At 42.9% G+C, this 121,896-nt stretch overlaps 2 protein-coding genes across 2 annotated transcripts in view; both read right to left on the reverse strand.

Annotated features, from left to right (window-relative positions):
- The window catches only part of tshz3a (teashirt zinc finger homeobox 3a), a 16,602-nt gene extending 6,999 nt beyond the window's left edge, over positions 1–9,603 (reverse strand). Inside the window, exon 1 of the mRNA XM_060922921.1 lies at positions 9,384–9,603. Coding sequence (XP_060778904.1) covers positions 9,384–9,423 — 40 coding nt within the window. The 5' untranslated portion in view covers positions 9,424–9,603. The remainder of the gene's footprint in view (positions 1–9,383) is intronic.
- Positions 9,604–54,533: 44,930 nt separating this feature from the next.
- Positions 54,534–112,702, reverse strand: LOC132888281 (cilia- and flagella-associated protein 45-like). Its single transcript, XM_060924352.1, has 12 exons — positions 112,694–112,702; positions 111,822–111,941; positions 111,562–111,689; positions 111,270–111,414; positions 102,496–102,666; positions 102,222–102,400; positions 102,007–102,136; positions 93,833–93,979; positions 67,007–67,120; positions 64,846–65,039; positions 58,477–58,701; positions 54,534–54,621 (listed from the first exon to the last, which is right to left on the reverse strand). The coding sequence occupies exons 1-12, from the start codon at positions 112,700–112,702 to the stop codon at positions 54,540–54,542; spliced, it is 1,644 nt and encodes a 547-aa protein (XP_060780335.1). The 3' UTR covers positions 54,534–54,539.
- Between the last annotated feature and the right edge of the window lie 9,194 nt (positions 112,703–121,896).

Here is a 121,896-nt window from a genome sequence, read left to right on the forward strand (position 1 = left end):
AGGGAGGCACGGTGGTGTAGTGGTTAGCGCTGTCGCCTCACAGCAAGAAGGTCCAGGTTCGAGCCCCGTGGCCGGCGAGGGCCTTTCTGTGCGGAGTTTGCGTGTTCTCCCCGTGTCCGCGTGGGTTTCCTCCAGGTGCTCCGGTTTCCCCCACAGTCCAAAGACATGCAGGTTAGGTTAACTGGTGACTCTAAATTGACCGTAGGTGTGAATGTGAGTGTGAATGGTTGTCTGTGTCTATGTGTCGGCCCTGTGATGACCTGGCGACTTGTCCAGGGTGTACCCCGCCTTTCGCCCGTAGTCAGCTGGGATAGGCTCCAGCTTGCCTGCGACCCTGTAGGACAGGATAAAGCAGCTAGAGACAATGAGATGCGATTAGCCACTTTATGATAAATACCTGTATATTTATGCGATTATCTAATCAGCCAATTTTGGTCCAGTTTTGGTAAGCCTGTGCCCATTGTAGCCTCAGATTCCTGTTCTTGGTTGATAGATGTGGAACATGATGCAGTCTTCAGCTACTGCAACCCATCTGACCGAAGTGTTGTGTTCTGAGATGATTTTGTGCTCACCGTAGTTGTAAAGAGTGCTATTTGAGTTACCATAGCCTTCCTGTCAGCTCAGAACAATCTGGCCATTGTCCTCTGATCTCACTCATCAACACGGTGTTTCCACCCACAGAACTACCGGTGACTGGATTTGTTTGTTTTTGCACTATTCTGTGTAAACTCTATGGATTGTGCATGAAAACCCCAGGAGATTAGCAGTTTCTCAAACACAGTGTCATACACAGTAAATTTGCCAGTGTAAAATATGCAGTGTCAAAGTATTTTAATTCTTTCAGAGTTCTTCCAACAATGGACAGAGTAAAACTGAACAAGATAACTTCCAGTGTTGGTGAAAATAATTGGAGTTAACAGAGGTTTTACACTGTCAGTGTCACATGTTTAGTGTTAAAGTAAATTGACTCTCTCAGACTTAATTCTACACCGATTAGAGCACAATACCTTCCAGTGTAAAAAAACATTACTCTGAAAAGCCCCGCCCACCAACTTGCCAGGTCAAACTGACGTCGTCGACTTTGGCATCGCCATCTTCCTCGCATCGAAAGATTGTGGTAAGTTTTTCCAAATAAAACTATTAGTTGTTTTTTCATTCAAGCAGAATCTGTGTGTAAGAATAAAGGTACGTCGTCATTTACCATACCGGTCAATGTTGGGCATGTGTCTTCAAATACTGAATTTCAAATGGCTAACGTGATATCGGGTCGGCGGCTAGCTTAAATGTACCAGCCACATGGAGATAATTAAGGCTGACCACGCAACGCCAAACTGAACAAAAACGACACGAGGTAACGTTAATGTCAGCGAGGACGGGCTGTTGTGTTGTGTGTCATGCTTGTACATTTATTCCAGTAAAATAGCCAACACTGCACGTGCCGGGAGTCGGCTAAAGTAGCTAACATTAGTGACTTGGTGTCTGTGATGGCTAACACGGCAATGCTGCGGGGAGATAAACGTGCACGCTGGCATGAAGATTTTAGTCGAACGTGGCCTTGAATGAATCAGTTTCCGGTGTCAGTCGGTGCTCCAGATGTGTTTACATGCCGCGCACCATGGCTGCTAAAACATGGTCGCTGCCACTAAAATTTCATACGACGAACAATATAAATGATTTTTGTTATGTTTTACTAGCGCAGTGTGAGCACATCAGCACAGGATGTCGTGTCGTCAGCTGTGGGGGCTGGGGAGGTGGTGGTGCGTGCAGAACGGCTTTAATTGTAAATTGTGAATCACAATAAATTGGACAGAAATACTGCGTGTGCGCGCATGCACACACGTGTGTTGGACTTTGAAATATTTCCATACCCACATTTGAGATGGCTGTGTTTTCCTGTTTTTTTTCATAATATGCATATTTTCTTTTCTTTTTTCTTTCAGATTGTTCTGTAATGTACTGTGGTGCTCTGGTGGTAAGTAATAAGTTGATGTAGATTGGAGCTTTTACATGTTATTTTATGTTTACTTTTAATGCCAATATTTCATGTTTTCTTTGAATAAATTGGTATCAAGTTATGGATATAATTGTGTTTGTGGTTTATTTCCCCCCTGCAAACATATTAAGTTTTGTGTCATACAGGTAGCTCTCCATGGTGAGCCATAACACTGGGACTACACAAGTAGATCATGTGTAACGCTGGTAGGAGTCAGTTAAAAATCAACACTCTTTAGAGTAATTTCTTAATCAACATGTAGTGTTAAGTAGGTTTAACACTGGAAAAGTTATTTCTTAACACTTAACTCTTCAGTGTTGAATGTGAATAACACCATGGGTGTTACTTCTCACAGTGTAAAACTTGATTGACACTTCTTAGTGTAGTGTAAAATATTAACTCTTACCAGAGTAAAATTGACTCTGGAAATTTAACTCTATGTTCAGTGTACTTTTTACACTCTGTAGATAGGAACCATATGTTCCCTGAGGTAGTGTTGAAATGAACTCCAAGTGTTCTATTAACACTGGCGATTTTACTGTGGGGGCGGCACGGTGGTGTAGTGGTTAGCGCTGTCGCCTCACAGCAAGAAGGTCCTGGGTTCGAGCCCCGGGGCCGGCGAGGGCCTTTCTGTGTGGAGTTTGCATGTTCTCCCCGTGTCCGCGTGGGTTTCTTCCGGGTGCTCCGGTTTCCCCCACAGTCCAAAGACATGCAGGTTAGGTTAACTGGTGACTCTAAATTGAGCGTAGGTGTGAATGTGAGTGTGAATGGTTGTCTGTGTCTATGTGTCAGCCCTGTGATGACCTGGCGACTTGTCCAGGGTGTACCCCGCCTTTCGCCCGTAGTCATCTGGGATAGGCTCCAGCTTGCCTGCGACCCTGTAGAACAGGATAAAGCGGCTAGAGATAATGAGATGAGATGAGTTTGTGTATTACACTGCTGCCACATGATTGGCTGACTGCATAATGAGCAGGCGTAGAGGTGTTCCTAATAAAGTAGACAAAGAGTATGCATTAATGTGGGCAGACAATCTTTTTAACATCTGTACAGCTGAGTAGAGGACACTTTAACGTGAACATCAGTAGTCCATACAAGATTTAAAAAATAATAATAATAAAACTGAAAATTCTATCTGAACAAAAATGCACTTTCAGGGGACATATCTCTCTCTCTAAATATCACTCTACATGATTCTCTGTTCCCCTTGACAGTGGTGTGTCTGATGTGCCTCAGCTGCCAAGAGTGACTGGCAGCGATTCTGTATGAGTCAAAGCCAGCAGCTGCTAGATGATGGTGTAGCAACAAAGGCTTCTACCAGATGGATTGCAATCATTATTCCTCTCTAGAAGGAAAAAGGTGAGATGTACAGAGTAGAAATATTACCATTAAACAGAACAGCCTCTTTCGCTTTGTCTTAAATGAAGCACTGGCCCCAAATAACACTCTCTGATGAGCTCAGAGCAAGTTTAAATAAAATACCATCGGAGAGTTTACTGTTATACACACGGCTCCTGCAATGACAGACCACTGCACAATTGGGGTCTAGTAACAAACAGATAAAAAGCACCACCATTCATCATAGAGCACACATCTAAGGCTGTCTCTGTCTCTTGAACTCTCAGGTTACAGGCTTACATGGCCCATCTAAATAATATTCACCGTGATGAATGACCCTGCAAGCTTCCTACCTCTCATTAATCTCTTTCCTTAGAGAAGCATCCATCACTGAGCTGTGGGAGAGCATGTAGAGTTCATACTGAGGCCAGCCAAGCTTGAGTGATGCATGTCACTCTGAGCTAAGGCTGGAATGTGCAGGCACAAACAAATGCTTATTGCAGCATGTATTCACCTTCACACAAACACTCAAGACAAAAAAAAAAAAAAATGCACACACACTACACACTTTAATAAAGTAAAATTAATCATGTTTCGTAGCCTAGGCTTAAAAACTCATCTGAACAACTGGAGTGTATGAATGAGTGTGCATTACCTTAAATTTAGAACACACTTGCTCTCTAATTCTTTCAACATGTAATACATCTCTATCTACAATTAATCAGGATCACTCTTCCTTCAGTAGGCCTCCCGAGTCTCTCAGCAGCCTGACTATCTCATTTTTCAGAACTGCTCTAGCTTTCCTTAACTCTCAACTCTCGCCCTAGACTCTACTTGGCACCATTTCATATCCTGTTTAACAACCTCCATGGCACCCACTCCCTTTCTCTTTGTCTTTATTCCAAAATGTCTTCTTGTGTCCCATCGGCACAGTACTTTTCTTACTATCCACCTTGTGTCTTTGGAAAGTGAGAGTGATAGATGACGAGTGACAGTAGTGTGTCAAAAATAAAGAGTGGTGGCATGATGAACAACTCTGTTGAGAGGGTAATTGATGGTTTGGCATGGTGCTGATCTTCTCCACCAGGGTTTGGGTTTCTGGACCCCTAAGGGATACGTTGAGTCACTTTCCTAAAATGGAGCCTGCATAAAAAAAGCACCTCCCTGGAAAAAGGAGGCGCATTCCTCTTCTCCAAAAAGAAGACTGATGTCTCCATTGTTGTCCCAGGGAGGAGACGTCAATCTCGCAGTACTGCCACAGAGATGAAATGCACATGTTCAGACAATAACAAGTGTGTAGTTTTGCTGCAGATTTGATTTCAAACTTAGATGTGGGAATTCTCTACTAGATTTCCATACTAGGAAATCAAAGGGAATGGACGTCTTAAATAATCACAGCGTAATATATATATATTGAAGCTGGGAATATATTGGAAATTTCAAAAGCAAGACAAGGTGGAGAACTCTCCTGTTCTTTCCAATAGCTCATGGCCTTCCTGGCAGGCCTCAACCCCCCCCCGTGTCATGAAGCTCAAAAGGCTTGTGTCAATCATTATGGTAAGCCACACCATTATGGAGCTTCATTACGAATGCAGCATGAAGAACAGATGTAGTATATCACTCAACACCATGGGACTGCAATTGTGGAAAATGTATGTTATGTTTAAGAGCGCCTTCATCTCCACTTTTCTTCAAAGACAACTGCACACAAAAAGTAAGTATATATAGAGATAAAACTATCAAGAAAAATGGTAATAAACTGGACCTTTCCTTGTTACTGGTGTAACAAGGATCTTTTACTTGGAAAGGTCCATGTACCTTTAAAGTATTACTCTACAAGCTAATTCAAGGGCACAAGAGCAGTCGTTAAGGTTCTATTATGCGTCTCAAGTGATTTTTAAGGTAATTATACACTAAAGGTCCAAAAGATGTAGCCTTGAACGTACCACTCCAATGACAAGGAAAGGTAGTTGTAGATCTACACACTCATACTCCTAGCTTTTAAATCTTGCCTTGGATACATTAGCTGTGCTGTGGTATAAATTAACCTGACTCCAGCAGCATGATGGCCGATGGCCAAAATAGTTGAAACTTTTTTTTGTACTACAAAATTGTGGGCCTTTATAGCATCCCTCCCTTTCATCATTTCCATCATCACAAGCAGGCTCACTCATCAGCCTGAATAATCTCCTCCACATTTCTCAGGCACTGGTCTTCCTCCCCACAGAGACAGTGAGCAAGGCCTCAAATCCAGCCCGAAGCTCTGGGAATTGAATTACAATTTTTAAGACATGTTTTGGTGGAACTGCTCTGTAGCATATCAGAACTTGTCACAAACAAATTCATCAACCTTTAATCAACTCTCAAAAAGTCTCAGTCTAAAACAGCACCAAGTCTGGAGCAAATATTTCATAATGGGTATGGTGAACAAAATATGAAAGAAAATTTTGCATAAAAATGATTTCAGGTATTAATTTCATCACAATATTTTGGGGCAACTGCATTCAAGGCATGTAACAAAGCTCATTTTTCACCTGAAATTTCAAATTAGGTTAAAGCAATAGTTAAGGCCAGCAGTAGCAGCTAATATCTACTTGATTACATCAAAGCACCAGAAACCTAATTTGACTTGGTGACAGGGCACACAGCTCGTCATCTCCGATCATTACAGCTGTCACCAATCCATCAAGTTTACAGCTAATTGGGTATGCACTAATGAAGCTGGCAAAATGACTTTTTGTAAGAAAGAGAAAGAAAGAGAGCACGAGAGAGAAATATGATAGGGGAGTGGGAGAGAAAAGTAAAAAGGTAAGAGAAGAAGAGCAAGTATCAAGCTACTAAACAACACATTCACGTGAAATGTTTTGAAATGCAACTCCGCCTTTTGGAAATCTTTTTACGCTAGCCCTTCAAAACTAATATTGAATGGAAAATCAGAAACAGGTTTCGAAAGATAAGATAATAACCTAAAACAAAACTTGCAAAACTATTTCCACTGCTAGTTTAATACCTTGAAATTGTGCAGATCCCAATGAAACAGTGTGATGAAATAAAAGGCCAGACAAGTGTATGGGAAAAGAATGAGTGCACTCACATGGCCTCGCTCTGATTGACCATTAAAGCCTTTGATGGATGAGGCTGTCACGGGGATAACAATTAAATCCAACATGAGACAAAGCTGTTCTGACAGGCCAGAGTAACAGAGCAAGGCGTAGCCCTCCATTAAGCACCCAATCCTCCCATCCCCTCCACCCCATTGCATACTTACACACACACACACACACACACACACAATTGTCTTACGATGCATGCTGGTGAGGACCTTCCATTGATAATTAATGCCAACTAAATTTAACCCAAACGTTAACCTCACTCATCAAAAGGCAACCTTTTGACTATTTTTTAAAAATAATAGTGTTTATGGAAACTAAACAGCCAATTTTCCCCACAAGATCAAAACTGTCAAATATTCCTATTCTATCCATTATCTGTAGCCGCTTATCCTGCGCTACAGGGTCACAGGCAAGCTACAGCCTATCCCAGCTGACTATGGGCAAGAGGCAGGGTACACCCTGGACAAGTCGCCAGGTCATTGCAGACACACAGACAAACAACCATTCACACCTACGGTCAATTTGGACCCAAAAATTAACCAAACCTGCATGTCTTTGGACTGTAGGGGAAACCCACACAGACATGGGGAGAACATGCAAACCCACACAGAAAGGCCCTTGCAGGCCACTGGGCTCGAACCCAGGACCTTCTTGCAGTGAGGCGACAGCACCAACCACTACACCACCATATTCCTGTGGAGAAGTTTGGTCTTGTCAATATCTTTACTTGCCTTTGGTCATAATTATATGCGAATTAGTATAGGTAGTTGTATGGGGCCGAGTAAAATTAAGGGTTAATTTCACTCGTGATTACGAAGTTTTGAAAATTTCAAAACTTCAAAATCACGAGTGAAATTGATCCTTAATTTTACAAAGAACCATACGATTACTTGTTTATAACATATTCATACTTTTTTTTTGTTTATAACAAATTCATACTTCGGAAGCCATTCAAGTTCACAACATTTGTCATTCATGTTTTCTAAACCAATCAGGGCGCAAGACTATCTTGCACGTTTGAATCAGTTTCTAAAGCATTCCTTGTTTTCGCAAATCTCTCGCTTTTCCCTCGAGGACTTTTCATGATTCTTGAAAAGTAACATCTTTCAGGATTGATCCCGGATATTTCTCTTGTCTCAGATGCCGATCCAATGCTGCCTGCATTACTTTAACTCTTTACCCCTTAAAGCAGTTGCTACAGCCACCCTTGTATATGTATACACTGTTCACCATTGGAACATATTTACAAGAAAAAAAGTCTAAAGACAAGGTTTTAGACAAGGCGTCATATGTCGTCATTATGGGATATACATGGGGTTGTCATTAAGGGGTAAAGAGTTAAGAGAGTCTGGTTCATAGTTTTCCCCATTTTCTTTCCTCACTCCTGCATAAAACTGTGATAGCACCTTATCTAACTCACAGCATTCATACGCCACTAGAGAGTCGTTTATTTGTCTCTCTGTGGCCCATTTCTTAAACACGGAAAGCCAAAAATTCATACTTTTTTGTATTTTCATTTTCGCTTGCAGCTTTCAACTGGTTTATCATTTCTTCGTCAAATATAGCAAAACGTGGCATTGCTGAGTCAGCAGAGTCAGCCATTTTGTTGACAAAATTTGCTAATTTTTGTAACCGTAACCAAGCAATGAACTAGCCAATAGCATTTCAGAAATACGGCGCCATGTTCAACTCATCTCATTATCTCTAGCCGCTTTATCCTGTTCTACAGGGTCGCAGGCAAGCTGGAGCCTATCCCAGCTGACTACGGGCAAAAGGCGGGGTACACCCTGGACAAGTCGCCAGGTCATCACAGGGCTGACACATAGACACAGACAACCATTCACACTCACATTCACACCTACGCTCAATTTAGAGTCACCAGTTAACCTAACCTGCATGTCTTTGGAGTGTGGGGGAAATTAAATGTGGCAATTAAATTCCTACTTGGCTGCTCAGTTTCCAAATCAAATCCCTTTTTCAGAAAGAAATAGTCAGTGAAATTTTGGCATGTATTGTTAGAAATGTAATTTTTTGATGTTTCTGATATGATATTTCCATATCTACTTTACGAATAAATATAGAATCTCATCTCATCTCATTATCTCTAGCCGCTTTATCCTGTTCTGCAGGGTCGCAGGCAAGCTGGAGCCTATCCCAGCTGACTACGGGCGAAAGGCGGGGTACACCCTGGACAAGTTGCCAGGTCATCACAGGGCTGACACATAGACACAGACAACCATTCACACTCACACTCACACCTACGGTCAATTTAGAGTCACCAGTTAACCTAACCTGCATGTCTTTGGACTGTGGGGGAAACCGGAGCACCCGGAGGAAACCCACGCGGACACGGGGAGAACATGCAAACTCCGCACAGAAAGGCCCTCACCGGCCACGGGGCTCGAACCCAGGACCTTCTTGCTGTGAGGCGACAGCGCTAACCACGACACCACCATACTGTAATTTGGCCCTGTGTATTATAATTCCAGAAAACAGACAGGCAGACAGTCCATCTGTGGAAAAGCACTGGGATGAAACGATGCTGGTTTTGTCCTCAGAGCGGGAGAGATTCAGAAGTTGTAAGGACAAGTTCAGCACAACGTACAGCTTTGTGAAGTCTGAGAAGAGCAGGTGTTGGAGGGATAAATAAATCTTTTTTTCACTAAAACTTGCTGAAAATCTTTGTGCTGTTAGACTGAGGTAAAATATTTGGTTTTTGACAGATTGGAGCCTAATCAGTGACTTGCTTGTGTTTGCCTAAACATAGTGTTAATGGGAAAAGAACCACAAGCAAAAAAAAAAAAAAAAACAGTTCAATAGCCTTGGAGGAAAGAGAAACAAACAAACAAACTCACCAAACGAGTGTACCGAAGAGAAAACATACATTTCTTTCAGCCATGAAACAAAAAGCAGACCTGAGGTAAATGGGTTAGATGACATACCTGGCGCGCGCTTGGGTGCTCGCTGCTTCCTCCTGGCCATGCTGTGCTGTGCTCGGTTCACTCCGCACCGATTCCACCGCTTAGGTATTTGAAGCCCTCAGCTCCAAGCGAGCGCTGTTCCTGACGCGCTACCTCGCAGTGCTGAGGTGAAAGCGAGCAGGTGGGCGGCTCTCAGCGGCTCTCGGCGGCTCGCCTTTGTTCTGGTCGCTTGGTGATAACGATAAGCGAGCAGGAAGGAGTCACGCGCCTCGGAGCGCGCTCTGGGCTCATCACGTCACTCAAAAGTCCGCGAGCTCGCGCTCCCCCAGCAGCTGTCTCGGACACTCCCACGCCACGTTTCTGTTACGACATGCTTCATCTGATCCCTTTAATACACTGACGACTTGACTAAAACTCGAGAGCGTTTTATCTTCACCATTCATTACATTCAATACCTATGTTTTCCTTCCTCTTCTTCTTCTTTTTTTTTTTTGCTTGAAAGTTTGTGAACCCTTTAGAATTTCCTGCACCAAAAACATCAGATTTCCACACAAGTCCTAAAAGTAGATAAAGAGAACCCAGTTAAACAAATAAAAAAAACATGCAGGTTGACCAAGTGTGAATGGTTGTCTGTGGCTATGTGTCAGCCCTGTGATGACCTGGTGACTTGTCCAGGGTGTACCCCGCCTTTCGCCCGTAGTCAGCTGGGATAGGCTCCAGCTTGCTTGTGACCCTGTAGAACAGGATAAAGCGGCTAGACATAATGAGATGAGATGAGATGAGATGATCCAATATGGGGCAGCACAGTGGTGTGGTGGTTAGCGCTGTCACCTCACAGCAAGAAGGTCCAGGTTTGAGCCCCATGGCCGGCGAGTGCCTTTCTGTGTGCAGTTTGCATGTTTTCCCCATGTCTGCGTGGGTTTCCTCCGGGTGCTCCGGTTTCCCCCACAGTCCAAAGACATGCAGGTTAGGTTAACTGGTAACTCTAAATTGACCGTAGGTGTGAATGTGAGTGTGAATGGTTGTCTGTGTCTATGTGTCAGCCCTGTGATGACCTGGCGACTTGTCCAGAGTGTACCCCGCCTTTCGCCTGTAGTCAGCTGGGATAGGCTCCAGCTTGCCTGTAACCCTGTAGAACAGGATAAAGCGGCTAGAGATGATGAGATGAGATGAGATGAGATGATCCAATATTACATATCTGTGACTGGCAAAAGTATGTGAACCTCTAGGATCAGCAGTTAATTTGAAGGTGAAATTAGAGTCAGATGTTTTCAATCAATGGGATGACAATCAGGTGTGAGTGGGCACCCTGTTTTATTTAAAGAACAGGGATCTATCAAAGTCTGATCTTCACAACACATTTGTGGAAGTGTATCATGGAACGAACAAAGGAGATTTCTGAGGACCTCAGAAAAAGCGTTGTTGATGCTCTTCGGGCTGGAAAAGGTTACAAAACCATCTCTAAAGAGTTTAGACTCCATCAGTTCACAGTCAGAAAGATTGTGTACAAATGGAGGAAATTCAAGACCATTGTTACCCTCCCCAGGAGTGGTCGACCAACAAAGATCACTCCAAGAGCAAGGCGTGTAATAGTCGGCAAGGTCACAAAGGACCCCAGGGTAACTTCTAAGCAACTGAAGGCCTCTCTCACATTGGCTAATGTTAATGATCATGAGTCCACCATCAGGAGAACACTGAACAACAATGGTGTGCATGGCAGGGTTGCAAGGAGAAAGCCACTGCTCTCCAAAAAGAACATTGCTGCTCATCTGCAGTTTGCTAAAGATCACGTGGACAAGCCAGAAGGCTATTGGAAAAATATTTTGTGGATGGATGAGACCAAAATAGAACTTTTTGATTTAAATGAGAAGCGTTATGTTTGGAGAAAGGAAAGCACTGCATTCCAGCACAAGAACCTTATCCCATCTGTGAAACATGGTGGTGGTAGTGTCATGGTTTGGGCCTGTTTCACTGCATCTGGGCCAGGATGGCTTGCCATCACTGATGGAACAATGAATTCTGAATTATACCAGTGAATTCTAAAGGAAAATGTCAGGACATCTGTCCATGAACTGAATCTCAAGAGAAGGTGGGTCATGCAGCAAGACAACGACCTTAAGCACACAAGTTGTTCTACTAAATAATGTTTAAAGAAGAATAAAGTTAATGTTTTGGAATGGCCAAGTCAAAGTCCTGACCTTAATCCAATCGAAATGTTGTGGAAGGACCTGAAGCGAGCAGTTCATGTGAGGAAACCCACCAACATCCCAGAGTTGAAGCTGTTCTGTACGGAGGAATGGGCTAAAATTCCTCCAAGCCGGTGTGCAGGACTGATCAACAGTTACTGGAAATGTTTAGTTGCAGTTATTGCTGCACAAAGGGGTCACACCAGATACTGAAAGCAAAGGTTCACATACTTTTGCCACTCACAGATATGCAATATTGGATCATTTTCCTCAATAAATAAATGACCAAGTATAATATTTTTGTCTCATTTGTTTAACTGGGTTCTCAGGACTTGTGTGAAAATCTGATGATGTTTTAGGTCATATTTATGCAGAAATATAGAAAATTCTAAAGGGTTCACAAACTTTCAAGCACCACTGTATTTATCCAAATCTGTCATCATGAGAGCCTTGATATGAATGGGATCCCTATGATTTAGTGAGTCAGTTACATTTTTTTTTCACTGTTCTTCTTCTGTACAACATAAACCTTTCATTTTTAATTGATACTGAAGTATTTCAGAAGTGAAGCCAGCACTTTTGATGCAGGAGGACAGTGTTTATGGTTTTCCCCCATATCATTTTTCACAGTGCTGCCAGGAACTGAGAGCTTCTTTGATTTCTCCAACATAGGGGAAGATAAAAGATAAGTGACGCCAATAACAACAGTTGTAATCACATTATAGGCCTACAGCTGAAACTATAAAGCCATGTGTATTGACTTTCCAAATGAGAAATGATTTCCACTCATTCTATGCAATGCATGAATATAGACATATACATGCCAACATCCATCCATCCATCCATCCATCTATTTTCTATACCAGTTATCCTACTGAGATTCGGGGATAAGCTGTCCCAACTGGCACTGGGCGAGAGGCGGTGTACACCTTCGACAGGTCACCAGTCTATCACAGACAGCCATTCATACTCACATTCACACCGGCGGGCAATTTAGAGGAGCCAGTTGACGTAATCCGCATGTCTTTGGACTGTGAGAGGAAACTTGAGCACCCAGAGGAAACCCACACAGGCACGAGGAGAACACGCAAACACCATAAATTGTCGACCGGCAGGTTCAAACCCAGAACTTGCTTGCTGTGAGGCAACAGTGCTAAACCATTGCACCACCATGCCACCCATAATTAATAAGTGTCCACTGTATTTAAAAAAAAAAAAGTGGAAATAGTGATTTATGTTTCGATCACATCTGCTCATGCAGAGCCTTTGTCATCATCTTGTGCATTAATTAATTAATTAATTAATTAATTAATTAATTATCCATCCATTATCTGTAGCCACTTATCCTGTACAGGGTCACAGGCAAGCTAGTACACTGTGGACAACTTGCCAGATCATCGCAGGGCTAACACATAGACACACGCAACTATTTACACCTACAGTCAATTTAGAGCCACCAATTAGCCTAACCTGTATGTCTTTGGACTGTGGGGGAAACCAGAGAACCCAGAGGAAACCCACGCAGACATGGGGAGAACATGAAAACTCCACACAGAAAGGCCCTCGTTGGCCACTGGGCTTGAACCCAGGGCCTTCTTGCTGTGAGGTGACAGTGCTAACCACTACATCACTGTGCCACCAATTTAGTCATTCATTCATTCATCTTCAGTATCTTCTTTATCCTGAACAGGGTTATGATAGCTCTAGACCCTCTCAACCTATCTGTGTGCAAAGTGGGAATACACCCTGGCAGGGATACTGGTTCATCACAGGGCAGCATGCACAACCAAATTCACACATTCATTCACACCCAGGGACAATTTTTAGCATAGCCAATCCATCTACAGGCAGATTTACAGGCAACCAGGAGAACTTGGAAGAAACCCACATGGGCATGGGGAAAACGTGAAACTCTGCATGGACCTGAGCTCAAAATAGAGTCAAGGACCCTGAAGCTGTGAGGAAGCAACAATACCTGGTGCACCACCATGTCCATCTCAAAATTCTCCAAAAAGAATGAATCAGAGAACCCAGGCTGGTAGATTTTTTTTTCTGAAACTGTATATTGTGATAAGCTCCAATAGTTTGATCTGTGTCTTGATTCTCAATTTTTTAATTTACACCTCTCTTTTTAAGTAGTGTTACATGTCAGTGCTAAAGAGTCCCCTGCATGAGTGCCATTACAGAGACCTCCCTGCCCCCTCATCACTATCACCACCTCTGAAGCTCATGCCTGTCACCCAGCATCTGGAATAAGAAGGGACACCTGCCAGCAGGATGCCCACCCTTCTCAGGGTTCACAGGAGGGTGTGTTTGAGCTACATGTCTATCAGCGATGTGAACACTCCATTTGGTCTCGACTTGCCCTTACCCAGGCCATGTTTTGAGAGGTCCAGTCATATTGTTTGATCTGTGACAAGCAGATGACCTTTTCCTTGAGTCTGATGTCATGCTCCATAACATCATGCTGTTGCAGCACATCTAAGTAACATGGCTCACCTTCACTGACATGGGTTAGAAGTTTCATAAATCTGTTATAAGGGAATGTAAAGTGAGGTGGTTAGCAACAGCAAAATAGGGCTAAAATGAAATGTACTCTAAGCATGGGCGCAGATAGAGGGGGGGAAGGGGGGGATTCGTCCCACCCAGATTTAAATTCACCTCATTCGGTCCCCCCCACTCATAGGGAGGAAAAAACGTCTATGCTGTCTTTCTTTGCATAAGGCAAACCTCACGGAAAAATCAAAAGACTAATTACCATTCGGTTTATTGAGGTGCACAGCAGTACAGACATAGTTGCACCTGCGCAGACTGCACAGGTTGCGAGCTCGAGCTTGGTTGCTATGGTTACCCACAACAAGTTTGACAGGCATATCGGGGACAGCTCCTCCTAGTTCAGGACCCCAACACGGCATGATGAAGGGTGCCAAAAGGCAGAAAACGATTGCATCGTTTTTTTTAAAAAAAACAAAAAAACGACTGTAAGTAAACTGTGCCTTACTTTATCATATCACCTTGCAATTTTTTGATAGTCTGTTCAAAGTAATGTCGTAGTGAAAGTAAAATCGTACGGAGTAGAGATGCCTTTCTGGTAGCCTCCTTCTTTCGGTGGTAGCCTGTAGATACAGTGCTCAGAAGGCAGTTTTAATGTTTAATCTGGCGTTCCCTGCCATAATTTCAGCGAGCATATTGTTTCATAAGGAAACTTTGCGAAGAGTTGTTGACTGACTGCCGCTCACGCAACACACAGGCATAGTTAGAAAGTCAGGATGCACTGGTTTACACTTTACACACACACACATAGCCCAGCCTCTCGCTATGTTTAACAGTTGGAACTTAGCGGTTTTAAAACTAGTTTTGCAGTTTTGCAATTTCTGTGCGTGATGATAATGTGTAAACTTTGGATTTCCATAGGCGATGTTAAAATATTATCATTGTCCTGGCCTGCAGGTAGTTCCTGGTGATGGCAGTGAGGGAGGTGAAATAACATGTATACACACTACCGTTCAAAAGTTTGGGGTCACCCAGACAATTTTGTGTTTTCCATGAAAAGTCACACTTTTATTTACCACCATAAGTTGTAAAATGAATAGAAAATATAGTCAAGACATTTTTCTGGCCATTTTGAGCATTTAATCGACCCCACAAATGTGATGCTCCAGAAACTCAATCTGCTCAAAGGAAGGTCAGTTTTATAGCTTCTCTAAAGAGCTCAACTGTTTTCAGCTGTGCTAACATGATTGTACAAGGGTTTTCTAATCATCCATTAGCCTTCTGAGGCAATGAGCAAACACATTGTACCATTAGAACACTGGAGTGAGAGTTGCTGGAAATGGGCCTCTATACACCTATGGAGATATTGCACCAAAAACCAGACATTTGCAGCTAGAATAGTCATTTACCACATTAGCAATGTATAGAGTGTATTTCTGACTAGTTTAAAGTGATCTTCATTGAAAAGAACAGCGCTTTTCTTTCAAAAATAAGGACATTTCAAAGTGACCCCAAACTTTTGAACGGTCGTGTGTGTGTGTGTGTATATATATATATATATATATATATATATATATATATATATATATATATATATATATATATATATATATACACAAAATGGAATCATTTGCTGACAGCTCAGTCCTCCCCAGTTCAAAAATCCTATCTGCGCCCCTGACTCTAAGAGTGGAACAGTTTTGCTTTTTATTTTGTACAGATTGATTATGCAGCTTAGAAAACAGTGTTTTGGCTGACTGTAAAAACCATCATGTTGACAAACACTGTAATGCTGAATAACAAACTGATCCAAAAATTGTATTATTTTCCTTAATCTTATTGTTCAGACTTTCATGAGAATGTCACGTTTAAAGAAAATGAAAGCAATATGGTTAGATTTTGTTTATCTCATCTCATCTCATTATCTCTAGCCGCTTTATCCTTCTACAGGGTCGCAGGCAAGCTGGAGCCTATCCCAGCTGACTACAGGCGAAAGGCGGGGTACACCCTGGACAAGTCGCCAGGTCATCACAGGGCTGACACATAGACACAGACAACCATTCACATTCACGGTCAATTTAGAGTCACCAGTTAACCTAACCTGCATGTCTTTGGACTGTGGGGGAAACCGGAGCACCCAGAGGAAACCCACGCGGACACGGGGAGAACATGCAAACTCCGCACAGAAAGGCCCTCGCTGGCCACGGGGCTCGAACCCGGACCTCCTTGCTGTGAGGCGACAGCGCTAACCACTACACCACCATGCTGCCCCGATTTTGTTTATTATTATTATTATAATACAAATGAAGTCACCTAGTGTAATGCCTACCTTGTCCTGACTTTATTATTATTATTATTATTATTATTATTATTAATAATAATAATAATAATAATAATTATTATTATTATTATTATTATTATTATTATTATTATTATTATTCCTGTGATGACCTGGCGACTTGTCCAGGGTGTACCCCGCCTTTCGCCCGTAGTCAGCTGGGATAGACTCCAGCTTGCCTGCGACCCTGTAAAACAGGATAAAGCGGCTAGAGATAATGAGATGAGATGAGATTATTATTATTATTATTATTATTATTATTATTATATTTATTATATTAAAACAGGTTCAGTGTTCAATATTCATTACATAGTGAATATCAGCTCTCCGAATGAAAATGTAGTCACATCCACCTTCAGCAGGGCCTTATTTTACATTGTCAGTAGGTTCCATGATTTGAAAAATGTAGCATAAAACCAGATTGGCCAAGCACTGAAGTGTATGCACAACACATTAATAGCAGTATCGACAGAGATAGTGCTGTGTAAAATGAGTTGGACGAAGTCACATGGCAAAAGGGTGTTATCACATTTCGCATAGCAAAAGGACACCTGTCAAAGGAACTTGCTTAATTTGCTTCATGATAAATGGTTCAATGTGTTTATTAACAATGGGATAACCCAGTGGCACTATTTCAAACAGTAGGAGGCATCCACAAACTCCAGCTGAATTCTGCATACAGTGAGTGGAATAGTGGACTAAATCTGACAGGAAGAGACAATCACAGCACTGATGTAAACCATACCTCACAGTATTTATGCTGTTATTAAGACAAGGGGATGTGTAACCAAGTATGAGGGAAGAAATTACACATGCTTAGTTGTAGAGCCTGTATGAACTGGAATGTCTGCATGAGGTCTGATTAATAAGTCTTGCAGAAAGCTTAGTTGTTCTAGGTGAATAGCAGCCAAAGCATGGTCCTTGATAGCTCTTCAGAGATAATTAAATCTTGGTTTTAAAATATAAATGTGCAGATGGACCATACAGTAAAAATGCAAATCCTTCACCTTTCGCCAGCTTCGTTTTGACAGTGATGTGAGATCATGCTCAGATAGGCCCTATGGTGAGTTGAGCTCTGTCAGGTGTGGGGGTGACAGGGCCGTATGGTGGAGCTCCTGTCTGTGACAGGCTGTCATTGGGAGATGTGTGCCATGTGGCTGTCTCTCAGCCTGTCTGTGGGCTGAAGGATGACCTCTCATGCTCACTGGGGCTTCACCAGGCCTGCCATCACTGTCTCTCAACTCTCACTTTGACAGCAGACATGACGCCAAAGACATATCAGCCTGGTCTACAGGTAGAGCCACCCTATGCACTCAGTGATGGCTTGTGGCCAAGAGATGGGAGGGGGAGAGGAAGTGTGTGTGTGTGTGTGTGTGTGTGTGTGTGTGTGTGTGTGTGTGTGTGTGTGTGTGTGTGTAAATGAATAAGTCCCTCTTTTCCCAAAGTGTGTGAGTGATTCTGTATTGAAAGGATTTTTTAATTTGATGTGACAAGTAAAGTGCTTTCTAAATCATAATCTAAAACTGCAGATCAATCTGGTCTACCGCCTGTCTTAAGACTTTGGACTGTGTGACAAGGGCTCAATGTTATTTGTTTGTTGTTGTGATAGTGAAAGGTGTATGTAACATGATTTAGAGGATAATTTCACATCTTATCCATCACATATGACATAAATGCATTTTTGCAATTAACTGTCCCTCCTGATGGGGTAATTTACTTTGATTTATGGTTTGATTTATGACTCTAAAGAAAGCCATCAACAGATATCCTTGACATTTTGTAATTTTGCAAAACAAAGAAATTAGTGGGTTAGCGCGACAGACACGAGAGGTAAGGGCTCATCATTTATACACACTCTCCATCCCCCAGTTGCTATCATCAATAGAACTAAAGGTAAGAGAAATGTAAACTCTAATATAAACTCTAATACTGTAATTCATCCAAATATTAAATGGGAACATTAGCATTGTTCAGATATATTCAAATCATGCTAAAAGACCCTGGAAGCTCTCATTCCCTTACTATTATTGGGATTGCACTTTGTGAAAAGCTTAATGTGACACTGCAAACATGTATTTCTTAATAGTTGTTCAAAGACAATAAACACAACTATACAATCCTGAAAGGATGAAATCATATGTAGACTTTCTCATCTCATTATCTCTAGCCGCTTTATCCTGTTCTACAGGGTCGCAGGCAAGCTGGAGCCTATCCCAGCTGACTACGGGCGAAAGGCGGGGTACACCCTGGACAAGTCGCCAGGTCATCACAGGGCTGACACATAGACACAGACAACCATTCACACTCACATTCACACCTACGGTCAATTTAGAGTCGCCAGTTAACCTAACCTGCATGTCTTTGGACTGTGGGGGAAACCGGAGCACCCGGAGGAAACCCACGCAGAGAACATGCAAACTCCACACAGAAAGGCCCTCGCCGGCCACGGGGCTCAAACCCGGATCTTCTTGCTGTGAGGCGACAGCGCTAACCACTACACCACCGTGCCGCCTATGTAGACCTTCATTAGTGAAACACAGCCCCATCAGACAGCTAATGCCCTGTATATGAAATAAAAGTCCTATATTTTTCACATCAAGTATGCACAGGTGAGTATAGTGTACACTGAAACCCAGAAACTTGTAATACACGCAAAGTATATTTTATACAGCCCTATTACATAATCTACATGTTCTTATACTTTATATGCTTTAATATTGTGTTATTCAAAACTGAATAACTTTAAAATAAACCCATGAGTTAATGGGTTTATATGCTTTAATACAGGGCTTTTCAAAGTGTGGGGCGCAACGCGAGAGACAAAATGGATCGGTTTTTAGTACCTAAAGTAGTGGTGTGTCGTTCACGAACGAACCGTTCTTTTTGAACGAGTCTTCGAAGTGAACGACTAGAACTAGTTCGCGCTGCCTCTCGTTCTCGGTCGTTCGCGAATCAGCAGTCTCTGCTCGCTGGCAGCAGGGTGGTCGCTGAATCTCGGTCGTTGGCGAATCAGCAGGATCTGTTCAGTAGCAGAAGGGCGTCCAACTTGCATTTTGATCTGTGCAGAGCAGCGCCACTTTACTTCTTTAAGGGCTATCTGAGCCCTATTATCAGAGCGTTGACACATGCCAGGTCTTTAGTTTACAATTTAGAGCTCTCACTCAGCAATACATTTCAGTTCACAGCGAACGAGCTCAGCAGTTCGCGAACGAACGAACAGCCAGCAGCCAGCCTGCCTGCTGCCATACTGGGCTGGGCGCATAGCAACGGTTTCCATGACTGTGATAAACAATGAAGAACGTGGCTCTGGAGATCGCGGCATACTGTGTTCGTTTTTTTTAATGTTAATGCAATTTGTAATAAAGTGGTTTGTTCTTTGTAATGAGCGTTGCTGTTGAATATGAGCAAAATGGGTGTTACTTAATGGGTTTAAAGGAGGTCTCTTGCTACAGCTGGAAAAGGTCTCGCTAGACGTGACGTCAATCAAATGTTCGTGCATAACAACCGTTTCCATGTCCATGACCAGGCCAAACAATGAATGATCATGAATGCAGCAGAGAGACATCGCAGGCTACTGTTCGCTGAATACGATGACTTGTAAAGTTGTTTATTCTCTGAAATGAGTGTTGCTGTTAAATAAGCAAATTTTTTTTTTTTTGCTTAATGGGTTTGAGAGAACAACTGCATAGCCGGCAGACCATGGCTCTACTAAAATAAATATAATAAATATAAAAACAGCTTTATTCTCATCTACATTTAATTAACTTTCAGAGCTTTGTTTATGTAGTCTTTTTCAGATAATGCTAGGATAATGTTTTTCTTCCATCTTTTTCTCAAGCACATTGTAATGTATGAAAATCTATTGTGGATGGCACCTCTGCCGCCTCTCGTTCACTCAAGATGAACTAAACTTCGGACAACAGCCATTGTTGTGCCGCTTTGGTGTGACGTCATCAAAATGAACGAGTGAACGAACTGAACGAACGAATTTCTTTGCTGAACTGACCGACATGAACGAACCGGCGGAAATGAATCGCCATGTCCCACCAATAACCTAAAGCTACAGTGAGTGAGGAGACAAAGTCTGGGCCAAGCAAAAAAATAGAGCCTCCAGGATGTTGCGATTTGCAACTTCAGCGCAAATTCAACCAATCCCCGCGAATTCAGGGCGGTGTTGCAATTATATCCAATCACCGCAACTTTCCCGCAAATTTGACCAATCATTGGCGTCGTCTTGAGGTGACGTAGACAAACTACCTTCCGCCTTACTTCCGTGTGTTCAAGAGAAGCAGCATGCGCGTCGTGTTGCCAGATTGGACGATTTCAAGTGTATTTTGGCGGGTTTTGAACATATTTTGGACTGGAAAACGTCAGCAGTATCTGGCAACACTGAAAGTGTGTTATGTTTACAGTGAAGGACTGTGTGCACTTTATTTTTTTTTTACTTAATACAAGAAGTTAATGGATGCCAACATTTTTGCCAAAATGGTATTTTATTTTCCACTGTTTAGGTAGCTTCAGCATCATACTGTGAGATTCTGTTCAAATTGTTTTTTTCTTCTATGAAGCCTGAGCCATTTATTTTATTAGTTTATAATTATTGTTTAATTTAGTCTTCAGGAGAGACTGCCTGCACACAGCTGAGGCATTTATATTATATTTTAAGGTAACTTCATGTTGTGCTGTGAGGTTCTATGCACTTTAACTTTTGAACCAACAGGTGCATTTGGATAAGTAAAGCCGATTTTTCTGCATTTTTGTAGTCCTGGTAATCTTTTATATTGGTAAAGTTGTTTATAGGACCATTTCTCTTTGTTTTTTTTAATCAATAGTTTTTCAGTAATAACTTAATATTTAACATATCACTCAATTTTAATCACAAAAAGAGAAAATTGCAACAATTTCTCGCAACTTTCACTTCCTCCCGCAATGTAATCGCAACAAAACCTAAAAAACACCGTGACTTTCATCGCAATTTTTTTGGAAACCCCCCGCAACATCAGACATTTTAGCCCACAACAATCACAAAAAAGGCCCACGGAATCCTGGGGGACTGGAAAAAGAAGGAAGTCTGACCACGATTATTTAAAGTTTGGATTTTCATGGACTGGATCTGAAGATGCTCCACTGCCACAGTGTGTTGTCTGCCAAGAGATGCTAGCTAACGATGCTATGGGATGTTTAAAGTGTGTAAAACAAGATGTTTTAAAAAGCACAGATGTTTAAAATGTGAAAAAGAAAAAAAAATAACGTGTACAACAACCATTTTTTAAAAATACGAATGGAACATTAAGTATAGCAACAACAAAAATTGTAAGGGGGGGGCGCTGTTGTTTATTTGCTCTCCGAGGGGGGGCTGACTCTCCCACACTTTGAAAACCCCTGCTTTAATATAAACACAGAAACCTGTAATACACACAAAGTATATTTTATATAGCCCTGTTATGTAATCTACATGTTCTTAAAATTTATATGCTTTAATAGTGTGTTATTCAAAACAGGGGAAAGCCATGGCCTAATGGTTAGAAAAGCAGCTTTAGGACCAAAAGATTGCTGGTTTGATTCCCTGGACCAGCTGAAATACCCTTGAGCAAGGCACCTAACCCCAAGCTGCTCTGGGTATGTTGTGCATTGCTCTGGATAAGAGTGTCGGCTAAATGCCATTAATATAATGAACTTTTAATGAAAATTTCATAAGGTTTTTTCAAAGTCGAATGTGATAACATACTGTAAACTTAGTATTACAGTATATACATGGTTCGATCTGGGTGAAGGTTATTGGTGACCTGTCCAGGATGTACCCCACCTCTTGGCCGAAGTGAGCTGGGACTGGCTCCAGCTCACCTGCAACCTGCAATGGATAAGCAGTATAGATAATGGATGGATGGATGGATGGATGGGTTAAGGTTTAATGCCAGTAATAGGACCTGAAAATTCTTGATATTTAAATAAATTGCAGAACAACTATTGTAAAAGAAAATTATAAAAAACATAGTGTGTATGCAGCATCCTACAAATAATTATCAATACAGTGCAAATGGAAACAGAGTGAAGCAGTGTCAGATGCTTTGTGATGTGAACACATCCTCCTTTCCCAGCTGTGATATCAGACTGTGCCTGGACATATTTGCATGCTCAGCACTGTTTGTCTGCAGTAATTCATCAACAGTCTCTAAAGTATTGAAAGCATCAGCATCCGTCAGCAGCTTTCTGTCAATGGTGTCTGTGTTTTTAAAAGAACACAAGAATTATTTCACATCAGGAGCACATGTAACGGGCCACTTACTCCGAAAAGGATAAAAGAGTGGCAGATTGTTCTACCTTGGCACAAGTCATCAACACTGAAATGGGAATGAAAATGATAGCTGATGAGAGTGGAGATTAGTGCTTGCAATCCATTAGAAGCATGGTTAAGGGAAGAATCACATTTATGCAAATATAAATGTTTGACTTATTTTTTCATCTTCTTCAAATAAATTTGATGAACATAGCGTTATGAGGTCACATACTATTTGGGTTAATTTAATTGGCAGATAGAACCATAAAACAGTACGTTCATGACTTAGGAACAAAATCACACACTGATCAGCCATATTAAAACCACTGACATGTGAAGCAAATAACATTAATTATTACAGTGGCACCTGTCAAAGGGTGGGACATATTAGACAGCAAGTGAACAGTCAGTTCTCTAAGTTGATGTGCTGGAAGCATCAAAAATGGGCAAGTGTAAGGATCTGAGTAACTCTGACAAGGGCCAACTTGTGATGGCTAAACAACTGCATCAGAGCAGCTCCAAAATGGTAGCTCTTGTGGGGTGTTCCCAGTATGTAGTGGTTTGCCAAAAGTGGTCCAAGGAAGGACAACCAGTGAATCTGTGACAGGGTCATGGGTGCCCAAAGCTTGTTGATGTGTGTTGGGAGCAAAGGCTAGCCTGTCTGGTTCAATCTCACAGAAAAGCAACTGTAGCATAAATTGCTGAAAAAGTTAATGCCGGCGATGACAGAAAGGTGTCAGAACACACCGTGCACCTCAGCTTGCCGCGTATGGGGCTGTATAGCTGCAGACTAGTCAGAGGTCCTATGCTGACCCCTGTTCACTGCAGAAAGCACCTATAATGTGCATGTGGGCATCAGAACTGGACCATGGAGCAATGGAAGAAGGTGACCTGGTCTGATGAATCACATTTTCTTTTACATCATGTGGCTGGCTGGGTGTGTGGCTGTCACTTATCTGGGAAAGAGATGGCACCAGGATACACTATGGGAAGAAGCAAGCTGGAAGAGGCAGTGTGATGCTCTGGGAAATGTTCTGCTCAGAAACTTTGGGTCCTGGTATTCATGTGGATGTGACTTTGACATGCAGCACCTACCTAAACATTGCTGAAGACCAAGTACATTTCAGCAAGATAATGTGCCCTGACACACTATAAAAATTGTTCAGGAATGGTTTGAAGAACATGACAAAGAGTTCAAGGTGCAGGCTCGGTCTCCAATTTCCCCAGATGTTAATCTGATAGAGCATCTGTGGGATATACTGGACAAACAAGTCTGATCCATGTAGGCCCCACCTTGCAACTTACAGGACTTACAGGATCTGCTGGTAACATCTTGGTGCCAAATACCACAGAACATCTTCAGAGGTTTTGTGGTGTTCATGCCTCGACAGGTCAAAGTGGCACAAAGGGGACCTACACAATGTTATTCAAGTGGTTTTAGTGTTATGGCTGGTCTGTGTTCCAGTGCATCTCAAATAATTAGAATATTGTGAAAAAGTTATAGATAGATAGATAGATAGATAGATAGATATGAAATTTAATTCAAAAAGGTAACCTTTCATATATTCTACATTCATTACATATAAAGTGAAAATTTTAAAGCCTTTCTTTGTTTTAATTTTGATGATTATGGCTTACAGCTCATGAAAATCAGTAATCCAGTATCTCAAATTATTAGAATATTTCCTAAGAGCAATCAAAAAAGGATTTAGTTAGTTAGTTTATTTTACAGTCCCCTTAGGGAAATTCTTTTTCACAGTTTACATACATGTCATAGCACGTTTTAAGGGCTGTTTCATACATACAGTAGAGACATACATAATCACAAACACATGGGCATAGGCGTGTATACATAGACTGTTTTCACACATACAGTAGAGACATATATACATAGTCACAGACACACAGACATTGTCACAGATACATTTGGATCTACAAAAAAGAGAGAAACATGTATACATTTGTATACATTTGTATTTATAATACAGAAATGTTCAACTTCTCAAAAGTATGTTCTTTTATACACTCAATACTTGGTTGGGGCTCCTTTACCACAAATTACTGTGTCAATGCGGCGTGGCATGGAGGCGATCAGCCTGTGGCACTGCTGAGGTGTTATTAAAGCCCAGATTGCTTTGATAGCAGCCTTCAGCTCGTCTGTATTTTTGGGTTGGGTGTTTCTCATTTTCCTCTTGACAATACCCCATAGATTCTCTGTGGGGTTCAGGTCAGGTGAGTTAGCTGGCCAATCAAGCACAGTAATATTATGGTCAGCAAACCATTTGGTAGTTGTTCTGGCACTGTGGGCAGGTGCTAAGTCCTACTGGAAAAGGAAATCAGCATTTCCATAAAACTTGTCAGTAGATGGAAGCATGAAGTGGTCTAAAATCTCCTGGTAGATGGCTACGCTGACTTTGGACTTGATAAAACACAGTGGCCCAACACCTATAGAAGACATGGCACCCCAAATCTTCAAAGGCTGTGGAAATGTCACACTGGACTTCAAACACCTTGGATTCTGTGCCTTTCTACTCTTCCTCCAGACTCTAGGACCTTGATTTCCAAATGAAATACAAAATTTACTTTCATCTGAAAAGAGGACTTTGGACCACTGATCAACAGTCCAGTTCATTCTCTCCTGAGCCCAGGTAAGATGCTGTCTCTGGTTCAGGAGTGGCTTGATACAGTATTAGTAATGTGACAGTTGTAGCTCTTTTCGTGAAGATGTCTGTGCATGGTGGCTGTTGAGGGACTGACAGCAGCCTCAGTCCACTCCTTGTGAAGCTCTCCCAAGTTCTTGAATTGACTTTTCTTGACAATCCTCTCAAAGCTGCAGTCATGCCTGTAGCTTGTGCTCCTTTTCCAGCCAGCCTTTTCAGCAATTTCTTTTTTTGCGCTGTAGGCCATAAATATCTCATCATCTCATCTCATTATCTCTAGCTGCTTTATCCTGTTCTACAGGGTCGCAGGCAAGCTGGAGCCTATCCCAGCTGACTACGGGTGAAAGGCGGGGTACACCCTGGACAAGTCGCCAGGTCATCACAGGGCTGATATATAGACACATACAACCATTCACACTCACATTCACACCTACGGTCAATTTAGAGTCACCAGTTAACCTAACCTGCATGTCTTTGGACTGTGGGGGAAACCGGAGCACCCGGAGGAAACCCATGCGGACACGGGGAGAACATGCAAACTCTGCACAGAAAGGCCCTCGCTGGCCACGGGGCTCGAACCTGGACCTTGCTGTGAGGCGACAGTGCTAACCACTACACCACCGTGCCACCCATCTCAAGAGATGAGTGTTTGATGTACAGTAACACAGAGCATTTTTTAAGGATTTTCCACTAGGAGACCAACTGGTCTGGGCAATACAATCACAGGCCCCAGAGTCCATGCGGCTGCACCGCTGCGGCATATTCTGTGATGCAAAATGGTTCACCAATCACCATACAGACAAACACACTACAGTGACTACACAGCTATCAAGAGCAATTACCAAGCACAAATGTTATGTCAAAGACACTCAAAGTTACACAGTAATGACATCGGATTCTGACATCAGCCATCTCAGTAACCAAATTTTAGTTTTGTTTTTCTTAACCAACATGATCTTGTGTGTATATCTTATAACATAGATCTTCGTTTTCCTTGTTTAATGTATACTTACATGGTACTTGGTTAATTAATTGCAACTGATTGAACCAAATGATAAGACATAACTTGGTTTAAAATTTGGTCTCCCAGTGAAGCTGGTTTGGCATTGACTAGGAGACCAAATCTGGCCACTGGGAGACCATTTGGTCTCCCAGTAACTATAGGGGTGTTCACACGGCACATATTTGCATCGATGCTGCACCGATGTATTTTGTTGCGATATATCTGACACCGGTGTAAATTTTGTGGAGCGTTCACACGTCACAAACCTGCTTACTAGAGAGAAGCGTGTTAGCACCGGTGCAGCCCCACTTGCGTTCACACGGCAGTTTTTGCGACCGTGCTTTATGATAGTAATAATGCGGAAATGAAATATGCGCATGTGTGAAAATGTACTTCCTTTTCCTGCCTTGTTTGTGATTGATATATCGAAAAACCATGGTTTATACTTCTCCAGACAAACTTTCTACATTGTGGTCTATCAGACACCGTAAAAGGGTAAAAGAGAGAAAGGAAAGGTTGCGCAAGTACAAGAGAGCACGAAAACAACGCATTCTACAATTCATTCGGCAACAAATCAACGACTTCATGTCGTTCATTGCCATGTGGACGGTTGTCATGGCATCACGAAGCGCCGGGAAAACAACGTGGATGGAGACACGTATGCAATGCCCGTATGTAATCAACTCTCCTCACGCGTAGCGAGTCTACCCCTGTAGCGTTCAGACGTCCCATTTTATATCGGTGCTGCCCTGCAAACTAGCATTTACTCCGGAGTAAATTTCTTAAAGGTCCCATGGCATGGTGGTTTGTTGATGCTTTAAACGGGCTCGTGGAGGTTTCCGGATGTTATATCTGCAGCCTTTCTCGAAATGAACCCTCGGCACGTAGATATAGCCTCCTGGGAGAAAGCCCCATTTCAGCCCTTTTCCCAGTGCGTCGTTTTGCTAATGAGAAGCATGGAGGCGGGGAAGGGTAGAGGGTGGGGGCAGACCATGGGGGGAGGGGGAGGGGCTTGACCAAGCTGCAGGCATGCTACCTGTGTTACAGTCAATTTCCAGACTAAACTCAGTTTAACAGAGCATGCTGCATGCTTTTTGGTTTTGTAGCGCAGAGTACCTGGCTAACTGCAGGAAGCGGTTAGCTGCACAGCTAATGTAGCCATTGCAAGGCTAACGCACCGATTTTAAAACACGGCAAAACGACTTAACAGTTATACACTTACTTGTTCGGTGTTTGTGGCTGATGCGGCAGGGATGCTTGGTACAGACCCAGGCTTCAGTGACAGTTGATGTACAAAACCTGCCCTGTACTGTCCCAAGTTGTGGAAACATTCATCAGGAAAATGATTCCGACAAACATACACCGTCTTAGGTAGACTCGACGGCGTATTATTGGAGTAAATAAAATTAAGCCACTGCGTCTTCAGGGGCTCTCCCGTCGGCAGTAAAAACAGACTCCTTTCTGTGTTGTCACATCCATGTACAGCGCAATTTCCATGTTTCGCTCGCTTAGGTGGTGCCATGTTGTTGTGTCCTCTATGGTCTCCTCACTACAAAATTGAAGTGATGTATCTGTGGTGGCAACTTTTGAGCTGGGCGGGCAATCCATACAGTGGGTGGGAATCCAGAGGGGGGGCGTGGGGATCATCTCCCTTGCTGACGTAGTAAAGGGAAGAGCCTATCAACGCGCCATTTTGACGTGCCATTCTCAAATGTTGACAAAGGGTGGGCATAGTTTGGTTTACACATTATGACATTTCTAGCCACTGGGGTGACTTAAGAAGGTCAGAGGAACTCATTTTAACGTTAAAAAACCTCAGAAAGTGAAAATTTCATGCCATGGGACCTTTAAACCACCTCCTGAGCAGGGTTAGATGTGCACCGGTTTAAGCAGCTTTCAGGGGCTACACCGGTATAACTTTGTACCGTGTGAACGCTCTACCAGGGCAGCCCCGGTGCTACACCGGAGTACAAGTTGCCATGTGAACACCCCTTATGTTAAAAAATGCTCTGCGAGTAACATGATCTGAAGCTTTTAGTCTGTATCTGCATGACTTTATGCATTGAGCTATTGCCATTTTATGAGCTGGCTGGAAAATGAAATGAATGTGCAGGTGCACAAGTGTTCCTCATACAGTGTCCAGTGTGTGTATGTGGCCATTTTTGCTTGTATATTGCCTTCAGCAGGTCGATTCGTAACAAATCAAAATGTGAAAGAACCCTTTGTTCTTCGCCTGAGTGGCAGCACGGAACCCACCGCAGGTGCGGAAAAAGTAAAGCGCGTGACTGCTCATCGCTCCTCTCCGCTTTCCTCGCGCACCCTGACCCCGCGCGCGCTGCAGATCACACGAGTTTATCATTTCCCCCCGCGCGCGCGCTGCCTTGTTGTCGTGTCCTCGCATTTGCGCCCGAGCAGCGCGCGGAGAGACTGACGAGCGCGTGCGTCAGTGAAAATGACACGCGCGCCACTTTGCCGCGCGCCCGATGCTCTCATCACGTCGCTGCGCGCGCGGCCCGGGGCGCTGTGAGCGAGCTGAGCTGAGCTGAAGTGAACTGAAGTGAACTAACTGTCCCTTCACCGCCCTGACACACACACACACACACACACAGCTCGAGTGATGAGTCAGTGATGAGAGTGAGTGACTGACGGAGGGGGCCGGATTTATTTATTTATTTATTTATTTTCCTGCCACATCAAAATCCTCCATCAGTTATATATAAGCTGCAGATGTGCAGGAGACAGGCGGCATGGTGGTGTAGTGGTTAGCGCTGTCGCCTCACAGCAAGAAGGTCCGGGTTCGAGCCCCGTGGCCAGCGAGGGCCTTTCTGTGCGGAGTCTGCATGTTCTCCCTGTGGGTTTCCCCCACAGTCCAAAGACATGCAGGTTAGGTTAACTGGTGACTCTGAATTGAGCGTAGGTGTGAATGTGAGTGTGAATGGTTGTCTGTGTCTATGTGTCAGCCCTGTGATGACCTGGCGACTTGTCCAGGGTGTACCCCGCCTTTCGCCCGTAGTCAGCTGGGATAGGCTCCTGCGACCCTGTAGAACAGGATAAAGCGGCTAGAGATAATGAGATGAGATGTGCAGGAGACAATTGGCTATCCATTCAAGGAAAGATCTCATCTCATTACCTCTAGCCGCTGGAGCCTATCCCAGCTGACTACGGGCGAAAGCCGGGGTACACCCTGGACAAGTCGCCAGGTCATCACAGGGCTGACAGACAGACAATCATTCACACCTACGGTCAATTTAGAGTCACCAGTTAACCTAACCTGCATGTCTTTGGACTGTGGGGGAAACCGGAGCACCTGGAGGAAACCCACGCAGACACTGGGAGAACATGCAAACTCCGCACAGAAAGGCCCTCGCCGGCCACAGGGCTCAAACCCGGACCTTCTTGCTGTGAGGTGACAGCGCTAACCACTACACCACCATGCCGCCCCTCAAGGAAAGATTCAAAATAAAATCTTTTGGCACAGTGGTGTAGTGGTTAGCATGGTCGCCTCACAGCAAGAAGGTTCTGGGTTTGAACCCAGATGGCCTTTCTGTTGCCCCTTTTTCACCAAAGCAGTTCCAGGGCTGGTTCAGGGCCAGTGCTTAGTTTGGAACCGGGTTTTCTGTTTCCACTGACAAAGAACTGGCTCTGGGGCCAGAAAAACCAGTTCCAGGCTAGCACCAACTCTTTGCTGGGCCAGAGGAAAGAACCGCTTACATCAGTGGGGGGTGGGGGGGCGGAGTTGTTAAGACCAACAACAATTTGCAAGACCGCGGAAGGTCGCCATTTTTAAGCGATGAGAAGCAGCAGCTGTACAAACGCGAAGCCATCCATTATTGTTGTTGTTGCCTCTTCTTCTTCTCCGTATTGTTGTTGCTTCGATGTAGAGCCCTGCACTCCCGTGGGAGTCCAGCGGGACCCGCGGGACCCAACGCAAAGCAGTGCGGCGCGGGACAAATTTTGAAAGCTCATTGCAGGCGCGGGCAGGAGGGGGAGTGCACAATGCGGGAGCGGGCGGGAAAGGTGATAAGCTGCAGTCCCGCTAACTAAAAACGTGTTTAAAATAAAATTTATAAATTATTAATTTATGTCTATCATATATAATTTGTGCTGGATATTTTATTTGGCATTAATAAAAACATTTTAAGATGCCTAAATTTGCTAATGTGGTCTAATCCCGCGTACGTTTCCGATTCCTTTCCGCTCTTCCGTGTTTGAGATCTCCGATCATGGCAGAAGAGCAGAGCTCCTCTAGTGAAGCTCACAGTGCTTCAGCAGTAAGTGCTGCTTTAAAAAGAGGTACATTTACCTTTAAAAAGTCAAGAGTATTAGTCCTAAGTATTAAAAAGTATTTAAAAAAGTATTAAAAAGTATTAACTAGTATTAAAAAGGACTGTGTATCGCACAGATTGTTCAATGTAAAGCTAGAAATAGACAGTATATAATCTGAGGAGCTGGTTGTGGTTGCACAACACTTCATATGAGAGGAGAATGAAATCACGGTTGGAATCATAACGCCACAGACTCGGAAGTGGGAGTGCGAGTGCGCAAAGTGAGAGCTGTCAATCAAAGCGAGAGCTGTCAATCATGAGCGCATGCAGCGCTCAACTTGGAATGTGTCAGCAGAATGTCAGAGTCTAAACAATTAACTTACAATAAATGAAGGATCGGTCAGTGGAGAGCTCAGCTAAGCTCAGCATGTTTAATTCCCCAAGCCAATGACAAGAACTTCTTGAGAAATAACGCGAACGTCTGTATCATGCGGGATTTGAGGGCGGGAGCGGGACAAAATATGGCAGGCGCGGGCTGGAGCGGGACTGAAAATCATAATTCTTTGCGAGAGCGGGCCTGCACAATGTGGGAGCGGGCGGGAGCGGGACTGCACAATGCGGGAGCGGGACTGAAAATTCTGTCCCATGCAGACCTCTACATGGTACCGAACCCCTGACTGCTCCCCGGGCGCTCTGGGCTGCCCACTGCTCTGTGTGTGTGTGTTCACTGCTTCAGATGGGTTAAATGTAGAGGATGAATTTCACTGTGCTTGAAGTGTGCATGTGACGAATAAAGGTTAAAAAAAAAAAATCAAGTGTCCACAGTTTTCCTTACCATGGGGTGGTACGGTGGTGTAAGTGGCTAGCATGGTCGCTCCACAGCAAGAAGGTTCTGGGTTCGAGCCCAGCCGGCCGGCGAGGGCCTTTCTGTGTGGAGTTTGCATGTTGTCTGCGTGGGTTTCCTCTGGGTGCCCCGGTTTCCCCCACAGTCCAAAGACATGCGGTTAGGGTAATATGGGCTGAGGTGCCCCGGGCGCTGTTAGCATGGCTGCCCACTGCTCTGGGTATGTGTGTTCACTGCTTCAGATGGGTTAAATGCAGAGAGGAATTTCACAAGTGTGTGATGAATAAAGTTGTGCTTTCTTTCTTATTCAAGCTTTGCTCCAGGTAATGGCAGCATGTAGTCACTAAATGTATTCATTATTTAAAGAAAAAAAGTGAAATGTTTTGGGGGAAAGGTTTACCAGTGATGTTAACTGGTTAATGCAAAAAGCAATGAGAAGAATACTAAAACCTCAATGGACTTGAATTTTCAGTTTGTGTGAATGCACTGCCTTGGAAACTTAAACATGCAATAGCACTCTCTGCTGTTTACCATCTGTATGTACAGTATGTACAGTCAAGCCGGAAAGTCTGCACACCCCTTTCACCTTCTCCACATTTTATTACGTTACAGACTTATTCTACAATAGATTGAGTTCATTTTTTGTCACAAAATTCTACACAAAATAGCCCATAATGACAAAGTGAAAGCAGGTTTTTAGAAAATATGCAATTTTATTTTACTGACAAAAATAGGTTATTTAGGGGTTACATATCTGTACACACCCTTAGCCTAATACTTGGTTAATGCACCTTTGGCAGCAATTACAGCTTCAAGGCATCTTGGGAAAGAAGCTATGAGCTTGGCACACTTGTTTCTGGACATTTTTGTCCATTCCTCTTGGCATATCCTTGCAAGCTCTGTCAGGTTGGATGGGGAGCATCGGTATACAGCCATTTTCAGCTCCTTCCACAGATGTTCAATTGGATTCAGGTCTGGGCTCTGGCTGGGCCACTCAAAGACATTCACAGACTTTCTCCAAAGCCACTCCTTTGTTCTCTTGGCTGTGTGCTTCGAGTCATTGTCATGTTGGAAGGTAAATTTTCGCCCCAGTCTGAGGTCCAGAGCACTCTGGAGCAGGTTTTCTTCAGGGATCTTGGTGTAATTAGCTGCATTCATCTTCCCCTCTATCAGAACTAGTCACCCCATTCCAACTGTTGAAAAACATCCCCACATCATGATGCTGCCACCATCATGCTTCACTGTAGTGATGGCATTAGCCAGGTGATGAGCAGTGCCTGGTTTCCTCCAGATGTGATGCTTGGTATTCAGGCCAAAAAGTTCAATTCTGGTTTCATCAGACCAGAGAATCTTGTTTCTCATGGTTTCAGAATCCGCTAGGTGCCTTTTGGCAAACTCCAAGTGGGCTGTCATGTGCCTTTTTACTAAGGAGTGGCTTCCTTCTGGCCATTCTACCATAAAGGCCTGATTTGTGGAGTGCTGCCTGGATGGTTGATCTTCTGAGAGGTTCTCCCATCTCCACAAGGATACACTGGAGCTCTGTCAGAGTGACCCTCAGGTTCCTGCTCACCTCCCTGGCCAAGGCCTGTCTTCCCTGATCGCTCAGTTTGGCCAGGCAGCAAGGTCTAGGAAGATTCTTGGAGGCTCCAAACTTCTTCCATTTACGAATGATGGTGGCCACTGTGCTCTTTGGGACCTGTAAAGCTGCAGCAATTTTTCTGTATCCTTCTCCAGATCTATGCCTTGACACAATCCTGTTTCTGAGGTCTGCAGATAATTCCTTTGACCCCATGGCTTGGAGTTTGCTCTGACATGCACTGTCAGCTGTGGGACCTTAGGCCAAAGAAAATAATATATGTGTTTCCGGTTACCCGACCGACCCTGTAAAAACACTGCGACCCTTCAACTGTTTATGACCATGATAAACAAACTATTTCTCGCGCCCGACCCTACCTGCTTGGCAGCCACCTGGCGAGTCAAACAAGAACCGCTAGGGCGTGTCATATAAACCACTCGGTATTTGCCGAAAGACACGAGGCCCGTCAGGAGTAAATTGACAACCAACACGCCCAGTTGCGTCCCGAGGCGCAGGGCTAGCCGGCCCTGGCAGCGCTGGTTCGTTGGGGAGAGGGCAGAGGTCGCTGGCTGGCAAGTTTGGGGAGGCTGGGACCTCCCCTGCCCGAGTTACAAGTGTCCAAAGTCGGGCAGGAGCCGCCGATAGAAAAACGAAACTAAAGCCGACCACCGTGGCTCTTCATCCCAAGGCGCTGGGCTAGCCTGCCCAGGCAGTGCTGGTTCGTTGGGGAGAGGGCAGAGGTCACTGGCTGGCAAGTTCAGGGAGGCTGGGACCTCCCCTGCCCGAGTTACGAGCGTCCAAAGTCAGGCTGGTGCGGACGATAGAAATGAAACTAAAGCGGAGCACCGTGGCTCTTCGTCCCGAGGCGCGGGGCTAGCCGGGCCTGGCAGCGCTGCTTCGTTGGGGGAGAGGGCAGAGGTCTCATGCGGGGAAAATAATTTAGTGTGGATATGGCTAGATAGTGATTGAAATAATGTATACATCACAAGGAACTGTTTGCTCAGGGTATAAATCAGGTATTCAACACTTCCAATGCTATTCTATACTCAACTTAAGATATCTGAATTGATAATAAATCTGAAATTGGAGGAGTTTGTGTCAGTGAAATGATACATTCCTTGATTTCCTCCTGATTTAAACCTTAGAGCAAATAGTATGAACCATGGACTAACAGGGCTGAAAAATGAAAGCATTTGCATTTATTTTGCAACACAATTTACAAACAGAATAGGAAACTTAAATATAGGAAATTTAGTTTCTTTATTTGAAAAGAAAATGGCACGGAGCAGCTGTATTCATTAGGACAACATAAGTGAACATTGCATTCATAGACAGAATAAGAAAAAACATGAAGCAAATATAATGTCATTAAGGCTGAGATGTTAGGCATGCACCCAATTTTGATAAACACACAAGACATCAGTTTTAAGTATGAAAGTCCCCACTAGTATATAAAAATATATTTTGGAAATGTTCAGAACTGAAGGGATAGATCTAGGTACTGGACCACCACCACCACTCTGGCCACCACCAAATAGATCATCCACCAAAATATTCCCATTTTACCTGGAAAATGAAAGTATGCCATCATTATTAGAACAATTTATATACAAGTGCATCCTTATATCATCAACGATATCTGATGACTAGGTTTAGTTTTGAACGAGTATTTTGCAAAAAAAGTTTTCAAAGGAAACTTCTCACTTTTTCCTACCTACCCTAGAAAATTTGTCGTAAAATTTTGGGATAAACAATTTTTTTTCCCTACCTACCTACCCTATTTTGAAAACCCAGGAAACAGGAAACACATATATTATTTTGTTTGGCCTTATATAGGTAGGTGTTGGCAATCCCCAATCATGTCCAATCAATTGAATTTACCACAGGTGGACTCCAATTAAGTTGTACCGTAGAATCATCAAAGCAGTATCAGTGGAAACAAAATGCACCTCAGCTCACTTTTGGGTGTCATATCAAAGGGTGTGCACACTTGTGTACGCATGATATTTTACATTTTGATTTTTAATAAATTAGCACAAATGTCTAAAAAACCTGCTTTCACGTTGCCATTATGGGATATTTTGTGTAGAATTTTGTGACAAAAAATGAACTCAATCTATTGTAGAATAAGTCTGAAACATACCGTAATAAAACGTGGAGAAGGTGAAAGGGGTGTGCAGACTTTCTGGCTTGACTGTATGTATGTATGTATGTATGTGTATGAATAAAATAAAATAACAAGAAGGCACTCGGTAGAGTGCATACCTCTGCCAAGCCACATATATGGATTTGCATTAAAATTTAATCAGTTATTCCTTGGCCTATGGCCCACTTTTCCTCAAAATTTTATCAAAATCCGTTCACTACATTTTGAGTTACATTGGAAACAAACAAACAAACAAACAAACAAACAAACGGAAGCAAGAACATAGCCTCTTCCAACAAAATGGGCGGAGGTTATAATAATAATAATAATAATAATAATAATAAATTGGGGCAGCACGGTGGTGTAGTGGTTAGCACTGTCGCCTCACAGCAAGAAGGTCCGGGTTTGAGCCCCGTGGCCGGCGAGGGCCTTTCTATGCGGAGTTTGCATGTTCTCCCCGTGTCCGCGTGGGTTTCCTCCGGGTGCTCCGGTTTCCCCCACAGTCCAAAGACATCCAGGTTAGGTTAACTGGTGACTCTAAATTGACCGTAGGTGTGAATGTGAGTGTGAATGGTTGTCTATGTGTCAGCCCTGTGATGACCTGGCGACTTGTCCAGGGTGTACCCCGCCTTTCGCCCGTAGTCAGCTGGGATAGGCTCCAGCTTGCCCACGACCCTGTAGGACAGGATAAAGCGGCTAGAGATAATGAGATGAGATGAGATAATAATAAAGTAAAAGATGTTTCCCTTTCAGAAAATGTTCCAGATGGAACCCCCTTTGAGAGCTTCTCCTTAGCCATGCAAAAACCTTAAGACGTCTGTTTTTAATGAGTCTAAGTAACCCAAAATTGTAATTAGAGCTCTAAAATTAATATTATTAACTATGCAATATGTCTGGTCGAAATATGAACATTTTGTATTGCTCTTTTGCTTTTGCATTGCTCTATTGCTGTCAATTATCCCCCCCCATGGGCGTCGCCACCATTGAATGTGAAGGGGGCGTGTCCCTCTCACATTTCATAATTCTTCGTTTGGACCCCCCCACACACACACATTTAACATAAAATATGAGTTCACCCAGCGCCGTTTCTATTGCTTCGTGAAAGAATCCATTCCACTTGATCGATAAGAGAAAACACAGAGCACTGAAAATCCACTCCGGGTTTTTCGGGCGCTCCCTACAACAGCTCACCGCGCGCGAGTGAAGTGAATCTCAGCGCGAGCCCAGAAATGTTGGTGCAGCTGCTGGAAAGTGGAGGAGGTGACGTCAGCCCCATTGCAACCTCACAATGTCTAGCTTTTGCTAAAACCTTATTCTTTTGTCATCTGCCCTCAAAATTGACCCGAGGCCACGTTAAATTAATATTCAACTAAACAGTGAAATAAGCTTAGCCTAATGGGGTATTCTTGGTTGATGATGAATTGTTTGCAGTATTTGCTCCCTCCCCAGACACAATGGACATAAGGACATTCTTTACAAAGAAGCGGAAAGTCAGTCAAAATTTCCCCACAGGACAGGGTTTTTTTTTGTCCCACTGGAAATGTTAGTGTAGTTAGCTGGCTAGTCAATGTTAGGAGATGTATCAGCTAGCTTATTGTTAGCTATCATTTAATTCAAACCCAGTAGGCCTGCCTTACTGTAATGCCAAGAATGAGGTCAAGTCTGCTCTGATGATATTTATTGATTCCTTGTTTTGTCTGGTCTTTGCCAGTTTTCTGGAAAGTAACATGGGAAATCAGTGTATGGGGAAGGAATAGTAGAAAGGAAAGTAATGGAGAGAGATGGATGTTATTCCAGGTGGATTGTGAAGGAAAGGGGGATAAAAGTTATGAAGTGGTAGAAATTGTGGTGGCACCAATATAAGGAGTTATATCTATAAATCTATTTGTTATACTAATCTGTAAATGCTACTGTAGTACCACCATTGCATGTAGGTTGACAAAACTGCACTTGTTCATTGTGTGAAGTTCTCTTTTATGTGTCATTGCTTGACCCAGTGTAATTTTTTGTTATGAGTATCGCTAAATCGGAAAAAAGTAAAATGCACCCACTAAAGTCACTGTTGGTTGTGAACAAAATTGCACCTGTTCATTGTGTGAAGTTGTTTTATGTGTCACCGTTGCTTGACACAGTGTGATTTTGTGTTATGAAGTTTGCATGATGCCATGTCATGCCTGGTCATTGTGTGAAATTATGAATATTCTTATTTTTAAACATACAGTTGAGTGTCACTATTGCTTGGCCCAGTGGCATGTTGTGTTACATCTAAAACTAAATAGAAAACACAAAATAAAAAGTAAAATGCACCCATTAAGTTATTGTTGGTGATAAATTGTGTCACATTCATCTCATTATCTTGGGCGTAGCGGTGGGTTTAAAAACAGGCTGATAAATATATGGACTAGTTGAATGAGGACTTATTGTTGAATCTCTAAAATAGTCATTGAATTAAGTGACTTTTGTAGGTAAAATTAGGTGTTTAACAACCTGTTAAAAATACACCAGAATGCAGGAAATGGCATCTAATTAATTAAAAATTTTCTGGCGGAGGACCCCCCGCCAGTGTGTCCCCCCCACGTTAAAAATGCTTCTGACGCCCCTGATCCCCCCTCATTCCGCTAAAAAACCAAAATCAGTTAAAAATCTCGTCTTGATTGCTGTTAGTGATGGCCAAATGAGCGTATCGAGTATAAAGGGGGCGTGGCAGACAGAGCCCTGCTTCGAGGCCTGTCTCATTGAACGGAAAACCACGTGATCAATGACAAACAGGAGGCCTCAGAGTGAAGCCAGCTGGCCGCCATCTTACCACTCCCATCGTGGAGCAGAGTGGTTATTTAGACTACTAGAAGCTACACAAAATTGGACGTTATTTATATAGTTGGTGAGAAAAATCAGAAGAAAAATGCCTACATGTGTAGCAGTTTGTTGTTGTTGTTTTGTCTGTAACCGCTTACCCCGTGCAGGGTTGTGGAGCAAGCTGGAGCCTATCCTAGCTGACCATGGGCAAGAGGCAGGGTACACCCTGGACAAGTCACCAGCTCATTGCAGGGCTGGCACATACATAGAGACACAAACAACCATTCACACTCACGGTCAATTTAGAGCCACCAATTAACCTAACCTGCATATCTTTGGACGGTGAGAGGAAACCCATGCAGACATGGGGAGAACATGCAAACTCCACACAGAAAGGCCCTCGTCGGCCGCTGGGTTCAAAACCAGAACCTTCTTGCCGTGAGGTGACAGTGCTAACCACTACACCACCATGCCGCAATGAACTGTACAAATCGTCAGGTCAAAGGTAGTGGACAGACATTTCACCTGTGAGTGTATCCATCCATTCATCCATCCATTATCTGTAGCCGCTTATCCTGTTCTACAGGGTCGCAGGCAAGCTGGAGCCTATCCCAGCTGACTATGGGTGAAAGGCAGGGTACACCCTGGACAAGTCGCCAGGTCATCACAGGACTGACACAGAGACAAACAACCATTCACACTCTCATTCACACCTACGGTCAATTTAGAGTCACCAGTTAACCTAACCTGCATGTCTTTGGACTGTGGGGGAAACTGGAGCACCTGGAGGAAACCCATGGGAACACGGGGAGAACATGCAAACTCCGCACAGAAAGGCCCTCGCCGGCCGCTGGGCTCGAACCCAGGACCTTCCTATGAGTGTGTATGTGCATATATATATATAATCTCGCTATCTCTAGCCGCTTTATCCTGTTTTATATATGGAAGAAGAAATATAGGAAATAAAACTCTCCTTAAAAATAATTATAGTAGTAAATAGAGCCATTCAAAAAAAAAAAAGATCAGAGACTTAACTGGAAAAGGGAAAAAAACAATAACAGTGAAGGGGAGCGCTATAAAGATATGTAAGAAATGTGGGTAAAATTGAGAAAATAAGAGGAGGTAATGAAGGGGGGTCAGGAGATACTTTTTTGTGGGCAAATTTGATCGGATACCACGGTTTAACACACAAGCGGTGGGAGTGGTAAGATGGCGGCCAGCTGGCTTCGCTATGAGCTCTCCAGATTTTTTATTGAACTCAGTAGTTGCGGTTCACTAAAAGGTTCATTTCTCGAAGTCTCATTCAACAAAGTTCACTAGCGACACCTACTGTTTAGAGAAATGTACAGCGTGTTTTAATTTCTACATTAGTGTTCTGCCACTGGGCGGCACGGTGGTGTAGTGGTTAGCACTGTCGCCTCACAGCAAGAAGGTCCTGGGTTCGAGCCCCGGGGCCGGCGAGGGCCTTTCTGTGCGGAGTTTGCATGTTCTCCCCGTGTCCGCGTGGGTTTCCTCCGGGTGCTCCGGTTTCCCCCACAGTCCAAAGACATGCAGGTTAGGTTGACTGGTGACTCTAAATTGACCGTAGGTGTGAATGTGAGTGTGAATGGTTGTCTGTGTCTATGTGTCAGTCCTGTGATGACCTGGCGACTTGTCCAGGGTGTACCCCGCCTTTCACCCGTAGTCAGCTGGGATAGGCTCCAGCTTGCCTGCGACCCTGTAGAAGGATAGAGCGGCTAGAGATAATGAATGAATGAATGTTCTGCCACTTTGCATTGTTATTTGCGTGTACTTTGCACAATGTTCCATTTTAAAATGACTTATGTAATAAGTTTTTTTAATGTGCCTTTTTGTTATTGGGTGTCAACTCTTGTTATTTTCATACACGCACACACGCACTTTGTCTCTGTGAATTTATGCTCAGTATAATTGTGTTTGCACAATAAAAAGGTGTACATAAACATAGGTAACATTTGGGTTTGCGTTCAGTGCTTGTGTAATGGGACTGCGAGTGAACCTAACAAACCGAGGCTTCGTCTGTCATCTATCACTTGGTTTTCTGCTAAATGATACCTGCCTCAAAGCAGGACTCTGTCCGCCACACCCCCTTATGCACGATACGTAACCTTGGCTTTAGACGGACCACCATGAACTGCTGTTAACTTGGTGCTCTGTTTTCCGCCGCCAAGTTTCTGGCTCTCACCTTCTGATAGACTTATCTGTTTGGCGTGCTTGAAACTGATACCGGCTGTTCTGATTGCTACTGATTGCTTATTTATCTTCGCTCGCTCGCACATCTGCTCTCTGTTTCCATAAGGTGATTCTGACCAGTGATGTAATGTTTCATTACCCATTGACGTTACTCTGTCACACAACGCAGCTTCTTAAATCATCATCATCATCATCATCTAATCATAATTTACTGATTATATAGCCCAATATTGGTTTATCTACCGTTATCAGCAGCCTAGGCCTGGCCACCCAAACGCACAGTGAATTGTGGGATATATGAAAGGGGCAAACATAGATGACTTGCAACCACGTGATCAAAATGTGCTACGTCATGAGCGTCCGCCATGATGGTGGATATACAAAGCAACTAGGATGGCAACCATTGAAAATGTGTCTGTAAACAATGCTGAATTTTCTCAGTGTTACCCCGATTTGAACAATCAAGCGACGATTCGATACAAAGGGAAGATAGATATGTGTGGTTTTGACCCATTTTATTTAAAAAAAAATCAGACTTTTCTGAAGATAAGATGCTTCTACCGACCATCGAGTATGAATACAGGTCATTGAGTCCAATGACCATTTCGTCATATCAATTATTTTATATTTCAGGTATTTGTTTGTTCGAAAAAAGGAGGAATTCTCAATGGAATTTGACTGAAGCAGCTTTGACACTAAAAAGCATACTAAGCGGGGTAACCATGTAGGCCTGTGCCACTTGCTGACCCTGGGATGAGTTAACTCCCTTGTCATTGCAGGCTGCTTGCTTGCATGTCTGTTTCTGGCTGGATCATATTAAATCTTCAGGCATGGAACAGCACTCTTGTGGGGGCTTTGTTTGTGAATCCCGGGCTGAGGTGTGGTCCTACCGACCTGAGACTGTGCTCTTTTGAAGGGGGAGGCTTAGAGGGAGGTGCCTGTAAAATTTGGCTTCACTGTGAGCTCCCCTGGCCGAGTTATTAATTTTTAAACCCGGCTGGATCATATTAAGTCTTTAGGCACAGAGCAGTGCTTTTGTGGGGGCTTCGTTCGCAAATCCCGGGTCAAGGCATGGTCCTACCGACCCGAGACCATGCTCTTTTGAAGGGGGAGGCTTAGAGGGAGGTGCCTGTAAAATTTGGCTTCACTGTGAGCTCCCCTGCCCACGTTATTAATTTTTAAACCTGGTTGGATCATATTAAATCTTTAGGCGCGGAGCAATGCTCTTGTGGGGGCTTCGTTCGTGAATCCCGGGCCGAGGCGCAGTCCTACTGACCCGAGACTGTGCTCTTTCGAAGGGGGAGGCTTAGAGGGAGGTGCCTGTAAAATTTGGCTTTGCTGTGAGCTCCGTTGGCCAAGTTATTAATTTTTAAATTTGGCTGGATCATGGGCGGCACGGTGGTGTAGTGGTTAGCGCTGTCGCCTCACAGCAAGAAGGTCCTGGGTTTGAGCCCCAGGGCCGGCGAGGGCCTTTCTATGTGGAGTTTGCATGTTCTCCCCATGTCCGCGTGGGTTTCCTCCGGGTGCTCCGGTTTCCCCCACAGTCCAAAGACATGCAGGTTAGGTTGACTGGTGACTCTAAATTGACCGTAGGTGTGAGTGTGAATGGTTGTCTGTGTCTATGTGTCAGCCCTGTGATGACCTGGCGACTTGTCCAGGGTGTACCCCGCCTTTCGCCCGTAGTCAGCTGGGATAGGCTCCAGCTTGCCTGCGACCCTGTAGAAGGATAAAGCGGCTAGAGATAATGAGATGAGATGAGAATGGCTGGATCATATTAAATCTTTAGGCGTGAAGCAGCGTTCTTGCAGGGCTTTCATTTGCGAACACCGGAATACCTGAAATATAAAATAATTGATTGTGCGTATGAAAAAGGCTTTGAAAGAAATGTCTTAACTATTGGATGAAGTGTCCTGATCCCCTCATCTCCTCTCTGTACTAAGCCTCGGAGTTTCCTCGCCGTCTTTCCGAATCACGGACAGAATTCTAAAAAAATCGGAATGTGCCACGGTCACAAGTACTGTTGTCACCACAACCGTATACAGCACAAAGATATGGCAGAGCTAAAAGAACGCTTAAAGCAGTGGAAAAACAAAGAGTTGCACACGCATGACTATGTTTTGTATGGAATGTCGCTTGACCCCGCATTTGTACATCCACCAACATGGCCGACATCCGGGTTTCTATTTTGCTTTGACGTCACTTGAAAGTCAAGGATTAAAAATGCCATTTGAAGTATCCTGTTTATTTCAGTTGTATATAATAATGTTGGAACATGTCAAGTCATGGTCTTGTGCTTTTTCTTGTTGGTATATCTTTACTTACTTGTATCTAGTTCACTTTACTGAACTCACAATATAATGCCAGTTTTATTATGATGAAGCTAGCAAAAGCAAAATGTGCTCACTTCAGGGGCGTAGCTGGGGGGGTCCTGCGGTGCCCATGATCCCCCCTTTTGTCAGACCATACGTTTTTTTCAATAGCCGCATAAGAATATTAGAAAAGCGCCCACTGTAATTTTTCTAACATTTCTTTTTAAACTAGATTATCACCTCAGCCTCATTAGGGTTTCTATAACCTTGTATGGACTTCCTGTGGTTTGGGCGCGAAAACCCAGTTCTGCGCAAGCGCAACACGATCGCACTAGGAAGCATGGTCAAGCTGCATCAAGTCAAGTTTACTTGTATAGCGCTTTTAACAATAAACATTGTCGCAAAGCAGCTTTACAGAATTTGAACGACTTAAAACATGAGCTAATTTTATCCCTAATCTATCCCCAATGAGCAAGCCTGTGGCGACGGTGGCAAGGAAAAACTCCCTCAGACGACATGAGGAAGAAACCTCGAGAGGAACCAGACTCAAAAGGGAACCCATCCTCATTTGGGCAACAACAGACAGCCTGACTATAACATTAACAGTTTTAACATGAAGTCAGTTTCGTTGATGTTATAACTCTTCATTGATGGAAACTTGAGTGCAAAACTGTTCATGACAACTGCAGTCCTAAAGTTAGCAAGTCAACTGTAGTCCTCAGCCATAAAAGCATTACTGTAAGAGTCCAGAGCGTCCTCCAGGTGTAACTTTCAACTGTCCTCATGGGGCCATCCTCCACAGGAGCGGTGCGATAAGACTCCAACCAGACACAGGGCACCAGGATGGATCAGGCAGGTCCGAGGGGCAGAAGAGGTCAGCATCTCGATCCCAGGACTGACATGTAACTCAGAGGGACAGATTGGGGGGAAGAGAAAACACAGGTTGTTAGGTATGCCCTAAAAATGACACAAGTATTAAGTCTGTGTGGTAGGCTCGCAGAGACGAGAGTCTTGACATCAGGCATAATACACAACAATGGCATGTTAATATGGTTAAAAAATATCATGACCTGCTCTGGCTGGATGCTTGATTGGGTGATGGGAGCACACTCCTCTAGCCTGGTAAGCCAGACTAAATGTGAATATTTAGTCTGGCCTCGATCCGTAGACATTTCCGAAGGGGGTGGGAGGAACAAACCGCTGTCTTTCAAACTGTCTCTGTGCGTATAGGCCAACGCTCTGACCAATCAGCGCAACAGTGACTGTGACGTAGTCAGAGCGACAGAAAGCAGTGGGGGAGGCCTTGAAATAAATAATTTTTCAAAATGCATATTAATTAATAAACAGGTTCTAGATATTAAGAAGTTTGGAGATAATGACCACAAGTTTGGAGTCTGTACCACATACACTCATTTTTTTTTCCAAGTGTTTTTCAAGGGTTTGCTTAAACTGTTTTTGAGAGTTTTTATTTTTATTTAGTGGTGTTTGGTGAAATAATTTCCCTTAAATTTAAAATAACGGGAAAATAAGAAACAATCAAAAATTAATGTTTCAAAGCTGTTTATTAACTCTTCGTACTGCACAAACTAGCCCCATCCTTTTGGCTACGAGCGGAGCCAGCTGGTAGATCAGACTTTTGCCATAGCCGGTCGGCAAAACAGCGAAAACGTCCTTCTTGAAAAGGAATGAGCGGAGAGCCTCTTCCTGCTCATGTTTCAACGAAAACTCCAAGTCTAATTCTTCTAAAACTGATTCCAAAGCGGAGTCAAACGCGCGCTGTTCACTAGCCGTAGCCATCTTTCCTGTTGCGCTTTCTCCAGCGTCGCGCAGCTTTGTCGTCACTCCTGCAAAAGCCCGCCCAAAGAATCCAAACAAAAACCTTGCGTTGTGATTGGCGGGCACGATTTGATGCCCGGGGTGTTTTTGTTTATATGGTGCGAGGCTAGACCCACTCGCTAGGCAAAAATATTTTTGGCCGCTAGGCGGGTGGGTCTAGTTTACTAGGCTAACACTCCTCAGCAATGATGGGATGCAGATGGGACCCTTAGGGCTGGTCAAGACAATTGCATCAGTTGACTAGGGTAAGATGTTGAGTCGCTATCCATACACTGCCGGATAAAGCTGATTTGGCCTAATCATTGTCCGACATCTCAACAGCTTGCAACATGAGATGAAAGAATGATGCAAGGACTGCGTTATTTTCTCAAATGTATTCAATGTATTTTTTCATTTACAAACCTGCAGGTATGTACTCAGGCTGCCAGTCAGTGTGTGACCCCCCCCTTTGAAAAATCCTAGCTTAGAGATCAGTGGTTGTAATACATGTGTGGGGGGGACTAGCCAAAAAAAGTTGCAAGCATGCCAAACATATATCTCTGTCATTCACACTACATTTAAAAAAGTGAGTTGTGTATTCACTCATCATGTTTGTGTATTAACAGTAAGCAGAACATAAACGACAATTTTTCTTCTTTGGGTTTCGCGGGGAAGAACTTTTCTGTTACACAGTCTCTTCTTCGCTTGTTACTGAACTATATCAGCGCTGTTCTTGCTCTGTCTAGTGGAAATGTGGTGAAACACACTTTACATCTCCGTTATCTCTCTCTATCTCAAACACGAAATGTAATTTTGTTCAAAATATTGGTCACATTTGACAGGACTGAAGAACACTAAAGCAAAGAAAGTTGAAGACAATTGAAAAAGTCCTTCATTTGTATAGTGGTGCTTGAAAGTTTGTGAACCCTTTAGAATTGTCTATATTTCTGCATAAATATGACCTAAAACATCATCAGATTTTCACATAAGTCCTAAAAGTAGATAAAGAGCAGGGCTGGATTAACCAATGGGTTTTATGGCCGTGTGCCCAGGGTCCTGTCCAGCCATGGGGTCCGTAAAAAAAAAAAAAATTGAATCCATTGCCGTTAGTGTAAGAGATCCATAGACGTCCCTGATGTAACCTCATTTCTAAGTGATAGGCTACCCGCCCAGTTATCTACTCTTCTGCCAAGCCCCTGTCCCCTTTTGTTTAGGCGAAATCAGAGTGGTAGCTCTGGGCTAAATAAAATTATATAATTGGTGCAAAATAGTAACATGCCCACCCCCTTTTCTCTACCATGCTGCTAACTTCAACGTCAAAACAAAACAACAAAAGCCTGCAGACATGAGTGAAAAAAGTGGATGGAGCAAACTGGACTCTTTGCGATCATGGGTTATGTCACTTCGTGACCAATTTGACCTCTTTGAGAACTCTGCAAAGACCATTCCCAATGTGTGCCAGTCATATAGATATGAACTGCAGCGTAGCAAAAAGCGCAAAGTTTTTTCTGATGAAAGCACACGACACGAAATAACACTGACAGGCCAGGAGCAATACCAGGTAGCAACATTCAATGTCATAACTGACAAACTAGTCAGCTGCCTGAGTCACAGAATGGACACATATCGGAATATTTTTGACAAATTTAAGGTGCTCTACATGGAAACTGACGATTTGACCAGTATCCGTGAACAGGCAAAAGTGCTCTGCATGTCATACCCATCTGATTTACAACCCCGATTCCAAAAAAGTTGGGACAAAGTACAAATTGTAAATAAAAACGGAATGCAATGATGTGGAAGTTTCAAAATTCCATATTTTATTCAGAATAGAACATAGATGACATATCAAATGTTTAAACTGAGAAAATGTATCATTTAAAGAGAAAAATTAGGTGATTTTAAATTTTATGACAACACATCTCAAAAAAGTTGGGACAAGGCCATGTTTACCACTGTGAGACATCCCCTTTTCTCTTTACAACAGTCTGTAAACGTCTGGGGACTGAGGAGACAAGTTGCTCAAATTTAGGGATAGGAATGTTAACCCATTCTTGTCTAATGTAGGATTCTAGTTGCTCAACTGTCTTAGGTCTTTTTTGTCGTATCTTCCGTTTTATGATGCGCCAAATGTTTTCTATGGGTGAAAGATCTGGACTGCAGCCTGGCCAGTTCAGTACCCAGACCCTTCTTCTACGCAGCCATGATGCTGTAATTGATGCAGTATGTGGTTTGACATTGTCATGTTGGAAAATGCAAGGTCTTCCCTGAAAGAGACGTCGTCTGGATGGGAGCATATGTTGCTCTAGAACCTGGATATACCTTTCAGCATTGATGGTGTCTTTCCAGATGTGTAAGCCGCCCATGCCACACGCACTAATGCAACCCCATACCATCAGAGATGCAGGCTTCTGAACTGAGCGCTGATAACAACTTGGGTCGTCCTTCTCCTCTTTAGTCCGAATGACACGGCGTCCCTGATTTCCATAAAGAACTTCAAATTTTGATTCGTCTGACCACAGAACAGTTTTCCACTTTGCCACAGTCCATTTTAAATGACCCTTGGCCCAGAGAAGACGTCTGTGCTTCTGGATCATGTTTAGATACGGCTGCTTCTTTGAACTATAGAGTTTTAGCTGGCAACGGCGGATGGCACGGTAAATTGTGTTCACAGATAATGTTCTCTGGAAATATTCCTGAGTCCATTTTGTGATTTCCAATACAGAAGCATGCCTATATGTGATGCAGTGCCGTCTAAGGGCCCGAAGATCACAGGCACCCAGTATGGTTTTCCGGCCTTGACTCTTATGCACAGAGATTCTTCCAGATTCTCTGAATCTTTTGATGATATTATACACTGTAGATGATATGTTCAAACTCTTTGCAATTTTACACTGTCGAACTCCTTTCTGATATTGCTCCACTATTTGTCGGCGCAGAATTAGGGGGATTGGTGATCCTCTTCCCATCTTTACTTCTGAGAGCCGCTGCCACTCCAAGATGCTCTTTTTATGCCCAGTCATGTTAATGACCTATTGCCAATTGACCTAATGAGTTGCAATTTGGTCCTCCAGCTGTTCCTTTTTTGTACCTTTAACTTTTCCAGCCTCTTATTGCCCCTGTCCCAACTTTTTTGAGATGTGTTGCTGTCATGAAATTTCAAATGAGCCAATATTTGGCATGAAATTTCAAAATGTCTCACTTTCGACATTTGATACAGTGGGGCAAAAAAGTATTTAGTCAGTCAGCAATTGTGCAAGGTCTCCCACTTAAAAAGATGAGAGAGGCCTGTAATTTTCATCATAGGTATACCTCAACTATGAGAGACAAAATGAGAAAAAAAAATCCAGAAAATCACATTGTCTGATTTTTAAAGAATTTATTTGCAAATTATGGTGGAAAATAAGTATTTGGTCAATAACAAAAGTTCATCTCAGTACTTTGTTATATACCCTTTGTTGGCAATGACAGAGGTCAAACATTTTCTGTAAGTCTTCACAAGGTTTTCATACACTGTTGCTGGTATTTTGGCCCATTCCTCCATGCAGATCTCCTCTAGAGCAGTGATATTTTGGGGCTGTCGCTGGGCAACATGGACTTTCAACTCCCTCCAAAGATTTTCTATGGGGTTGAGATCTGGAGACTGGCTAGGCCACTCCAGGACCTTGAAATGCTTCTTACGAAGCCACTCCTTCGTTGCCCAGGTGGTGTGTTTGGGATCATTGTCATGCTAAAAGACCCAGCCACATTTCATCTTCAATGCCCTTGCTGATGGAAGGAGGTTTTCACTCAAAATCTCATGATACATGGCCCCATTCATTCTTTCCTTTACACAGATCAGTCGTCCTGGTCCCTTTGCAGAAAAACAGCCCCAAAGCATGATGTTTCCACCCCCATGCTTCACAGTAGGTATGGTGTTCTTTGGATGCAACTCAGCATTCTTTCTCCTCCAAATACGACAAGTTGAGTTTTTACCAAAAAGTTCTATTTTGGTTTCATCTGACCATATGACATTCTCCCAGTCCTCTTCTGGATCATCCAAATGCTCTCTAGCAAACTTCAGGCGGGCCTGGACATGTACTGGCTTAAGCAGGGGGACACGTCTGGCACTGCAGTATTTGAGTCCCTGGCAGCGTAGTGTGTTACTGATGTTAGCCTTTGTTACTTTGGTCCCAGCTCTCTGCAGGTCATTCACTAGGTCCCCCCGTGTGGTTCTGGGATTTTTGCTCACCATTCTTGTGATAATTTTGACCCCATGGGGTGAGATCTTGCGTGGAGCCCCAGATCGAGGGAGATTATCAGTGGTCTTGTATGTTTTCCATTTTCTAATAATTGCTCCCACAGTTGATTTCTTCACACCAAGCTGCTTACCTATTGCAGATTCAGTCTTCCCAGCCTGGTGCAGGTCTACAATTTTGTTTCTGGTGTCCTTTGACAGCTCTTTGGTCTTGGCTATAGTGGAGTTTGGAGTGTGACTGTTTGAGGTTGTGAACAGGTGTCTTTTATACTGATAACAAGTTCAAACAAGTGCCATTAATACAGGTAACGAGTGGAGGACAGAGGAGCCTCTTAAAGAAGAAGTTACAGGTCTGTGAGAGCCAGAAATCTTGCTTGTTTGTAGGTGACCAAATACTTATTTTACCGAGGAATTTACCAATTAATTCATTAAAAATCCTACAATGTGATTTCCTGGATTCTTTCCCCCCATTCTGTCTCTCATAGCTGAAGTGTACCTATGATGAAAATTACAGGCCTCTCTCATCTTTTTAAGTGGGAGAACTTGCACAATTGGTAGCTGACTAAATACTTTTTTGCCCCACTGTATGTTGTCTATGTTCTATTGTGAATACAATATCAGTTTTTGAGATTTGTAAATTATTGCATTCCGTTTTTATTTACAATTTGTACTTTGTCCCAACTTTTTTGGAATCGGGGTTGTAGATGACGACTTGGCCAATGAAATAGTCCAGTTCAGAAGCTTCATACAAAACGAACAGGATAAGTCTCCTCAAAAGCTTCTTAAAGTGATCTTGAAACATGGGCTGCAATCAACTTTCCCTGGCGTTTTTATAGCTCTCCATATTTTTTTGACACTGCCTGTGACAAATTGTGAAGGGGAACAATCATTTTCACATCTGGCCAGAATTAAAAATGAGCTTAGAACGACACAGATGCAACAGCGCCTCAGCGCGCTGTCACTCATGGCCATCGAGACAGAGCTACTCAGGAGTTTGGAATTCGATGAAGTTATAACTGACTTTGCTAATAGGAGAGCCCATAAGCAGTCTTTCTAACAGGTGCGTCAGGGAGTACAGTCATAAACATAAATTCTGACTGTTTTCTCATTTAATGTTACAGATTTTTATTGAAGATATAGGCCTACTTCTATTTACTTTTGCGTGTAATGTATTGCAATTCATTGCATAGACATACCCTGGAGAGACTAGGATCAAGTGGAAAGAGAGGACAGAAGTGAGGAGATCAGACAGACAGACAGACAACCAGACAGACACAATGATAGGCCTCGGAGACCTGATTGGAGAAAGGAGAGCAAGGGAGGATGCCAGTCAGAAACAGAGAAAGTTGTCAGACACTAAAATATTTTAAAAGTCCTCCAATTTCTCTAAGTTCATATATTATTTTCATTCAGCAATTCATGGGCTACTGTATAAATGTTCATAAACACTAAAATAGGCCTACTTAAAGTATTTCATTTTAAGAGCTTTGATGGTTTTAGCATATAATGCTTAATTTGTTTTATTTTTCATATGCCTGCCAAAGGTTTTCAGGAGTTTAACTTCAATGGTTCTTAATGGTTTTCCAATAGTGGGCAGTGCTTCCGGTTGAAATCAGAATAATTACTGTATGTGTTCTGTCTAGTGCACTGACATAACAGTTCAGTTTTGTTGATATGCAATTGGAACTATTGTGTCCGGTAGCATTCTGTTGTGACATATTAGGCTACAATAAAAAACACCCACCTGCCACACCACGTTTTTTTTTTTTGGGGGGGGTCCATCCAACATTTCTGCCCAGGGGCCTGTGGCCGCATAATCCGGCCCTGATAAAGAGAATCCAGTTAAACAAATGAGACAAAAATATTATACTTGGTCATTTATTTATTGAGGAAAATGATCCAATACTGTATTACATATCTGTGAGTGGCAAAAGTATGTGAACCTCTAGGATTAGCAGTTAATTTGAAGGTGAAATTAGAGTCAGGTGTTTTCAATCAATGGGATGACAATCAGGTGTGAGTGGGCACCCTGTTTTATTTAAAGAACAGGGATCTATCAAAGTCTGATCTTCACAACACATTGTAGAAGTCAGAGTGGGTGGGTGGAGCACAGAAGTACAGCAGGCCAGAACTGAGTTCCAAAACCTCTTTTATTTTAGCTTTTCAGCTTTGACTTTTCACACTCTCCCAGTCGGGGCGGCACGGTGGTGTAATGGTTAGCGCTGTCACCTCACAGCAAGAAGGTCCGGGTTCGATCCCCGTGGCCGGCGAGGGCCTTTCTGTGCGGAGTTTGCATGTTCTCCCCGTGTCCGCGTGGGTTTCCTCCGGGTGCTCCGGTTTCCCCCACAGTCCAAAGACATGCAGGTTAGGTTAACTGGTGACTCTAAATTGACCGTAGGTGTGAATGCAAGTGTGAATGGTTGTCTGTGTCTATGTGTCAGCCCTGTGATGACCTGGCGACTTGTCCAGGGTGTACCCCGCCTTTCACCCGTAGTCAGCTGGGATAGGCTCCAGCTTGCCTGCGACCCTGTAGAAGGATAAAGCGGCTAGAAATAATGAGATGAGACTCTCCCAGTCACACGCACGCACGCACACACACACACACACACACACACACAAGTCATCTGGTGCGGGAGAGAGCTCCCTTCCTGTGCCCTCTCTCTCCTTATATAGGGCGTGGTTGCTGGGAAGACACACAAATACAGGTTAATTCACATCAGGTGTAGTGATTCTGCCACTTACCTTCCCTGACTCCACCCTCCGGTCACAGACCGACGCTTGACCACGCCCCCACTGCCACATACCCCCACCGCCCGACTCAGGCCGGGCAGCCGTCCGGCCCGCAGACGACTCCCCCCCCCGACGGGAGAGGAAGTCCGCCATGACCATCTGCGCCCCCGGCCTGTGGACCACCTTGAAGTTAAAGGGTTGGAGTGCCAGATACCAACGGGTGATCCGCGTGTTGGCATCCTTCATGCGGTGGAGCCACTGGAGGGGTGCGTGGTCTGAACGGAGGGTGAAAGGGCATCCCAGCAGGTAGTAATGGAGGGCACAGACCGACGCTTGACCACGCCCCCACTGCCACACACATGTTTGTGGAAGTGTATCATGGCACGAACAAAGGAGATTTCTGAGGACCTCAGGAAAACCGTTGTTGATGCTCATCAGGCTGGAAAAGGTTACAAAACCATCTCTAATGAGTTTGGACTCCACCAATCCACAGTCAGACAGATTGTGTACAAATGGAGGAAATTCAAGACCATTGTTATCCTCCCCAGGAGTGGCCGGCCAACAAAGATCATTCCAAGAGCAAGGCGTGTAATAGTCGGCGAGGTCACAAAGGACCCCAGGGTAACTTCTAAGCAACTGAAGGCCTCTCTCACATTGGCTAATGTTAATGATCATGAGTCCACCATCAGGAGAACACTAAACAACAATGGTGTGTGTGCCAGGGTTGCAAGGAGAAAGCCACTGCTCTCCAAGAAGAACACTGCTGCTCGTCTGCAGTTTGCTAAAGATCACGTGGACAAGACAGAAGGCTATTGGAAAAATGTTTTGTGGAAAGACGAGACCAAAATAGAACTTTTTGGTTTTAAATGAGAAGCGTTATGTTCGGAGAAAGGAAAACACTGCATTCCAGCATAAGAACCTTATCCCATCTGTGAAACATGGTGGTGGTAGTATCATGGTTTGAGCCTGTTTTGCTGCATCTGGGTCAGGATGGCTTGCCATCATTGATGGAACAATGAATTCTGAATTATACCAGCGAATTCTAAAGGAAAATATCAGGACATCTGTCCATGAACTGAATCTCAAGAGAAGGTGGGTCATGCAGCAAGACAACAACCCTAAATGCACAAGTCATTCTACCAAAGAATGGTTAAAGAAGAATAAAGTTAATGTTTTGGAATGGCCAAGTCAAAGTCCTGACCTTAATCCAATCGAAATGTTGTGGAAGGACCTGAAGCGAGCAGTTCATGTGAGGAAACCCACCAACATCCCAGAGTTGAAGCTGTTCTGTACGGAGGAATGGGCTAAAATTCCTCCAAGCTGGTGTGCAGGACTGATCAACAGTTCCTGGAAATGTTTAGTTGCAGTTATTGCTGCACAAGGGGGTCACACCAGATACTGAAAGCAAAGGTTCACATACTTTTGCCACTCACATATGTAATATTGGATCGTTTTCCTCAATAAATAAATGACCAAGTATAATATTTTTGTCTCATTTGTTTAACTGGGTTCTCTTTATCTACTTTTAGGACTTGTGTGAAAATCTGATGTTTTAGGTCATATTTATGCAGAAATATAGAAAATTCTAAAGGGTTCAAACTTTTAAGTACCACTGTACAAGCAACTGCCATTACAAGTGACTGTCATTGTGAACAGATGCAATTAATGTTACGTCTATCACTGTTGACGTATTCTGCAAGTGGAAAGGAAAAATCCTTCAAGGTGCTCAACAAAATGTCTAGTCTCCGCGTGCTTTCTCCAATGTCCATCTGGTCTCTTGTGAGAAAGACAGTAAACAATACAAGGACAGGTGAAAATTGCATCTTCTGCTGTCGTATTCAATCCTCCTCAAGGTTCCATGCGTTACCGTATGTGTCCTGAGATGTTCAAAAGAGCTTTTTTTCCTCCTTTTTTGCACCATTCTCTGTAAACTCTGACTGATGTACATGACAATCTCAGGAGATCAGCAAGAGATGAAATATTCAAACCAGTCAGTCTGGCACCAACTACTTATGCCAGTCACCAAAGTCACAGAGATCACATTTTCGTCCTGTTTGACGTGAACATTACCTCAAGCTCGCGACCTGTATCTGCATATGTTTTGCACTGTGCTCCTGTCACATATTTACTGGTTGCATATTTGCATGAATGTGCAGATGTTCCAATTAAAGTGGACAATAAGTGTATATAATAAACTCAACAAAAATAAAAACTTTACACTCGTTTCAAAATCAATAATTTGAACATTTTGGAAAATAGGTTTGAAATAACATTGTATTCAATTATCTTGTCATTAAAGATGCTATAGCATACAGATAATGTTTGTCATGGAATCGGTTCCACCGGAAATGCGACGACAATGTCCATGATCAAAAACTGAGAGTCACAACTTAATGAAATCATGTCAATATCGGGTGTGTCCTCCATGGGCGTTCACAACTGCGATACAACGTCTCCTCAGGGATTGGATGATGCGTCTGAACACAGCTTGGGGAATGCGCCGCCATATTTGTACCAACATGGCACCAAGCTCCTGCAAGTTCTGTGGAGGGTTCCAGTGGTTCCTGTGGTGCCAGTTTGATGGAGACGTGTCTGGAGATTATGGATGGTCTGTCAACTGCATCCCATAACCCTCGCAACGTCAGTGACGGATGTTCCCGTATTCAGCATGCCAATGGCACGTTCACGCTGAATGTTTGACAGTCGTGGCATTGCAAATTAACGAATAATTAACCATAAAACCTTGTTTTTCTGAGATGACACTCTACTCTGCTACCGTGAGATCAATTGCACGTGTATCAATAGGTCACGTCACTTGTGTCACGTGGAAACGTGATTTTAGCGTGCAGTGCTCTCGCACATGCTACGTAGGCCCGACCAGTAGAATGAATGTGTGACGTAATGCCTTTGACAATGCATTTAACCATAATCACAACAAGAACTCTTTCAAGAAAAGTTTCTAAACACTATTTGAAAAATAATGAGTGTCAAGTTTTTATTTTTGCTGAGTATAGATCAGAGGCAGGGGTGTTAGAGCAGAGAAAAAACAAACATTGGCAGCACATGTGATGGTCATGTCATCATATACAGTCAACTTTTTAATTTATGATTTATGACAATTCAATGTACTGACAAATGTTTTTATTGGATTATTTTGTTATTACATAGTAAAACGTAGAGAATTGAGTTTTTATTTGATGTGAAGTCGTGGTCAAATCTTCAATGCACCAGGGAGTCACTGTACTCTGCAATGACAATAAATGAATCTATCTTTCTATCTAATCTATCTAGCTATATCTTTTTTTCCTTTGCACATCTCTGGGTCATCTTCCGTTCCACTTCTTTGCAGTATTTCTCTGGAAGTCCAGTTGCCCTGGAACAAAGTAAAAAAATAAAAAATAAAATAAATAAATAAATAAATATATTGTTAAACATAAATCAAATTATATAAGCTATGTGAAAATTCCCTGGCAAGATGACATGTATTCATTACATTTTAATCAGCAGGAAGACAATAGTTCATCTGGGAGAAGTCCATAACCATTGTTTTTTAAATTTTATTTTATATGTTTTATCATTAGACAGTACAAAACACATCTTTGTCTTTCCAGCCACTTCTCATGGGAAAGCTCTAACAGGTAGTGAGGCCAAGCATTCCAGTCCTCCTGTACTTTCCATCCTATATTTTACAAAAAGACATTTTTCCATCTGTGGGAGCAGATGCATAAGCTAAAACTAATTAACCGTCTGTCGTCTGTTTTGCATTGTGGCTTCAAGCACTGCTTCCAGGAGGAGCATTCTGCATGTACACCAGGGGATGCTTCTACAAATATGTGAAGATGCTTTTTGTAGACTTCAACTCTGCCTTCAACACAGTCATCCTGGGTAGACTGGTCACTCAACTCTAGGACTTCCCCAATCCATCTGTCACTGGATCGAGCACTTTCTGAATAACCACCCCCAGACTGTTTAGGCCCCCATCTCTCATCCATCCTTACACCCCTCACCATTGCCCTGTAGGGCTGTGTGCTGAGCCCTCTTCTCTATGCTCTCTACACTCCTGACTGTGTCCCCATCCATCCCACCAACACCATCATCAACTCCACAGATGAACAACTTTGGTTGGACTTATCTCAGGAGGAGATGACATGGCTCACAGAGATGAAGTCCAAAGACACTGTAGTGTTCAGAGAACAATCTCAATCCTGAACTCCTCAAAAACAAAAGAACTCATAAGAGACTTCCGGAAGAATAGTGCAGACAACCAATTGAGTACACATCAATGGAGACTATATGGTAAGGGTTCCTGGGTAGGCACAGCGCTGAAGGTCTCTCCTGGACTATCAACACCACCGCAATAGTCAAGAAGGCACAGCAGCAACTCTACTTCCTGAGAAGCCTCAGGAAAAACAACTTGCAAGAGAAGCTGATGGTGTCCTATGACCGCTGCTCCATTGAGAGTGTGCTGATGTACTGTGTCTGAGTGGCCAGTTGCTCAACGGACAGGAAAGCTCTTTAGAGGGTCATTGATACTGCCCAGATCATCGGCTGCTCACTGCCCTCTTTGGAGGACTTTTTCAGCCCTCGCTGTCTCAGTAAAGCAGCCAACATATTGAAAGACCCATCACACACTGGACATCATCTATTTGACCTTCTGCCCTTGGGTAGATGCTTTAGGTCCATCACATCACTCAGTGCGTTTACATGCACATAGAGAAAATCGAATTTCTACCGTTGCTCGACTGAAATCGAAGTTCTAAATGGCATGGAAACACCTTAGCTCGGCTGAAATTGAACCGAACTTGATTTCTCGTAATCGAGCTACACGACCTAGATTATGCGATTGTAGCCGAGCTACTTAGTGCATGTAACCCTATCGAGCTACTTACTTCAGCACTGCCCCTTCCGGAAGTGACGAGTGACGAGACCACAAGCGGGAAACACAACAGCCTCGGTCAAAAAAAAAAAAAAACAACAGCCTCGGTCGGCATGACACTTCACCTTAGCCGCCCACTTTATTAGGAACACTTCTGTTCGTACATACAAACTACAAACACTCTTCTTATGGCCCTTTTCCACTACCCTTTTTCAGCTCACTTCAGCTCGCTTCAGCTCACTTCAGCCCGACACGGCTCGCGTTTCGACTACCAAAAACCAGCACGACTCAGCTCGTTTCAGCCCTGCTTAGCCCCTAAAACTCACACCGTTTTGGAGTGGGGCTGAAGCGAGCCAAACCGTGCCGAGTGAGGCTGGGGGCGTGAGCAGACACTCCCCTGTGCACTGATTGGTGAGGAGGAGTGTCCTCACATGCCCACACACGCCCCGCGAGCGCACTGGGATCTGTAAACACTGCAAACCCGGAAGGAGAATTACGAATTACGAGAATTTCTGAAGCCTTATGCGCCTCGCCTCATCTATACGCTCTTGCCAGTATCTGTCCGCGTTGTCGGTGACAACAAGCCACAGCACCAAGACCAGCAACACTAACGACTCCATGTTTATTGTTTACTATTCGGGTCGTGAGACTACCGCTTAAAAGGTCACTGATGTCACTGTTTGCGCTGCTTAACGACATCACCTGACGTCCACCCACTTTCGCTAACTCCACCCAATGTGTCCACCCGCTTCCAGCCAGCACGGTTCAGCGCGGTTGTAGTCGAAATGCAACTCCAACAGCCCCGCTCAGCCCGACTCAGCATGGCACGGCTCAGCCCGACTCAGCCGCGTTTGTAGTGGAAAAGCGGCATTAGAGTTTATTTTATTTTTAAAAGGGACAGTGTACAAATTAAACATTATCCTTGTGGTAAGGACAGATGTCTGTCCCAGGTTATAGCAGTACATGCTAATTTCCGCCTGTAGTCCCTTGGCAGGTGGATGTAATAAAAAGATAAATAAAATGTACAGAAAATGTCATCAAATCTGTCATTAGAGCAATTTGTAGTGATTTAGACCAGTAAAATTTCTTGTGAACACAGAACTGATAACTTTGTTTATACGCTTGAATAGCTCTTCTTCATGACGACAACCGGAAGTGTACCAACACGATGGGGCGTGTAGCGCCACCTGTGGCTCGGGTGCACAATGCACCTCACACAATAGCTCGATTTCCTTGTGTGCATGTAGGACTGGATTTCTCTGGCACCCCTGCTGGGACCCTTAGCTCGATTACCGACAGCAGCTCGATTTGGATGTGCATGTAAACGTACTGATTGACAAACAGACTTAAGAATAGCTTCTACCCCAGGTCCATTTGAGAACTGAACACTTTTCTATTTTTAATGACTGTTTTTCTTATGTGTGAAGGCACTGTTAGGAGGATTGCTACCCAATTTCATTGTACTCTGTGCAATGACAATAATGGAATCTATATTTCTCTCTAATCTATATAGCTATCTTTTTTTAATGCATGTTTTGCTTTTGCTAGCTTCATCATAATGAAACTGTGGCATTATATTGTGAGTCAGTAAAGTGAGCCAGATACACACAAGTAAAGATATACCAACAAGAAAAAGGCACAAGACCATGACTTGCCATGTTCCAAGATTATTACATACAACTGAAATAAATAAGACACTTCTGATGGCATTTTTTAATATACCAAAATTACCTGCATATACTCAACAGCTATTCCACGAAACTGAGTCGTATATGAGCTGATAGCTGACGAGGCGCATAGCGCTGAGTTGGCTATAAGCCATGTACAATGAGATTAAGTGGAATAACTGTTTGATTCTATCCACATTCACTGGATTTTAAGAAACAGAGCATTTTTCTTTTTTGCAAATTCGATAAATAAAATCTTTATACAAAACTGACAAAATCATTTCTGCTTAGAATGCAAACAAACAGTAGCAATTTGTAAAAAAAAATGCTATAATAATAATAATAATAATAATAATAATAATTCTTGAAAAAAATATACATTCTTACCATCAAATACTTTCATTCCATATTTTTTTGCTTTTTTGTGTGTGTATATTTTTTGGGGGTTTTGTTTCCGAGTCGAGTTTTTATTTCATCCTCAGTTGGTTCAGCAACATGCTCCACCATTTTATTTTTCTCTACTCATGGTATACGAGCTGATAGCCTAGTAGTAGAGTAGCCAATCAGAGTGTGTGATTGCTGATATCCAGTGAATGAGGATAGAATAATCAGAGATATTGTGGACCAAGTGAATTGTGTGAAGTCGCTGGCAGCTGCATATAATTACTCTGCTTTTGAGACTCACCTCAACTCCTTTAGCTTCTTCTCTTTAAACCTGTCCAGTTGTGCTTGACGGTTACGTGCTTCTTCATCCATCTTTTCTCCTTCAAGGACGCGTTCTCTCCTCTGGGTGATGACCTGAGCCTCCCGCTCCCGAACCTGCTGCCGAATCGACTCAGCAAAGTTCCGGGCCTCCTTCTGGTGCTGTTCTTTCTTCTGCTTGTCCTTTGCGATGAGCTCCTGCTGGACCCTGAAGTGGCAAATCCAGATTCATCACAGGTCAAATTTACAGACACTTTAAATTACTCCAGTATTTATACACAGCGGGGAAATGACCTGATAAGAACTATTCTAAACTACAACCCCGATTCCAAAAAAGTTGGGACAAAGTACAAATTGTAAATAAAAACGGAATGCAATAATTTACAAATCTCAAAAACTGATATTGTATTCACAAAACGGAAGATACGACAAAAAAGACCTAAGACAGTTGAGCAACTAGAATCCTACAGTAGACAAGAATGGGTTAACATTCCTATCCCTAAACTTGAGCAACTTGTCTCCTCAGTCCCCAGACGTTTACAGACTGTTGTAAAGAGAAAAGGGGATGTCTCACAGTGGGAAACATGGCCTTGTCCCAACTTTTTTGAGATGTGTTGTCATGAAATTTAAAATCACCTAATTTTTCTCTTTAAATGATACATTTTCTCAGTTTAAACATTTGATATGTCATCTATGTTCTATTCTGAATAAAATATGGAGTTTTGAAACTTCCACATCATTGCATTCCGTTTTTATTTACAATTTGTACTTTGTCCCAACTTTTTTGGAATCGGGGTTGTAATCAGACTGCAGCTTCCCAAAAGAGAGACAGCATAGCAAGTAGTGAAAATAATACTAAAGTGACACATTGATTACTTGATCACAGTCAAGGCTGAAAAAGTAAATGACCCCTTGTACACTACCGTTCAAAAGTTTGGGGTCACTTTGAAATGTCCTTATTTTTGAAAGAAAAGCACTGTTCTTTTCAATGAAGATCACTTTAAACTAATCAGAAATACACTCTATACATTGCTGATGTGGTAAATGACTATTCTAGCTGCAAATGTCTGGTTTTTGGTGCAATATCTACATACGTGTATACAGTGGTGCTTGAAAGTTTGTGAACCCTTTAGAATTTGAGATAGTTCTGCATAAATATCAATGAAAACATCATCAGATTTTCACAGAAGTCCTAAAAGTAGATAAAGAGAACCCAATTAAACAAATGAGACAAAAATATTATACTTGGTCATTTATTTATTGAGGAAAATGATCCAATATTACATATCTGTGAGTGGCAAAAGTATGTGAACCTCTAGGATTAGCAGTTAATGTGAAGGTGAAATTAGAGTCAGGTGTTTTCAGTCAATGGGATGACAATCAGGTGTGAGTGGGCACCCTGTTTTATTTAAAGAACAGGGATCTATCAAAGTCTGATCTTCACAACACACATTTGTGGAAGTGTATCATGGCACGAACAAAGGAGATTTCTGAGGACCTCAGAAAAAGCATTGTTGATGCTCATCAGGCTGGAAAAGGTTACAAAACCATCTCTAAAGAGTTTGGACTCCACCAATCCACAGTCAGACAGATTGTGTACAAATGGAGGAAATTCAAGACCATTGTTACCCTCCCTAGGAGTGGTCGACCAACAAAGATCACTCCAAGAGCAAGGTGTGTAATAGTCAGCGAGGTCACAAAGGACCCCAGGGTAACTTCTAAGCAACTGAAGGCCTCTCTCACATTGGCTAATGTTAATGTTCATGAGTCCACCATCAGGAGAACACTGAACAACAATGGTGTGCATGGCAGGATTGCAAGGAGAAAGCCACTGCTCTCCAAAAAGAACATTGCTGCTCATCTGCAGTTTGCTAAAGATCACGTGGACAAGCCAGAAGGCTGTTGGAAATATGTTTTGTGGATGGATGAGACCAAAATAGAACTTTTTGGTTTAAATGAGAAGCATTATGTTTGGAGAAAGGAAAACACTACATTCCAGCATAAGGACCTTATCCCATCTGTGAAACCTGGTGGTGGTAGTATCATGGTTTGGGCCTGTTTTGCTGCATCTGGGCCAGGACAGCTTGCCATCATTGATGGAACAATGAATTCTGAATTATACCAGCGAATTCTAAAGGAAAATGTCAGGACATCTGTCCATGAACTGAATCTCAAGAGAAGGTGGGTCATGCAGCAAGACAACGACCCTAAGCACACAAGTCGTTCTACCAAAGAATGGTTAAAGAAGAATAAAGTTAATGTTTTGGAATGGCCAAGTCAAAGTCCTGACCTTAATCCAATGGAATTGTTGTGGAAGGACCTGAAGCGAGCAGTTCATGTGAGGAAACCCACCAACATCCCAGAGTTGAAGCTGTTCTGTACGGAGGAACGGGCTAAAATTCCTCCAAGCCGGTGTGCAGGACTGATCAACAGTTACCGCAAACGTTTAGTTGCAGTTATTGCTGCACAAGGGGGTCACACTAGATACTGAAAGCAAAGGTTCACATATTTTTGCCACTCACAGATATGTAATATTGGATGATTTTCCTCAATAAATAAATGACCAAGTATAATATTTTTGTCTCATTTGTTTAACTGGGTTCTCTTTATCTACTTTTAGGACTTGTGTGAAAATCTGATGATGTTTTAGGTCATATTTATGCAGATAGAAAATTCTAAAGGGTTCACAAACTTTCAAGCACCACTGTAGAGGCCCATTTCCAGCAACTATCACTCCAGTGTTCTAATGGTACAATGTGTTTGCTCATTGCCTCAGAAGGCTAATGGATGATTAGAAAACCCTTGTACAATCATGTTAGCACAGCTGAAAACAGTTGAGCTCTTTAGAGAAGCTATAAAACTGACCTTCCTTTGAGCAGATTGACTTTCTGGAGCATCACATTTGTGGGGTCGATTAAATGCTCAAAATGGCCAGAAAAATGTCTTGACTATATTTTCTATTCATTTTACAACTTATGGTGGTAAATAAAAGTGTGACTTTTCATGGAAAACACAAAATTGTCTGGGTGACCCCAAACTTTTGAATGGTAGTGTATATATACTGTATTCTGGGAATACTTGCTTGAATAGCCCTCTTCCCATCATTCCATCACTTCCCAGATCTTAACTTTGACTTGGCTGAATTTTCTCTTTTTTAAACCATTCTGTAGTTCATTTACTTGTATGTTTGCATCAATATCACCTTGATATTTTCTGCAATCCTAAATTCATTGCATCCTCAATGACTGAAATAAACAGGCTGTACACACTTCATAGCTGTGATTAGTTCCCTCCCCAAAATCTCTTAACTGGTGAAAAGTAACAGTGAGAAAACAATAATATAATTATCAATCCACACAGTTAAAGCATATACGCATAACAATGGCCTCACTTTTTGTTTATAAATGCCTTGAGACCTCAAGAATGGTATAGGAACAGTTTTAAACGTTAACAATAAATCTAATATAGTAATTTTTATGATTAAAATGATTCATATAGGTAGCGGTCTGAGTGAATGACCTTGACATCTGTGACATCACCGCAGGAAGGCTATCGGTCTCATCGCCATTTCCGCTATACTAAAACACAGAGCTAACTGCAACTTCAAGCTTCCATTTTGAGCTAATTTATTGCCAGGTCACGTAGATGTGTTGCTGGCGGGTGCCAGAAAAGGAAAGTAAGTTCAGTTGCACCAGTTCTCCCGGAGTGTCAGCCAAGGGTTGTTGCTAAAACCTTGGATGGAATGGGATGGAACATATTATCACTCAGGCAGTGACCTCCCCGCGGTTGCTGCTAAAACCGGTGACGTCCCGTCCCAGGTTTTAGTAATTGCCTGAGCCGAGCAGTAATGGTGGAGTACTCAATATGGAGAAAATGGAGCATGAGTGGACCAGCTGTCTGATTTCTCCGCTGGATATGCTTCCCTCAGCAGCAATATCTCGCCCTTACATGGAAGAAGCGAATGAATGGAGAACTGAACAAACTGAAAGTCAGATTGTTTCAAAACAATCGGCCACAAGATCGGCCTTCAAGAAGCGAGAACACAGATGGGTAAGATGCGACTCATTTGGATACAAAACAACAAAAACAACACTCATTGTTTACCTGCATTTACATACATGTAACTTATATTGTGTGTTTAAGTTACCAGTATAAGATTATTTAATTTGCTTCAGAATGTGATTGTCTCAGTTCAACTGATTATTTAATTAGCCTTTTACGTTTTATAAGTGAAAATGCATGCATGTACATTGCATAAGTTATAACACCTACTCTGTTTTAATGAGAGTCAACCCACAATCAATGAAGTCAAATCAGTATTAGTTGAGCAAGTTGGTAATGGGATTTCTTACTTTCACCATAAATTTTGACAACCCGGATTCCAAAAAAGTTGGGACAAAGTACAAATTGTAAATAAAAATGGAATGCAATGATGTGGAAGTTTCAAAATTCCATATTTTATTCAGAATAGAACATAGATGACATATCAAATGTTTAAACTGAGAAAATGTATCATTTAAAGAGAAAAATTAGGTGATTTTAAATTTCATGACAACACCACATCTCAAAAAAGTTGGGACAAGGCCATGTTTACCACTGTGAGACATCCCCTTTTCTCTTTACAACAGTCTGTAAACATCTGGGGACTGAGGAGACAAGTTGCTCAAGTTTAGGGATAGGAATGTTAACCCATTCTTGTCTAATGTAGGATTCTAGTTGCTCAACTGTCTTAGGTCTTTTTTGTCGTATCTTCCGTTTTATGATGCACCAAATGTTTTCTATGGGTGAAAGATCAGGACTGCAGGCTGGCCAGTTCAGTACCCGGACCCTTCTTCTACGCAGCCATGATGCTGTAATTGATGCAGTATGTGGTTTGGCATTGTCATGTTGGAAAATGCAAGGTCTTCCCTGAAAGAGACGTTGTCTGGATGGGAGCATATGTTGCTCTAGAACCTGGATATACCTTTCAGCATTGATGGTGTCTTTCCAGATGTGTAAGCTGCCCATGCCACACACACTAATGCAACCCCATACCATCAGAGATGCAGGCTTCTGAACTGAGCGCTGATAACAACTTGGGTTGTCCTTCTCCTCTTTAGTCCGAATGACACGGCGTCCCTGATTTCCATAAAGAACTTCAAATTTTGATTCGTCTCACCACAGAACAGTTTTCCACTTTGCCACAGTCCATTTTAAATGAGCCTTGGCCCAGAGAAGACGTCTGCGCTTCTGGATCATGTTTAGATACGGCTTCTTCTTTGAACTATAGAGTTTTAGCTGGCAACGGCGGATGGCACGGTGAATTGTGTTCACAGATAATGTTCTCTGGAAATATTCCTGAGACCATTTTGTGATTTCCAATACAGAAGCATGCCCGTATGTGATGCAGTGCCGTCTAAGGGCCCGAAGATCACGGGCACCCAGTATGGTTTTCCGGCCTTGACCCTTACGCACAGAGATTCTTCCAGATTCTCTGAATCTTTTGATGATATTATGCACTGTAGATGATGATATGTTCAAACTCTTTGCAATTTTACACTGTCGAACTCCTTTCTGATATTGCTCCACTATTTGTCGGCGCAGAATTATGGGGATTGGTGATCCTCTTCCCATCTTTACTTCTGAGAGCCGCTGCCACTCCAAGATGCTCTTTTTATACCCAGTCATGTTAATGACCTATTGCCAATTGACCTAATGAGTTGCAATTTGGTCCTCCAGCTGTTCCATTTTTGTACCTTTAACTTTTCCAGCCTCTTGTTGCCCCTGTCCCAACTTTTTTGAGATGTGTTGCTGTCATGAAATTTCAAATGAGCCAATATTTGGCATGAAATTTCAAAATGCCTCACTTTCGACATTTGATATGTTGTCTATGTTCTATTGTGAATACAATATCAGTTTTTGAGATTTGTAAATTATTGCATTCCATTTTTATTTACAATTTGTACTTTGTCCCAACTTTTTTGGAATCGGGGTTGTATTTATATTACTTTGGTCTATAGCTGTCAAAGGCCTCGGCCTTAAAACCGGTTTCTGCTGTGACGTGACGTGCTCAGGGCTGGCTGGCTCAGCGGGGCAGCTCGAATGCCAATTTTACGGTCGATTTTAACTCTCAAAAATGTATACATTTTTTATTCCCATTTATGCAGCCTACAAGAGTCAAGGATGGAGATACTATTCACTCAGAAATTTATTTAAAAATAAAGATTCTCCGTATCTCCTTTAAGGCAGCTGTGTTTATGTGACTTGTGTGAGCATATGTCAGAATAAATTTGCTGAAATGATCAATTAATTTCAAATTCACGCATGAACTAATGAAGAAGTGACATCAGAGAAGCATGTAGTTTTGGTTCACCTCAAAATCCTCTCAAACTCAGCCCTCTCTCGTCCAGCTTCCATAGAAACCATCCGCTCTTTATGGGCAACTTGCTCTAGACGATCAGCCGTCAATCTTGCCTCTTTCTCCAACTTTTTCTTCGTCTGCTCTTTCTCTTTCCTTCTCCATTCCCTTTCAGCAGCCTCCTGGGCCCTACGAGCCCTGAGTATGTCCTGGGAGTTGACAGAAAAAAAAAAAAAAAAAAATCAGGAGAGCATGAGTTGATTAAGCACGGTCACATCATGTTTTAGCATTGTACTCTATCCTATATTAGCTGAAGGTACTAAATATGAAACCATAAACACTAGCCTTAAAGCTAGACAGCCTTTCGATTTCATAAAATCAGTGAAATTTAGTTTCCTCTGAAATTTGTTCATTGTAATACATGTTTATTTCTGTAATATCTCACAAAATATCAGGCCATTCTGTGGCTGGGAAGTTATTTAATTTGAGGGGATTCCCGAGCAAATAATGTGCATGAAATCATTCGCTTTGCGCAGTCAAACGCCTTCTTCTTCTTTTAGGTTTTACAGCAGCTGGTATCCAGTGTTGCATTACTGCCATCTACAGGTTTACCTTTGACCGTGCACTGACGTACCCCTTTTCCACCAAATCAGTTCCAGGGCTGGTGCTGGTTCACAACTCGTTCAACTTGCGAGCCAGCTGAGAACCACTTTGCTTTTCCATAGCTCGCGGTGCTAAGGGGAGCCACGTCATTACGTCGCTGTATACGTCAGTTACATCGTTGTATACGTCAGTTACGTTGCTACGTTTGCATAAACCTTGGCGCGAATACTGAAGCAAAAACAACACGGAAGAAGCAGCAACAACAACAACAACAATAATAATAATAATAATAATAATAATAATAATGGATGACTTCGCGTTTGTACAGCTGCTGCTTCTCGGCGCTTAAAAATGGCGATCTTGCGCGGTCTTATTGTTGTTGGTCTTAACAACTCCGCCCCCCCCGCTGACATAAGCGGTTCTTTCCTCTGGCCCAGCAGAGAGTTGGTGCTAGCCTGGAACCGGTTTTTCTGGCCCCAGAGCCAGTTCTTTGTCAGTAGAAACAGAAAACCCGGTTCCAAACTAAGCACTGGCCCAGAACCAGCCCTGGAACTGATTTGGTGGAAAACGGGCAACAGTTACATCATTCTGTTGCTAAACAAACAGCTGATCACACCGAGGTGCTCGCTGACCACCGATATTTATTAGTTTGGTCCTGCGTTTCCTTTCCTTTGCAACAATGTTTTTCTTCTCGCTTTCCGTTACTGTAGTCGGTCTTTCACATTTCATTTGCACGCTCACTTCCTCCATTTTTCTCTCCTGTTTCAAATTTGTATCCCACAATGCCTTGCGCAAACGGGGAAAGCCCACCACGTGATGCATGACATAGTATCTTGAATTGGATCATGGTGAAGCAGGAAAAAATAGCGGAGAATTTAGGGGCACATGGCCCTAAATTCATTAACTGTTTTATTTAAAAAAAAACTAATAAAATTGGAAGTCTGTGAATTCGGTAGTTTTCGGTCCACAAAACAAAAATAGTTGGGTGTCAGGGAAAATTATTTTTATGACCTACACTTGAAAAATCTGAAAGGCAGTCGACCTTTAATTTGTATGTAGTAAATTATATAAAATGGTCATCAAAAATATTTCTTCATATAAGATGCAATAGTCTTTTGCGAAATATGTTTGTACATACCTTGTGTTGTATATTGACTGATAAACTGACATGACCGTGTAAAACTATCTAAATGTTTTAATGACAGTAATAAAATAACAGTAATCATGACACTAGACTGTATCATACATATACTGAGCTACACAATGCAGTTTACTGTTTGTACATTAGATATATAACAGAAATGGCTAATTTTTTTTAAATCGTTTGCAGTAATGGTAAATTGTTCAGGAAAATGATTAGTAAATAGTAGTAAATACTACAGTGGAGGCCTAATTTTTTATTTTATATATATATATATATATATATATATATATATATATATATATATATATATATATATATAACTAAGGGTGAAATAATGAACGTTTCTGATTTTCAGTCAATGGTACTAGTCATTAATCAACTTTCTGTTCAAATTCAAATGTACATGACAGATAGTGAATGCTCTTTTACCGCTTCAGCTTTATGGTCTCTGTCTCTTTCCTGTAGAGCTCTCAGTCGTGCTATTTCTTTATCCTTCTCCTTCCTTATTCGTAGCTGTTCAGCCTCATACTCTGCTTGTCGCTCCTGCAATAAAGAAATACAACTTATATTTCAGATTTCTGTCTGCCCACATACATGAATCTGACTGATCATTTACACTCTCCTTACACCACAACAGATTTGACTTATTTTCAGTTGTACTTTGCACCACATCCTAAAAACATGTTGGTGTGTGGTGTTATAAGTGTGTGTGCCAAAAAGTAACTTCACTAAAGCTCATAGTGCTGAGGATTTGAATTAAAGCTATGTTTAAACAGAGCCATAATACAGGTGGGCAAAAGTTTGCATACAAAAATCATATATAATATAATATATATATATATATATATATATATATATATATATATATATATACATACATTATACATACACGTTCAAAAGTTTGGGGTCACCCAGACAATTTTATGTTTTCCATGAAAAGTCACACTTTTATTTACCACTATAAGTTGTAAAATGAATAGAAAATATAGTCAAGACATTTTTCTGGCCATTTTGAGCATTTAATCGACCCCACAAATGTGATGCTCCAGAAAGTCAATCTGCTCAAAGGAAGGTCAGTTTTATAGCTTCTCTAAAGAGCTAAACTGTTTTCAGCTGTGCTAACATGATTGTACAAGGGTTTTCTAATCATCCATTAGCCTTCTGAGGCAATGAGCAAACACATTGTACCATTAGAACACTGGAGTGAGAGTTGCTGGAAATGGGCCTCTATACACCTATGGAGATATTGCACCAAAAACCAGACATTTGCATCTAGAATAGTCATTTACCACATTAGCGATGTATAGAGTGGATTTCTGATTAGTTTAAAGTGATCTTCATTGAAAAGAACAGTGCTTTTCTTTCAAAAATAAGGACATTTCAAAGTGACCCCAAACTTTTGAACGGTAGTGTATTTTATATATATATATATATATATATATATATATATATATATATATATATGAGTGATTCCACGCTTATGGGTACTGAAATGGGGACATGAACTTATTTTTAAAAATTCACCTAAAACCATTTATTTTTTTTACCATCAGGTCACAAAACATGTAATCTTTAATGAATGATATGTTAAAAGATAACTTTAATTTTCTGAGATGTAATAAAAACATATTTATATGCCAAAGTCAGAACATAACAGAAGTGTTGTGGACATATATATTCTCAATTTTAACAATGTAGAATTACTTTTTGAAACATAGGAAGGTGATGTTTTAGCAAATATAATAAACATGTGTAGTAGAATAAACATACACATTCTTTCAATAAGATTAACATGGTATATAGCTAGATTGTAATTAATTTGTAACAGATGCGAGATGGACAATCGTAACAGCAGTAATGTAACAGACATCATTTTGGAACTCATAGGCTTGACTTTGGCATATAAATATGTTTTTATTACATCTCAGAAAATTAAAGTTATCTTTTAACATATTGTAGGTATCATGCCGCCATCTTGTGTCAGAACTACAATTCCCAGTCCACTTCCGTGTGACCTACGTCACGCGTGGGCGGGATCATCTACGTCATCATACAAGGAAACATAAAACAATGGGACAACGCTTCCATCTCTGCTCTCTCACGTCTGGCTTCCGATGGATCTGGATGTATAAAGAGGCGCGCTCTCCACCCCAAAAAGACGTCTTCTTTCTTGCAAGATCCATCACTCAGCGCGATTTTCCTTCTTACCCTTGGCAAAGGTAAACTCTAGAGTCGCGCGATCTTTAAACTCAACCTGAGTTACAACCGGTTTACTTGCATTAGAAGTGACGTCACGACTGCAGCCCAGGCAGTTAAAAGTTAAGAAGCGATTGAATCCTTTTTAACTCAAAGCGCTGTGCATCTGATTCTGATCAGAGACTTTTCCTCACGAACGCTGAGATTCGGACCAAGAACCCTCTGTTTTTTCACGGGAACCACCCAAGTGCTCCGCTGGACCCGGAAGTTTTCTCCGCCTCCATCACGAGCGGCTCACGTGCTCCCACGGCGAGGCCCGAGACTACACCGGCGAATAGTTCTTCATATCTTGCTAAAGGCAGGATTAAGTAAGATTTTGGCATTTGGGCATAATTAGGATAGTCTTAGGAATTTGCTTTTATTTGAAATAGTGTGAATTTAAACCCAGGTTTATTGTTACACTGTTGAACACGCAGCGTGTTGATTTATTTTGGTTCTATGTTCTCTCAATTGTTTAATAGATAGGCTGCGCATGCTTCTCTCTTTTATTCTTTACTACTAACATATAGTTCTCATTATTATACATCTTGATGTCATTAAGATTTCAGTGGATTCAGTATGGTTATGAACTAGTGGGTTAGCTACAGCTTCGCTTTTGTCTGCTTAGCAACACAAAGCTAATCAAGGCCTACCATGTGCTCAGTAAGCCATCAGGCCTAACAAACACACTTTAGCTAGGCTATAGGGCCTTTCACAAACACATACTAGCAACACAAGGCTAATCTAGGCCTCCACCACGTGTAGTTAGCTACACGAGGCTAAACACAGAGCTAATCCTTTGTTCTGTTTAGATAACATTCTTTTGTTTAGCTACCAACAAGCTAGGCCTCCACCACGTGTAGTTAGCTACACGAGGCTAAACACATGGTCAAGTCCTTCACACTCTCTCTCTCTCTCACACACACACACACACACTTCACTGCTTGTATATATTGATTTATCTTTTTATCTTTGTATAATAAATTCATTTATTAAACAAACTGTGTTTATTTGTGTGAACAACATCTGAAGTCCCCAATTTTCTCAAAGAATTCAAAAAGGGTGCAAATGTTATATAATATGGTAAGTGATCTTAATAATTTGGAAATGTACCATAATTTAGCTGTTTGGTAATTTATTATTAAGCACCAGGATTAATGGTATGATTCACTAAATGATTCCCTAAATGATTCATTGAACAATTCCCTAAATGATTCACTAAATGATTCATTGAACGATTCACTGAACGATTCACTTCAAATGAGAGTGATTCTATGGTATGATTCAATTCAAACGAGTCAAATTAAATGATTCAATGGGATTGATTCATTTTAATTATTGACCTTCAAAATTTAATGAGACTGATTTAACGAGCTTGATCACTTAATATCAATAATTAACTGATTGCACCCACAGTTAAAATGGTGCCCCGTGTGAGGAGATTGGTTTGTTGACTTCTGGATTGTTGTTCAACAACAAATAAACTATCAGTTTAATTCAGCAACTGCTAAGGTATATCCCCAGGTGTGTTAAAACGGATAACAGTAGTGTGATAACCATATCACCAATACTCATAACCTATTCAACTTAGGATAAGAGAGCATTTCCAAATAAACCTTCATAATTAATTACATAGTTAATTAATAATGATTAAATTAATAATTAACTTGATTAATTATCTAACATCCAGCCTAAGTAAAATGGCATCCCCTCATGTCTCAAAAATGGAAGACAACGCTCAAGACGTGTCTCTCCTTGAGGTCATTGCAGACCTCATTCACTGCTCTGCCTCCGAAAAGGCAAACATTAAGTACATGAGTGAGAGTGAATGCCAAAACAACCTAGACAATTCAAACAAACATATGAGAGATCCAAAAAGAACAACTATTAGTGTCCAAGTGGCACTAGGTAAGCTATTCCTATCATACTTCCAAAATGCTGATTCAGAAATCAGATGCCTTCGCGGAGAGGTTGAAAGGCTGACCACCAGCAACGCCAAGCTGACAGCCGATCATAATGATTTACATAGGGAGTGTGAGCTCTTGAAGACCTCCCTTGATAATTGCACCAAACGGCTAGAGAAAGCCGAAATGGTTGCTAAGAGGGCTGCCCAGGAGCAGACCCCCCAAGAGCAGCGCGAGGGGCGTGAAAGACCCCCAACAATGCGCCAAAGCTCAGAGCGGGAAGAGGCGTCCGAACCGGACACCGTAAATGATCTGGTCAAGGACCAGACATCCCGCCAAACTCCATCAACTCGCTACACGACTCCGTCGTCGTCTAGCCAGGATGGAGCCGCCCTGCGCTCATCCCGAGCCCAGGCCCGTAGCACACCTAGGTCAGTGCGCTTCAGTCTCCCTGATCCATCTCCAGACGAATCAGACCACGCATCTCGTGCGAAGCGGGAGCGATTCCAGAGTAGCTCAGACAGTGAGTACTCAGAAGAGCCAAGAAGGTCGCACAAGGACGTGCACCAAACCCTTCGTTTACGGCAAATTGACCTACTTGCTAAAGATGTCGAACAATTCGATCCCAACAATCAAAGAACTAATGTAAATAACTATTTACGAGAAATTGATCGATGCCTGATGGACCTGCCGAACGCCACAACACGTGAAAAACTTAAACTAATCTAGAAGACCTCCAGTAGTAGCGTTCGTGCCTTTTTAGAGACACTACCCCCAAACATTCGCGATAGTTATTCGAAACTTCGCAATTACATGAGGGAAGAATATGCGCCATACACGGACGAAACCTCCGCGATATTGTGTGCATTACAAGTCAAACAAAAACGGTCTGAGGCGCCTCGTGAATATTACAGACGGCTACGTACTGCCTATTTCCAAGGTAGTAGTGCACCAGGGTTGGAAGAAGATAGAGGTTTCATATCTCTCTTCTTGCATAACCTCCACCCAAGCGTGCGGACCCATGTCACACTGACGTGTCGACAAGGTCGCTATTCGATGAGGGAAATTAGGCGACTAGCCCAAATGACCTGGGAGACCATCGTCAAAACCGCAAACGGAAACGATGATGAACCCAGGGTCCTTAGCCTCCAGGGTGAGGACAAGCCCCCGCTAACCTTAGAAGGAGGTGAAGCTCCAAAAGGGGGACCCACCTGGAAGAATTCCGGTCCAGCCCGATCCTTGCCGAACCATCACAATGGTGAGTGGAAAAATCGACAAGGTAAGGCCAGGAGGGACCGAGGGCGAGTCCACAGTGACGATGGCAATCGCCCATCAAATGAAAAGGGTCGTAGGGAACAAAACGGTTGGCAGCAAAACCGTCATCCCCGCTCTGACCAGAAACGGCAGAAGCGTTCCGACCGTAGCTCTAAAAGCAAGGGTAGAGACGACCAACACAGTGACTCAGACCAACCTGGTGAGTTCCACTCAGAGCTGGACTCTTTAAAAGCCCAGTTGGCTGAGATTAAAGAACTGTTACAGGAGACGTCAGACCCCTCAACAGATAAAACAAAAGAGCCCAAGAAAAATGGCAAAAGGCCATTCACTGGCATGACTAGGCCAGGAACCACGGGTATATCTCGTGAAAGGGGGAGGAGATCCCTCTGAAACAGCAGGCGAGGGTCAGGATGTAGGGCCCCCCCTGGTGGTGAAGGCAAACACACAAAACGCACTTCATGTGCGCTAAAGTCTTCACCATCATCTCTCAGACACACGGCTCTCACAAGGCGACCCAATCCCAACCAAGCCCTGCGACATAAACTTAGTCAACTTCACACAAAACAAAACCCCACAGTCGTTGAATCCCACAAAATATGCACAAACCCGTTGCGACGAGATCAGTGCGAACACTGATCAACCGAGCGCCACGCGAGATCAAATTTCTGAAGAACTTCAGTTCATGTCTTTGCACACCGAGTCCGGTGTCGAAACACCTGACATCGCGACTCCCCCTAGTGGCAAAAAATCTCCCTCTATCCATCGACTCAGACACAGACACCCATTTCACCGCTGGTGTAATGGCTGCGCTGTGGAACATGTTAGGCGTCAAGGCGAAATTCCATATCGCGTACCACCCTCAATTCTCTGGTCAGGCTGAACGAGCCATTCAAACCATTGTGAGCATGCTGCAAAAGTATATCACAAACCATGGTAAAATTTGTGATGTGAAACTTCCCTTGGTGCTAAGGGCCATTCGGTCCACCCCTCATTGCGCCACTGAAGTCACACCCTTTGGGATGATGACTGGGCGAGAGTCGGTTCTTCCCCCGCATCTCCTATACAAACCAGAGGCCATGAGCGTCGCGATTGCATACACTGCACATCAACATGTCGCCGACCTACAACGCCACCTACAGTCAATCTTTACAGGTGCCCAAAAGAATCTCGATTCGAGAGTAGAAGGACACAAAGCCTACTACGCCCGAATCTCAGAGAAGTTCCTACCACCCTGGTCGAGACCTTTCGATCGTGGGAAAACCGTTCCCCGTCGCGTATCACATTAGGATATCTAGGCCTAATCAAATGCTTTCATATCGATTTCCATGATAATCGAATCAAACCTTTTGAACAGTCCTCACTCCAAAAGGGGGTGGACGACAGCTAGGCCCATCCTGTCCACTTAGCTTGTACGCATCACTCAACCATAAGCGTACACTAACATTCCCGGTCAGACTTCACCAACACAAAGAAGTAACCCTTCAGTATAACATGGTAGATAAAATACTAAAATCCGCTATTATTACTAGTGTGTAGTCATCGCAAATACACCTGGCGTATAGTCTTGGCAGTGCTATCCTCACTTTTGTGAATCCACAAAACTTAGAGATGTGCACCTTCACGAAAGACATCCACTGGGTCTGCCCAGGCAACCCATACATAACACTACACACCTAGCTAGATAAAGATGGTCTGTGTCCCCGACAGCTAGCCGCAGTAGCGCACGCTTTCTAGCCAGACCCCCCACTGCTATCACCTTCCCAGAAGATTAGGTTTGCCAACCCAAACACTAATACTTCTTTCCTTCCTTCATTTCTTCTCTTTTCTTGTTTTTTTTTATGCATAAGAAATTGAATACTACATGTTTCATGTTCAATGTTTAATTTTTTTGATGTGGTTTTGATCTAGTTAGTTAGATAATGATTATATGCCCAAAATGCCCATAGTGATATGCCCAAAATGCCTCTGACTCCAACTGTCTTACTGGAACTCACAAGTTTACACAGTCTCCGCAGGACACCATGGACTGCACAGGACAAGTCTACCTCAAGGACTATGGACACGGCGATGATACGATACGGTGCTCTCAGTGCTACGACTCCGTCATACCCCTGAGACCAAAAGGGGGACTGTAGGTATCATGCCGCCATCTTGTGTCAGAACTACAATTCCCAGTCCACTTCCGTGTGACCTACGTCACGCGTGGGCGGGATCATCTACGTCATCATACAAGGAAACATAAAACAATGGGACAACGCTTCCATCTCTGCTCTCTCACGTCTGGCTTCCGATGGATCTGGATGTATAAAGAGGCGCGCTCTCCACCCCAAAAAGACGTCTTCTTTCTTGCAAGATCCATCACTCAGCGCGATTTTCCTTCTTACCCTTGGCAAAGGTAAACTCTAGAGTCGCGCGATCTTTAAACTCAACCTGAGTTACAACCGGTTTACTTGCATTAGAAGTGACGTCACGACTGCAGCCCAGGCAGTTAAAAGTTAAGAAGCGATTGAATCCTTTTTAACTCAAAGCGCTGTGCATCTGATTCTGATCAGAGACTTTTCCTCACGAACGCTGAGATTCGGACCAAGAACCCTCTGTTTTTTCACGGGAACCACCCAAGTGCTCCGCTGGACCCGGAAGTTTTCTCCGCCTCCATCACGAGCGGCTCACGTGCTCCCACGGCGAGGCCCGAGACTACACCGGCGAATAGTTCTTCATATCTTGCTAAAGGCAGGATTAAGTAAGATTTTGGCATTTGGGCATAATTAGGATAGTCTTAGGAATTTGCTTTTATTTGAAATAGTGTGAATTTAAACCCAGGTTTATTGTTACACTGTTGAACACGCAGCGTGTTGATTTATTTTGGTTCTATGTTCTCTCAATTGTTTAATAGATAGGCTGCGCATGCTTCTCTCTTTTATTCTTTACTACTAACATATAGTTCTCATTATTATACATCTTGATGTCATTAAGATTTCAGTGGATTCAGTATGGTTATGAACTAGTGGGTTAGCTACAGCTTCGCTTTTGTCTGCTTAGCAACACAAAGCTAATCAAGGCCTACCATGTGCTCAGTAAGCCATCAGGCCTAACAAACACACTTTAGCTAGGCTATAGGGCCTTTCACAAACACATACTAGCAACACAAGGCTAATCTAGGCCTCCACCACGTGTAGTTAGCTACACGAGGCTAAACACAGAGCTAATCCTTTGTTCTGTTTAGATAACATTCTTTTGTTTAGCTACCAACAAGCTAGGCCTCCACCACGTGTAGTTAGCTACACGAGGCTAAACACATGGTCAAGTCCTTCACACTCTCTCTCTCTCTCACACACACACACACACACTTCACTGCTTGTATATATTGATTTATCTTTTTATCTTTGTATAATAAATTCATTTATTAAACAAACTGTGTTTATTTGTGTGAACAACATCTGAAGTCCCCAATTTTCTCAAAGAATTCAAAAAGGGTGCAAATGTTATATAATATGGTAAGTGATCTTAATAATTTGGAAATGTACCATAATTTAGCTGTTTGGTAATTTATTATTAAGCACCAGGATTAATGGTATGATTCACTAAATGATTCCCTAAATGATTCATTGAACAATTCCCTAAATGATTCACTAAATGATTCATTGAACGATTCACTGAACGATTCACTTCAAATGAGAGTGATTCTATGGTATGATTCAATTCAAACGAGTCAAATTAAATGATTCAATGGGATTGATTCATTTTAATTATTGACCTTCAAAATTTAATGAGACTGATTTAACGAGCTTGATCACTTAATATCAATAATTAACTGATTGCACCCACAATATCATTCATTAAAGATTACATGTTTTGTGACCTGATGGTAAAAAAAGAAATGGTTTTAGGTGAATTTTTAAAAATAAGTTCATGTCCCCATTTCAGTACCCATAAGCGTGGAATCACTCATATATATACACACATACATACACACACACACACACACACACACACAGTTAGGTCCATATATATTTGGACACGGACACAAATTTTGTTTTTTTACCTGTTTACTGAAACATATTCAAGTTATAGTTATATAATGGACATGGACATACAGTAAAGTCCAGACTTTCAGCTTTCATTTGAGGGTATCCACATTAAAATTGGATGAAGGGTTTAGGAGTTTCAGCTCCTTAACATGTGCCACCCTGTTTTTAAAGGGACCAAAAGTAATTGGACAATTGACTCAAAGGCTATTTCATGGGGAGGTGTGGGCAATTCGCTGGTTACGAATGTAACCGTGGTTCTATGACCAAGTGGAAGACCGCCAGGGTGGTGCTAAAAGCACTAGTGGAAGGATCTTTGCATCCGCGCGTTTCGAGAGTCGCATACAAAAGTTGTCATCTCATGACGTATGACGTGCCTGCCTATATAAGGCAACATCCCACATCATTTGGCCTCAAGATCATTCTCGCGCAATCCGAGTGACCAAAGACCCTGGCAGTCTTCCACTTAGTCATAGAACCACGGTTACATTCATAACCAGCGTTCTATTTCCTTCACTCCAGACCGCCAGGGCGGTGCTAAAAGCACTAGTGGAAGACGAATACCAACCCAGTCACGAGGAATTCAGAAGAGCATCACTACCTTCTGGAAGAACAGCTGCACACAGCAATGGTATGGACGCAACATTTAGCCTGTAGTACCGGGCAAATGTACGTGTATTGGACCAAGTTGCAGCAGCACAAATGTCAGAGAGTGGTACACCCGGGAGAGCTGCCCATGATGTTGCCTGAGCACGCATTGAATGGCAGCGGACAGGAGAGGGCACAGTACGTCCCATAGATTCATAGGCATGGGTGATTGCCTCCACAACCCAACAGGAGAGCCGCTGCTTGGACAGAGGCCTTCCTCTCGGAGCGCCACCAAAACATACAAACAATTGGTCTGTTGTACGAAAGGCTGCAGTCCTATCAAAATAAAACCTCAGAGCCCTGACAGGGCACAACTCAGCACGCAAGTCCGTCCTGTCCGCCGGTATAGCAGTCAGCAAAATCGGCTGGTTGCTAAACTGGGGAGATAAGACTTTCGGGATGAAAGCTGGGTTAGGCCACAATGAAACACTGTCAAACATAGGGCCCCAACGAAGACAAACAGTACTCACTGAGAGGGCATGTAGCTCACTCACACGCCGGGCTGTTGTGATGGCAAGGAGAAAAGCTGTTTTAACAGACAGACACTTAATGTCAGCTGCTGCCAGGGGCTCATAAGGAGGCAAGCAAAGGGATTCGAGCACAGTGTTCAGATCCCATGACAGACTCTGCACAAAATGAGGAGGATTAAGACGAACTGCCCCTCTCAAAAAGGCTACCACCAGCCGGTGGAACCCAAGTGAAACACCTCCAACCTCTGAACAGTGGGCTGTTAGTGCTGTAACATACACCTTAAGTGTAGATGCAGCTCTGCCAAGCTCTAAAAGGTGCTGCAGGAAATCTAAAATCTGTGGAACAGAGCAGCTTAGGGGGTCAATGTTGCGTTCTGCACACGAAATCACAGAACACCTTCCACTTGCCTGCATACAAGCGTCGGGTAGATTCTGCACGTGCGTTCACCACAGTGTTCCTGGTCCCTTCTGAACACTCCAGTAGTAGCCCCGGGGCCCCAAGGGCCACACCCAGAGCTTCAGGCGTTCGGGACATGGGTGTTGAATCCTGCCCTCCATTTGCGTCAGCAAGTCAGGCCTGCTGGGCAGCTGACAAGGGGGTCCCACTAGTAGTGACAGCAGGAGCTGGAACCATGGCCTGGATGGCCAATGAGGAGCTATCAATAGCACATGGTGACCGTGATCGTGCACACGGCAGAGTCCTCCACGACAGTGATAGAGGGGGAAAGGCATAAAGGATGGCCCTCGGCCAGTCGTGGGCCAGAGCATCCTGGCCCAACGCTGCCGTTTCTTCTCCCAGGGAAAACCATGTCGGACAATGAGTTGTCTGACTGCTCACAAACAGGTCCACAGTTGCTCTCCCATAGGTTTTCCAGATCTGTTCCACCGTGTCTGGATGCAGTTTCCAATCCCCTTGAGACACCTTGCCGCGTGACAGAGCATCTGCCACACTGTTTAGGCGTCCAGGTAGATAAGATGCCCTTATGGAAAGGAGGTTGTCCTGAGCCCATACTAGGAGACTGTGAGCCACCTGAAGCGCAGCTACAGACCTTGTGCCCCCCGATGATTGATATAGAAAACAGTTGCCACATTGTCTGTATGTACCAATACATGTTTGCCCCGCAGCACTTCCTGAAAGTGGCGCAACATCAGAAACACCGCCATCAACTCCAGTGTGTTGATGTGGGACATGCACCATGGAGCAGGCCAGGTGCCGTTCACACCTTGCCGACGCCAGACTCCACCCCAACCCATGAGGGAAGCATCTGTCCGGATAACCTCCCACCGTCCTGGTGGGGGACCAAGTGGAACTCCATGAGTGAGAAAGTGTGCCTGGGACCAAGGTCTTAGCGTGAGCATGCAACAGCGTGTTATTCTCACCCTCATGTGCCCGTCTCGCACTGGACACAGACGCAGTTGAAGAAGTCATCTCTGAAAAGCCCTTAGCCACAGAAGACCCAGAGGAATGACTACTGAGGCCGCTGTAAGTTTCCCCAACAGCCGAAGGAGAGAAACGTAACGCTGAGCTCCCCCGATACGAAGGTGGTTCACGCCAGTGAGAATTGAACTTATTCTGTCTGGCGTGGGACTGGCCAGCATAGTATTCGAATTCAGGGCAAGGCTGATGAAACGTGTTGCCTGGACTGGGACCAGTTTGCACTTCCTCTGGTTCACCCTGAACCCCAGAGCCGTAATGTGTAGTAGCAACCGGTGAGCATGTTCCCTGGCCTGTTCGGGCAATGCCGCACAAAGAAGCCAGTCGTCCAAGTAAGGGAGCACTCTTATACCCTCCTTCTGAAGGGGTTCTAGTGTTACTTGGACGCATTTCGAGAACACCCTTGGCGCCAGAGAAAGTCCAAAGGGGAGAACTCTGAACTGAAAAATCTTTCCCATGAACAAAAAACGAAGGAAGCGCCTGTGGTCCACGGCAATGGGTATGTGAAAATAGGTGTCCTCAAGATCTACGGTCACAAACCAGTCCTGGTTTGTGACTGCTTGCAGTACATCTGTTGTTTGTAGCATTCGAAAAGGAAGCACCTTCAAGAAATGGTTTAACCTTCTTAAATCTAAAATCGGCCTGAACCCGCCGTCTTTCTTTGGAACGAGAAAATAAACTGAAAAGAAACCCCCTGGGTGAACAATGGGGTCGACCAACTCTATGGCTCCTTTTTGTAGCAACAACTGAACTTCTCTCGACAAGGCTTCTGCCTGTCTTGGATTGGTTATAACTGTCTGCCTCACACCCGAATGCATTGGTGGCCGGCGGCGGAATTGCAGGCAGTACCCTTCTGAAAGGGTGGTGAGTAGCCATTGGTTGGTTGTTATTTCGCGCCAACGCGCTAGCTGGCTGCCTGTAAAAACTCCTGCCACTGGCCCTGACCTGTCAGTGGTCCTGTCTACATTTTTCGGAAGGGATGGGGGGGCGATGCCGGCGGGGAGGACCCGTCTGTTGAAAAGGGCGAAAACTCACGTGTGGCTGAGTGCCACCCTGCCTGGCCGAGGGAGATGGGGGATTGGGGGCCTGCTGCTGGGGTCGATGGGGAGACCTTTGTGCAGCTCTAGGGGCCACATGCCTAAAGCGTGAGGCAGAAGGGTTTGGTGGAGCTCTGAAGGTGGGTGCTACGCCCACATGACGGGAGCGAGACTCTGTAACAGACACACGTCTGTCAAGAGCCTCTTGTGCTGCTGGCCCAAAGACCTGTCCAGGTGCCAGTGGGAGGTGCCTCAGGTTGTTCCTGCATACTTTTGGCAGAGGTAATTGAGCCAGCCACACTTGCCGACGGGCTTGCAGCAAGGTGCCCAAGGTAGTGCCACACTGGTTGGCAATGACACCCATAGCCTGCAGTGCAAGTTCCAGTACCTCAGCCGCCAGTGGGTCTGCCGATGATGTGTTGAGTGCAGCATAACAAGCATGTGTGCCAGCGAGTTAGACACACCTGCCAAGAAAGGCAGTAGAGTTGTAAGCACGAGAAAGTAGCTCGTCTGTGCGGCAGCACTCAGCATTAGGGCAACGCACCTGCTCCCCAAGTGCTTCATCGGGAGACACAATGAGCGAAGCAATGCTTGATTCGACTACTGGCATGCTACCCAAGCCAACAGCACTGGGGTCCTGCATCGCCGCAAGCATGCAAGACATCTGGTCTGGATGGGCAGGTTTCGTAGCAGCCTCCAGGGCAGAGGCCACCACAGAAGTAAAGTCATGACACTGTGGAATTACCAGAGAGGCACGCTGAACACGGCGCAGGAACATGTTCTCAGATCCGGTAGGAGACGCTGGGGTGTCCAACTGCAAACGTGCAAGCAAAGCCTTCAGTGTGGCCTCCACCGAACCCACCACTGAGGCAGACTCCCCAGATCGCCCAGAGGTAACATCACTGCCTGAATCACGGGGCTCAACACCTGGCAGGACTTCGCTTGGTGGCTGCGCCGAGGAAGAAGGCTGACTGAAAAAAGGTGTCTGAGGCAGCCACAGACATCACTTCCTCTTGGTCAGGTGGCTGAGAACATGAGCCAATGGGTGACAAGGAGGCAGGTGGTGCAGGCTGTTCCTCTACAGTACCTACCTGTGCCCCTGCTGTAGGGGGGGCCTTGCAAGCAGAGGCAGCAGACGCTCCACTGTAGATGAGAGCAGTTCCACTTTAAGCTCCAACTCCGAAGGCTTAGATTTTTTGCGCTGTTTTGCATGCACTGGTGGTGAAAGCCTACGCTTACGCTGTGTCTGAGAATCCGAGAGCAGAAAACTGCGAGATGCACATTCTACACCAGCCAACCGCACCTGTCTAACAGTAAGCGGCATTAACGCACAGGAAGGGCATGGATCAGACATTGCCTCCCTTAGATGTTGCATGCCAAGGCACTCCGCGCAGTGATCATGTGCATCCAGCACCTCCATTAGATTGGGGCAAGTGGAACACCTCACTGAATCCATCTCAGTGTCTACTCACCTGCGATTTTTTTTTTTTTAGAAAAGAAGCAAGGTGTAGCGCTGCTTGCTAGCCTGGCAACCAAGGCTAGCGAGTTCACAAGCGCAACTTTACAGCTACAGACAACGATTTACTAGCAACCAGAAAACCGATGCTCACGTAAAGTTGTAAGTACACGTTAACGTTATTGGCAACCGATTCGCTAACTCGCTCAACACTGACAAACCTGCCGGCAACCGAGCAGTTTGTGACAAGACCGATATAATAACCGCCCCTGAAAACTTGGCAGCCAAGATTCAGTGACTATCGATGCATAAAACAAGTTACCTTAGCGACCAAACAGCTCGCGTGGAGTCGAGTCCCACTGAAGTCCTCTTCAGTCACGAGCTGCACTGTAGATTGTTGCAGGTATTCCCACAGTTAACACAATTCCAATAGAAAAGATGCGATTCCAACGCGAGAAAAAAGAAGAGGCCAAATGACGTGGGATGTTGCCTTATATAGGCAGGCACGGCATACGTCATGAGATGACAACTTCTGTATGCGACTTTCGAAACGCGCGGATGCAAAGATCCTTCCACTAGGGCTTTTAGCACCGCCCTGGCGGTCTGGAGTGAAGGAAATAGAACCTTCGTTATGTCATTCTCAGTTAAGCAGATAAAAGGCCTGGAGTTGATTTGAGGTGTGGTGCTTGCATTTGGAAGATTTTGCTGTGAAGAAAATATGCGGTCAAAGGAGCTCTCAATGCAGGTGAAACAAGCCATCCTTAAGCTGCAAAAACAGAAAAAACCCATCCGAGAAATTGCTACAATATTAGGAGTGGCAGAATCTACAGTTTGGTACATCCTGAGAAAGAAAGAAAGCACTGGTGAACTCATCAATGCAAAAAGACCTGGACGCTCACAGAAGACAATAGTAGTGGATGATCGCAGAATAATTTCCATGTTGAAGAGAAACCCCTTCACAACAGCCAACCAAGTGAACAACACTCTCCAGGAGGTAGGCGTATCAATATCCAAATCTACCATAAAAGAGAAGACTGCATGAAAGTAAATACAGAGGGTTCATTGAACGGTGCAAGCCACTCATAAGCCTCAAGAATAAAAAGGCTAGATTGGACTTTACTAAAAAACATCTAAAAGAGCCAGCACAGTTGTGGAATAACATTCTTTGGACAGATGAAACCAAGATCAACCTCAACCAAAATGATAGAAAGAAAAAAGTATGGCAAAGGCGTGGTACAGCTCATGATCCAAAGCATACCACATCATCTGTAAAAAACACGGCGGAGGCAGTGTGATGGCTTGGGCATGCATGGCTGCCAGTGGCACTGGGTCACTAGTGTTTATTGATGTGACACAGGACAGAAGCAGCCGGATGAATTCTGAGGTATTCAGAGACATACTGTGTGCTCAAATCCAGCCAAACTGATTGGTCGGCGTTTCATAATACAGATGGACAATGACCCAAAACATAAAGCCAAAGCAACCCAGGAGTTTATTAAAGAAAAGAAGTGGACTATTCTTGAATGGCCAAGTCAGTCACCTGATCTCAACCCAATTGAGCAAGCATTTCACTTGTTAGACTAAACTTCAGACAGAAAGGCCCACAAACAAACAGCAACTGAAAACCGCTGCAGTAAAGGCCTGGCAGAGCATTAAAAAGGAGGAAACACAGCGTCTGGTGAGGTCCATGAGTTCAAGACTTCAGGCAGTCATTGCCAACAAAGGGTTTTCAACCAAGTATTAGAAATTAACATTTTATTTACAATTATTTAATTTGTCCAATTACTTTTGAGCCCCTGAAATGAAGGGATTGTGTTTAAAAAATGCTTTAGTTCCTCACATTTTTATGCAATCATTTTGTTCAACCCACTGAATTAAAGCTGAAAGTCTGAACTTCAACTGCATCTGAATTGTTTTGTTCAAAATTCATTGTGGTAATGTACAGAACCAAAATTAGAAAAACGTTGTCTCTGTCCAAATATTTATGGACCTAACTACATATATGTGTGTGTGTGTGTGTGTGTGTACGTACACACACACACACACGATTCCAAAAAAGTTGGGACAAAGTACAAATTATAAATAAAAACGGAATGCAATAATTTACAAATCTCAAAAACTGATATTGTATTCACAATAGAACATAGACAACATATCAAATGTCGAAAGTGAGACATTTTGAAATTTCATGCCAAATTTTGGCTCATTTGAAATTTCATGACAGCAACACATCTCAAAAAAGTTGGGACAGGGGCAACAAGAGGCTGGAAAAGTTAAAGGTACAAAAAAGGAACAGCTGGAGGACCAAATTGCAACTCATTAGGTCAATTGGCAATAGGTCATTAACATGACTGGGTATAAAAAGAGCATCTTGGAGTGGCAGCGGCTCTCAGAAGTAAAGATGGGAAGAGGATCACTAATCCCCCTAATTCTGCACCGACAAATAGTGGAGCAATATCAGAAAGGAGTTCGACAGTGTAAAATTGCAAAGAGTTTGAACATATCATCATCTACAGTGTATAATATCATAAAAAGATTCAGAGAATCTGGAAGAATCTCTGTGCGTAAGGGCCAAGGCCGGAAAACCATACTGGGTGCCCGTGATCTTCGGGCCCTTAGACGGCACTGCATCACATACAGGCATGCTTCTGTATTGGAAATCACAAAATGGGCTCAGGAATATTTCCAGAGAACATTATCTGTGAACACAATTCACCGTGCCATCCGCCGTTGCCAGCTAAAACTCTATAGTTCAAAGAAGAAGCCGTATCTAAACATGATCCAGAAGCTCAGACGTCTTCTCTGGGCCAAGGCTCATTTAAAATGGACTGTGGCAAAGTGGAAAACTGTTCTGTGGTCAGACGAATCAAAATTTGAAGTTCTTTATGGAAATCAGGGACGCCGTGTCATTCGGACTAAAGAGGAGAAGGATGACCCAAGTTGTTATCAGCGCTCAGTTCAGAAGCCTGCATCTCTGATGGTATGGGTTTGCATTAGTGCGTGTGGCATGGGCAGCTTACACATCTGGAAAGACACCATCAATGCTGAAAGGTATATCCAGGTTCTAGAGCAACATATGCTCCCATCCAGACGACGTCTCTTTCAGGGAAGACCTTGCATTTTCCAACATGACAATGCCAAACCACACACTGCATCAATTACAGTATCATGGCTGCATAGAAGAAGGGTCCAGGTACTGAACTGGCCAGCCTGCAGTCCAGATCTTTCACCCATAGAAAACATTTGGCGCATCATAAAACGGAAGATATGACAAAAAAAAGACCTAAGACAGTTGAGCAACTAGAATCCTACATTAGACAAGAATGGGTTAACATTCCTATCCCTAAACTTGAGCAACTTGTCTCCTCAGTCCCCAGACGTTTACAGACTGTTGTAAAGAGAAAAGGGGATGTCTCACAGTGGTAAACATGGCCTTGTCCCAACTTTTTTGAGATGTGTTGCTGTCATGAAATTTAAAATCACCTAATTTTTCTCTTTAAATGATACATTTTCTCAGTTTAAACATTTGATATGTCATCTATGTTCTATTCTGAATAAAATATGGAATTTTGAAACGTCCACATCATTGCATTGTTTTTAGTTACAATTTGTACTATATATATATATATATACACACACACACACACACACACACACACACACACACACACAGTACACACACACAGTACACACACACACACATATATACATTTATACATATACACACAAACATAGGAGGCTGCAAAAGTAGGTATACAGTAAGGCTTATTCCAGTATTATAATAGTGGTGCTAGGTTTCATTTAATACTCAAATTCATTAAAAGATTGAGTTTTCACACACAAACCATGTTCTGTTGATGCCACGATTCAGTTCATATGGGAGGCTTGCCAGGAAATTGATGCTGATAAAAGACGTTTGCGCCAGTGTGTGCATGGTTGGCCACACTCGACTAGTGGAGTGTATGAATGCCAGGGGCAAACAGTTTGAACACCCAAACATCGGTGGCACAGTGGTTATAACTGTCGCCTCACAGTAACAAGGTTCCGGGTTCGAACCTCGTGGCCGACAGGGGCCTTTCTGTGTGGAGTTTGCATGTTTTCATTGCATCTGCGTGGGTTTCCTTCGGGTGCTCTGGTTCCCCCACAGTTCAAAGATATGCAGATCCAATACAATGGGGCCCCTGTAATTGGCGCAAGCTGTAGTGGTTTCCCAGCCATAATGTATGTATATATCTTGCTATGGCAAAGCTAATTAAATTAAATCATTTGAGGGATTGATATGTTTGTATAATCAATAAAATAAAGTTTTGGGCAAACGTTTTGTTTTCTTTACTGTATACCTACTTTTGCAGCCCCCTGTATATAATGTTTCTGAAGAAACAGAAGAATAATAATCCAAAACACTCTAATCTAAATAATCAAAAAACAAAATTAGCAAATTCCTTTCAGATTTTTGATACATTTTCATTAAAATGTTAAAGATACGAAAGAAGTTGGAGGCCATACAAATTATTCCAGAATATTTATTTCACAATTAGGAAGGGATATGAATCAGAATTACTTCATCCCCAGAGGGAAATTCAAATTTGCAGCCAAGCTCCTGAATCAAAGAAGTAGTAAACGTCTAAAAATAGAAAATAAAATAGTCTTAAAAAAAAGAATAAATACAAATAAAATAAATTTAAATAAAAGTTCAATAACTTAAGTAAAAGCAAAATGAAGTGATTTTATATACAATGATTCCTATATACATATATTGCACTGGAGCTAAGAATACAGTATACATGGCAAGACAGTGTACCACAGTTATACAGTGGCATTGTACAGCTTGACTGCAACAGGCAGGAATGATTTCCTGTGTCTGAGTTGTGCAGCGTGGAAGAATCAGCCGTTTACTGAACGTGCTCCTGTGGCTGATCAGCTCCTCATGTAGAGGGTGGGAAGGACAGTCCAAGATTGTCTTTATTTTGGACAGTGTCCTCTTCTCCAACACCACTGTCAGAGAGTCCAGTTCCTCGCCTACAACATGGCTGGCCTTCCTGATGATCTTATTGAGTCTGTTAGTGTCCTTCACCCTCAAGCCGCTGCCCCAGCAGACGACAGGGTACAGGATGGCACTGGCCACCACAGACTCCTAGAACATCCGCAGCATCGTTTGGCAGATGTTGAAGGACCTCAGCCGTCTCAGAAAATAGAGACGGCTCTGGCCCTTTTTGTATACAGTGTCCACGTTTTTGGACCAGTCCAGTTTATTATCCAAGTACACCCCCAGGTACTTGTATTCCTCCACCACGTCCACACTGACCCCTTGGATGTTAACAGGGTTCACTGGAGCCCTGATTCTCTTCAGATCGACCACCAGTTCTTTCGTCTTTGTCATGTTGAGTTGTAGGTGGTTCTTCCTGCTCCACGTGACAAAGTTGTCCACCACCATCCTGTACTCGCTCTCATCACCACCGGTAATACGTCCAACCACTGCAGAGTCATCAGAAAATTTCTGGAGGTGGCAGGTCTCCGTGCAGTAGTTGAAATCAGTGGTGTAGAGAGTGAAAAGGAAAGGAGAAAGGATAGTCCTTTGCGGAGCCCCGGTGTTGCTGATCACTCTGTCCAAAACACAGCACTGCAAGCGCATGTACTGTGGTCTGCCAGTCAAATAATCTACAATCCAGGACACCAGTGGGGCATCCACCTGCATCACTGTCAACTTCTCACCCAGCAGAGCTGGCCGGATGGTGTCAAAAGCACTGGAGAAATAAAAATACATGATCCTCACAGTGCTGGCTGGCTTGTCCAGGTGGCCGTAGACTTTGTTGAGCAGGTAGATGATTGCGTCCTCTACTCCAAGACAGGGCTGGTAGGCGAACTGAAGGGGGTCAAGAAGTGGTTGGACCATAGGCCGGATCTGCTCCAGGATGAGTCTCTCAAAGGTCTTCATAATGTGTGACGTCAATGCCACGGGCCTGTAGTCTTATATATGCAGGCCTTTAAACTGATATCTTGATTTTACACTATTAATATGCAATCACTAGCCACTTTAAAGGAACTTGTTCTTGATTCAAAGTTTCCTGTTCTTGGCTGCCAGGAGTGGAACCCAGAAGATGGTTTTCTGCTCACCACAATTGTAAAGAGTGTGGAAGCAGGGGCGTGGCCAAGCATCAGTTTGTGAATGGAGGGCGGGGCCAGGGAAGGTGAGTGGCAAAGTCAGTACACCTGTTGTCAATTAGTGTTGTGTCTGTTTTGCAGTGAGGCTGGAAGGTAGAAAAGGAGGGAGAGAGCGACGAGAGAGGCTCTCTCTCCCAACCAGAGCACACGTCTGTGTGGTGTGTGCGTGTAAATGAACAAAGCAGAGCTGAAAAGTTACGGAGAAAGTAAAAATAAAAGTTGTGTGTTAACATCATCTCCTGCCTGCCGTGCTTCAGTATTCTACCCACATCAGGGACTTACTACAATGAGTTACTATATACTTCCTGGCAGCTCAAACCAATCTGGGGTGGGTTTCCCAAAAGCATCATAGTACAAAGATTAAATGGTAGAGTGAGCATCACAATGAACACACTCTCCTAGTTAAGATGCTCTTGGCATTAAGAGGCTTTTGGGAAACCCACCCCTGGTCATTTTCCTCTGACTTCTCTCATCAACAAGGCATTGATAAGGCAACACCTTTCTGTTTTAGCCAGCATGAACTTTTGTTTTGAACAGTTTGTGTTACAGTAGCTCTTCTGTGGGATTGGATCATATGGGCTAGCCTTCGTGCCCCACACGAATCAACGAGCCTTCCACACCCATGAGGCCCTTTCTATGATAAGGGGTTACAAATGCCATATGCCAGGTTTGTGGTCGTGTAGCATGAGCGAGAATAAATAGAAATCTCATCTCATCTCATTATCTCTAGCCGCTTTATCCTGTTCTACAGGGTCGAAGGCAAGCTGGAGCCTATCCCAGCTGATTATGGGCGAAAGGCGGGGTACACCCTGGACAAGTCGCCAGGTCATCACAGGGCTGACACACAGACACAGACAACCATTCACACTCACATTCACGGTCAATTTAGAGTCACCAGTTAACCTAACCTGCATGTCTTTGGACTGTGGGGGAAACCGGAGCACCCGGAGGAAACCCACGCGGACACGGGGAGAACATGCAAACTCCGCACAGAAAGGCCCTCGCCGGCCACGGGGCTCGAACCCAGGACCTTCTTGCTGTGAGGCGACAGCGCTAACCACTACACCACCGTGCCGTCATAAATAGAAACAAAAACCAAATATACCTTTGTGGTTATTGTATGTCTGTTAGATAGTATTGATAAAATGAACAAGGTATCTTATTGGATTAAAAAAAAAAATCATTGTCTTTGTCAAACAACGTGCTGTTTTGGAGACCTGTTTTGTGACAAAATTGGTGCTGGTATTTCAATCCAGTGTCACTAGAATAAGATAAAATAAAAATTTTACTCCAGTGTACTGATGGAAAGGCTTAAACTCGAAGTTAAACACGAAAAAAAAAATATTTTCATTGTTGTGCTTCCCAAATCCACGTCACACACATAAAAGCCTCTAAGTTACAATCGCTCAGATAGTGTTTAAAAGGCTATTTTTAAAATTAAATAAAAGCCGGGCGTATGTGTGTTAAATAGATATAAATCTGACTGCTATCGAGTTTTTTGGCAAAAAATTCTGATAAATTTGTCTTTTATTTGGATTTAAATGTACGGTGTCCAACTGTTATGCGCTAACCAGGTGCCTGCTAATTCCTACTCAGAAGTGTTAAGACTGAGCTAACTAGGTCATGGGGATCTCCAGACACACTCATGTGATGTCACTGCGCGAGACATCCAGGATGCATGTAATGGCGGCGAAGTAGGTGAAAGTCGTAGTCTCTCCAACAAAATTACAACCATGTTACACGCATTACATACCAGTGACTCCTGTAGTTTCAGTTCATAAATATTTTATGGAAAGTTCTTTTTTTATTTCTCAGGTTAAATAACAATCTTACAAGATACAATTTAGGTGTGTTATCACTACTCTGGCTCCAATAGTTTTTCCTGGGTAAAACTGACATGAAATTTTTTTTAAATGGTTGGAGCCAATTTATGCATTTTAACTTTTTTTTCTGCATGATTTGAAATTATTTTCTTTCTCTATTAAGAAGAGTTCCTATATTAATATTTCACTCTAAGAAATCATGGCTATGACTATTTTTGTAAATCTTTTGGCTCAAAAATTAATGTCCAGGTTATACATGTGATGTCAGATCTTCACGGTATTCAATGTGGTCTCCTGCACAGCATAGTGGGAGAGTTATCTCCCCCTCATGATGTACAGTGTCTTGCAAAAGTATTCATCCCCCTTGGTGTTTGTCCTGTTTTGTTGCATTACAAGCTGGAATTAAAATGGATTTTTGGAGGGTTAGCACCATTTGATTTACACAACATGCCTACCACTTTAAAGGTGAAAATTGTTGTTTTATTGTGACACAAACAATAATCAAGATGAAAGAAAATAAATCTGGAGTGTGCATAGGTATTCACCCCCAAAGTCAATACTTTGTAGAGCCACCTTTTGCCACAATTACAGCTGCAAGTCTCTTGGGGCAAGTCTCTATTAGTTTAGCACATATTGCCACTGGGATTTTTGCCCATTCCTCAAGGCAAAACTGCTCCAACTCCTTCAAGTTAGATGGGTTGTGTTGGTGTACAGCAATCTTCAAGTTACGCCACAGATTCTCAATTGGATTGAGGTCTGGGCTTTGATTAGGCCATTCCAAGACATTTAAATGTTTCCCTTTAAACCACTCCAGTGTAGCTTTAGCAGTATGTTTAGAGTCATTGTCCTGCTGGAACGTGAACCTTCGTCCCAGTCTCAAACCTCTGGCCAACTCAAACAGGTTTTCCTCCAGAATTGCCCTGTATTTAGTGCCATCCATCTTTAATTCACTCCTGACTAGCTTTCCTGTCCCTGCAGATGAAGAACATCCCCACAGCATGATGCTGCCACCACCATGCTTCACTGTAGGAATGGTGTTCTCAGGGTGTTGGGTTTGCATCACACATGGCATTTCCCATGATGGCCAAAAAGATCAATTTTAGTCTAATTTGACCAGAGAATCTTCTTCCATGTGTTTGGGGAGTCTGCCACATGCTGTTGGGCAAACTCCAAACGTGTTTTCTTAAGCAATTACTTTTTTCTGGCCACTCTTCCATAAAGCCCCGCTCTGTGGAGTGCACGGCTTAAAGTGGTCCTATGGACAAATACTCCCATTAGAGGTCTGCGTGGGACAGAATTTTCAGTCCCGCTCCCACAAAGAATTATGATTTTCAGTCCCACTCCTGGCGGCACGGTGGTGTAGTGGTTAGCGCTGTCGCCTCACAGCAAGAAGGTCCTGGGTTCGAGCCCCGGGGCCGGCGAGGGCCTTTCTGTGTGGAGTTTGCATGTTCTCCCCGTGTCCGCGTGGGTTTCCTCCGGGTGCTCCGGTTTCCCCCACAGTCCAAATACATGCAGGTTAGGTTAACTGGCGACTCTAAATTGACCGTAGGTGTGAATGGTTGTCTGTGTCTATGTGTCAGCCCTGTGATGACCTGGCGACTTGTCCAGGGTGTACCCCGCCTTTCGCCCGTAGTCAGCTGGGATAGGCTCCAGCTTGCCTGCGACCCTGTAGAAGGATAAAGCGGCTAGAGATGATGAGATGAGTCCCGCCCGCGCCTGCCATATTTTGTCCCGCTCCCGCCCGCAAATCCCGCATGATGCAGACGTTCGCGTTATTTCTCATGAAATTTCTTGTCATTGGCTTGGGGAATTAAACATGCTGAGCTTAGCTGAGCTCTCCACTGACCAATCCTTCACCTAGCGCACGTAGCGAGGGTGCGCGTTGCCAGGCAGCATGAGGCTTTACAGAGATACCCAACACACCAACCAAAATCTACAGTGGATATTAAGAATATTGTACATTGCACATAGCTTATATGTCACTCCTCACATTTACATTCTAGGAAATACAAGTAGGCCTATAAGAAATTAATATAATTTAAAGACACAGCATGATGGTGCCCCGCCCCCTACTTTGAGTGGATTTGAGCATAAATATCTACAGCTCATGTTCAGGGGTGCGTTTCCCAAACAACCAACCAAGTTAGCATTAAACCAATATGGTACGATGCAAGTTTGAACTAACTAACATCCAAAAAACGACTGTTTCCCAAAGCTGTAGTACCAACTTGGTCTGAACCAAGTTGATTTAAACCAACACAGTTCAAACCACGATGTTTTCAGATGGTCTCGTTTATTGTCGGAATTCAGAGAAACAACCCGAAGTTGGCTGACCGTGCGAACGGCATTTCACCATTAAATGACTGTTAAGCCAAATTTGGTGCGTCCATAATCTTCCCCTGATGCTTGCAACTTGGTGTAGATGTTCATTTAGACTAATATAAAATTGCAATACCCCTCATTTGGAAATCACGTGTAAACAAAAGGCATCTCCATAAATTAAAGCATCATATACTAGTTTTGGCTATAAGGCTATTTGCCCTGATTAAAAATAGCTAAGCAAACTGCTGTGAGATGGCACAGATAACGTTATGTAGATCTACATGTGTATTTATAGGTGGCATTGTTAGGTTTATTGTAAGTTTATTGTTTAGACTCTGACATTCTGCTGACACATTCCAAGTTGAGCACTGCATGCACTCATGATTGACAGCTCTCGCTTTGCGCACTCGCACTCCCACTTCCGAGTCTGTGGCGTTATGATTCCAACCGCGATTTCATTCTCCTCTCATATGAAGTGTTGTGCAACCACAACCAGCTCCTCAGATTATACACTGTCTATTTCTCGCTTTAGACCACATCCGCAAATTTAGGCATCTTAAAATGTTTTTATTAATGCCAAATAAAATATCCAGCACAAATTATATATGATAGACATAAATTAATAATTTATAAATTTTATTTTAAACACGTTTTTAGTTAGCGGGACTGCAGCTTATCACCTCTCCCGCCTGCTCCTGCATTGTGCACTCCCCCTCCCGCCCGGAATGAGCTTTCAAAATTTGTCCCGTGCCGCACTGCTTTGTGTCGGGTCCCGCGGGACTCCCGCGGGAGTGCAGGGCTCTAACTCCCATCTTCACTGTGGATCTCTGCAGCTCCTTCAGTGTTATCTTTGGTGTCTTTGTTGCATCTCAGATTAATGCCCTCCTTGCCTGGTCTGTGAGTTTTGGTGGGCGGCCTTCTCTTGTCAGGTTTGTAGTGGTGCCATATTCTTTCCATTTTGCTATAATGGATTTAATGGTGCTCCCTGGGATATTCAAAGTTTGGGATATTTTTTATAACGCAACCCTGAGCTGTACTTCTTCACAACTTTGTCTCTGACCTGTTTGGAGGCTCCTTGGTTCTCGTGTTGCTTGCTTAGTAGTGCTGCAGAGTCAGGGTCCTTCCAGAACAGGTTGATTTATACAGACATCATGTGACAGATCATGTGACACTTTGATTGCACACAGGTGGATCTTAATCGACTAATTATGTGACTTATGAAGTGAATTGGTTGGACCAGCTCTTATTTAGGGGTTTCATGCGAAAGGGGGTGAATACCTATGCACACTCCAGATTTGTTTTTTCATCTTAATTATTGTGTGTGTCACAATAAAGCAACAATTTGCACATTTAAAGTGTTAGGCATGTTGTGTAAACCAAATGGTGCTAACCCCCCTGCCAAAATCCATTTCAATTCCATCTTGTAATGCAACAAAACAGGACAAACACCAAGGGGGATGAATACTTTTGCAAGACACTGTATATACCGGGATAGTCTCATCTCATCTCATTATCTCTAGCCACTTTATCCTGTCCTACAGGGTCGCAGGCAAGCTGGAGCCTATCCCAGCTGACTACAGGCGAAAGGCGGGGTACACCCTGGACGAGTCGCCAGGTCATCACAGGGCTGACACATAGACACAGACAACCATTCACACTCACATTCACACCTACGCTCAATTTAGAGTCACCAGTTAACCTAACCTGCATGTCTTTGGACTGTGGGGGAAACCGGAGCACCTGGAGGAAACCCACGCGGACACGGGGAGAACATGCAAACTCCACACAGAAAGGCCCTCGCCGGCCACGGGGCTCGAACCCGGACCTTCTTGCTGTGAGGCGACAGCGCTAACCACTACATCACCGTGCCGCCCTACCGGGATAGTATAACTATTAATTATAACCTGTATTTAAAGCTCTCCTTGCAGTTTTCAATTTTGAGTGGCATGTCACAAAGTAGTAACTCATCACAGAAAGAGCCAGGACCCTGTCACCGGTTCATTGGTTGTCCTTCCTTGAAAAACTTTTGGTAAGTACTAATCACTGCATACTGGGAGCACCCCACGTGATGTGCCATTTTGGAGATGCTCAGACAGTCATCTAGCCATCATAATTTGGCTCTTGTCAAAGTCACTTAGATCCTTACGCTTGCCCATTTTTCCTGCTTCCAACGCATCAACTTCAAGAACTCTTGCTGCCTAATATATCCCACCCCTTGACAGGTGCCATTGTAACAAGATAATCAAATGTTATTCACTTCACCTGTCAGTGGCCATAATGTTATGGCTAATCAGTGTATGTATTTGGCCATTTTTTGGTACTTGTTATAATGAGGGAACATTTGTAAAATCTTACACTAAATTGCATTACATTTCTTTCTCGTCTTCATTTTTTCCCTACAAGTATACAAACTTCTGTGTCATTAGCAATAAGGAAACACCCATGTATAGAGGCCTAACTCACCAATTTCTCGCGTGTATATTCCATAGCCTGAATGTCAGCCAGCCTCTCCTTTTCTTTCTCATGCTCCTTGGCAAGTAGATTTTGCTCATTGATTTTCTGAATTTCCAGCTGAAGCCTCTTTTGCTCTGCTTTCCTCTTTTCCATCACCTAAAGACACACACACACACACACACACACACACACACACACACACACACACCAGCCAAACATACATTAATGAGAATAAAGATGCCATGTTAGTCATTGCTACATACATCAGCTGGCACTGAGATGGACAGAAAAAAAAAATCATAACCAGAGAGACATTTCAAAATGGTAATGAATCGATTTCTGAAAGAATAGATTAAGTTATTTTGTTTTTGAGGAGTTCAGGATAGGGTTTCTATCATTGGAGGGTTGACTTAATATTTCATTACAATACTTAAAAGGTGCTGACTGCAAAGTTGAATTCTGGGCAAAATGTTCTATGTCGATAGCTGTTGGAGTTTCGAGATGTTGCGATACTGCACACACCGGGTACCCTATGGGTCACTGTTTTGCCGAGATAAAATGTGTCCTGCATTTTACGATTCCACAAATTGTCTTAGCAAGTGAGCAGCAATGTCACGTGACGACCGTGGGATATGTTTGACCTACTTTTAACCAAAACAAGCTGGCATGGGCAAACATGGCGGACTCCGCTCTCCAGCCAGCTAAAAGGCAGCGGAAAAGAAAAGGAAAGCCTGCCTCGGGAGTGCAACTGCAAGACAGAGCAAGGTTAAATGGCATGTCATTTTTCTAGACAGATAACTACAGTGGTGCTTGAAAGTTTGTGAACCCTTTAGAATTTTCTATATTTCTGCATAAGGCCACACCAATTTAATTAGTTGGTTCTCAGATTTTTTCAGGAAAAATATGAAGCGAGCAGGCGAAATAAAAAAAAAATAAAAAAAAATGCTCTGATGGTAAAATTAGCGGTGGAAATAGACCAAACAATACAGGCAAACCAGTAAACAGAATTAACACACCTGTCAAAGATTTTACGCTTCTGTTCGCTGAATATCCTAACAATCACAAAAACAGGCTTTGCAGGATTCCCCTCCACAGGCATGTTTCTTCCACAAGTCTTTATCGAAAGTGAAAGGGGCGATTTGATTGGTTTTCAACGTCACGTGACCTCACGTCACGTGACCTTTTCTGTTGGTGGGAGTTTGATTTCGATTTTTTTTTTCATTTTGCATTTTCTTCAAGCGGCGATTCCGAGAACCAACTAATTGAATTGGTGTGGACGAAATATGACCTAAAACATCATCAGATTTTCACACAAGTCCTAAAAGTAGATAAAGAGAACCCAGTTAAACAAATGAGACAAAAATATTATACTTGGTCATTTATTTATTGAGGAAAATGATCCAATATTGCACATCTGTGAGTGGCAAAAGTATGTGAACATTTGCTTTCAGTATCTGGTGTGACCCCCTTGTGCAGCAATAACTGCAACTAAACGTTTCCGGTAACCGTTGATCAGTCCTGCACACCGGCTTGGAGGAATTTTAGCCCATTCCTCCATACAGAACAGCTTCAGCTCTGGGATGTTGGTGGGTTTCCTCACATGAACTGCTCGCTTCAGGTCCTTCCACAACATTTCGATTGGATTAAGGTCAGGACTTTGACTTGGCCATTCCAAAACATTAACTTTATTCTTCTTTAACCATTCTTTGGTAGAATGACTTGTGTGTTTAGGGTCGTCTTGCTGCATGACCCACCTTCTCTTGAGATTCAGTTCATGGACAGATGTCCTGGCATTTTCTTTTAGAATTCGCTGGTATAATTCAGAATTCATTGTTCCATCAATGATGGCAAGCCATCCTGGCCCAGATGCAGCAAAACAGGCCCAAACTATAATACTACCACCAACACCACGTTTCACAGATGGGATAAGGTTCTTATGCTGGAATGCAGTGTTTTCCTTTCTCCAAACAGAACACTTCTCATTTAAACCAAAAAGTTCTATTTTGGTCTCATCAATCCACAAAACATTTTTCCAAGAGCCTTCTGGCTTGACCACGTGATCTTTAGCAAACTGCAGATGAGCAGCAATGTTCTTTTTGGAGAGCAGTGGCTTTCTCCTTGCAACCCTGCCATGCACACCATTGTTGTTCAGTGTTCTCCTGATGGTGGACTCATGAACATTTAACATTAGCCAATGAGAGCGAGGCCTTCAGTTGCTTAGAAGTTACTCTGGGGTCCTTTGTGACCTTGCTGACTATTACATGCCTTGCTCTTGGAGTGATCTTTGTTGGTCGACCACTCCTGGGGAGGGTAACAATGGTCTTGAATTTCCTCCATTTGTACACAATCTGTCTGACTGTGGATTGGTGGAGTCCAAACTCTTTAGAGATGTTTTTGTAACCTTTTCCAGCCTGATGAGCATCAACAATGCTTTTTCCAAGGTCCTCTGAAATCCCCTTTGTTCGTGACGTGATACACTTCTACAAACATGTGTTGTGAAGATCAGACTTTGATAGATCCCTGTTCTTTAAATAAAACAGGGTGCCCACTCACACCTGATTGTCATCCCATTGATTGAAAAACACCTGACTCTAATTTCACCTTCAAATTAACTGCTAACCCTAGAGGTTCACATACTTTTGCCACTCACAGATATGTAATATTGGATCATTTTCCTCAATAAATAAATGACCAAGTATAATATTTTTGTCTCATTTGTTTAACTGGGTTCTCTTTATCTACTTTTAGGACTTGTGTGAAAATCTGATGATGTTTTAGGTCATATTTATGCAGAAATATAGAAAATTCTAAAGGGTTCACAAACTTTCAAGCACCACTGTAAATCATTCTAGCTAGCGCTTAGCAACAGTGTCTTGCAAAAGTATTCATCCCCCTTGGTGTTTGTCCTGTTTCGTTGCATTACAAGCTGGAATTAAAATGGATTTTTGGAGGATTAGCACCATTTGATTTACACAACATGCCTACCACTTTAAAGGTGCACATTGTTTTTTTTTGTGACACAAACAATAATTAAGATGAAAAAACAGAAATCTGGAGTGTGCATAATAAGTATTCCCCCCCCCCCCAAAAAAAAGTCAATACTTTATAGAGCCACCTTTTGCTACAATTACAGCTGCAAGTCTCTTGGGGTATGTCTCTATTAGTTTAGCACATATTGCCACTGGGATTTTTGCCCATTCCTCAAGGCAAAACTGCTTCAACTCCTTCAAGTTAGATGGGTTGTGTTGGTGTACAGCAATCTTCAAGTTATGCTACAGATTCTCAATTGGATTGAGGTCTGGGCTTTGATTAGGCCATTCCAAGACATTTAAATGTTTCCCTTTATACCACTCCAGTGTAGCTTTAGCAGTATGTTTAGGGTCATTGTCCTGCTGGAATGTGAATCTTCGTCCCAGTCTCAAACCTCTGGCCAATTCAAACAGGTTTTCCTCCAGAATTGCCCTGTATTTAGTGCCATTCATCTTTAATTCAGTCCTCACCAGCTTTCCTGCCCCTGCAGATGAAAAACATCCCCATAGCATCCCCATAGCCACCACCATACTTCACTGTAGGAATGGTGTTCTCAGGGTGTTGGGTTTGCGCCACACATGGCGTTTCCCATGATGGCCAAAAAGTTCAATTTTAGTCTCATTTGACCAGAGAATCTTCTTCCATATGTTTGGGGAGTCTGCCACATGCTGTTGGGCAAACTCCAAACATGATTTCTTAAACAATGACTTTTTCTGTCCACTCTTCCATAAAGCCCCACTCTGTGGAGTGTATGGCTTAAAGTGGTCCGATGGACAGATACTACCATCTCCGCTGTGGATCTCTGCAGCTCTTTCAGTGTTATCTTTGGTGTCTTTGTTGCATCTCTGATTAATGTCTTCCGTGTCCGGTCTGTGAGTTTTGGTGGGCGGCCTTCTCTTGTCAGGTTTGTAGTGGTGCCATATTCTTTCCATTTTGCTATAATGGATTTAATGGTGCTCCCTGGGATATTCGAAGTTTGGGATATTTTTTATAACTCAACCCTGAGCTGTACTTCTTCACAACTTTGTCTCTGACCTGTTTGGAGGCTCCTTGGTTTTCATGTTGCTTGCTTAGTAGTGCTGCAGAGTCAGGGTCCTTCCAGAACAGATTGATTTATACAGACATCATGTGACAGATCATGTGACATTTTGATTGCACACACGTGGATCTTAATCGACTAATTATGTGACTTATGAAGTGAATTGGTTGGACCAGCTCTTATTTAGGGGTTTCATATGACAGGGGGTGAATACTTATGCACACTCCAGATTTCTGTTTTTTCATCTTAATGATTTTTTTTTTTTATTGTGACACAAACAATGTGCACCTTTAAAGTGGTAGGCATGTTGTGTAGATCAAATGGTGCTAACCCCCCAAAAATCCATTTTAATTCCAGCTTGTAATGTGACAAAACAGGACAAACACCAAGGGGGATGAATACTTTTGCAAGGCACTGTATCTTAGCCATAGAATGCACGGTTTCAACTCCATGGTAGCGAGTATGGAGATATAGGGACCTTTCACGTGATGTCATCATAACTACGGATTTGTTTATCTGGCCAAGCTTTGTGCTTGACAACAACCAGCACAAGTGTATATGAGTGATTGTAAGCCCAATTCAGTAAACATCTGCAGATAAACTTGTAGAAGTTACAGATAAAAGAACAATGCCAGAGACCTGTAGTAAACAAATAACAGATGTGGAGATTAGACTGGTTTAACTTTTCGCCGCTTCCCGGCAAACCCAGAAAGACGAGAAAAATGGCGAGCTGCAGTTAAACAGGAAGACTGTATGCCAACAAAACATTCCTGTATGTGTGGAGAACATTTTATATCGGGTTAGTGTGAAAGCTCTGTGCAACATTAAAATGTATATCTGGATATAGGCTTTGGACTTGATATATTTTATTAGACCTACTGCTTGGATAGACTAGGAGCATGTTTGTTATGTACTGATAATGTAGACGAGGCTAAACACCATAAAATATGCTAGCTGTAGGCCCTGGCTTGTTTATTACTATTAGAAGTCCATGTTTGAGCTTAGCTTTGTCATAATAAGGTATTTTTTAAATCGGGAATTTCCCGTAATGTTCCAGCACGAAACCGGCCTTGAAATATTGGTAGGCATCTGTAACTTTTGTAAGCCTTTAGCATCTCTGGTGTATTTAGAAGTTCCAAATACTAAATAGTTCAGGATGTTGTAGTATCCCAAATCCAGTAGCTGGTTTGCCGAACACTTTTCAAGTAGAATTGTTCTCTGGCATTTTTGTTTTAGATGTAATGTCTACAAGTTTATCTGTAGATGTTTAATGAATGTGGCTTACGATCACTCGCATACACTTGTGCCAGTTATTGTCAAACACAAAGCTCACCAGTCAGTCAATATGGCCGCGTAAACAAATCCGCAGTTGCGGTGATATCACGTGAAAGCAACCATGAGGTTGTGACCCTTTTGTTTTGTTCTCTTTTACTTTGTTTGTTAAACAGCATAATCTAACAGATTTGTCAAGGCATTCGGGAAAAATTCTTCAAGTACGAGCCCTGCGTCCCAGGACGTGTTAAAATTCTGAATATGCATTTTTTTTTTTTTACATTTTTGCGTGTAAAAATGCACAATTTCTGTATTCATGCGATCCCTGTTAGGCACGTGTAAAGAAATGCTGTAGACCAAAAAATGGCTTGAACAATAATGGAATGAAATGCTTCAACATTTAATTAAAAAAAAAAAAATTTATATATATATATATACAGTTGAACTCAAAATTATTAGCCCCCCTTAAATTTTGGAACATTTTCCCAAATATCCTCCAAATGTTTAAAGCATTGATAAAAATTGATATACACAAACAATCACCAGTACTATTCAGATGTTTGTGGTGCATTTTGGAATATGAAATTAGTTTTAGGCTGTCTTTATATGAAATATGGTAAAAATGAGTTGGTCAAAAATATTAGCCCCCATGTGGATTCTTGCTTTTAAAACACAGTTAATTAACCAATCAGCTTTTAAACAACACCTGTGCAATCAATTGGCTTCCTAGCAACACCTGTAGTCAATTGGCTCCATTCAACAGTTTAAAAGGACTCCAAGGAACAGGGCATTTGAATGAATGAGGAGGATTACTATTTGTCACAATGCCGAAGACTAAAGAAATAAGTCTTGAACTCCGACAAAAGATTGTGGAGGCTCGTGACAAGGGCCAAGGCTACACTGCCATTTCGAAGAGGTTTACAGTCTCCAGAACTGCAGTTCGGTGCATCATTGCCAAGTACAAGGAGACAAATTCGGTCAAGAACAAACCTGGTCGTGGACGCAAGTGTAAGATCTCAAGAACTCTGGAAAGAAAAATTGTCAGAGATGTCCGTAAAGAGCCCCGTACATCTGCAAAGGAAATTGTTGCTGACCTGGCCTCTTCTGGAGTTTGTGTGTCAAGGCACACTGTTGTGAGGGCTCTTCATCGGAATGGGCTTCGGGGCTATCGTCCCAGAAGAACCCCCTTACTAAAACATCGTCACATCAAAGCCCGACTAAAGTTTGCCCGTGAGTACTTGAAGAAGAAAGATGAGTTTTGGAAGTCTGTGCTTTGGTCAGATGAGACGAAATTGGAGCTGTTTGGGCATATGGACATTGCCTATGTATGGCGAAGAAAGGGAGAGGCCTTCAACCCTGTGAACACAGTTCCCACAGTTAAACGTGGTGGTGGCAGCATCATGCTGTGGGGCTGTTTTGCAGCCTCAGGTACAGGCAGTCTGGTTCGGGTGCATGGCACCATGAAAAAGGAAGATTACCTAAAAATACTGAAGGAAAACATGCAGAAGTCTGCTCTCACTTTGCGCTTAGGTCGTCGTTGGGTCTTCCAGCAAGATAACGACCCAAAGCATACATCTGAAATAGTCCAGCAATACTTCAAGGATACCAAGACCAACATCATACAGTGGCCTGCACAGAGCCCAGATCTCAATCCAATAGAAAACCTGTGGCAAGTGCTGAAAAAGAACGTCCATGCACGAAAACCATCCAATTTGGGCCAGTTGGAACAGTTTGCAATGGAGGAATGGGCCAAAATTCCTCAGGAGACCTGTGCCAACCTAGTGAAAAACTATTCCAAGAGGTTGTTGTCAGTTGTGGGTCAAAAAGGGTACACAATTGACTACTAATGGTCAGGGGGCTAATAATTTTGAACATCTCACTTTTGCTGTTTTTGGTTGAAACTCAGTGTGATAAGATATTGTAATGAAACTTGTTGGACAATGTCTTCATAGTGCATTTATTTCAAGAATAAAAACATTTGTTGTCAATGGTCATTTTCATGGAGAAATCAAGAATTATGTTCAATTCCACAAGGGGGGCTAATAATTTTGAGTTCAACTGTATATATATATATATATATATATATATATATATATATATATATATATTAAAAACACGCTAGTAGGTTTATTTTAGCAAACATGTTTTGAGTATAAAAGTAGCCGTGTACTGATATTCTTGCTGCACCTGATGAGAGAGCAAGTCGCTCTCGAAACAGGCTTGTCATGCGCAATAAAATCATGCGTACAAATTGAAGTATTTTCTCTTTATTTTGTTTTAGAAATAAAAACAGCAGTAAGCCATAATAAATGAAACAAATTCGATATTTGGTGTGAGATGACCCTTTGCTTTAAAAAAAAAAAAAAGTATTTTCAGGTAAAATTAGTGCAGTTTTATAAGGAAATGAGCTGTCGGTTTTACTGAGTATCTTACAGAACCAGCCACAATTATTCTGGACACTTTGTCACACTCGCTTCTTAATTTTGCAGCAAAACCCAGTAGCCTTCATTACGTTTTCTTTTTTAATCTGAAAAATGGTCTGTTATGTAATATACTGCTCAGATACAAACTTTTTTTCTGTAACATTTAATTTTGTGCTGGAAAACAAATGTTTGTAACTCTAAAATGTTTTTGTACTGACTTGATAATGTATAAATCATAAAATAGAAATCTACAGTATAGCAAAGTTTGCATGAAAAAAATAGGGTGCCTAAGACTTTTGCACAGTACTGTGTATACAGTATATCCACCAAGGTCAGACTACTGGGCTTTCCAGCTTTTTCAACACTTGATCACATCTTTCTTGAAATGTTTTGGGTTTGAGAGGCTTCTGATGCCATACCATCAAATCCTCCATTTGCATCCTCTTCACATCCTCCAGCCTCTTCTGCCCTTCCTGTTCCTTCAGCACTTCCTCCAGCATGCGCTCCTCCTGACGCTTCTCAATCTGTTTGATGATGCTCAGCTTCCCTCTGTAACAAACATGTATCCCTAACATATTCAGTATTGTAAACAAGCATTGAAAAGTTTGAGAAGTGACACATTAAAAGCCCTCACTGAATCCTCTCATTTTTGCGTCGGTTGTCAATCTGTTCCTGCTTCTCAAGGTCGTGCTGACAGTGTGCCTTCATCATGGCATCCAGCCTGCGCTCCTCCTCCTGCATCATAGACAGAATCTCCTTCTTCTCCTGAATCTGACCGTCCCTCTCCACATGGCACTGCGCCTTCAGAATCAGCTGTGGAGTTATGTTAACACATACAAGAACACATGAACACCAGACAGACAGACAGACAGACAGACAAAACTAATGAGTGAGAACATGACTCAGACCTCGTTAAGCTTCTTGACCTCATCTTCTTGCTCCATTCTCAGGGTGTTCGCCCTCTCCAGTAAGTACTGATCACGATCCCTAGCCTCAGCTTCCAGCTCACTAAGGGCTTGGTTCTTCTGACGGGATAAGTCTGCTTGCTCAATGAGCTCCCTCCTCTGCTGAGCAGCATGCTAACACAGACACGGAAACAGTGAGTGCCTTCTACATTATACACTATCTACATGCATTATCTGTAGCCGCTTATCCTGTCCTACAGGGTCACAGGCAAGCTGGAGCCTATCCCAGCTGACTATGGGTGAGAGGCAGGGTACATAGACACATACAACCATTCTCACTCACATTCACACCTACGGTCAATTTAGAGCCACCAGTTAACCTAACCTGCATGTCTTTGGACTGTGGGGGAAACCGGAGCACCCGGAGGAAACCCACGCGGACACGGGGAGAACATGCAAACTCCACACAGAAAGGCCCTCGTCAGCTGCTGGGCTCAAACCCAGAACCTTCTTGCTGTGAGGCGACAGCACTAACCACTACACCACCGTGCCGCCATATTATTTATATATATATATATATATATATATATATACACACACACACACACACACACACTGTATATATGTGACACCTCACCGAATCCGAGCTAATCGCAAAAGAAGCTTTTTTTTTTCGAAATTTGTGATTTTCGTTTTTTTCCATCATGTGCAAGTTGAGATCTTGAAGAATGCAATCAGTATTTCAGATAATAGATTGTTTTGTTGGAAAAGCATACATTTTTTGTTGCAAATTGTCTCGTTTTTGTCAGGACTGTAGCCTGCTGGGGGTGTGTGGGTAAATTACCATATGGGCCATTCACATGATTTAAGTCTTTTGTTTTGTTTTCGCCAATCAGCTGTATGATACGAGCTGAGCTCGTGGCTACTTAAGCTGCATACAGGCATGTAATTTCACTATGGAATGAGCAAGCTAAACAGAGCGCAGAGGAGCTGAAACACTGTGAAGCAAACAGACACACGGTATTTACATCGGAGATAACCATTTCTAGCACAAAAAAAAAAAACGCAACCAAAAGGAAGTGTTCTAGGACTACATTCCATCGGAGGCATTGGTGTGTGCAAGGCGATGTTTCTCTTTCTGATGGGGTAAGTTTATTAATCTAAGGCTGTGTGGTTATTTTTGCATGTAACGGAGAGTGTTGTGGTTTGGTTACATGAAACTAGCATTGTGTTAGTTGTGTTATCATCATGCTATCTTTCTTTCTTACGGTGTGAGTATTTTGTTATTTTTGCATGTAATGGAGAGTGTTGTGGTTTGGAACTAGCGTTGTGTTAGTTGTGTCATCATCATGCTATCTTTCTTTCTTACGGTGTGAGTAATTTTTCAACCACAAAACGTTAAAGTATACTTTAGGACTTATTTTTGTACTTCATAATTGTTTTGGGCATACTTTGCATGGAAGGAAAATTGACGTGGTGATCTTTGTTTACATGAAAGTAGCATCGTGCTAGCTCGTAGGGGGTAGGGCTTTCCTTAATGTCATGCAGATGAGCACCATTATGTGCCCGCCCTACACCCAGAGTAGCTGAGAAGGAAAACTTTGAGGGCGATTTTCTCCCTTTTTTGTTTTAAGAGGTATGCACTTTCAAAAGGCCACACATTCTTCAAATATTGTCAGATCTCCACATGGAAGGCATCATTGGAAAGCTTAGAAACTGTACCTTCTGCATCTGTCAATAACTCAAAATGCCCCCGGGCGGACATGTGTCCCTAGATTCCGTTATCTGACACATATATATATAAAAATTCAGCCGCTGGGGGTGCATAAGCGTACTCTTGGTGGCGGTCCCAAGCCCGGATAAATTAGAGAGGGTTGCGTCAGGAAGGGCATCCGGCATAAAACTGTGCCAAATCTAACATGCGGAATGAAAAGAGAAATACCATACCGGATCGGTTGGGGCCCGGATTAACAACGACTGCCTCCGGTACTGTTGGTCAACAGGGTGCCGGTGGAAAGTGTGCTACTGTTGTGTCAAAACGGAGAAGGAGAAAGAGAGGGGGGAGGTGTGTTAGGAGAGAGTGTGAAAGATGGAAGGGAAGGAGCTTAGAATTGAGGGTAGGAACACTGAATGTAGGAACATTGACTGGCAGAGCGAGAGAGTTAGCAGGTATGATAGAAAGAAGGAAGTTGGACATTTTGTGTGTGCAGGAGACGAGGTGGAAAGGAAGCAAGGCCAAGAATATTGGAGATGGATGCAAGTTGTTTTATTATGAAGTCAATGGAAAGAGAAATGGTGTTGGTATTGTTTTGAGGGGAGAGTTGGTCTGATTGATGTGAAGAGGGTGTCAGATAGAGCGATAGGCATGAAGATGGAGATTCAAGGAATGGTAATCAATGTTGTGTGCGCATATGCCCCACAGGTTGGATGTGAGAATGAAGAGAAAGACTCTTTCTGGGAAAAGATGGATGAAGTGGTAGAAAGTATACCGAGGGAGGAGCACGTGCTGATAGGAGCAGATTTCAACGGACACGTTGGCAAGGGAAACAGAGGAGATGAGGACGTGATGGGCAGATATGGTGTAAAGAGAGAAATGTGGAAGGGCAAATGGTGGTAGATTTTTCAAAAAGGATGAATTTGGCAATAGTTAATACATACTTTGAGAAGAAAGAGCAGCACAGGGTGACTTTTAAGACTGGAGGAAGAGCTACACAGGTGGACTACATACTCTGCAGAAGGGGTAACCTGAAGGAGATTGGAGACTGTAAAATGATGGCGGGGAGAGTGTACCTAGACAACATCAAGTGGTCGTGTGCAGGATGAGCTTGAAAGTGAAAAAGAGGAAGCGTGAAATAGCGGAGCTGAAGATTAAGTGGTGGAAACTAAAAGAGGTTGAACATCAGAAGGAGTTTAGGGAAGAAATGAGACAAGCATTGAGTGGTCATGGAAGTCTGCCAGAAGATTGGAATACTATTGCTGTACTAAGAGAGGCAGCAAGGAAGGTGCTTGGGTGGTCATCGGGAAGGAGGAAGGAAGACAAGGAGACATGGTGGTGGAACAAAGAAGTGCAGGAAATTATAAAAAAGAGAAGAGGCTAGCAAAGAAGAATTGGGATGATCAGAGAGGCGAGGAAAGCAGGCGGTTATACAGAGAGACGAGACAGAAGGCAAAAAGAGCGGTAGCAAAGGCGAAAGCAGATGCATACCAGGAGTTGTACGAAAGACTAGAGACCAAAGAAGGAGAGAAAGACCTGTACAGACTAGCTAGGCAGAGAAACAGGGAAGCGAGGGATGTACAGCAGGTAAGAGTGATGAAAGATATAAATGGAAATGTGCTGACAAACAAAGAGAGTGTATTAAGAAGGTGGAAAGAGTACTTTGAGGATTTATTAAATGAGGAGAATCCAAGAGAGAAAAGGTCAGATTCGTTGGAGACAGCAAATCAGGAAGCAGGGTTGGTTAGTAAGGATGAGGTGAGGGCAGCCATGAAAAGAATGAAGACTGGGAAAGCAGTCGGACCAGATGGTATCCCGATTGAGGCTTGGAGATGTTTGGGTAAGACAGCTGTGGAGTTCCTTATGAGGTTGTTTAATAAGATCCTAGAGAATGAGAAAATGCCGAATGAATGGAGAGTGTGCTAGTCCCAATATACAAGAATAAGGGAGATGTACAGAGCTGCAGTAATTACAGAGGGATAAAACTGATGAGCCACACCATGAAGCTATGGGAAAGGGTATTGGAGGCGAGATTGAGAAGAACAGCACTATGGGTTTATGCCAAGGAAGAGCACGTCGGATGCAATTTTTGCTTTAAGAATGTTAATGGAGAAGTACAGAGAAGGCCAGAGAAAGCTACATTGTGTGTTTGTAGACCTGGAGAAGGCATACGATAGAGTGCCGAGAGATGTGTTATGGTATTGTATGAGAAAGAGTGGAGTGAATGAGAAGTATATGAGAGTGGTGCAAGACATGTATGAGAACAGTGAAACTGCAGTGAGGTGTGCAGTTGGAACGACTGAATGGTTCAAGGTGAAGGTGGGACTCCATCAAGGATCTGATTTGAGTCCTTTCTTGTTTGCCATAGTGATGGATAGCTTGACAGACAAAGTGAGGCAAGAGTCACCATGGAACATGATGTTTGCGGATGATATTGTGATGAAAGTGGAAAGGAGGTTGAGTTGGGTTTGGAGAGATGGAGGTATGCATTGGAACGAAGAGGAATGAAGGTGAGCAGTAGCAAAACAGAATACATGTGCATCAATGAGAATGGGGATGAGAGTGTAGTAAAGATGCAAGGAGTAGACGTAAAGAAAGTTGGTGAATTCAGGTACCTGGGGTCAACTGTGCAGGAAAATGGGGGTTGCGATAGTGAGGTGAGAAAGCGAGTGCAGGCAGGGTGGAGCAGTTGGAGAAGGATTTCGGGAGTCATTTGTGATAGGAAAGTCCCAGCAAAAGTGAAAGGTAAGCTGTATAAGACAGTAGTGAGACCAGCTGTGATGTATGGATTGGAGACCATACCCTTAACGAAGAGACAGGAGGCAAAGTTGGAGGTGGCGGAGTTGAGGATGTTATGGTTTGCGATGGGAGTGACGAGGTTGGACAGGATAAGGAACGAGCACATCAGAGGGACAGCACATGTGGAGAGCTTGGGAATTAAGCTAAGAGAGATGAGACTGAGATGGTATGGGCACATCCTGAGAAGAGATGCAGAGCATGTTGGAAGGAGAATGTTGAGGATGGAGCTGCCAGGCAAACGAAAACAAGGAAGGCCAAAGATACATGGATGTGGTGCGAGAGGACATGAAAGTGGCAGGTGTGGTAGAGGAGGATACGGAAGACAGGGAGCAATGGAGACGAAAGATCTGCTGTGGCGACCCCTAATCGTGAGCAGCCAAAAGAAGATGTGGATAGAAATATATATTCTGTCCACATCCACTGGATATGAGCAGTCACACACTCTGACTACTACTAGGCTGTCAGCTCATATACCGTGAAAAACAAAATGGCGGCGCGCGTTGCTGAACCAACTGAGGACGAAATAAAAACTCTACTTGAAAACAAAACCCCAAAATTTATCATCAAGTATTTAAAAGAAACAGAAATAGTTAAAGGAAATGTGGGGAATTTGCCCACTACCCACCTCTCTCTGTGCTTCAGTGTCCACCCCAAACAGGGAACTGCTACATAACAGAGAAGCAGAAGGCTACAGACCTTAAAGTGCATATTCTGAACCAATTTTGTGTTTTTATATGAAAGTATGTCCCTTTACACACTCATCCAGAAGGGTAATTTTTCACAAGGCCATCTGTCTACAGCAGAAAAAAATAAAATAACAAAACGCGTCTGGAAAAATCCCAAGGGAGTCTGGAGCCAGATTCGTGACGTTACCTGCGGAAGCGCCAGCAGGCTGCGAGAGCTTTGCACGGTTTCAGTGCACAGCCTGTGTAGACCAAGCGCTCCCATTTCTCTCTCATTGTCTGGTCTTTTGGAAAACGATGAGTACTAATCCCATCAAGATTGGTGTTACTACACCCTCCTACGATACATCTGTTAACCATTTTAACAATTATGTGATAATGTTGAAGAAATTTGCAGAAAACCACCAGGGGCCTCATGTACAAAGACCTGCGTGGATTTCCCACTAAATATGTGCGCACGTCAAAATCGGGAAATTTGCGTACGACCAAAAAAATCCGGATGTATCAATCAGTGCGTACGAAGGTTTCCACGCACTCTCCTGTTGTACATACCAATCAACGTGGAATTCGGCGCACATGCATGAGCCCCGTTCCCCACCCCGTCTCCTCCCTCAATTATTCCACACTGAATATGTTAATTAGTATAAATAGACCTGCAGTAAGGCCCGCGTTAGGTAAAAGACATGGCAACTTTTACTAATGCGTTAATGTTAATTAAATGTTAGAAATCTCGCGTTAATCAAATTAACATTTAACATTTACATTTATTCGCGTTAATCCCTGCCTTTAGCACAGTGTAATAGAATTCACATACATCACTTAATTGTTCTGTCACCTCCAATTAAAGTGATGTTCAAAGTGTATGCTATGAGACATGCAACGGTCACTGATTGTATGCCACTGAATGTGAATGTAGCCTATACCAAGATAACGGTATGATTCGCATCGTCTGCAGTGCCTGCGCCACAATGAGTGTCTATTTGAGTTACATGGGTTTTGAAACCAAAAAACACCTTTAGTGCTCTAATGTGTACATTTTTTCGGGGACACCGTGTATTTGAGGAAATGTCTTCCTCTCTTAGTAGGCCCAATATTCCTAGCCACATGTAACCAGAAATAAAACATCTCATCTCATCTCATCATCTCTAGCCGCTTTATCCTTCTACAGGGTCGCAGGCAAGCTGGAGCCTATCCCAGCTGACTACGAGTGAAAGGCGGGGTACACCCTGGACAAGTCGCCAGGTCATCACAGGGCTGACACATAGACACAGACAACCATTCACACTCACATTCACACCTACGGCTAATTTAGAGTCACCAGTTAACCTAACCTGCATGTCTTTGGACTGTGGGGGAAACCGGAGCACCCGGAGGAAACCCACGCGGACACGGGGAGAACATGCAAACTCCACACAGAAAGGCCCTCGCCGGCCACGGGGCTCGAACCCAGGACCTTCTTGCTGTGAGGCAACAGCGCTAACCACTACACCACCGTGCCGCCCGAAATAAAACATGTGCATATATTTTCCACAATAGGATTTTAATGACACGTATTCTAGCAGGGTGCCAGGGAACAACAGGAGGCCCCCAGTCCATCCCACCTGAGCAGGAAGAGGACCCCCAGCCGAGCGGATCCAGCGTCACTGTCACCTGCCCCCCTTCTCCACTGCCTGCCCCTGTCGCCGGGTCCACAGGCCGGGTGCTGACGCGCGCGGTCCTTGAGTCGCAGGGGGAAATTTTAAAGGGGATAGAGGCGATTAATGACAACCTCGAGGGAATCCGCGAGGAATTGAAGGAACTGAACAACACATTAAAAGAATATCTTAAAAAATGAATGGTTTCCCGTGTCCCGTCTGTCCTTACTTTTTCACATTGTGGCTATTAAGTGCTGCCGGGTTTGTATGCCATGTCGCTGTGGCACCTCGTTGTGAGGCCCAGGGTCTGGGTCCTCCGGCAGGTCTCGCTCCATTATTGGCACGCCGTGCCGCTGCGCCACATTGTGTAACACGCCACACACCGCGGTTGTGTCTGATTTGTACGCACTTGGAAATCGTTTCATATATTGATCTTGGTAATTATGTGATAAGGCTACCCTACGCAACATCAACTAATAATATTTCAGTCTGACACCTCGCGGCAAATGCGCGAGGAAGATCTATTAAGCTAGCTGCAATGCATGGTCCTGCATGTGCATTCTTTAATTTAATTAATTAACCAATAGTCTATGGGAATAATATCGAAATGATATTGCTGGGGTTTCTCATTTCCCGTAATTACAATATGGAAGGGATGGTTGATGGATCTGTTGGCATTTACCCAACAGTCTCGCATTATGTGTCTCGACAATGTCGTATGACTGACATACATTTCAATTCACGCATCCTGATATTCCGATGCATTTTTGGATGCCTCTTATCGCCATGTCATGACTCTTGACCGAGTAGGCCTAAATGTAGTTGCGTTGCTCTGCCTCTAAGTGTCGCCAAGTACCAAGATGCACCAGAAACGTGCGTACGCCAGCCATGAGGTTTGTGTAGAGTACCGCACTTTTCCACGCCAAGTCAATCTTTGTACATACGAATGTTTGCGCAGAAAGTGACGTACGTAGCTTTTTTGTGCGTACGCAAGCTTTGTACATGAGGCCCCAGGTCGTTTTCTCATAAACAAACCAGCGCTGACGTAGGATTCAGAAGGAGGCGTCCCGCACGCGACGTCACGAAAATCAGTGTTTGCCGGGAAATCCAAATGGCAAGTTTTTTCAGAGGCGGACCAATCCGCCTCAAATGGCTTGATTTCAACTGAATTTTTCTGGTATTGCACAAGGTAAAAAAATTGCACAAAATGCAAAAATGTGAGATATTTGACCAAAGTTTAATATAAAATAGGAGAATTACATTGATATTTTACCTGTGATATGCACTTTAAAGACCATACTTATATGGCATAGAATGGCTGTTGTGTATTTTACCATAGTCATTACTGATTTAAAAAAAAAAAAAAAAACACACAACAACACACACACACACAAAAAAAACCCTGCATTTCGCAGTTTCCTGGGTGTGAGCCAGGACAGTGTTTGGGACGCTTGGTGATGCCAGTACAGTCAAGTAAATTTGCATTTTATACCATGCTTCAGATGACAGTCAAATCAGATTGTCTGTCTGTCACTGCACCAAAACCCCAAGAATCCAGAGATATCTTTTTTTTAATTCTTGCAAGTATCTGGATCATATCTTGAGATTTTTTTTTTGACAGTGCCATGATCATAAAGTACCTAACATGGATTTCATCACGTAGTTTGAAATATTTGTGCAAAACCATCTCTGGATTCTGGGGTATTTTGCACAGTGTGTGTTATATGTAAAATGGGTTGAAAACATGATGGCAGGATTCCATCCTGAAATGTATAGCTGAACAAAGCACTGATATTAACTGAGCTATTAACTACTTTATGAGATAATATCCAATTTTCCCATAATTATTTCTTTAATATTATGACATACAATATTTAAGTCAGTGTCCATACATGCTTTGTATAAAATATTGTAGCTTTTATCACATCAGACCAGCTTTTTGCTCACCATGGCCTCCTCCAGAACTTTGTGCTGGGCCTCCACTATTGCTTCCCTCTCCTCTTTCGTAAGCACATGAGCATTATCCACGAGGCGCTCAATTTCAGCCTGGCAGAGGATGACAGAGTGTCCAGATGGATCCTTTCTGGGAATTCTAGTTCAACAGAATAAGGCATATATCTGTCATATTCCATATCTCTTAAGACCCCATACTTTGTAAAATCAAAGAAAGGTGGACAATTAATATCAGGGAAATGAATAGCACCTCGCTGGAGGTGTACCACTCATATGCAGGACTTGCCTGAGGTCCCTGATGAGGTCCTTGGTGACAATACGGATTGTCTCAGGCTTTTGTGCCTTGGTGGCTGGGGCACTGGGAGACTGGGTTCTGGAATCATCTTTAATAATGTTCTTAAGTTTACTTGGAGACTAAAAAAAAAAAAAAAAAAGTTTAAAAAATGAAAGTGGAAATCTAACGGAGTCCTCAACGTGCCTTTTTATCCATAGCACACTAATTACTGATTCTGATATTTTTAATGATTGTAAATTTTTTTTTCACACCTGTTTGACTGTTCCAAAAAGAGTTTCATCCACTTGGGAAGTCCGGGAACGTGTCCGATAGCGGCGTGTGTGAGCACTGCTACTGGATGAATTTGTGGATAATGAAGACCTACTTGGAGGCTATGAATACAATCAACGTAATATCGCATGTCAGTTTCACACACTGTGTTAAAGCTGCTTAGGAGTTCAGTGAACAATAATGTTAGTGTACAATTGGTAAAAATAGTGTCTCATATCATCTCTAGCCACTTTATCCTGTTCTACAGGGTCGCAGGCAAGCTGGAGCCTATCCCAGCTGACTACGGGCGAAAGGCGGGGTACACCCTGGACAAGTCGCCAGGTCATCACAGGGCTGACACATAGACACAGACAACCATTCACACTCACATTCACACCTACGGTCAATTTAGAGTCACCAGTTAACCTAACCTGCATGTCTTTGGACTGTGGGGGAAACCGGAGCACCCGGAGGAAACCCACGCGGACACGGGGAGAACATGCAAACTCCACACAGAAAGGCCCTCGCCGGCCACGGGGCTCGAACCCGGACCTTCTTGCTGTGAGGCAACAGCGCTAACCACTACATCACCGTGCCGCCCGTAAAAATAGTGTTTTCATCAGGAAAAAAAACACTAATTAAATATAAAATAGACAGAAGGATATATTAGAGTCCTGTCAAGTGTCCTCTGTATTTAAAATTTTGAATCGAAATATGACAATATAAAATGTGTCATACGTACTGTTTAATGGTCATATTTAAACATTTCCTTGGAATAATGGTGATTCTTTTTCCAGGTCTAATATAATGTCCATCATTTTTTCCCCAAATCATTGTGTATATACGTACACTCACTGGCCTCTTTAATTCACACCTGCTCCATCGCGCAAATAATCATTCAGTCAAACGTGTGTTCAGCAGCACGATGCACGAATTCATGTAAATACAGTTTAAGCGCTTCAGTTAATGATCATATCAGTGTGATCTCAGGTAATTTGCCCATGGCATGGTAGGGCCAGGAGAGCTGGTTTAAGGATTTCAGAAACTTCTGATGTCCTGGGATTTCCACACTCAAATAACCACTCTTAACAACCATGGCAAGCAGAAAAGCATCTCAGAAGGCAAAACAAGTCAAACCTTGAGACAAATGAACTACAACAGTAGAAGCCCAGATTAGCTTCCACGTCTGTCCGCTAAAAACAGGAATCAGAAGCTACAGTGGATGACCAACACTGGACAGCTACTGTAAACACTGGAAAAAAGATGAAGCAAATGTTTTTCAAATCTACAACTATCCAGTTTCAGTGAAGCTCTTGACCTGTATCTGCATAATTTTTTTTTTTTATGCAATGTGCTGCTGCTACATGATCGATAATTGGATAATTACACTGTAAAAAAAATAATTTGCTGTTTTAACTTATAAAAAGGTTGCAACCAGATTGCCTTAAAATTTTGAGTTCATTGAAACTCATGAGGCAATCAGTTTAACTTGCTGTATGAATGTCAATGAACTCAACATTTTAAGGCAGTCCGGTTGCTAACTTTTAAAAGAACAATAAATTTTTTAGTGTATATGAATGACTGGATATGCAGGTGTTCCTATTAAAGTGGCCAGTGAATGTATATGCCAGGATTTTAATTTAATGTTAAGATTTGTGTGTGGGGGGGGGGATGTACTGGGTGATTTTTTTTTTTTAAATGTACTTTTCTGATGCTAAAGGGATTTTAAAAAATAAAATAAAATACAATAAAATTCCTGATTCCACATATACAGAAGAGACGAGAAGATTATGGGCATAATTTTTATAGATATTTCTAATTTTAAAAAATAAAAATAATAAAGAAATCTAATTAAAGATATTTATTTGTAACATGGGCGTAGTGGTTAGCACTGTCGCCTCACAGCAAGAAGTGTCCGCGTGGGTTTCCTCCGGGTGCTCCGGTTTCCCCCACAGTCCAAAGACATGCAGGTTAGGTAAACTGGTGACTCTAAATTGACCGTAGGTGTGAATGTGAGTGTGAATGGTTGTCTGTGTCTATGTGTCAGCCCTGTGATGACCTGGCGACTTGTCCAGGGTGTACCCTGCCTTTCGCCCGTAGTCAGCTGGGATAGGCTCCAGCTTGATAAAGCGGCTAGAGATGATGAGATGAGATCAATGTAAATATACCCTGTTAATGTTGTTGGTCAGAATTATAGTGCTGAGTAGTTGGAACATGTATTTAGTGTAAACAGTGCAGAGAGTGAATGTGAAAAGGCTGGATGGGCAATAATATAACGATGACCGATTAAAAGCTTCTGTGCTGACGAAAAATACCATGTAAGATAAGAAAAGATGCACTTTATTGTCCCCAAAGGGAAATTCGTCTTGGACTTCATTGCTGCTACAATGCTGCTTACATAGAGAATAAATAAATGAACAATACGCAGACCAACATATACAGACACACACTAATAAATATCAATACACATACAGACACTAAGGACAATATACAAACACACTAATAAATATCAATACACATACAGACGTACAGACACACACCTGCAGGTAAACATAAAAACATACAACACATGCACCCACACACACACACACACACACACACACACACACGAGTATAAATACACAACCAAAAACCACCATGATGAACCATCCTTAGCCCTATTGCACAACACCTTTGGCCTTAGAAGCATTCAAAACCCTGACTGAAGTTGGCAAGAATTAATTTTTGAAGCAGTTAAGCCTGCAGTAGGGGACTCTATAGCGTTTGCCTGATGGTAGAAGTTCATATTCAGAGTGGAGGACATGGGACTCATCAGATAAAATTCTCTGTGCATATCTAAGCACAGACTGCTCATAGATGGCCTGCAGGGGCAGCTTTTCAGACCTCCCTATGACTTTCATTGCTGTCTGTACTACCAGACGGGCAATTCTTGATTTCAAATGGACTGAGAGGTTAACGTACCAAGCTATCATACCGTACCTAAGAATGCTTTCCAAGATACTGATAAAATAAAAACATTACTTTTTGATTTACACCAAACACCCTGAGCCTGCGCAAGAAGTACAATCTTTGCTGCAGGCGAGAACACAGGTGGTCAACATGGACTTGCCAACTGAAAAGGTTATCAAGGTGGATACCAAGATACCTGTATGAATTCACTTGGCTGATTTTTACACCATGGATACAAAGTGGCGTATGGTCCCCTATTAACTTAGGATCCAACACCATTTCCTCTGTTTTCCTAACGTTAATAGTGAGGTGATTTTCATCACACCACTTAACAAAAGATTGCACCTCCTTAAAGTATGCTGTAGGCTCTGTGTCCTGGTACAGCAGGCTCAGGATTGCAGTGCAGTAGGAACCAGTAACTAGATGTATAAAAGCAATCTAATAACATCACATTTCAGCTTGCATCCGATATCTGAACATCGAAACTGATGACAATTTGTAAATGTGCAATCATTATGAGCAGTATTAATCAGGAAAAAATATGTGAGACCATGTAAACCTGTAATAAAATTTGAACATCGAAACTGATTGACTTGTATAGCCCAATATTGCTTTTTGTACCGTTATCAGCAGCCTGGGCCTCCTTTTTTTCCCCCATCTCATCATCTCTAGCCGCTTTATCCTGTTCTACAGGGTCGCAGGCAAGTTGGAGCCTATCCCAGCTGACTATGGGCAAAAGGCGGGGTACACCCTGGACAAGTCGCCAGGTCATCACAGGGCTGACACATAGACACAGACAACCATTCACACTCACATTCACACCTACGGTCAATTTAGAGTCACCAGTTAACCTAACCTGCATGTCTTTGGACTGTGGGGGAAACCGGAGCACCCGGAGGAAACCCACGCGGACACGGGGAGAACATGCAAACTCCGCACAGAAAGGCCCTCGCCGGCCACGGGGCTCGAACCCGGACCTTCTTGCTGTGAGGCGACAGCGCTAACCACTACACCACCGTGCCGCCCATAATAATAATATTTAAGAAAAAAAAAGGAGCTACACCATACAACTGGAAATAGGTTAAAACAATAATGACTTAGAAATATGATTAAAAATACTTCCAGCCACCTTCCAGTCTTTTAAACTAAGTAATACAGAATACTGGAGTACAATTTATTTTTATTATTCTTAGTTTGTTAAATTTATTTCTAGTCTACATTTTAATTTTACTTTAAATTTATCTTTATCATTATTTTATTTAAAATTATATCTAGTTTTATTCTATTTTACTTTTTACATTTTGTTAAGTACCATAGTGTGTGTATATATATAGTATAATTATGTGCGTTATATAAATGCTAATAAACTTTAAACTTTTAAACAATTTGAATTCAGTCATAAGCCTGAGCCTCCTGGCCACCGGAAGTTCTTCTTCTTCAGGATATAATGGCGGATTGGACACCATCCGGTGTATTACCGCCACCTACAGGATAATTAAGTCCACTACTAGTCCATCAGATTCTGGCGTAAAGGCCAGAGGATTTTAAAAATCTAACTGCACTTTGGAATCCTTCAGTTGAAGCAGAACAGGGAGGGAAACGGTAGTAACACCCAAGCCGGACAAGTCGTTAAAAAACTTACGTCTAGACTCACACTAATAAAACATGAGAAACTGTCTCAGGAACTCTGCACACTTCGCATAATCCGTCTCTGTGTTTATGAATCAGATGTAACGTAGAGTTTAGGGCGCAATGCCCCAATCTGAGACGGGTCAGCACCACTTGTTGAGACCTAACTCCTGATACAGTGCACTGTGCATTTACTGAAGGCTGGATTGAATACAAGTGTCTCCCCTTTAAATCCTTGTCCCATTGAGCTTGCCATGTCTGGAACACTTTTTCCATAAGCTGGCTCCTCAACTCAGTCCTTCCTGGACTAACTGGCAACGTAACCACATCATTATTTAAATATTCTTTTGCCAGTTGGTCAACTACCTCGTTCCCCTTTATACCTATATGGGCAGGAACCCACAAAAATGATACGTCACAACCTCTCCTATGTAGGTTGTTCAGCAGCATAAGAATATCAGTAATTAAATCGGGACGAGCATTGGAAGTGTACACTTTAAGACAATGTAGGAGTGAAAAGGAGTCAGAGCATAAAACCACATTTTTGGGCTGTGCCTCCACTACCCATTGTAAAGCTTTTAGGATACCCATAGACTCAGCTGTACTCTATACCCAGTTTTGATATTCAGCTGAGAGATAGAAAGCACAACTCACTGCCACCGGAAGTTCCCAACCGCGCAGTGGATTGTGGTATTTGTGAAAGGGGCGAATGGCAATTAGCTAAATTCTCTAGCTGTTATACGTGTTGCATTAAATACACTCGTTATAATCCCACAATTGTTGTGTGTATATATACTATTTAACTATTTTTTATTTATCTAAAGTCTACTTGTTAAAAAAAGCATTAAAGTAATGCTAACTCACCATAATTTTCTGTAAATGTAATACAAACACCAGCGCTTCGACGATTAACCGATAGCAGTTAGCGCTAGCAATGCTAAAACAGTTTGTTCTGACGTTTTTATAGAAACCGTTACCATGGTTGCACAGAACCAGAATCTGAATCAAATACTTAATGGAGTACATTTAAACCAAGCACAGTGAGCATGCGCATGAGCGGGGGGATCCCAGACGGCCGCAATTTTTCTAGCCAAAGTGATGGTGGTGTTTTTTTTTTTAAATCTCTTGTATATCCGTTAAAAATATGTTTAAGTAAAATGACCAGCAGAATACGTTCTGATTTTGTTTAGCGATGTTTTCGTCGGCTTCGTTCTCGTTGACATTCGGGAACACTCGGAAGTTAAATTGATGTAAATACCGCGAGACTGTACGCGATAGAACGAGAAAACAATATGGCTGCGCCCATTTGCTAGAAAACGTGTTTTAACTCCGTTCGTGCTTTTGTTTCTAATGCGTTGAACTTAATTCAATATGTCGTGGAAAAAAGATAGCGGAACAGTGTCTTGGTTAGAAGAAGTATATTCTTCAAAGCTACATTTTCGTCTAATTTTTATAAATAACAATTTTTTTTTGCCACTTATGTCATTGATTACAAAATATGGCATCAAATAGATACACATTATTGTTAAATTCTGTTGCTTTTCTATGTTAAATCTATGTAAAAAATGTGTTCTATAGCATCTTTAAATGTTAAAATCTCAACAGCTTCAGGGGGCTTCTGTACCCCGCAAGGGGCTTGCAGCCCCCTTGACCCCTGCTGATAGTTTCTGACATTCCTCTATTTTTTCAATTACTGCTGGGATCCCTGTATGAGGCAAATGTAATATGAATACAGAGCACCATGGCTCGTTTCAGTGAATCATCGCATTCGACTCCCGTCGCCATTAAGAGTCGACTCTGACTCGGCTCCCACAGCTGTGCTTTCGTTGGTCTTTGCTTACCTGTCATTGACCTTGTTCGACTCCCTGGTTGACGCGCACACTAGTAAAGAGAATTACATCTATTTTCAGTGAGTCAGGGGAATCGACTCGGCTCACAAACGATTCCTTTGTTTTTCTCCCCAGTGCTAGCCAAATTCACTGATATTTGCTCATCAATGTGCAATGCCTTTTCCGTTGGCCTTTCCCCCCCTCTTCCCTATATCTTATTCTTTTTTATATTTGTATATGCAAATATTTAATTTAATTTATCTAGAAGTTTTTCTCTATTTCTATTCTCTGTTTATCCTGTAATGATGCTACTGGACTTTTAATTTCCCTGAGGGACCCACCCAAAGGGATCAATAAAGTTCTATCTAATCTAATCCATCCATTATCTCTAAACTTCAGGAAAACAGGTTTAAAACATACTTACAGTAACAAGTTGATCCAAGTGTCTCAGCATGTGACACTTGAGTGAAGATCTTTGATGCTAGATTTACACAGTAACTCATTACTACTGTCCTACAAAAATATATGATGGTCTTAAGCAAAATCAAAGACATGATGAGGCATGAAACTTGAAACCATTATTTTAAAACATAAAAGAGTGTGCAGATTAAGAGTCATTGTAAATGTTCAGGAATTCTTTCAAGCATTACCTATTATCATTTACTGTCCCACACAGACCCATTGATGCTCCTCTTTTTTTATGACCAATATATTTTTCACAAGCTGGAACAATATTAATAATCTCATCTCATTATCTCTAGCCGCTTTATCCTGTTCTACAGGGTCGTAGGCAAGCTGGAGCCTATCCCAGCTGACTATGGGCGAAAGGCAGGGTACACCCTGGACAAGTCGCCAGGTCATCACAGGGCTGACACATAGACACAGACAACCATTCACACTCACATTCACATCTACGGTCAATTTAGAGTCACCAGTTAGCCTAACCTGCATGTCTTTGGACTGTGGGGAAAACCGGAGCACCCGGAAGAAACCCACACAGACACGGGTAGAACATGCAAACTCCTCACAGAAAAGCCCCTGTCGGCCACTGGGCTCAAACCCAGACCTTCTTGCTGTGAGGCGACAGTGCTAACCACTACACCACTGTGCAAATATTACTATTTGTAGCAATTTCTTTATGCAGATGACACATAGCTCTGGCGCTTAATGCTCAGATGACATCAACTTGTGAGTGTCTTATCTTTTGTATTTCAATATCTAGGTTTCCTCCAGGGGGTCCGGTTTCCTCCCACCATCCAAAGAGTGAGTCTGAATGACTGTCTGTATCTCTGTGTTAGTGCTGTGATAGACTGGTGACCTGTCCAGGGTGTACCCTGCCTCTCACCCCATTGGCAGCTGGGATTGGCTCCAGCTCCCTGCAACCCACAGTGGATAAGTGGTGCAGAAAATGAATGAATGAATGGTCTAATTGTTTTATTTGGTCACATAAAAAACATGGGCGGCACGGTGGTGTAGTGGTTAGCGCTGTCGCCTCACAGCAAGAAGGTCCTGGGTTCGAGCCCCGTGGCCGGCGAGGGTCTTTCTGTGTGGAGTTTGCATGTTCTCCCCGTGTCCGCGTGGGTTTCCTCCGGGTGCTCCGGTTTCCCCCACAGTCCAAAGACATGCAGGTTAGGTTAACTGGTGACTCTAAATTGACCGTAGGTGTGAATGTGAGTGTGAATGGTTGTCTGTGTCTATGTGTCAGCCCTGTGATGACCTGGCAACTTGTCCAGGATGTACCCCGCCTTTCACCCGTAGTCAGCTGGGATAGACTCCAGCTTGCCTGCGACCCTGTAGAACAGGATAAAGCGGCTCTGATTCTTTTCATAAAACAGGATACCATCCAGTTACCAACTTGCAAGTGTCCATATAGCAACTGTTATTCAAAGGCAGATGTTGTAGCAATCCCTTAAAATCAGCCAGCCATTTGCAGGGTTTCAGACATAGGAGCTCGGTGTGTCACTAACTCATGATTGTGCTGCCTGCTAAGTGTTTCTGCCAGTGTCCTAATCATCTTTGCTGATTCTTCTGTCTCATTAACCTTCTCCAAGCTTGAAATGTCCTGCTTTATCTCCTTTAGCTCCCCTGTAGAGAGATACATGTACAACCCGGATTCCAAAAAAGTTGGGACAAAGTACAAATTGTAAATAAAAACGGAATGCAATGATGTGGAAGTTTCAAAATTCCATATTTTATTCAGAATAGAACATAGATGACATATCAAATGTTTAAACTGAGAAAATGTATCATTTAAAGAGAAAAATTAGGTGATTTTAAATTTCATGACAACAACACATCTCAAAAAAGTTGGGACAAGGCCATGTTTACCACTGTGAGACATCCCCTTTTCTCTTTACAACAGTCTGTAAACGTCTGGGGACTGAGGAGACAAGTTGCTCAAGTTTAGGGATAGGAATGTTAACCCATTCTTGTCTAATGTAGGATTCTAGTTGCTCAACTGTCTTAGGTCTTTTTTGTTGTATCTTCCGTTTTATGATGCGCCAAATGTTTTCTATGGGTGAAAGATCTGGACTGCAGGCTGGCCAGTTCAGTACCCGGACCCTTCTTCTACGCAGCCATGATGCTGTAATTGATGCAGTATGTGGTTTGGCATTGTCATGTTGGAAAATGCAAGGTCTTCCCTGAAAGAGATGTCGTCTGGATGGGAGCATATGTTGCTCTAGAACCTGGATATACCTTTCAGCATTGATGGTGTCTTTCCAGATGTGTAAGCTGCCCATGCCACACGTACTAATGCAACCCCATACCATCAGAGATGCAGGCTTCTGAACTGAGCGCTGATAACAACTTGGGTCATCCTTCTCCTCTTTAGTCCGAATGACACGGCGTCCCTGATTTCCATAAAGAACTTCAAATTTTGATTCGTCTGACCACAGAACAGTTTTCCACTTTGCCACAGTCCATTTTAAATGAGCCTTGGCCCAGAGAAGACGTCTGTGCTTCTGGATCATGTTTAGATACGGCTTCTTCTTTGAACTATAGAGTTTTAGCTGGCAATGGCGGATGGCACGGTGAATTGTGTTCACAGATAATGTTCTCTGGAAATATTCCTGAGCCCATTATGTGATTTCCAATACAGAAGCATGCCTGTATGTGATGCAGTGCCGTCTAAGGGCCCGAAGATCACGGGCACCCAGTATGGTTTTCCGGCCTTGACCCTTACGCACAGAGATTCTTCCAGATTCTCTGAATCTTTTGATGATATTATGCACTGTAGATGATGATATGTTCAAACTCTTTGCAATTTTACACTGTCGAACTCCTTTCTGATATTGCTCCACTATTTGTCGGCGCAGAATTAGGGGGATTGGTGATCCTCTTCCCATCTTTACTTCTGAGAGCCGCTGCCACTCCAAGATGCACTTTTTATGCCCAGTCATGTTAATGACCTATTGCCAATTGACCTAATGAGTTGCAATTTGGTCCTCCAGCTGTTCCTTTTTTGTACCTTTAACTTTTCCAGCCTCTTATTGCCCCTGTCCCAACTTTTTTGAGATGTGTTGCTGTCATGAAATTTCAAATGAGCCAATATTTGGCATGAAATTTCAAAATGTCTCACTTTCAACATTTGATATGTTGTCTATGTTCTATTGTGAATACAATATCAGTTTTTGAGATTTGTAAATTATTGCATTCCGTTTTTATTTAC

This window comes from Neoarius graeffei, chromosome 6 (genome assembly GCF_027579695.1).
Source record: "Neoarius graeffei isolate fNeoGra1 chromosome 6, fNeoGra1.pri, whole genome shotgun sequence".
NCBI classification, from domain to species: Eukaryota; Metazoa; Chordata; class Actinopteri; order Siluriformes; family Ariidae; genus Neoarius; species Neoarius graeffei.

Bases quoted from the DNA above. Each gene is read 5' to 3' on its own strand.
- LOC132888281 (XM_060924352.1), bottom strand. The intron at 93,980-102,006 runs GTATGGCATCAG...GTGTGTCTTTAG, and splicing joins TGCAAATGGAGGATTTGATG to GTGATGGAAAAGAGGAAAGC. The intron at 54,622-58,476 runs GTGAGTCTCAAA...ACTTTGTTCCAG, and splicing joins AAGAAGCTAAAGGAGTTGAG to GGCAACTGGACTTCCAGAGA.